The sequence below is a fragment of the Symphodus melops genome (assembly GCF_947650265.1).
Source record: "Symphodus melops genome assembly, chromosome: 13".
Classification (NCBI taxonomy): domain Eukaryota; kingdom Metazoa; phylum Chordata; class Actinopteri; order Labriformes; family Labridae; genus Symphodus; species Symphodus melops.
In genome coordinates, this window is record NC_136703.1 from 2,898,835 (window position 1) to 3,035,640 (window position 136,806).

At 41.7% G+C, this 136,806-nt stretch overlaps 5 protein-coding genes across 7 annotated transcripts; 3 read left to right on the plus strand and 2 right to left on the minus strand.

Moving 5' to 3' along the window:
* Positions 1-21,703: 21,703 nt before the first annotated feature.
* On the minus strand, positions 21,704-50,436 carry calcrl2 (calcitonin receptor-like 2). Its single transcript, XM_079358716.1, has 13 exons — positions 50,317-50,436; positions 35,222-35,279; positions 34,938-35,109; positions 32,947-33,054; positions 32,727-32,839; positions 31,654-31,745; positions 30,850-30,979; positions 30,249-30,402; positions 28,642-28,702; positions 28,228-28,294; positions 25,986-26,204; positions 24,917-24,958; positions 21,704-24,397 (listed from the first exon to the last, which is right to left on the minus strand). The coding sequence occupies exons 2-13, from the start codon at positions 35,273-35,275 to the stop codon at positions 24,146-24,148; spliced, it is 1,464 nt and encodes a 487-aa protein (XP_079214842.1). The 5' UTR covers positions 35,276-35,279; positions 50,317-50,436; the 3' UTR covers positions 21,704-24,145.
* A 1,873-nt stretch (positions 50,437-52,309) lies between these two features.
* On the plus strand, positions 52,310-75,845 carry itchb (itchy E3 ubiquitin protein ligase b). The gene is made up of 24 exons (XM_079360494.1): positions 52,310-52,418; positions 57,183-57,274; positions 57,520-57,661; positions 59,796-59,920; positions 60,660-60,794; positions 61,021-61,072; positions 61,179-61,360; positions 61,689-61,905; positions 62,938-63,033; positions 64,589-64,763; positions 64,954-65,023; positions 65,946-66,030; positions 66,141-66,269; positions 67,833-67,905; positions 68,316-68,387; positions 68,859-68,947; positions 69,205-69,364; positions 69,448-69,581; positions 70,290-70,430; positions 70,517-70,637; positions 70,738-70,842; positions 71,173-71,269; positions 71,504-71,576; positions 72,281-75,845. The coding sequence occupies exons 2-24, from the start codon at positions 57,205-57,207 to the stop codon at positions 72,378-72,380; spliced, it is 2,643 nt and encodes an 880-aa protein (XP_079216620.1). The 5' UTR covers positions 52,310-52,418; positions 57,183-57,204; the 3' UTR covers positions 72,381-75,845.
* Positions 75,846-76,284: 439 nt separating this feature from the next.
* On the minus strand, positions 76,285-86,251 carry znf341 (zinc finger protein 341). Of its 2 annotated transcripts, none has more exons than XM_079360481.1 (16): positions 86,152-86,251; positions 85,618-85,728; positions 84,327-84,517; positions 83,616-83,765; positions 83,171-83,479; positions 82,323-82,506; positions 82,101-82,191; positions 81,671-81,761; positions 81,162-81,363; positions 79,738-79,973; positions 79,446-79,654; positions 78,485-78,581; positions 78,232-78,364; positions 77,937-78,048; positions 77,770-77,840; positions 76,285-77,053 (listed from the first exon to the last, which is right to left on the minus strand). In XM_079360481.1, exons 1-16 carry the CDS (start codon positions 86,180-86,182, stop codon positions 76,557-76,559), a joined length of 2,715 nt encoding a protein of 904 aa, XP_079216607.1. In that variant the 5' UTR covers positions 86,183-86,251; the 3' UTR covers positions 76,285-76,556. The 2 variants fall into 2 exon arrangements, with proteins under 2 accessions (XP_079216607.1, XP_079216606.1); XM_079360480.1 differs by having other exon boundaries at positions 82,101-82,194.
* Positions 86,252-87,309: 1,058 nt separating this feature from the next.
* Positions 87,310-98,115, plus strand: e2f1 (E2F transcription factor 1). Of its 2 annotated transcripts, XM_079360519.1 has the most exons (8): positions 87,310-87,616; positions 88,450-88,722; positions 89,220-89,319; positions 91,245-91,464; positions 91,747-91,899; positions 93,035-93,149; positions 93,237-93,519; positions 93,977-98,115. In XM_079360519.1, exons 2-8 carry the CDS (start codon positions 88,471-88,473, stop codon positions 94,216-94,218), a joined length of 1,365 nt encoding a protein of 454 aa, XP_079216645.1. In that variant the 5' UTR covers positions 87,310-87,616; positions 88,450-88,470; the 3' UTR covers positions 94,219-98,115. The 2 variants fall into 2 exon arrangements, with proteins under 2 accessions (XP_079216645.1, XP_079216644.1); XM_079360518.1 differs by having other exon boundaries at positions 87,313-88,722.
* Positions 98,116-99,280: 1,165 nt separating this feature from the next.
* Positions 99,281-107,639, plus strand: LOC306833458 (protein-glutamine gamma-glutamyltransferase 2-like). Its single transcript, XM_079358712.1, has 16 exons — positions 99,281-99,430; positions 99,690-99,884; positions 100,291-100,527; positions 100,892-101,010; positions 101,082-101,210; positions 101,290-101,467; positions 102,125-102,260; positions 102,522-102,625; positions 103,097-103,336; positions 103,846-103,884; positions 103,979-104,017; positions 104,715-104,771; positions 105,737-105,949; positions 106,074-106,234; positions 106,443-106,582; positions 107,389-107,639. Exons 1-16 carry the CDS (start codon positions 99,394-99,396, stop codon positions 107,543-107,545), a joined length of 2,181 nt encoding a protein of 726 aa, XP_079214838.1. The 5' UTR covers positions 99,281-99,393; the 3' UTR covers positions 107,546-107,639.
* The last annotated feature ends 29,167 nt before the right edge of the window (positions 107,640-136,806 follow it).

Here is a 136,806-nt window from a genome sequence, read left to right on the forward strand (position 1 = left end):
CATTTTACGTGTTTTTTCTCTCTTTTCTGTTGCCCAAAAAGCCCAGAGTTGTATCACCAGTCACGCTCACATACTGCAGCATTCACCGTTGTCACATTTCACTTTTCTCCCCTCATGAACATTTTTCATCGAACAACACACTCATAAAACCTTAAATCCCTTTTCCCCTCTGAGGCTTAGTCCCAGCTCTGACGATTTCTGCAGAATTGTAAAATTATCCCCGATTTAACTTTGGAAAAACCGCTGTTCAGACGAGAGCACAAACAACAGGAGACAGTTTCAGTGGAAACCACACGGATGCCTCTGTGCATATATTTCCTCTGCTCTTCATGTATGACTTTGTTTCCAGGGACCCGCATGAGCCCATTCATCAGCAGACGCATGTGACATATAGAGCATAACATCCTGAAGCACATGTTAAGCTCTGTGGAGGTTAAAGAGAGCATGAAGCATGTGACTGCATGGTTACACACGAGGAGAAGACAGCAAAAGTGATAAGATGGATTATCATTGAGAGTGTATTTATGACACACTGCTGATACCTCTTTCTTCTGAACAGCAGTTAACATTATGGATGAAGGTGAAGCTGTGAAGAATAGTAGCTAAACGTGGATTTGGGTTGATGAGTTGAACTGAACTCAATGTTCACACATCACTCAGGGAAGCTGAACTTCCCTGTGCGCAGGTTGACAGATTAATGCCAACAGTATCCGCTGACTGCTCCGCTCCAAACAGGGAAACAGCATTTTAACGTAGCTTCACATTGACTGTGATCTAAGAACCCTGACATGTAGTTCTTTACGAAACAGCTTTTATATGAAAGGGGAGGAGCCTGTCCACAGCTCCAACAACAACAACAACAGCCGGCGGGACTCGAGCTTCTCACTCATTGCACACAGTCAGGAATCAGACAGATATTTACAGAAGAGATACGTTTAATATTTGTAAAATGTCAGACATTCTTTCTTTAACTGAGGGAATTTTACAGCTTGTGACGGTCTTGTATTTTTGTAAATGGAAAATCATTCAAACTAAAATTACTGTTTGCTGCTGTTTAGTTGTCAACACATTTAGTCAAACAAGTGAAAGACACTCATGAGTATTCTATAAATGGATGCAGCCATACTCGACCTATCTCTGCAAACATTGCAGGATTGTTTGTCTTCATCCAGCGCAGGTCTTTAAGTACACTTACAGAACATGGGGATGTTTGCATGTGCCTGTACATTGCTGAGATCACCCTTCACTTCTACTTTCTCTCACATCTCTGTAAAGTAAAGCCGACTGGGATGTTTTTGTTTTTTTCTCTCCTTCATCACAAACAGGTGCAAACCTGTATGATCTCCTTTGCTTATACAGTAGCCTTCATCATTTCCCCAGAGGGAAAGAGGTGGAGTGGATTAAAGAAGGTAATTAGGAGACTTAAAAAAGGGGTGTTTTTCTTTCCTATATCGCCACATGACAAAAACTACAACTCAAGTAAGAATATACGTTTGACTCAAAGTGTTTACAGTTGGAAAAAAAAGTGTGTGTTTTCTGTTTTGTGTGTGGAGTTTGTTCGAATCTCTTTTTCAAAGAAAACGGAAGAAAAACTTTAACTGGCAACCCTGAGCGTAACGCCTCGGAGCCAGAGTTAAACATAGAAAATTACACACTGGTTTGCCAACGCCTCTTTGCTTAACCCTGCAGCACAAGGATACAAAGACACACACTCAGACATAGAGACACTTCACATAGATGCATGGCCTAATGAAAATAAAAGTCAAATAAATCACCCAAACTAACTGAATGAGGACAGGAATATACATCCTTCAATCAGCATATAGTGCAAAACGCCAGATTTATTCAAGTGAATGCTAAAATCAGTTTTTAATAGTTTAAATATTTTGTGTAACTGAACTCTCATCTATGGTGAGGAGTAAGAGTGGGGATGTGGGGTGCTTGAATATTTTTTGACACCCTGCAAAAGGTGTGGAAACCACTGCTCTAAAGGAATATATAGATGCTGCTTATAGAAGGAATTTCACAATAAATCAGGTAATTTTATTTTGATCTTAAAATCTGAAGAATTTAAAGAGATAGGATTCAGACTTTGATGGAGCAGGTTCTGTACTTGCCAGTGTTGAAGGGAAAGCTTTATAATCTTGATCATTCTCAGTGGAGGCATTTACAAATTGTCACTTTGAAGTAATAAACTGAGAATATAGAGACACATATTAGAGTTAGAAAAACATGGTGAAGTGTATATTGCTAAACATGGGATGATGGGGAACAGGCTGAAAGAAAGGTAAAAAGCTCAGACATAAATCTGCCTCATTAAAAATGAACATCTGTCAGATGAAGTGGAGCATGTATAGCCCTGATTAAAAATGTTACTGTTGTTTTTGCAACATGAGCAGGAGATCTTTATATCTTTTCAGTCCTGTCTCAATATTTACACCGACAATGTATTTCTGCTGCTACAGAACCACTAAACCATTACACAATGCAAGCCGACTCGCTTTTAATTTTTCAAAGGTTGGCTTTTTTTAAAACGCTGTGAGGTGAGAGCGGAGAAGTATTGTTGGAGCTCTCCAGGCAAAGCAATAAGCTCCCTGACATGCCCAGGTTAAATCTTTCATGTAAGTGGGGAAAGGGGAATTGTTTGTTTATATGCGTGTGTGTGTGTGCGTGTGTGTGAGTGTGTGTGAGTGACATGCAGGACACACAAATCTGTGAATAAATGTTTCAAAACTATCTATAAATCATCATGTTTAGGTTAAAAGCAAAAGCAGCCTAAAGAACTTTACGCTTCTGTGCATGAATGTTTGATGCAGACTAATTTAGAATACATTTAAAATGTGTGGGCGGGCAATCCGACTCCAGAGAGAGAAAAGAAACAGGGCTGCTGAAGGCCCTCCAGACAGCGCTGTGAGCTTCCCGAACCTGCCTTGGGTAAATGTTTGACTAAGAGTGTCCCTGCTTGCTGCATTTGTTGCACGCTAGTGTGCAGAGGAGGGCTGAGAGGGGAAGGAGACTCTGATGTCACCAAGAAATCAGACACCGGGAGCAGCACGCACAGAATTAACCTAAACTGAACTTTTCTCAAACTTCCTGTCTGATTTTTTTTTTCCTCCTCCAGCTGCTCACACTGTGCGTACTCTGTATTTACTGAGCTCATGAGTACTTATATGGTTCCTTATTTACTTAATCACTCCTGTAGGCTATGTACTTACCACCCACCTCACTGCACACTTACTCTTTCACACACTTATTTACACACTTACACGCTTAATGTATTGCTCACTTACTGCATGCACTTAGCTACAGTGACTACACATGCTTACATTAAGTACTTTGTCACTTTAGTTTCCCACTTCATTGATTTTGTTTTCTTAGCATACCAAGCATGCAGGCATTTTGTGCATTTACTCACAACGACTCTGAACAATTGGAGTTTTTTCTTGAGCATATTTTTGGCTGATTTGGCCCAGTGAGTCTGAAAATATAGAAATACATTTACATACCTCCATCTGCTCTTACTTGCACAAACGACTCCAAGACAAAGATGTTTAACTTCAATAGGATACAATAGTTGTTCAACACATTTTTAACAACAAATGCGTTTCTATGGTATTTTAAAACCAGCAGAATTGTTCAAATCAATTCAGGATATGCCGTCATTTTACAATCCTGTAAGAGGCTAAATCCTCAATATTGAAACGAGCCTGACCGATCAATCAGCCAGCTGCTATGAGCGCATCATGTGACTATCTGTGTCCTCTAATTGTATCTCCAATATGCCGATGTAACTCGGTTTATCACTGAATACTGTGATATGATTTGACTCGAGGATCATTAAAGGTTTCAGAAGGTGTATATCTCACCTTTTTTCCTGTCTCTCTTATGAATAATTTCCAAACCATATATTTCACTTACAAGATCCTCCCTTCCTCTTTGAGTTCATTAAGTTGTCGTCTTCATCCTCAGCTATTATTTATTTGGCTGTGAACGGTGTGCTCTGCTCCTTTGCTGCTGTAACACTGTAAAATTCTCCAGTGTGGGATAAATAAGAGTTTATCTGATTTTATAACCCTCAAGGAGGAAATAACATTTTCTTTTGGTTTTTCAATGTAAGATGAGAAATATCAGTTCATCTACACAAACCAGGATTTTTGGTCATTTGTGAGACATTTTTTTATGCCCTTTTCACATTTCCTGCACGTGATGAGAAAAGTATATTAAAAAAAAGCAAATGTACTTGCTTTCATAACAATCAACAGCGCCAGCGGTGATAGAGATTATAAGATGTGAAAAAGGACTTAATCCCTCCTCACACAGGACCAGCTTCAACCTGCATCTCTATTCACGCCTAATTAAAAGGCAGCGGCCACCTGTGGTCTGAAGACTGAGCCGGTCTTCTATTTATACAGGATTAGACTGGATCACACATGGTGGAAAATAATCTAACTACAAGTTATTTACTGCAATCTTTCTCAAAGTTGTGGCAAATAATTTATAAAGCAACATTCATACATGGAGCCATTCAAATGTCTCTAAACAAGACGCCCAGAAAATAAAGAGAAAGACAAGCTGCAGCAAAAAATAAAACATTAAGAATATGATTTTCAGTTTTGTCTTGCTTTTATGTAGTTGACTGACAGATATTAGATTTCTTTCATTCCAGTTTAGAATGCTTTTTTAAACCAGCTTTTATTTTGAAAGAAATTAAGGAACTTATAGTTGTTTTGAAAGTTAGGACATTAACTACACGGAAAAAGAAGCTCCCTACAGACCGAAATAAAAACGGCTGAAGGGAGCGATAAAAAGTGAAATGTTTGCTGACACGAGGAGGGAACGACTTCTGACTCACAGGCTGACTCAAATTTAAATTTGGACCTTTATCACATCACGATTTAGCATAAGATTAAATGGTTGAAGTATATGATTTCAACTACTACACTTAAGAAATAAAACACTCCAGTAGCTATTTCTTCATCTGCAGTGTATTATAAAGATACAGACGTGAGGGGGCCAGTGGGAACATCACATTTGTTCCACAGAGAGGAAACCTTAGAGAACACTTCCTCATGTTTTATCAGCCACAGAGGCCTCCAAGAAGGAGCTTTTGCAGTGTTTGACTTGGAACTTGAAGTGAGGCATCGAAGCTACAAAGGAAATTAGCGTTTTGGAGGAAAACCAAAAAGTCTGAACAAAAAAACATTTTTGCAACATTTTAAAATGATTGGAAATATGATGTGATGCAAAGCAGCGAGCCGTAAGAAACAGTGTTAATCTTTCATCATGCAGAACCTAGACATCAAATCTGGAGGATAATTTCAGTACATTTCACGAAAAGTAGGACTTTGTAAAAGCACAGAACAGAAACTCAGGGGTGGAGGTCATTTTGTAAATCACAGAGGGTCTACTCGTAATACTGTAGTCCGGTAAGTACAGGGATTAATTATCTGGTTAGTAATCGAGCATTGCAGAGGTTCCCTTCCTTTAAATGGTTACAGGAGGTCACCCACCATGCAAGAAGAGGTTGCCAGTCTCAGAGAGACCACATTAGACTGGTTTCAGTGGAACGTTAATGTCTCATGTTGGTCTACATGCTGCTCCAGAGGCTTTTCCGCCCGCGCAGGAAACACAGTCACTTCTTGTAATTTGGGGGGTATAAAAATAGAAAAAATCTTTAATCGCGGTTAGATTCTGTCTTTGCTCAGGGCGCTGACTAACCACAGACTGCTACATGGCCCTCTTACAAATCTTGAGCATGAAGTCCACTGTGGTCGCCCAAGTCTTTAAGTGCTAAAATGAGAACATTAACACTGTTCTTCTGTTGGCAAACCACTTAACGCTCCCTAACCTGCGATGGATTACAGCCCAAGACTTTCTAAACTCAACAGACGACGGGAATCCCCCAGAGGAACTATCACGCCAGAACTTCAACAGGAGAAGAAATCATTTAAACTTCGGAAAAAGAGGCTGAAGAAATGTTTTCACCTCGATGATCAGATTGTGTTTATTTGACATTATTCAAGCTACAATGTTCAAGAATGAAGAGTCATACTTTCAGGTGGAGTTCTGCATGATTCATTACATTAGAAACTGAATCATTTGCCTAAAAACTAATGATGTAGTGGTTTGCTTTAAGTGGCTGCATGGATGTAAAATATTTATTATTGTACTTTATTATTGTAAGACTTTAAAGATGTGTCAAGATGGGTACGATGAAGAGAGAGAAGGAGGACCCCAAAAAACATGACCTGATGTTAGATAAAAAAGGTCAAACAAAGTCACCATGAAAAACACAAAGACCATAAGGAAAAACTGGGAGCCACGAGGAAACAGGAAAGATCATCCAACACCGACAAACTACAAGAGAATGAACCAACACAGAGGGTAAATAGACAGGGGGTAATCAGAAACAGGTGAGACTAATGAGACAGGTGAGGACAATCAGGGTGATGAAGACTCAGGAAAACACTAAACAAAGCCAACACTGAGGACCAAACAGGAAACATTAAAGACTGAACTAAGAGAATACACAAGAGAAAGCAGGCATCGCCAGAGAATAAATAAAACAGAACTCAAAACTCTGAAATAAAACAAAAATAAAACCAAACCATTACAAAACATTTGCAATTTATTCTAAATATTAAACGAGATCCAGTGGCCAAATCAATTTGTTTAATTTATACACATGTTCAAACATCTTTTTATGACTCTAAAGGCTGTGAAAGTTTTCTTTAACGCCTGAGCCACAGAAGTTCTTCCTCGCTGCTGTGATTTCTAAATGACAAAGGTGAAAAAGCTAAATATGTGATGTTGACTCATTTATAATCACTAAAGATCTATATTCAGAAAAACATACATGATCATTACTTCGATGATACATGTGACAGTTGTATGTGTTTTGTCCTCCTTCAGACATGCTCCTACTTTGACATCATGAGAATCATGGCCACCTTCCGCTCCGTGTTGTGAGACAGTCTGTTCCATGTTGAATGAATGTGTTGTTACTTTATCTCTGTTTATTGTTGTGTCATCTGCCCTTCTTTCGACAGCGCTGCAGCCTCAGCGAGACGACCACACAGATGCATTATCTAATAATCTCATCACAGCACGCACTCCTTTCACTGCGGTGTCTAAATCATCTCATAGCCGTTGTTGGTTCCTGCCTGACTGCTTGTTGTCACAGTCCTTCCTCAATTTCGACTCTCTTTTCATCCATCTGTCTCGTCTACTTACCTTCTGTGCTCCAATCGATCTTCAATAATAGATTGCTGCTGTTCTTTGACAGACTCTCTTTCAACCTGCATTGACATAACTCATTGTGTGTGCTTTAAGGTTCTCAGAACAGAAAGTAACACCTTTCAGCCCCAACAAATCTCATCAGTCAATAGCAAACGTATTTTCTTCTAAATCAGATTGTTAATGCCCAAAGGTTTATCCACTGTAAAGCTTTTAACAGCTGTTCATACAAAATGAATTTGAGGTTGGACGAACTTCCTTTTCCATTTCAGAGCAACAAACATCGAAGTGCAAAAATCCTGCAGTTCCTCAAGTGTCCACTAGAGGCTGGCTGCAGAAGCACCAGAAGTCACATACACACCCATTCAAAAGAGCCAGTTTTTACAGCCTGGATCAAAGAACGATATTGATCTGATTAGCTCATGTATCGGAGCCCTGACTGTATGAAGGTGATTTTTTTGATAACTCATCAGTTTTGATTTTTTATAGGATTGACAGTAAAGTGATGGGATATATGACCTGGAGTCAGTAAATTGTCTTTTATTTTGAAATTGACCAGATGCTCTTTGTGTGCCCTTGTTTGACCTGCTGCCCTGATTGAGCTACTCTGTTTACTACTCTGCGCAGCGTGTATTTGAGAGCGGACCAGGCTGGAGTGGCGCTGTTGGCACGGATCAGAGACCGACAGAATCAAAGCATTTTTACTCTTGTCTCGGCCTCTGACTGGCCAGACTTTGGATTTTAAATCAAGCCAACCACTGACAGGCTTTTTGTCCACGCCCTTACTGTGATTAGAAGAAACACGCCCCCTTTCTAAAATAACAAATAACTACATTTAACCCAGAATTGGATTTTTATCCTCCGGTTACGCCCACAACCTTCCCCAACCTACCTCGTCTTTACTCTGGCTCGATCCCGAAATGTCTTGGTCTTGTCTTGGTCTTGAAGCACTCTGGTCTTGGGATGTCTCGGTCTCGGTCAGTGCGGTCCTGACTACTACACTACCCCTAATCACTCCCAGCTTTAGGTTTGTTTGTAATTTTATAGAACAGTACACTAACTTCATGAGATGTTATGACGTGTATCTGGAGGGTTTGGTTGACATTGTTGTCATCGCTTAAAGATAAGCACGTGTTACACAGAATAGGAGCCATATGTCATGTTGTCCACACATTCAATCATTACAGGGTGTGTTGTTCTTAAATGGATAGGACACATGCTTTACATAAATGTATAAACATTTGAGCACATGTTCAAAGGTATAACAAACTCTTTTTTTTATTCTTGCTGCTTTAAATTTGCTTTCAAAGTCAGTCTGCCTTCATACATTATGATTTATGCTGTCTGTGACTTATTCTGGGTCCTGAGCTATATTTTAAGAAGACACATTTTTCTAACCGAGACGGCTGCTGAGCACGTGTGCTTCGTCCACCCAGAGAATACATGTAATATATAAACATATAGATACATGCCTGGGGCTTCAACTCACTGTGTTTTTATTGGAACGCTTAAACTGACACATTTTTGTGACCCTCATTTCTTAGGTGGCCCATTTTCCCAGCGTTAAATTAAGAGCTTAACAACCCAGGAAAAGTTTTCCATAAAGAGCTACGAGGGGAAAAACAATGACCCCGAGAACAAGAAACAACATGAATTCAGTGGCGTTTCTTTTGCTTATCAATCATGTCTTTTAGTCCATTAAAGATGGCGTTCTGCAGGGAGTGCATTACAGAAAAACGTTGTTATTAATGGCAGATTCCACGGACTATTTAACACCAATTTGTGATTAAGTGTTGTTAACACACAGCTATTGTTGTTGTTCTTTTAAATTCCCTTTAACATTTTCGAGCGTCATTATGCATCCTCACACTCCAGGAGCCACTTACCAATGGGAGGCTCTCTCTCCAAAAAGAGAACTGTTCAAACACCACACAACACAAACACGGCTCACTCATTCCTGTGGAACAGAAAGAGCTCTAAATCTGTCTGAAGCCGTGTTTTTACTCCCAGACTCCCTCCAGGTGGGACACCTCTGATAAAACCCACAGACTGCGTACTGTACCCAGGAGAACTCCCACAGACAAGCTTACACTGTTACCAGAGCGTGTGTGTGTGTGTGAGGTAATAGACTCACACACTGTCAGACAAATAAAACTGAGACATAAATAAACACACATGAACTCATTTTAGTGTTACACATTTTTCAAAATGATCTAGAGAATAAAATGATTTAACTCTTGATAAATGGAGGACAATGGATTTCTTTTTTTTTTTTTTTTTTAGAAATGCAGAAAATAAACGGGCCGAAAAATAAATTAATTCCTGAAAAGTATTAAATTAAAAAAAACAAAAAAAAACAATACCTATCCATTAAAAAATATTTAACCTAAATTTGTATTGCATATTGGTGTTGCAGAACGCAGAGATGCACGGTGTGTGAGCAGACAGTCGGGGAGCCACTTACTGTACATGCCCCCATTACGCCTCTGTCACTTCCTCTGATGGTGGATCAGGGTGGAACGTCTTCAGCCCACCATTCCACCTCCATGCGTTACACTTTGCATGCAACAGCTAGGGGCATAAGTATTTGGCCTTGAAATGACAGTGTGTAAGTGCCAAATATCATTCTTAGTATCTGTGGTAGATCAGACCTCCCTGTGCCAGAGGAACCTGCAGCTGTTGCTTTATTCTGCATCAGAGCTCTGTGAAGTCCGAGGCAAATTTTACATGGCTTTGGTGCAGCAGCAGATTGTTGTGAAGGGTTCCTGGTTAGATTAGCGACAGATATCAACCGATGACTCAGAATGCCTCCATGACCTTTCTGTTTCCGAGGGAAGGAAGCCAATCAGTGTTGCCCTCTCTCTCGTCCTTGTTGCGTCATCAGTGTGTGCTACATCCTGCTGATTCCGGTCTGGAGAATAAAATAAATGAATGTAACTTTTTTTTTTTTTTTAAACAGAAGCTGCAGATCCCTGGACACAACGTTGACAAAGTGCATGGATTAATGTTTTGGAGCACCACAGGCTGTGTTTGAAATCAACGCTTCTGCTACAGTGATTTCCACAGGGACTTGGAAACTTTTGAGGCATGTGGTGATTTTCCAAAATGTGGACAGGGATTTGACTTAAGCCCTGTTAGAAGCCATGATGATGGCAGTAAATGGCAGAGCTGACAAATAGGCTGAAGGTGAATCATTTAGACAAGTCCTTCAAACCTCTGTAAGTTTCATAAACCATACTGATGTTTTCCTCGTGTGACCCTCGGCTAACAGTAGCTACATGCTAATGCAACCACGTAGTTAGTTTTGGGCTCTTCTGTTTGAATTTCTTTTGTGTGCCATCACTGTGTTTGTTTTGGAAGAAGAAGTGACAATATTGGAACAGCATAAACATTGGTACACCTCTATCCTGATTAAAGGTCACAGTGATAGCCTCAATAACGAGGGCCGGCTGAACCGAGCAGATTCCCTGACAGGAAGTCAGACAAGGGAATGCATAGAGCATTGGGTTAATTTCAAAATAAAACAGACTCCCGTCATATTGTCAACCTCATTACCTCATCAGGCACTGAACGAAGAGCAAATCTATCTCGGAAAGACAAAGTAATCTGTTTTTTGCACATCACCACGGAGTCATGCATACCCTGTGCAGAGGGCTGTAACAGAAAGTATAACAGAAATAAAGTCCTGGGGATAAGAGCGTGTAATGACGGCAGCAGAAGTGAATAGGCAATCACTTTTCTGATTTGTTTTTCTTTCTTTTTTTTGCATGTTTATTAAATCCAAACTGTTTGGTTTTTTTTAACTAGTGAAAAGCTCACACAGAAGGTTTAAATTATCAACATGCCTTCCATTCTGGTTTTTTTCTGCCCAGATGTCATTGACACTTTCTGATGTTGTCAATAACAGAACACATTGTTCCTAAGTTCAGCTGCTTTTTCAAAAAAACTAAAAAAATGTTAAGCAACAACACAGCAAGCAAAATAACAACACTGGAATTCTCCAGCAAATTTCAGCTAAAAGATTGTCAGAGCCAACTCGACTATTAAGGTCTCCAGTGCTGTCAGACGGCTGTTTTTGTCTGCTCTTCAATAACTCAGTCTTCTCTGCTGAGACCCACAGAGGGTGACTTTCACCATGGCAAGGCAGGCGTGAACGCCGAGTGACTAGATCACATGTGACAGCGCTGTGGCGAAGGAACGTTGCATGTTAACCAGCGAGGAGAGAGAGGAAGGCAGGGAAAAAGAGCGAGGAACGGAGGACATGTCACTTCACAGGGGAATCAGGGGTGTTGCCATTGGCTCAAACACCGTTTCTTAGGACACATTGCAGAATTTTTTTAATCACAATCGTAGCAAAAATTATAAGGAGGAAAAAAAAACTGGCCTTAGATATAGGATGGCATGAAGAATCTCTCTGCTTAGAAAAAAAAAACAATCAGGAGAGGTGTCTAAAGAGAGATTAAACAGGGATTATGAGAGCGGGGCTGAGGAGGGGGCAAGAGTCCAAAGGTGCATATCTGAAGCTGTGTGTGTTACACAAACACGTCCCTGCCTTGGAGCCAGGTTGAAGTCAGGTTGCATGATCCAGTCAGAGCATGCAAGGTCACAGCCAGGCCAGTTTGTACAGCCAAGAGGACACACCAATAATAAGCATGATACAGTTAATGAATGCACAACAGCAAGGGAGCAAACTATTCTGCAGACTTGTACACCCATTGCAGAAACATTGTGGCATCTGCAGAATGGAAAGGAGGCCTTTAAAATGTGGGAAGTGATCTGGAACAACGGAGGCAGTTGACCTTTTGAAAACTGTGCTACTTTTATCGGCCCATGTTTCAAGCATAGACTGTAAAAGTGAATGGATGAAGCCTGAGTAGCGTCTGTCACTGCAGGGGGCTCTGCAGGCTAATTGGCAGCAACAGGCATGCTTGAAATGTTGTCTCAGCTTAACTTTCAGTCCACATAACGACAAGCTGAGAGCTGGAGCTGAGGCAGCTTTTCAGCCTCCTGACTTTTACACTGCGCCCCTCCTGTCAATCATGTCAGCTTGGCGCCGAACCATGGATAACACGAATCGTTTATGAAATCAAAACAAAACAAAAAATTAACCCCTGTACACTGTTCGCCCATCATGATAATAACTAATCAGACCAATATAGTTTTTTGTAGCAGCTGTAAAAACAGGCTTCTTGAATGGGGTGTGCATGGGACTTCTTGGACTCTTGGATCCAGCCTCAAGTGGACACTCGATGAACTGCAGGATTTGTGCTCTCAGCTTCACTGGAGGTTGCCACTTGGTTTCAGGTGATCTGTATTCCTTTTTTTGTACTTTCAAAAAACGATGAAAAAAAAAAAAAAAAGTCAATCCGATGACCTTGACCAGAATAATCTTTTACCAAGTCCCCATTTTAGCTCAGTACGCTAGCAGCATAAACTTGCTATTAAGCCTTTTATCAGAAAAAGACAGCTGAGGACATTGAGAATTTAATCATCTCTGTATTTGGTTATAAATCAAAGTGTTGGACACCGAAGCCTCAGCCTGTACCACATTTCATGTAGAGTCATCCAATATTTGTCAAGATATTTCAGTTGATGGGTGGACAGATCCAATAACCAATCAGGATTTTTACTCCTTCGGCCATGTTGGTTGTGTGTCTTAAAGATAAAATATGAGTCAGTGTAACTTATCTTCGTGTTCTCTAGAGACGTTCCCTGGATGATATTTAAGCTTTAATGTAACGGCCAAATCCTATACGGGGAACCCGGGTTTCGTTACGATGCCACTTTAAAGCTGCATGTCATGTCATCGTTTGTTGGATCATTTTTCAGTTTGGTCCAGCTGAACTTTCTCCCACTTTACATGAGAACAGCAGCTTTACCTTGAATGGAAGTTCACAGGTTGTAACTGGCTGAAGCACCTTGCTGTGATGTGTCTGGTTTGAGTTCGATATAATGAGGCTGACAGGAGGTGGTGGAGGTGGTTTCTTCGTGAACCGCTGAGAAAGTTTGTTATTGAATAAAAGATTTATATTGGAAATGAAACCAGACACAGAAACTTGAGCTTTGGCTAGTTTTTTATCCCCACAGTCTTTTCTTAACTTGTACTTTTCCCAAGTTTGCTTTCGTTAAAAGATACTGGATCTTCTATTTTTCTTATAACAAACGAGCCAGCCACGTGCTCAGTAAAGTATGCGCTCCGCTCATTCCCGCAGGAACAGATTTTCACTGATGGGAATTGCACGAATACACAAATGCACGCATTATGTGCACACAATTACACACGTTCAACACTTTCAAGTTACTGTCAATACGTCTCTGCAATGACATCAGTGTTCCTCCATTGATCTGCAAAGGCACAAACACTGCACACAAAACAAAGTTCAAATCTGCACACTTTTCACAAACAAAACTCTTAATGTTTCAACAAATGTTACAGCGCTTGTCCTTTTCTAACAAACACCACTCATCAGTTGCACAACCAGTTATTATGTCCAGATCTGTATTTTTTTTCTGCTTTCCTTTTAAAACAGTATGACGTCTTCTTCACTAAAAAACAGCCAGTTACACGGCCCATTCAACCTGTCACTACTCATGAATATTTCAAGTGTATGACATTTGGCTTCTGCACACAATTCAATTATGCAACAATCATTTATAGCCCAACGTAACAACTATGATATATTGATCACTAAAATATCTAAATGATGGACTAACTCAATCTGATGCCTAAAGAGAAAGATTTGTGTTAAAGGCATGATGTCCGACCCGTCCAAAATATCCTGACAGACTCTGGGACATATTCGCCCTTACTGCTAAATGTCTTCCAGATATACGCCAACCATGAATTATTTTCACACGTCAATATAAGTTCAAAACCAAGTGTTTAAAATGTAGTTATATTAAGATAGTGAACTTTAAACACTATCTGACAGGGGATGCTACAGCCCTTTCAAGCTTCTTGACAAACGTTCTTTGAACGAGGCTGTAAACATGTTAATGTCTGCTTAAAGAAAAGACTTTTTTTTTTAATGGGTTTGTATGTGACTTCTGCATTGGATTCATTTCTCAACACTGGAGGTTTCAGCTTGCTCAATTCCCTAACTATATCATAAGAATGAAAATAAAACATCTTCCCATCGCAGCATCACATTACTGTGTTTGTGTTTCTAAAAGTACTTTAAGTTGTGTCTATAAGAAGAGGCAGTTATAAGACAAACGCGCTACTTTTACCGATCAATATGAACAGCAAGTCCTCCTGTCACGTTTGCGAGGCAGATTCATTTAAACAAAAGGCAAAACAAAAACTTACTCAAAATAATGAAACTAAAAACGCCCAGAAAGGCACAAGAACAAAAATCCAAAACCAAATAAATCCAGGGAGCAGAGTGAACAAATGTCAGGCTCAGACTAGGCATGATACAGACAGACTACAAACAATCTACCAACAACAATGAACCAACAAGAGACTGAGGAAACACAGAGACTAAATAGGCAGGGTTAATTGGACACAGGTGAGACTAACGAGACAGATGATGGGTAATCAGACAGGAGGGAAACACAAGGAACAAAGAGCACAAGACCAGAACACTGAAGACAAGTACAAAGTAAAACCTGACACTGAAAACACTAAAACTAAAACTAAATAAAACAAGACTAAGAAACATGAAACACCAAACTAAGAACCTGAAAACACAAGTGACAGGAAACAAGCCCACAGACAACACAGAAGGACACAAGGACACAGGGAAACACACCAGGAATCACACACACACACACACACACACACACACACACACACACACACACACACACACACACACACAGAACACGAGGGAAAGAACGAAAACCAAAACAAGATGAAACACAGAAACCAAACCAAACCATGACACCTCCCCATAGCTTTCTGTTTTCAAAATAAAAATATCATCAAAATCAAAGTGAACTGCAAAAGTAAAGTGATAGGTTTTTATGAGAAAAAAATAAACTAGGGGTATGTGCTATAACATTTTACACACAGAGACGACAAATCAGAATTCAAACATTGAACATAGTCCTCGGCTGAACTTGTATTAGCCTGGAAAGCGCCTCAAATAACCCTCATCACTGAGTCCAGGTGTGCTTTCAGGTGTCTTTGAAGCTTTTCCTTCTGACTGCTTTACAACCCTGCAGCCTTTTTATCTACCTGATAAGAGACTCGCTACTACTTTGGCATTATCAGTGAAGCGTGTCCAAATATCAGCCCTCTGAGCGGTCATGCATTTTATCCGCCTCCATCTGCCGTGAGCCAACTTCTGAAAATGTACCCCGTGTAGCTGCAGGTGTACAGGTAAGACGACACGAAGGCAATAGTGGACTTTTATGTGCTTATTCTGTGTTGAAAGTGATCGAGCCAAATAAGGAAACATCACCAATCACACAACGGCTAGTTCAACTTCATCATTCATCCTGTAAATCAAGTTTGATGTCTTTCTCTTCGTGGTCGGCAGAGAATGAAGCAGCAACTTAAAAAGGAAACCATTCAAAGCCATATCGCCTGATGAAAACTGCAGGCCTGATGAGTTTATCGCTTTAATGAGAGAAATCCTCTAAAGAGTAAAGTATGCGAACACAAAAAGGTACCCAAGGCACTCTGTTGAGTTACAAAAGTTGAAAAGCCTCTTTTGATTTATGGCTGCAGGTCAAGTAAAGAATGTGTCGGCTCTGAGATTTTATCGTCTTCTTCCACGCTCCACAAAGAGCAGCGCTCCGAACCATTGATATTTTATCTCATGATAAGTGATGCTTCTTTAGAATAAGACCTTACTCTTGACTCTGAATCAAATCTTTTTTTTCTTACATTTGTCATGGCCACACTCTACTGACTGCCTATTGCTTCAAGTCCCGCAGGTTTTCTCTAAAACTCTGGTTCTGGCTCTCCTCTTGAGATAGTGGAGTCGTACACACAGGCGCTCTACGTGAAAGGCCGGAGCAGACTTCACCTGCTGAGGAGACTCAGGTCCTTTGGAGTGCAGGGAGCACTGCTAAGGTCATGCATTTTATCCGGGCTGCCTCCTGGACCCTGGAGACAGGAGGATGATGAAAACGCAATCACAGCTGATCACACCCCCTGCATGGTCCTGTAACAGCACTGGGCAGCTCCTTCAGTGACAGGCTACGCCGCCCGCTGTGTCTGAAGGAGAGATACCGCAGGTCCTTCCTTCCTGCTCCCAGCAGGATCACAAAACACACCCACAAACCGAACAATTCACTCCTACCTCTTGTGCAATATTAATGTTATAATATGTCACCTGATCTTGTATTTTGAATTTGATTTGTATTGCAATAATAATTTATGGGACAAATTGTGCAATAACATGTCCATCCACATATGCACTGTATGCATATTTTTATTCATACAGATTTGCATCAGTTTCTGGCTCTTTTAACAATTTTTTTTAAGCATACTTTTTTACACATCTAATTAATTTTTTAAGGATTTTTTTCTGCTATCCTGCTTTGTTGCTGTAACACTGTACATTTCTCAGTTTGTGAGATGAATAACGGATTATCTTATCTTTTGTTATCTTAAACTTGGAAGAACTGCATTCCCCTTTTTTGCTCCAAAAATGTGTTAAAAATGTGTAAAACACTCAAGATTGACAGTCTTGCTTCCCTTTGACAACATAAGACAATGACCTTAATGCATTTATCACCGTGTGGGAATGTTTTACTGAGAATCATTCGGTCTTTGTTGTTTTATTTGTTCACTCTGTTTTTTGTTTTTGTTTTTATCTTGACAGCAATGTAAAAGATGAAACATTAGTGATTGATAAGGCTTAAAAAAGGTTTGAAATGAAATAAAATGACTCACGGCAAACTCAGATCAACAAGTGGAGAAAAAAAAACTTTAAACTTCTTCAGCTATTTAACTGGAGAACTATAAATGTTTTCCAAGAAGGATGTCATTGAATGATTCACATCATCCATTTAACAAGCTTTTAAAACTGTCCTGTCTTATCATGTGCACATAGTGACTAAATCACTTTTCTTTGTTAAATCTCCCCGTCCGTCATAATTACCTGGAGCTCGAGCTGTCAGGCTGCTGCTTTTATCTTAATGGTCCAGTCTGTGATTGTAAGAATAAAAAAGAAAGTACGGCAGTTCTCTGCTTTAAATGAACTTGATGAATGAATTTGTAGCTTTAAGTGTTACACATTTAAACTCCTGATGTTTAAGGCTATGTTTATAGTTTATTAAAACCAAGGAAAAAGTCATACAAATTGCCGTCACATCGGGAATTTATGTAAAAAAATAAAAAATTGTGTCACAAAAATGTTTTAACTCACCTGCAAATTACATCTTTTCCAGCTTCTGCATGTTCCTCGTGTTTTTCCACAAGATTCGCTCTGGTGGCGTTTCTTTAAATGTAATACTGCCGAAATGTGTCATCTCATATTACTGTTTATTTTTCTTGCCTTTTTTGGCACATTTCTCAAAACATTTTCACCCCAGCACTGAAGAGGTTTTCCCAAGGACAGCAACATGTTATATTTAACTCGCATGAGGCTGTAACTCACGGAAAACCTTCAATCTATGTGACACAATGAAGTTATTTTGTCAATGAATAAGTGGGTATCAACAGAATCTTCCATTTCTAAGCAGTAGTTTTAAACCATGGTGGTCAAAATGTCACGGGTTTATGGGCAGAAAACAGGGAGGAGGACCCAGTCGCAGAAAAATGATTTATTTTAAACTAAAAGACGCAAAAACACAGGAGCAGGAAACACACAACGTCAGACGAGAAACCAAAAGACAACGAACGGACACAGAGGGTAACAAAGACAGAGACTAAATAGACATTAGGTAATCAGACACAGGTGAGACTAATGACACAGGTGAGGACGATCAGGGTGATCAAGACAGGAGGGAAACACAGAGAGGCAGGAAACCAGACAATCCTGAGAACTACAAGGTAAAACATGGAACACTGAAGGATGTAAGAAAACACAGAAGCACGAGGAGATGACATTACGAAATCAAACTGGAAACACTAAAGACTAAACAATGAACACCAGGAATCATTCACACAAGTAAAACAGGAAACAATGTTACAGACAACAGAGAAGGACACAAATATACAAAGAACCACTGAAGACTAGAATTATAAAATAAATCAGAAAACACTTACACACAGGGAACAATGAGATCTAAAAACAAGACAGGAAATCAAAACTCAATCATGCCACAAAATGTTCAGCTGGTATTTATTGTACCTGAGCTAAAAAGCCTCTGCATGTTTCTAATAAGCTCCACCAGCAGAAAGCTGCTCAAACTAGGATCAATGTTGGAGATGCTTTTTGAAAAATGGAGAGAGGTTAGAACGCAGAGCTGGCTAAACACTGAAGCTTCAGCGTATGCGACTAACGGCTTGCATGAGCTTGGACTCTGGCGAGGAGGTGGCGGAGGGAGACAGCGCTCTCCAATGTTTGGAATTTTGTCTGCAATAGACATTTTGACCCCCCAACCCTCACTTTCCCCTCCATAAATGTAATCCTGTTTTCAAAAAATAATCAAAAGCAAACACAATCTAATCTTTTTATTATCTATTTAAATCGAATTAAATAGATAATAAAATGATCTGTATCACAAATTTGACGCAGGGAAATTCAACTGACGCAGCAAAGGACATTTAAATACAAGAATAAAAAACCACAAATAGCAACAATGTGAAAATATGAGTCCATCGTAGCCTTCTTCTGAATCTTTACGTCTCTTTTGGTCCCTAAGAGTGAGCCTGTGCGGGGTACTGTAAAGCACAAAATCCACATGAGCCGACCAGACTTGGGACTTGTTGTTGACCAACAATTAGGCAAAAGTTGAGATTATCTCTAAAATAGGATTTAGTAGTCGGACTGGGATTACATGTGGGCGGGTCTATGTGTCCTTGTGTGTGTTTACCAGGGATTATTTGCACATTCATATATAGCATGTGTACGGGCGATTTGCCCTTGTACTCCATATTTTTTACCTTTGACATTTCTAAAGAAAATAAAGCAACTGGAAATTGACAATTAAAGCGAGTTTACATTTTGACTCCATTATATGAACCGTTTCGTAATTCGGCCTGAACCACATTATTCTGTCACAACAAGGACTGATTGTATTTTTCATCACAGGTAAATAAAAATATAATCAATTGTTCTTGCTTTCAGGCCAGATTGGTTGTTTAGAAACAGGGTGCAAAATTATAAATTACAAAGCAGGGTGACTGCAAACAATTAGTCATGCAAAATTAATGTCTTTCCATGTGGTTGACCTACTTTCAGCGTATAGGTTGAACCAGCAATGACACTCTATATAATCAGCCTTAGGTAGTACACTATTGATCTCAGCCATATTCCTGCATCCAAAGTCCAACCCCTCATTGATTTGACGCCAACGCTTCTTAACTGGTCAAATGTGTGTCTTTGTATGTGTGTGCGTGCTTAATCATCTCTGTGTCTGTGTGTCTGCTGATCTTTAATGGGGCCAAGTGGGAGTATTCTGCTCACGTGTTAGGGATTGTGACGGCATGGTTGGCTGTGTGTGCATTAAGCTGTTAGTATAGACTAAGCTGAGGGACATGGGGTTAACGTATCCTCGCAGCACCTCTCTGTTTAGTATACGGCTGGATGGAGTCGTATGGGACATACATACAGACAGAGAGACAGAGAGAGAGAGAGAGAGTCTCTCCAATGTAATGCCCAATTTGTAAATTTTTATTAGTCTAATGTTGCGCCATGTTTTGACAAAGAAAGGCTAGTCATAATTTGATGCCTCAGTGCATTTAGTGTTGAAATAGTTTGCTGATCAATCCTAATTCGGTATCCAACTAAATATTCTTCCTGGTAAAAATTTGTTCCCATCTTTGCTGTACATGAGTTTTGTTGGAAAATGAAGACAGGGTCATGACTTTGACCACAAGTTCCCAAAGTGTGAATGGAAAAAAAAAAAAAACAAAAAAAAACCCAATAATAATCTAAACTCATCTTTAATAAGTATAACAACGTTGAAATGAAGTATTCTGCTTCTAGCCTTCCTTGCGATGAATGACTATATAAAATAAGAAAATAAGTGTAACTTTTTAAGCTGTTGTATCCTTTTATGTGTTATGTGTAAATATAGGTCTAATTGTAAAAAACAAAATGGTGTGCATACTTTCTCTTGTGTTATACAATCGAGATATACTGTTCTATGCACATCAATAAAAACACATTCAACAGGAAAAATAGATCTAATAGTGTGTGTGTACTACTTTAAGCTTTAATAACCTCCAGGGACAGTGGGGGAGGAAGGCCTACCAGCAGAAGTGAAGTGATGCCCAATGAAGTGTGTATTTTTTTTTCTAAAGTTCAGCAGAGTATGATACATCCTGTTATTAACAGTGATGTAAGGTTACTCTTGTAGTCTGTAATAAGTCAGTGTGTAGGCCTAATTGGCTTGCCAGTTAAAGACAGAGTATGGAGGGTAATCTCTTCACTATAGGAAATAAAAATGCAGCTTACTACTTAATATTGTCTATCAATCAATGGTGAGAATCAGAGCGGATTTAGGGCCTTTACTCCAAATACAATGCACCACGTCACTCAACATGCAGTCTATTGTACACTTAAAAGTTATTTTGCTGTAAATAGATAATCTGCTGCCCCCATCTGGCCAATTTACTTACTACAACTCAGAAACAATCACTCAGTCTCCACCCAGGCATTAAGTCACCACTTTAGGGGGCGAAAATTGTCAAAATGTACGTTTAAAAAAAAAAAAAAAAAGGATGGATATTGATGTGGTTATGTTCTTACGTGTTGGTATCTTTAATTTATTTGACTAAGCGCTAATAAGAGGAGGTGGCTTCACCCTGCTAGGTCGTGTCATCGGGGCTAACGCTATAGCTAATGTTCACACGTAAGCTGAACGAAACATCAAATAGATAACTTTAATGTCAAATGTTTAGGATCTGATGTCGTGTTTTACACAAAATAATCACCTGGTTTATTTCACCTCGCGTCGTCTTGGCGGTACCATCTGGTCCCATGGTGTAATGGTTAGCACTCTGGACTTTGAATCCAGCGATCCGAGTTCAAATCTCGGTGGGACCTCATCCTTTTCTCCCTATGAACAGAAAGAAAAAAAAAACCCTCCTATGATTTAGAAATGCAATTCTTGTCCTTACTCCCCAATAACCACAGCACTGAAACTGCCTCGTGAGGATTTCTCTCCTTCTTTATATTACATTGTGGCTGAAGGGAGAAATTAATAAATTAATTCTTATCTAAAGGATAACTTACCCCAGATTGACCTATCCCCTGTAGACCCTGCCAGCCCCCCATACACTGATCAAAGTGCAAAGAGCATATCTATTATTTGATCACCCTGTAAACACTGTACAATACTGTAACGTTATGTAACTATAACGTTTTCCTAAGAAATACAACTCAAACTGAATACCAAATGCGAATGTTCAAACAACTTTATTTCCACACATAAACGGCAGTGTTGACATTTATTTACAGTGAATTTCGGCTTGACTTTTATTTTGACCTTTTATTGGAATGTTTCTCAAATTTATTCACAAATATCCATGGAAGCGGTTTTAGTGTGCATGTTGGGATACTTGTAAAACACTTTTTTCACACATTTATTTTTATCCCCCTCCTATTAGTCTTTTTTTATTCTCCTTTCGAGGGCGGGCCTTGCTGTATACACATCGCAACATCTGTATTTCCAGAACAAACGTGAAAACAATCGTCATATATATGCAACAATATCACATTTCAATAAACAGACAGCAATAACAGGGGATTCCTTTGGCGTTGCCTGCAGGTGTGCATGCAGCATGGTACATTTGCATTGGGAAAACATAATAATGGATGAAGTAGTGGTACATTTCAGTGCATCTCAAAAAAGCTTACAAAAACAGTCAAACAGCACATTTCACAGCCAAAACAATGAAAATGCATCATACTGTATAAAAAAAAGCAGTCTTTGCTTTTTTCAGTGAATTAAAATTTTCAGTCTGCAAAAAAAATCCTTTACCTCCACGAGAGATCAAAATGTAAAAACCAAATGTGTAGCTCTGTTTCGTCTTTGTTTTCAGTGTTTAAGGCTCTTTAAGTGATTCTCTTACAGACGTGAATATTGTAGAAAATAAGACACATTTTCTCCTCTCCTTCAAAATTTGAGGAACTTTTCTCTAAAAGCTCATGTGTGCAAACACTCAAGAAAAACACTATTTTACCTGTTTTTTTTCTCAGTCTGTTCTGTGTGCATTTTTTTTTTTCACTTTGGCGAAATCTCCCGGCCTTTTGATTTTAATGGACAGAATGACGAGATTGCAGCACTCCACGGCTCCATTATCTCTGCACCAGTAATTCTCTTGTACTCAAAGCTCTCCTCACAGTAGGAATGAGGAGAGTTGTAACGCACAATGTTCAGCACATAATTCAATTCCAGGAAGCATGAATACGAATCACATAAAAGCATGTGTTTGACATTTTAAAAACGTTGTTGCCATGTTGCTGCCGTTTTTCCTGCTTACATGTAAATAAAGAAAGTTAAAAGCCCCCCCTTTACTTTTTTTGTTTTTGTTTTTACATTTGTGTAATGAGGTCTTTCAAACAGATTTCAGTAAACTTAAGATTGGTGCAAACACAGCCTACACAGTGACCACAGACTTTAACACACTTATTTACAGGGTTAGTATTGGGATTAGTGTAAAAACATAATATTTGTCTTTTATTATTATTTTACCAACCAAAAAACAAACAACAGAAGACGTTCAAAAGGAAAAAAAAAAGGTTTAAAGGTCACACATTATGCAAAATACAGTTCACAGTGTTTTTCTTACACTAATATGTGTCACTAGTCTGTCTAAAATCTCTTCAATGATGAGAAAAGTTTGTCCTCTTTGTCTTCTGCCTGCACACAGAAAATGTGTGCTCAAAAAGGCCGTTTGGAGATTTTCCAGTCATGACATCACAAAGGGCAGTGAGCCCTCCCCCAGGTAGGTGACCATCAGAGTCTGCCTTCTCACCGTAAACAATACGACATGGAGCGAGAAAGCCTGAGCCGCTCGAGCCCTTCCAGGGAGGGGGCGTGGTCAAACATAGCTAATTTACATATTTAAAGCTACAGACACAGAAACAGCCTGTTCTGAGCAGGGCTGAAATAGAGGGGTTTATAGACATGATCAAATACAGGATCAGAGTGGATTTACAACAACACACTTCACACGTTTTGAGGAGCTCTGAGACTTATTTAGACTGGTTAAAAAGGATGAATAATATGTGACCTTTAAAGCTTTTAAATTGGCGGACATTCTTAAACTGATAGAAACGTTAAAAGGTCTCGTTTTAATTAACAGTATCAACAGGCCATGGTTAACCTATTTCTCATGTTTTAACTGACGAGCTTACAACCCTGTTTTAACATAAAATCTACACCTCAAATGACTCATAATAGATCTCAAATCCCATACATATCATTGAAAATTTTAAATTGGAACACTATGCTTTTCATCTTATTTAAAATGGCAGGTCAGGAACTTTGCTCCTGTCTCAATTCGAACAGCAAATACAATCTTCAAGCCAAACAACAAGAAAGACAGAATGAAAGAAAGAAGGTTTACTCCACCCTCGTTACAAAATGCATGTACAGAAACACATGACTGCTTTCACTTCATTGTGTGTGTGCGAACATCACATGCCTTTTAAGTGCTTTTCAAATAATCTGTACATCCTGTACAACACCGCCATGTGTACTTCACCTTTACTTAGAAAAATCACAGACAGCCTCTTCATTTTTCCGTCCTTCGTCTTTCTGCATCAACATGTAAGTGAACGAGTGTTTGTGTTGTGTTTTTTGAACAACAGTCATCACCTCTGTGCGCTCTCACTCAGATGTCGGTGGTCTCCAGCTTGTTGAGCATGTCCACGTCCCCGTTGCTCTTCTGCTGCTCCTTGGGAACAGCGTGGCTGTTTTCGTGTCGCGTAGAGAATGAGGCTGCAGCTGGCTCCAGGTTGATGGTGGCCCGGCTGGTTTCTGTGATGGAGGAGTTGTGGTGGTAGCTATAGTGGTTGTTGGTGATGGGCGTGTCTCTCCAGGCTGACTTCAACTGAGCCCACTTCCTCCTCACAGCTGTCTGCGCCTGAATGTAAACATTCATGATTTATTTATATGACCTATTTGAGGCTTCATCAACTAAAGTGCAGTTTTTATGGATAGCTATGTAAAATAAAACCCAAGCTTTTAGGGGTGATAATGGCCTAGCGGTTCAAGTCTGACATGCAGTTCCTGTCCTGAAAGTCATTTCTTATAAGTAAGTATTAAAATATTCTCATTAAAATGTTACTTTGCAGAAAATGACAACTGGTTAAGACAATACACAGATGCAAAATTAATAAGACCGCAAAACTTTAATTAAAAAGTTCACATTTATTTTTTTGTGTTACGTTTTTAATGTGTGTCTCCAAATGACTCTCACACGTTATTCCACTCCTGACAAATCCCTCCCTCAGTCAGAAAAATTAGCTGAACTTCCGTTGAAATTCCACAAACACGAGATACCGCCATGTAGTGATGTCGGTTTAAAAAACACATTTGCAGTCGTTTCTTAACTTTCGTATTTTATTCACACTAGATAGGACATTTATGAGTTTCAACTCACCTCAGCGTTGCAGAAACAGAATATAATAGCCACCAGGAGTCCCTGCAAAGTACCAGGACACAGATTAAATATTGATACGGAAACAGATGTTGGTGAAATGATGCACTAAATAATTAATGTAGATGATCAGGAAATGTACGCACAAATGACACATGCTTTCTTTCTTTTACTCTGCTTGTTGTTGCATGTGACACTGACTTTAACAAGCAGCACAATACAAGACTAAGCTGATTGTCTATTAATAAAAAGCCAGTGTTCAAAGAGGGTTTGTTTATCCAAATTCATACTAAAGAACCACAAAAAATACCAGATCCAATAGGCCTGTCCATATTGATGTGGTCTGATCCACATTGGTTTCTATGGTAACAGGTTACACCCAGGAAATACAACAGCAAAATGGATGACAGAGAAGAGTGATTATTTCTGATGCAAACCATCTTGTGGAGCAGTCTGTCCGCGGGCTCGTTTTACTACTTTTGTTTTTATTCTTGCGGTTTTCTTTCACTGACCAAAGTTACCTTCCGGCCTGCCGGATCTACGTCATTGTTATTTTTTGATGGCGTCATGTTGAGAGTGAAACAGAACACACATTGAAGCGACTTTGAGATTGAGTCGGATCTGTAGGAATGAGACTTGAATCAGATTTGAATAAATCTGATCCATGTGGCTTTTTGTGTTCAGGCTGGCAAAAAAATCAGTCCAGGGTTTGACCCCGCCTCTCGTCCAATGAGAGCTGGGATCGGCTCCAGCCCCCCCGTGACCCCAAACAGGAATAAGCGATATAGAGGATGGATGGAAAATAAAATGAAATAGTAGTACAAGCTATAACTTCCAAGCTGTATAATTACCCTAATTCTTCTGATTTCAAATCCCTCCCCATCAAAAGTGTGTTTCTTCAATTCTCTAAATAGAGGAACCACGGGGGTCCACACACCAGCAATGAGGAGTCTTGACCTCACAAGCTCATTGTCCTTCTTCCATTCACCTCTCAAACCTTCTGTTCATCCATTCACCCCCACACTCTTAATTAAATTACAAACTCTGCTGCGCGGCGTATTGTTGACCGTACCTGAAAGTGGCAGAAGATGTTTACAAAGAAATCGTAGATGGCCTGGCTGATGCGTCCCTCGGGCCTCCAGGGCAAGAGAATGTACTGGACTCCCAGCAGAGGGATGAGGATGAGGGTGGCTCTCACAGCCTTCATGTAGGTGGTGGTCTCGGCGCAGTGAGTCTCCCTCAGCTTTGTGATCAGGACCCGCACGATGTTCAGGAGGAAGAAAAAGTTCACCTGGGAGAGATGGTTCATTGCACAGTGAGACTTAAACACAGCTTTGCTCATCATCTTAAGAGTTGCGATGACTGGCCTCATGGTGGCACTATAACAACACATTCAAATTACTCAAAGTTAATGGAAGGTAGTCTCTTCTTGCCTTCTGTAATTCAACATGCAATTTAAACAATACAAGGCCATTTGTTTTTAATATCCTGTGTAAAGAAACATCAAATAAATTTGGGCCCAAAAATAGAACAGATTCTTTCCCTGCTAGAAACACAACCTCACTTCAGTCAGACAACTCTTGTTTGTATCTTTTACAATATTTATGGCAGCAGAATAATTTGTGTTTGGCGTCTCCTCGGACCTCATCACTCCTCACAGTTTTGATTTACCTTCAGGAATCTGAGGAGTGATGGGAGGATATCTTAAACCCTCCAGTGGGAGCCTACAGGTGGATGCTGGGTGTGGTGGTGTTGCTGAGGACGAGTGCAGTGCTGCTGCAGGTCAGAGCTGGCAGTGAAAGAGCCGAGGGAGCGAGCGGAAACCTCGTAGCTAATTAACTGATTGGAAGGAGGTGTTGTCGGGTGATTGTGGATCATGACGCACGTCAAGTATGAAATCAGTGCAGCGCGAGTTGACTGCCTGAACTAGCTCGCAAGCGTCGCCTCATGTGTTGAAATGACTTGAAACTTTCAAGGCGCGGAGCGATTTGCATGTTAACGGAGGAAAGAAATCTGCGCGTTGCCAAAGACATCTGCTGTTTCAAAATTACTAAATGACGAAAAAAGCGAAAAAGTTAAGAATGAAACATTCAAGTGCTCTCAAGTCTCTGTGGAGGTATTCACGTTATTTATTTTCAAAGTTTTTCACATTACGCGTTTATGATATCACACAAAGAAATGAGTCACTGTTACATCATGCTGATTCCAAAGAGGTAATTCATGCTCTTATTTCATGTTGTTCAGACGACTGCACCTCTTCTTTTTCCTCCCTGAAACAAACATCTAAAGGCTAAAAAATGCAGCAGCAAGAATGTAAAGTGGCTCTAACTGTTGAGATGATATCACCCCTGTTAAAGCACACCTGCACTGGTTAGCTTCAGGTTTCATATTGAATACTTTTCAGACACAGAGAGGTCTTGCTCTGGCTTTGATCTTAGCTTTTAAATGAGCCAAATCACAGCACAAGATCCTCAATCCAAGCTTTTATTTATTCCACAGCCAAGGCTCAAGTCTTTTCTGCTTTTGTGGAGCAGCCTGCAGCAGGAAATGAGGACGACAAAATCAGTGTCATCTGTTTTTCTTCCACCTTATCTTCCTCATTATATCCTCCCATCGTCTAAAAGTGCAGCTTTTTTTGCATTCTTTAGATTCCTTTCCAACATCCCACATGCATCTTATTGTATTTATTAAAATTACAACATCAGTGATACCAGTACTACAAAGCATGTTCTGCAAATGGCAAGTCTCCTCCTGAGGGGTATTGGGACCAAAAACAAACGGTACCATCAGCCTCTCCCCTCATACTAGCTTCATATATGGCCTCACTGATAGCGGACCTGTGATAGGTTCCTCTGGTTCACTAGTGGGGATGACCTGCTGCTATGGAGCCCTCCTCTTTTTCCCATATCCTTCTTCCTGCATCTTCCTCTATCTAATATTTCAAACATGACGCAGTCTCAGCAGACGGTAGTTCATCATGAGTCTGGATTTGTCCAAGATTTCGTTCTCTAAAAAGGATTTTTTCTCTTGCTGCTGTAACTTTGCTAAATGTTTCATCGTGCTCGTGATGGATTAACATTGGGTCTTTGTAACGTAGCAAAGAGTCACGTGTTCGACCTGCTCTTTATGTAAAGTGTCTTGAGATAACGTTGGTTATGAACTGACGCTATGCAAATGAAGATTGAACCTGTTGCAGCTCTGCACCCCAAAGCATAAACACAAACCTTTTCACTCTTGGCCCGTCTGTCTTCACATTTAAACACATCAGCACCACATGCATCATTTTTGGAGCACACTGGTACATAAATACTCACAAGCAGTGCAACCTGAATGGGCCCATGAATGATGTAGACCAGGTGTGAGTGAGAGCTGAACCAGCAACTGAAAGAAAACACCAAAGTGAGACAGTTGTTGCCATGTTTCAGATGCACAGTGGCATTCTGAAGTCTGGCAGCGTGATTAAAGTCTGAATTATTCATGGTTTGATTATTGACTCGGCAAAAAAAAAAAAAAAAAAAGAGCTCACACTAATACCACTTGAGGATTCAAATCAATACGTTTCTTTTCCTCTCAGTGTCAAAGTGCTCAGACACAGTTTGAGAAAGTCACAGAAAGGACAGAGAAGAAAAAAACATCCAGGCTGCACAATTTAAGATTTGTAGTCTTCATGTGAAATTGAGCTTTAAACATTATGACAACAAAAGGAGAGTAAACATAAAACATCATACTTGTCATTATAGTAGAGTGCACGTGCCACAGCATATGTTACAGCAGGAACGATGGGTAAACCTTCGGGGAAAAGAGACAGACACAAATATCAACGAGACATCCTGAATCTCCACAGAAACAAAAAGAAACAGCATCTTGATTATTCCCACATCGTACAGAGTTTTCAATAAACACAGTTTAGGACTCTAAAGGAGCAAGATATGGATCTAATAAGCTCCAGCAGCAGAAACCTGCTCAAACCAGGATCAATGTTGGAGATTCTTTTGAAACATGGAGAGAGGTTAGAACACAGAAAGCTTTACAGACCGATGATGCAGAGCTGGCTAAACACTGAAGCTACAGCGTCCACCACATGGTGACCCGCCACATCATTTATAATTTGTGCGAGTTGGGCATCTGGAAGTGGTCTGAGGTGGTCTGGTCTGTGAGCTATGACTCGTCACTCGTCACTGTGGGCCTGAATCCTCTGAAAGACGCTCTGAGGTGGATTATTAAACATAATGCATTTTAATAAGAAGGACCAGCCTGAGAACGAGTGTCGGTCAGGGCAGTAAGTTGCATAATTTGACACTTCAAAAACATGGCAACGAAACTACTGCATTTTTGAGTGGCCCATTTTACTTTGTAAAACTAGCAGACAGCTCAGGGAACATTGATAAAAAAAACGTTTTTAATCTTCTCTGTTGGGGCCGTGAGCTGAGCTTACATTCTTATGATGAAATGACATACAAACAGCTCAAGGTTATGTTATTAAAAACGACACTCTCAGGATACATGTCAGGCAGGCCAAACCGTTAGATATACAGAAAAAAAAGCTGTGAGCTGCAGAGAGTGATGAAAGGATCCATTAGCTGCATGCATGAATGAGTGCTGGAAATGAAAAGCCCACTTATCAATGTACAGGGACATCCAGGCGTCAAGGTCACATCTGTGTATTCAATAAAGGTTGATAATTGAAGTTCTCAATTCAAGAGCAACATAAGTGGTCTAATATATTCAGGCGGTGCACTTTTCAATAAATGTTTGCACATCCATATTAGGAAGACACCTTCACCTTCGAAACGGGATGTGTTGATGATGAGGCACTTTCTCTGAGAGCCAAAATCATCTTCTCATAGTCTGTAAGTCATTCCGCTGAAGCCAGAGTTTAACGTTTTGCGACTATCAGCTGTGTGGGGTCTACGACTGCGATGTCAATTCTTTCTCCATAACATCCCAGAGTAGCGACCCTTCATCTGTCAAATCTTTAGTGATCGAGTTGAGCTTTACAGTGTCTTCACTCAGGCTCACTTCAGCAGTATGACCACGATAAAGTTTACGGGCATGATGTTCTGATTTCCATCCATTCCACTCCAGTGCCCTCAAATAAAATGTATTATTATTCTTCTTATAATTATTATTATTAAATAACATCAACAGGATGCAGATTTGCAAAAAGTAAAAATACTTTTTTGTCTTTCTTTTTTTCCAAATTTCTTTCTGATCTGTTTGATTACTTTGGACTTATTTCATTCACTGCCTTCCTTTTTTATTGTACAGTACCTTATGAGACGGTTTGAGGACTTCTTGGAAGCCTCTTTAAGGTCGTCTTTTCTCTTGAACTCACCCCATCCCAGGACGTAGTACCAGAAGAGCTGCTGCTCCCCGACAAACACGGCCACTATGATGAGTGTGTGGAGGTAGATGCCCTCACACAGCATCCAGAAGTAGTTTGAAGTGGACATGTACTGAGTCAGCACAGCCAGGACTTTACAGCTCACCTGACAGACACATCAATTCAAACATCTCAGATTCAAAATCCATCCAAATATGATGAAATCTTTTCACAATTTGAGATTTGCAAGAAGACACGGGTTATCATCAGAATCAGAAGGACATTCTTGCGCTTCAGCCCCTTCACAGATTGAGGTCGGTGCGCTCAGATAAGAGGTCAAAAATAATTCAAGGGACTCCTTCACACAGGCAGAGTCCAAAGAAAGTACTGGAGCACACAAATCACTTACAGCTATATTTACTGTATGTGAAAAGGACGAAAGTTTCAACATGAATTAGCTGTAAGCGATTTGTGTGCTTCGGTACTTTCTTTGGATTCTGCCTGTGTGAAGGAGTCCTTAAAGGCCTTAGAGCTACTTAAACCATGAGGACTCGAGGCAATCAAAGCTAAATTAATTTGTGCATTCAGATGTCAGATAAATTGAGCTGCTCACCGGGTTGCTGGCCTGTATGGCCTGGTTGTTGGCCACGTTGAGCGAGAGCCAGATTATGGTGACGATGGAGTTCAAGATGAAAGAGAGAAACGTGTTTTTGTGGAGGGAGATCCTCTGACAGCTGAGACTCCTGGAAGACAGAGAAAGAGAACACGGGGAAGGTAACATTTTAATCAAAGTCTTAGTGAAGATAATGGTCACTTAAAGGCAGGATTGGTCATTAAAAAAAAAACATTTTCTAGTTTTGAAGGTAGCCTTCCCTCAGTGCTCCATCTCCACCCTCCCCCTCCCCTCTGTGCTCCCTGTAAAGCCACGCCCCTCTCTTACATGCATGAGCGCCGTCGCTTGCATTGAGTAGAAACTCCGTCATCTCACGTCTCATTGACCGGTAAGCAAACTCAGTATAAACTCTGTCATCGGTGACGAGCTTTGAGTGTGAGCTAGAGCACGCAAGAGGTAGAGAACAAGCAGGGAGACAGGGAGGCGTGTGATTGGTTCATCAGATTGGTACCTCTTTGCAGACATTGGTTGAAGTTTTAACAGGCTTACAAACTGATACAGAGGACGAATTTTCTTTGTTTCTTTTTCAAAGCCCACGAGTTATTAGTTTGTGTCAGGAACGAAAAGCAATTTTAACTAAAATCTCCCGGGGGACCATCTCTGATCATACCAGATGTGATTTCGACACCACAATAATTTCTCCATTAGTGTGTCTACACACAGACAGCTCACTTGCAGGTTAAATATGTGAAGATTGACGGCGTGTTCAGTTATAATCAGACTTTTAAAAACACAAAGACTCACTTGAAGTAGGAGAAGATGATGAGACAGATGATGAGAGAGACGATAGAGAGGCAGTGACCCACCATGGCCAGGTAGTACAGGCTGTAGGCAAACTGCAGACAACAAGACAAAGAGGAGATTACACATAAATACATTCAGCACCTATTAGGATTCGCGCCACTGAAAGTTAAAGGTTGTAACCCGCACAGTGAAGCTGTGCATTGCTAAGATTTACAGCCGTGTTCATAGTAGCCTCTTTACAGCATGGCAGGAAGCAAAGGAAACATCTGTGGAGAATAAGAAGTCTGGGGAAATTCAGAGTGTTTCCTGAATGGTCGAGAATAACGACGCAGATGAAGAAAATCAATCCTACGTTGTTAAAATGTAACAGCAATTAAATAAGATGAAAGGAAAACATGTTTTTAATTAGGCTTCCCAGAGAAAGTCGGTTTTAACCTTGATGATTGTCACTGCACTTCACAAAACATCCATCTTTTCCTTTTTCAATTCTAGTGTGGGTAAACAAGGGTCGTAAAACGACATACATTAGGAATATGAGGCCGGTGAGGCTGCACATGAAAGCATCCATGAAAGTCTCTTTATTATCACGAAGCGTCAGTCCTCTCGTAGACGACTTCAGACTCTTGTTTTATATAAATGGACTGTCATTTTATGGCACCTTTTTAGTCTCCCGACGAATAAAAGAGCGAAGCACTACAGATCATGTAAGCACTTATTCGCCAATGGTAGAGTCCATATAGCGATCACACACACATGCACACACGCACACACTCCCATGCACACACTCCCATTCGCACAAAGCACACACTCATTGCAAGGCAGAATGAGAACTTTCAGATTCAACATCTCAGCAGAGGACACTGAAACATAAGACAGGAGGACCAGGATTTGAACTATTTTGTTTATGATGAGTGGATGGCTTGATTCTCTATCTCCTAAACTACAGACAAATCTTAAATGACCCAATGAAACTTAAAATGTTTACTATTTTAAAATGGAGCCAAACTAAATGTGCCACATTCCTGAACATCTGAAATCCTTTTTTCCCACCCTGCAGCATCACTGGTGTTTACCTTGAGTTTGTCTTTAGTGTGAGCGGAGCACTGGGTGTAGTTAGTCCAGACTTTGTTGCTCTCTGGGTGGTGAAACCACTGGCCATCCGGATTACACACTTTGGTTACCTTCTCTGTTGAAGACAAATGAGTGACACAAAGACGTAGCAGGATTTAGGTGACTTCAGGTGCCGTATAAAGACTGACATGTAGTGCATGTGTTTGTGTATCACAGCCTCACCTGCAGGGTCAAAGTCCTGAAAGTAATCTGGACACATCTGCATGACCACGCCTGGAGCTGAATCCCCCCAGCACAGCCAGCCGTCCCACGTGCGGTTACAGTACGTACCTATAGAGGGCAGCACGCGCATAAACTTTTAAAGCCACACATCAGACGCGACAGATATGTTCATGAGTGTGTATTTAATCTTAAAACACATGCATAGGCTTTTTTCAGTTAGACTGTATGGACATCAAATAAAGCTTGCTACCAGAGCTGTGCTTATTAATCAGCTGCAATCAGACAGATGGAGGGTTTGATAACGAGATAAGAGAGAGGAGTGTGTACCTTGTATATAATCTCATCCTTTGGTGACTCTTGAGACCTTCTGCACATTTTACTGTTTGCTTATTTTATAGTGCATTCATCCTTACTGCTAGCTGCTAGTTCCACAAATAATGTGTTTTAAACAATCGTATTCTTTGGTTGAATGACTTTATGAAGGTTCAGCAGTCGACGCTGTACTGTCCCTTTTCCTGCCAAATCAGCCGTTCTTCTTCTTCTTCTTTTTTCATTAAATCAAAACAGAAATACAACAAATAAACTATTTGTATGTCTTTTAGGATACATGTTTGATACTCTAAGCGGAAAATCAGATTCTTAGTCGATGTGTTTTTACATTTCTCATTTAAATGGACAGTTTTATTCGTCTTTTTCTGTTTTTATTAAAACAATTCTAATGCTGTGTCATTTTATGGAGTTTAAACCCAAAAAAGAAGAAAAACTGAGTAACAGCTGATGTCATTTCTAATGAAATATGAAGGACAATGTACAAAAGCTGAGGTCAGTGTTCAAATCTGACCTGTGACCGCTCTCTCTCTCTCTGATTTCTTCCTCTTTCCTCTTAAAGGCACAAAAAGCCCAAAAAGCAACATCTGTTTAATGAGTCCATGCTGTCATTGGCTCACACGTCAACAGGCTACCATTCACATAGTGAACTTTTGACATTGTTAATGGTCTTTGTGGCAGGTTGAATCATATAAATTATCTATTCAACATAAGTGGTGTGTCACATTTAAATAAACTATGCCTCTAACCGCAAGCGCAAAGCTCGTCAACAATGGACGGAAACCTGGCGGTACCAGGTTGCACCGTGGCATGTTGGGAAACAAAGAACAAAATAACATTTCAAAGCAATGAACACTGAGCGGGTTGAAAAGTCTGAGGGAAAGACACAAAGGGCAAGTTTCCTTTCTTTCAAACTCACTTCCTCCCTCGCTCTCTCTTATCGCTGCAAACACTAAACACAGTTATTAGATAAAACCAACACATACAAATAAATCTGCATTGACACAAACCAGTACCAGTGAAAAGGTCTGAGTTATAAATCTGACAATTAAGACAAACAGAGCAGAAAAATAACAAAGAATCAGTTTTTAGGAAATTTATCAGTGTGCAAGAAAAAATCACTAATTGTCACAATTGTCTGACTATTCAGAGCGCTTTTAACACGGCAGGGCGCTAAAAGGAAGAGTCAGAGAAATGTTTGTCTGACAGATCCTCTGGTGATCATCAATGTCCTCATTATTATTTCGCAGGTTTTGGACAACGCAACCTTTGACATGTCGTCGTGTGCAGTTTATCACTGATGCGTACATTATTTGTGTTTAGCTCTCAGGGTTGTCTCGTGCCTCGGGGACAAAATGTAATAATGGAATTAAACATGGTGGCTGCTGAACACAGAGCCCATTAAATAAAAGGCGAGGCTATCAGAATGAGCACAATGAAAATTAAATTAGTAAGGAAATGATATCCTGTGATTGAATTCTCCCCCCCCGTATATGTAGTGAGTGAACTTGCAGAGGGAGTTATTTACTTCAATCAGCTTCAGCTGCTTGGACGCATTATGTGATTACAATTTATCTCCATCTGCCAGAAACAGAACGTGTTAATAACATGAGGGAGTGTTAGCTCCTGAAATGAGAAACTATAGGAGCAGTTTTTTCATTTACCGTCATCTGTGCGAGGGGGATCATGGATTATCTTCAGGTAACACTCAAACTGAGAGGCAAGGATCTGTTGTTTTGACATCGTCAGCATGTTGGATTCGTTGCTGATATTCTGCTGCTGCTGCTGCTTCTCCGACGCCGTTTCGACAACCACCACATCCTCTGACCGACACACCTGCGGAGAAATGTTGTGGTCTGTGTGTTAGAGACGCTGATGAGAGAAAATGTCTCTTCCAGCCGTTCAATTGAATGAAAGAGGTCGGGCGATGCATTACTACTGAACTCACCTCTGAACACAGCGCCAGTACAACTATCCATGTCAGGGTTAGAGTCTTCCACATGTTTCTAAAAGGAATACAGGAACACACACAGTGTTACATGTACCAACCTATTGGTAGAATGAACTGGTAATAATGGTTAACACTAATAGACCACCTCATCTTTGACTTTGAAGCACTTTGTTCGGTCACATGTCACATAAACCGTTTTTCATGAAATAATTCTGATCGGTTAAAAAATAAAATTTGGGAAACGATAGCTCATGAAGGAGATGATATGTGCGTCTTGAGGTTTAACCAGTTGATCCACTGCCTTAAATAATCATGACACATCTGGAGTAACTTAATCTCCATTAACTGGATACAATCACAACTTTTACGACTCAGGTCGAGTTTGAGCTCCTTGAGATGTTTTAGCGTGGTCTTAAAAGTGCCTTTATGTGCGTTTATTTACAGAGTGAGTACTTTCTCATGTATCAGAACAGGAAGTTCATACTCCACCAGTCATTGCCCTCCACTGTCCGCTCAGGGTCACACACACACACACAGATGTGTGTTTGTTATTATCTAGGCCCCCATAGGCTAAAGGGGGCGGCAAATTCCCTTCAGTGTTTCCTCCAGAGCCCAATGAAAAGAAACCAAAGGTGAAAAAAAAAAAGTAGAATAAGGAGGCATGAAATGTGAAAATCACACACTTCAGAGGCATCATGTGCAACAGTTTATGTGTCCGCAAACAGCAGTTTATTTTGATTTCTGGTGTTTAAGGCGACATCTACTGGATCAAAAAGTCGATATTATCTCTATTATTTTATGTTACATGATTTAAAAAAATATGTTTTATATTCAAATTGAAAACCGTGTTTGGTTTTCAAAATAAAAGTGGCAAATTTAAAGAAAAATTACGCACAAGGGAAAAGACATAGACTGAAAAATGTGAACACTTCAGTGATTTGCAATTTCCAAACTCCACAAAGAGTTATCTATGGAGATAACAGTGGAGGAAATGTAAGTTGTATACTGGAAGCCTAAGGCATTATTACAGCCCAGATATTTGTCTGAAATGGTCACGTCTTAAAATGATGCCAAGAAGCTCTTTGAGCTCTTTGAGTCCGGGATAACAGAAACATTTAGATTCCTCTGGAAAGACGAATGGAGAGTTAAAGAAGTGTGAGGGTGCCGGGAAGCCGCACTTTGAATACAGAGCCAGGGATAAAGAGCACATGCGTGTGACTGAAGAGATAACCCAGATTTAACGGACACAGAACATTTCAATAAGTAATGTTTCAGAACGCTCTTCATGCTGTGACTTTCTGCCTCAAACCTACAGGGAGAGATGTACAGAGGTTGTAAAGGAAGGAAGCGTATGTGGCTCACCCTGTGACACAAAGCTTTATATATAAACATTTGCATTATAGTGTAAAATCCCTCAGGGTTAAAGAATGTAATATTCATGCAAAGACAGGCTTTTACTGCATGGATCTACGGCCTGATGCCACAAACATGAAGAATGCTTCACATAATACAGAGCAGAGATAATGTTTCCTTCTCTACGAATCAATCTGAAGCTAACAATGCTAACTCGTCACCATGTTCCTCTAACTCTAACATACGTGTCTGTCTACAAACCCCTCAATGTTGAGAAAAGCACATCCTCTCCGTCTTCTGCCTGTGCTCCACTTTTCAGGAAATATGTGCTCAAACAGCCCGTTTGGAGATTTTCCCTTCATGACATCACAAAGGGGAGTAACCCCTCCCCCTGGTGGGTGGTTTATGTTCCACCTCTTATGTTCTTCACACAACTGTCATTTGTTTATTAATCCTGAACGACACATTGTACACATGCACAAACAGGACCTATGGACATGCATTGATGCACCAGAGCTGTTGGGGGATTGGCCCCTTGCTCAATGGCACCTCGGCTGCAGGAAGTGACCTGGCTGGCACTTCTCCAGCGACCAGGCCAACTTCCATGTACTCCTCACAGGGACTTAAACTGGTGAACCGCTTCCCAACCAAAGTCCCGACTGACTGAGCTTCTGCCGCCCCACATGACTTCCATTCATGAATACAGTCAAAGCTTGGTCTTGCAGATGCTCGTTGATAATACTTCTCTTCAGAAATATTTCCCAGGATTAGTTGTTTAAATGTGTTAATCCTTAACTACAACAATGTGATAGTACTTTGTCTTTGTGTGTTTCCAGGTCTTTCTAACCTTTAACCGTTTGTCTCCCGTGCTCCCGTCATGTTCACACTCTTTCATGATTACGTGTGCGTACACAAAGTTAGACCTTCTTAACACACTCCACCAAGTAACGCCGTCTCCCAGTCACTGCCGTCTGTCACATGAAATTGAATCCACAACAAGCCAGAGCAGCGCATAAATCTAGTTCATTCTGTTCTCGGCCTGGTGCAATAAAAACCTTTCACCTGATCTTTAAATAGTTTGCTCTCTCAGAAACACAACACAGCAATAACGAGCTGCGGGAGCCTTCTGTTATTAAAACAACCACAGACAAACGATGAACACGTTTTCAAGTCATTCAGTCATGAACGTAAGGTCTGAGAGAGCGTGGATAATCTCACACTGCAGTCTGACATCTTTTCCTCCTCTAGTTTCACTGATAACAAACACAAACATGCACATTATAATATCATCATATCATAGCATGAGTTCTACTGGGATTCCCAGCTCAGGTTTAACGATCACAAACGTGCAAAAAAACCAGAAGAAGAGCGTGCATCTTCTTCCTCTCTCCTTCTTGGTAGGATGCGTGGAACTTAAACACACATTATCAGTCGTCTCCTCCACCAACTCTTTGTCTCTCTTGTATTGCAGTCATTGCTTTCATGTGAAAGTCTGTCAGTTTGTCTCTGTCACTTCTGTTTTCTGTCTCCTTCACCGTCGGCTTATCTCCTTTAACGCTGTCTCGCTCCTCTGGCTTTCATACTTGGTCCTGACGGTCAGCTCGACTGTGGGGAGCGAGGAGACGATATGTCAATGAGCGCCACAAACAAACTCTGTCTGAAGAGACACTTCCTGCTTTGTCCTTGACTTTTTACCAACCAGTCAGTTTGCAGGTGATATCCGTCAGTGATTCCACATGTTGGTGAAAAAACAGAATACTTCAAATCCAAACACCATATGAGTCCATTCATCAGTAAAATCAGTCTGCATGATACAGGAAACACATGCAGTGGGATAAGTAGGGCTGAACCACATTGTAAAAACTGACATTGAAATATCTGTTACCCAAACATACAACTCAAACTAAAGATAGCTGGTTGCCGTTTGTACGGCGTGCTCCTTGTCCTGGGTGCAGCTCGATCAGGAACAGACGGCTTTGAAGATCAGAGTGACGCAGTGCACAGCGGGATGATTCAGATTCACTTTAAAGTTGAATGCATATAAAACATTGGAGCAGACGCATTGTGACTTCCTCAGGTTCACTCTGCACAAGCCACTATGCACAACGCCTTGTCAGCTCTGCTGTCCAAACAATCCTGGTGTGCACTCGATCACTCACTGATCTTAACATACAGCTTCACATCTTGCAGCGACGAAACGTTCCTGGACAGATTCAGGAAAACCCAGGAATGTCTTTAACCTCTGGTTTCAGAGAGACCTTACACTAAACGGCGTTGGGAGAACAAGAAGGAGACTTTTTTTTGCATCCACGAGCGAGTTGTGGGAATTTAGCTTCTCGCAGCAAATCTGAATTTTCCATCGTGAGTCCAACTTTTCAAACATGGACAAATTCGGTTGCACAGAGGATCCTCCAGTCCAGGCTGACATTGTGTCTCTTGAAGATTTGATAACACAGCACACAATGATGAGGAAGTAAAGCACGAGGAGTTGTTAGTGTCTGTTGATAATTCTCAGTTCACTCCTTTAAAGGAGCCCTGACTTCTGTCTCCTCTGTGTTTAGATGGTCTGAAAGAACTCATTATCCAACTGGAATGTATTATCTGTCCCATAACAACTGCAAGAACAACTCTGCAGGAGCAAAGCATGTGTCAAAAAATTAGACTGTGGGTGGCTCTTAGTAGCAAATATGACCATGAATATCAGCGTAATTCTGTGTGATACAACCTGCTGTCAAAGCCGCCTCTTCTGACGTGTGAGCGAAGGAGCTGCAGCGGTGTCTCTTGGCAACTGAAGCTCTCAGAGGAAGGCATGTTCCTGATGAATGAATACCTTTTGTATGCCGAACGCGAACACGCCTAATGACACACGAGCAACAATCACAATGAAGAAACAGTCCATTATGCACAAATCACTAAGATGCTGCCAAGATTCAATGATTGGCAGCAGTGGTGTATAGTTCCAGGGAGAAATAGATGAATATTATAAGGCCGAATGAACAGGTTCGTCTAAAAACTCAGCATGTCAGAGCATCTTTGGCTGTTTGTTTTTTTTAACAAAAAGGGGCATACAAATCAGAAACAAATTGAGTGAGAAAAAAATCTTGGCCAAGTAAAAGAAACATCTCTCGAGTGAAAAGTTTTCACAGAGATGGAGAGCAATAAAGCCTCGCCCACCTCAGGGGGGAGAGAGAAATATAATAGCTCTCAGCTGGCTGTGCATTTCATCAATAAAGAGGCCTCCTTCCTTTTTATCTGCAAACAAACAGAGAGTTTGAGTGTGGTAGGATAGTGTGCAGACACTATTCTTGCTGGGAGGTGTCACATTAATAAAGGATATATATTTGTTACCATAAAATCTTTAATGTGGAATAATACAAAGTGCAATGCTCATTAAGTCAAACTGACTGTGACTCCTGACAACAGAAAGGAAAGCATCCGCTCGTTGGAGCAGAGTTAATAAGTTATTGAAAGCTATGGCAACTATTTCGCCCATGTTTTCATTTACACATTACCCCTAATTACCGGAGAGAGGCGGTAATTCCTAAAACGCCAACTGCCTCAAAGTGACATCCAACTTTTCCCAGAATCCTTTTGGACAACCTTGAAAGTAAAGGTAATTAACTTTCCATAAAGAAGTGGGATGTGTAAGTGTTTGTGGGAAAGGTAGCAGGGGGCTAATTTCCCATTATTGGACATGGCAGCTGAAGAGTTTGTCTCCCTGCTGGGAGACAAACCTGCGGCTGACGTGTCGAGGACTGTAGCCTCTGTTTATGGAGCTCGTGCTCTACGGACTTTTTTACAAAAAACTTTTGTTATAGTTTGTATTTTTTTTACTTACATTTCCCAAAATATTTGCCACGGTTAGCCTATCAAAGCCAGAGAAATGCTAACAGCTGTAACAGGACGTGTCATGCTACCATAACAGTCCCAGCATGTTTATCGTTGCCGTGGTAACACCGAATGTTACATCAAAGGAAGCGTGAGCTGCTAATGAAAGCTGCCATACTGTTGCTGTTTGTGCTGCTGTGATAAAAATGTCTTGTAAATCATACGTTTGCGACATTCGCTCGTCAGTAAACAGATTATCTTCCTCAGGTCGGTTTCGCTCGTTCATCTTAACTGAGGTCAACGAGGAGTTTGTTTTCCTCTTGGTGGGTGGGTGGGTGGGGGGAGCAGCAGAGAGACTCCCTCCCATCATTCAACATCACCTTTTGTTGTTGTTTTGATTGAGGGCTCACTGGTGCTGGATTGAATATGCTTTGCCTCTAAGTGGCGAGGCGTCTTTCTGGGAAATAAAAACGACAGTGCATCCTCGGGCCTCACTGCTCGAGTCAAACTGCTCTCATGGGATAACGGGTCATCAGAGAGAATGATGGGAAACCTAAACACAGTTGTCGTGTTTCAGCAGATTTAAGTTTATTGGCCCCAGTGTGCAGATAAATGGACTGCAGATGCTGCTGTGACATTAAACGAGATTTAATTCTGACATGTGAGGACAGATTTACCTGAGCGACAGAACCAGTTTTAAAAGTGGACAGCATGGACTTGACTATTAAAACTCAATATCTTCCCGTTATAGAATATGCACCATTTTTAAACTTTCCTGCAGGATGGAGTCATCGATATTGCCGATAGGGACATGAAAACTTGTACTGACAAACCCTCCATGTATCCCCTTTCTTCGGCTCGTCCCAGGTCGGGTCACGGTGGCAGCAGGCGCAGTGAGTCAGCCCAGACTTCCCTCTCCGCACCATCGTTTTCCAGCTCCTCCTGGGGGATTCCGAGGCGTTCCCAGGCTAGACGGGATATATGATGCCTCCAGCGTATTCTTGGTCTGCCCGGGGATCTCCTCCCAGTCGGGCGTGCCCGGAAAACCTCTAAAGTGAGGCGTCCAGGAGGCATCCTTAAGAGATGCCCAGGCCGCTGCAACTGGCTCCTTTTGGTGCGGAGGAGCAGCGGCTCTACTCCGACTGACAAACCAAGTTCATTTATTTGACTTTGAAAAGGTTGCATCTACTTTGAGAAAATCCTGACACACTTCAAACATTTGCTCCAGAGAGAACAAAACAAAAGACTTAAATCTTCAGCTGCAACTGTCAAAAACAGAGGACGAAACATTACTCAGTTTTTAAAGATAAAACTAAAATAAAACACTAAGGACTCAAATGAGACATCCCAGATTGTTGTCCTGCAGATGTGAGTGTTTGACAGAGATAAGAAAAAAACAGAAAAAAGAAGAAGAAGCAGCGGGAGCAGAAACGCAGTCAGTTATTCCAGGGCTGAAAAAATAGAGAAATAATGTCCTTCAGCTTCATTTAAATGCTGTGCTGAGTCTCTTTCAAACTACCCATGGCGATGCAGTGATGGATTGGTAGCATTAGAAATGTAGGCAATTATTGAGATATGCTAGAGGCCACTGCTGTGAAGAAAGACAGACTTCAAGCCCCTGCAGATCCCACATCTCAAAGAAGGCTGAATATAAATGACCAGAGAGCAGATGACACGTTCTGTGACAATGAATGTGTTGATTCTCTAATGATGGACGGACGTTGAGTCTAATGTGAGATCATCAGATAGTTGGTTCTGTCTGACAAACCGCTTGAATAGAGAATGTCACAAGATTTTGCTCTGCATTTATTCACTCTGCATTCCTATTTTATCTCATTGACACGATCAAGTGGGTGTTATTCCGTCACAGGATCGTTAAAGGACCAATCTGTGAGATATCAGCTGAACTAAATGAACAAATGACCTGATGATATCATCAGACATTAAGGAAACATGCTATATTCAAGGCTTCTCTGACAATACAGCAACAAGTTTGTCCTCCTTCTGAGTTTAGATTGTGATGCTGGATGGTCACCCGTGTGCCAGGCAAACAGCAAAGCAACCAGGTGTTGCAGCGATGGAAGCGGGCAGTGGAACTGCTTCAGATAGAAGTGATTGTACCCGAGCTAAAAAGCCTCTGCATGTTTCTAATAAGCTCCAGCAGCAGAAAGCTGCTCAAACTAGGATCAATGTTGGAGATGCTTTTGAAACATGGAGAGAGGTTAGAACGCAGAAAGCTTTACAGACCCATGCAGAGCTGGCTAAACACTGAAGCTACAGTGTCCACCACATGCAGAGCTGGCTAAACACTGAAGCTACAGTGTCCACCACATGCAGAGCTGGCTAAACACTGAAGCTACAGTGTCCACCACATGCAGAGCTGGCTAAACACTGAAGCTACAGTGTCCACCACATGCAGAGCTGGCTAAACACTGAAGCTACAGTGTCCACCACATGGTGACCTGCTTGCTTGAATTCGGGCTGCGTTACCCCCTTTTGGCTGCACTACCCCTCTTAAACACTAGGTGTCAGAGTTACATATTGCTCCTTTAAAGTTTCCTTTTTAAAGATCATTCTCCTTACGTCCATGCAAAGTATTTGTCGCACACAAATGACTAAAAACATCGTTTGAGTTGAGGATGGCTGTTGAATTGGTGTTTTCTCTTCTGACATATTTTCACATTTTCCTCCATTACCAACTTCATCACAGCAACCTAACGTTTGTAATCTTTCAGTTGGCATCACTGGATCATAAATTCTGATGCAACAAAGTGTCAGTGGAAATGTTCTCCTTCAGCAGGTCAAGCTGGAGGTAGTTTGTCTACTTTAGATGAAGTGGGGACCAGCTCTCGGGTCAGGTCAAATGGTCAGAGGATGAATCTGTAAGATCACGCGATGATTAATGGGGTTGGAAAACAAAGTAACCATCAACTATGTCTAGAATATGTGAAGTAGAAACTTTAAAGGGAGACTTCACCCATTTACATGAAGGTGTGTATCATTAGAAACATGGTAGTAGTGTTGTAGTGAAGTTTTCTTCATGTGATGCAATATGACGCTTTTTGCATCACATGAAGAAAACTTCAAGCAAAGAAAAACATATTCTTCTCGTCTCAGGGCAAAATGAGGGTTAAATTATTCAACACCATTCAACACTACTACCATGTTTCTAATGATACACAGCTTCATGTAAATGGGTGAAGTATCCCTTTAAGTAGCACAACATTGAAATACTTTGGTTGAGTTTAAATACTTCAAAATTGTACTGAACAACTGTGCTGGAGGAAACAGTTGCTTCACCCTCCTTCTTGTGAATGTTTCGGAGATTTCCTTTAAAAAAAAAGAAAAACAGTAAAAGAAAATGGCTTTGGCTCGTTCAGTGTCTCAGCTAGAGTTACTTTTGGTTTCAGCACTCACACTGGCTTCATCTGCAGTGAACTGAAGTCCCCACGTATTATTTACAGTGGTGCACTATCTCAGAGGTCAAACTGTCAGAGCTTCTCGTAGCTGTCCACAGATGAGACGGATTTCTGCGTCGTGTTTATTTCGTGTCCGTGTGCATCTGCGGCTCACACTTCATTTGAAGTGATTTGTGCTCTAGAGGGATTTCAGGGAAGCACAAAGAAGCAACGCAAACCTCAGGAGTGTTTGTATGTCCGCATGTGAGAGAGGACAGAGGAAGGATGAAGGCTGAGGAGGCTGCTATTATCTTCCTCTGTCATCCTGTGACCACTTCCTCCGTCCTCTCCTCTGTCCACTTCTGAACAGGTCAACAGGTTAAAAATAAGCCATTGTTACATATAAACAAAAGGACATGGAAGGGACTTTCATAGTTAAAGGGGACACAAATAACATCCTCACAGCCTGGTAATACGAACACACAAAGAAGAACAGGATTACTTCAGAGGTCTTATAAGTGATGTTGAGCTGCAATTAATAAGGGTTTTTAATCAATGATCTTTTTAAAAAAAAAAAAGTTTTTAATCAAGCAGCTTTGATTTGTCCGCCAAGAGTTTTCTCTTAAATCTGTGTGAAGATGTTTCCAAAGACGACCTCTCAGAGGAAACTAAAAAAAACTAAACGCTTCATGAAAAAAAGCTCTTTTTCAGATTATTGCAAAAGTGTCGCGACACGTAAGCTCAGCCGTCATCACGTCTTTGGACATTCATATTGATGTATTTAAGGGAGCCCCCCCCCCCCCACTACGTCTCCACAACATTCAGATGGAAGGCTTCAATAACATTTTCACTTTGTGCAAATAAGCGTTAAAAGAAGCTGTGTGACAATGAAGTAATAAAGATTTGAAGACAGCCTTACTTTTCAGCACATGGAGTCCATAAAGTCCACACATGTCCATGCTGGGTTCATACATCACAAACAGAGCCTCAGCTGTCTGTATGTTGTAACCGTACTGAGGCTTTAACGAAACATCCAGAGCAACTTCTGTGAGTGTCTTGACATGGAGTTGAGTGTTCCAGATTGTGTATTTAAGTTTCCCGTTGTTGTGTTTGTGCATGTAAACATCATATCTCAATTTCAGAAACTGGCATAGGCCCTTATCCAAACAGTAAGAATCCTAATTATTATTATCTGGAAAATGGGATACTGTGGTGTATACGCCTTACACTGCGGTTTCAGGCAGCTGCCAACTATCTGGCCAGGCGCAGCCTCAGCTTAGTGACATATCAGCAGAACAAACACGGGCGAGAGGATCTTACTTCTTGAGCTGCGAAGAAACTGAGTTTTGTCTTTCGGTGGCAGTGACAGGTTTTCACCAGAGGTGAGGACAGGTGTGATATTTGCTGCTGTCGTTCTCTTCTCCCATTGCTGGAATTGAAATGGATAGGACATATCTGCGAAGCGACGTTGGTATTTAATCGTGCTAAGCCTGCAATAAGCCACAGAGGTCTCCTTTTTCTTCAATTTCAAAATTGCAGTGGTTTGTGTTATAACCAGGTTTTCAACGCCATATCCCGAATATGATCATAACAGGGATCCTCCAGTACATGTCAATGCACTCAGTGTTCTTCCATGATCTGGTTTCTGGTCACATCATTAACTCAGGTTTAATAATAAGTCTTCAATCTTAAACCACTTAGCTGGATGTCCCCCGCTGGCAACAATTTCCATAAAATAAGCCGCCAGCTGCTTCTGAGAAACCAGGACACGAGCAACCCCGCTACTGCCACACATGAGCCAAACCCCCCCCCCCCCCCCCCCCCGGACATTTTCTAGATCACTTCAGCACATTCAGGCCCGGATATTTTCTGGGAATGCCTTTCACACAAGCACCTCAAAGCAGGAGATTGTCATTATCAGCTGAGCTGTTACAGAACTGTGTTTGGTTTTTGCATGCAGCAGGAGGAGGAGGAGGAGGAGGAGGAGGAGGAGGAGTCCATCATGGAGCCTGTTTCTGTGTTCATATCACTTCAATTTAAAGATGTTCGTTTCGGCGAGGCAAACACAGAATGGTGCACCCACCTTTAGAGGTTATCGACTTTGAAATGAAAACTTTGCTGAGCAAGCATGTAGCACTGGAAGAGCCAAACACCAGTCAACACGGAGGATCCTGTTATGCAATAACAACCAGAAGGTTCAGTTACAGGTCAGACTGAGTACTTGATCCTGCAGGCACCGAATAAGGAGGGGTGCACTCTGCTTTCAAAGAACAAAACGTTTGGATGAAGACTCCCAGTGACACACTGAAGAGACGTACAATGATGTGTCTGGACTGGAGCGACAGTTGATCTCGACCGTATTCTGCACATCCACATCTGGATCACTCTGGACCACATCTTCTGTCTCCTGTGTAAAACCCCAGCCTGTCTTTAAACTGGGCCCTCTTAGGACTGTCTGATTCTGAAAACCACTGAGGAGATCCAGCAGCACCGGCGTTTATAGTAGCAGAGTCCCCCATGTACGAGTGATTAAGGACTTGGTTATTTTCCCATAGCTGGAACCAAAAATAGCTCCTCCGGCTTGGAGCTTTGCCATGTGGAGTCTTTTGACTTTTTGCTTGTATTTTCTTTTCTCTGGGGCAATAAAAGGACAACAGGCAGTGCAGGAGGGAAAATAAAGGCCCTGCTTCCTAGAAATGATGGTCAACTCATAATATAAACACCCCCACATCTCCCCACAAACTCCTCTGAAACAGAGAGAGCATGCTCTGCCAGCGGACGGCTCATAGTAGATGCCCGTCGGCTACAAAGACAGAAAATAAGATCGGCGCAACATTAACCATGTCAGCTCTAGTGTTCTCCACCACCAACAGTATTAATCAGAGTCGGAGTCGGCACAACCTGACACGGCTGGAAGATGTGGTCAGCCTGACACTGTGTTCATCACGAAAGCATCTTCTGTGATTCTTTCCAATTTCATTCTACTGAGAAGAAGCACACTTCATGCTCACATAAAAACAGCTCTTAGCTTGAGACATTGTAGTCGTACATCTGATTTACATACCAAACCAGTATGCAACCATTACCTCCCATTAACGTACTTCTTCTGTGTCGCCAGTGGTTAATCTGTTAAGTGCTTTTAATCATCAATCAAACCAGGTAAAGGACCTTACTGTGTGATTTAAGAGCAGGTAAGAAGACCACGCTCATTGCTATATGACAAAGACCCAGATGAATCAGCAGAAGTTACTCTGTCTCCTCCAGATTCTGCATTTACAAGCAAAATGTACAGATTTACATTTCTGCTCTGGAACGACGTGGTGAGGTTTATTTCACCTGACACAAGAACAGCGGATGCCATCAAAATCTACAACCTGCTCTTTCAAAAAGGCACTTGTACGTAAATACAACTTTTTTTTATTTTGCGTGACCCGAATGCACGGTAATGATATGCCAATCATTTGAAGAGAGCTATGGTTTTTAATCCAGCGTCCTGTCACTTACTGTAACATTGTGCAACATGATTTCCCAAACATTACAAGTACAGCTTCAGCCCCGCGCAGCCCTGCAGCTACAAGTGTGCAACCCTAACACGTGTGTTATCTCCAACTGAGCCCAAAATAACCTCGTTTTACACAGAGGGGGGGGGGTGTATGTTAGCTTGTTTGTGTTATGACAGGGGGGATAAGAGAAGAGTGGGGGGGGGGGGGGGGGGGGGCTAGGGACCAAAGTAGCAGCCAGAGCGCCTATTAATACACAGATAGCTGCTGCGTGGCAAGAGCAGGCTGTTCTAGTCAAAGACTGCACGGCCGGTAGTGGGATGCGGGTGAAAGTTTCCCACGGGCACACAGAGTTTAGGATAAGTCCTAAAGTCAGGAGCCGGTCTAAGATCGATGTCTTGGGTGTGAGGATTACAACTTGGCAACGGCAGGCACGGGGGTAAAGGGTGTTCCTGAAGACATTCTGCTGAAATGGAGCCAGTCACAGATAGAGACACACAAAGCTGACATGGAAATAGCCTCTGCTGCTGAAATCAAAGCTGCCTTACAAATATTGCAGAGGCAGCTACGAGGCTTAGGATGGTATGAGAAAAACATTAGCAAGTGTGGATCCATTACAGAACTAAGGAATAACAATACATAAACAAATAAACAGCACATTGGTCTCCTCTTTTAAAGGTATTGGGCGGCATCATATCCTTTTATGAAGACAGCAGATACTCCAGGTCTGGAGGGTTTGCAGTTGGCAGCTGCATGTAAAAGTGAATGAAAATCACCAAGCACAAATGCAAATACATAACAAAGCACTTTCCAGCACATGCAGCCTGCGGGAAACAGGTTCATGATGAACTGTATGTCCATGCAACTTTTCTGCATTGTTTTACTCTGTCGTCTGTGCTCAGCAAGTCTATGAAATGATCATTTCAGTCTTTGGATTCCTGTTTCTGTGTTAGATTTGCTATGTTAGATAAAGCTGAGAGAGAGGGAGCAGGCAGGCGTGTTTAAGATAAGATAAGATAAGATAAGATAATCCTTTATTCATCTCACAAGCGGAGAAATTTACAGTGTTACAGCAGCAAAGCAGGATAGCAGAAGGAAATCACACAGTGCAAAAAAATTATTAATAATAATAATAATAATAATAAAATAGATACAAATGTGTACAAAACAAAATATGCATCAAAAAAAGGAATCGAGAGCTAGTACGAAAAAGAAATGTGTATCAATTAAAGACCTATTAAAAAACTTGCCTCAGAAATGCTCATGACGAAGGGTTGTCACGATACCTGATTTTTAAACTTTGATACAAATCTAGCAGAAATGCTAAATGCAACTGGTTCCTGTTTTAATACTACTGCAAGAAAAATGCAAGTCCAAGACACTGAATATTTGACTTTTTCTTGTTTTTAAAGATCTCGTATTAACCTGTCATGTTGTCAATCTGGGGAACCTATTCAGCAGTTTTGCACAAAAAAACTCCTCATTTATTGTATACTGGCTTTAGTAAAAAAAAAAAAAATAATAATAATAAAATAAAAAAATAATATAATGATAATAATAATAATAATAATAATAAATTAGTCTCAGCCTGAAAGGGTCTAGGCCAGCTCTCTGGAGAACTTCCTGGGTTGGCAGAACGCTGCAGAGCTACCAGGTAAGAGCTGCCGTGCTGATCATGTGAGTGATTCAAACGGCTTACGTATCGGGGAACTATCTGCTGATTTGCAGGACAGGCCTCTTATTATTCCAACATATGTTTACCTCATGATCTGAAGCTTGTGTTGTTCTGTATTGGTACGTGCATTTTTGTTTATGATTTTTTTCTTCCTATTTTTGTATTTATTGATTTGACTGGAGGCAGTTGAATAATTGGCAGCACTTTGAGTCCAAGAGAAGATTTCCCTATAAAGGCAATAAAGTGTATTGTATCATATTGTTACTTTCAACCAGCATCGTCACGTGTGGATTTAAGAAGCTGGCATCAGCATAATCGGACTGAACATTGCAACAAAAGTAGCATGCAAATTCCTGCACAATGTCTCAATTGCACAAACACACTGGTACCGGTACATTACTGTCATGGCGCTCTCACTGGTTCACCAGCAGCAGCTTTGGGTTAAAGTCTGACAGATGATCAGACACAGTCATTGAACAGCTTTGGTACTTTATGATAGTCTAGGTTGTTCAAGTAACAACATTTGCATTGTTTTAAAACACATGGTATCGAGAAATACTGATCATTCTGACAATCTTATTATGATTTAAATTGCTTTACTGCACCTCAGCCGAAACACATTCTAACATACTGCTGCTTCATAGAGCTGTCATGTAGAAAAGTTCACGAGCTGGACGAGATATTCAACCAACAGTGACACCCATCAGCGCCCATTAAATAACTAATTCAACACCTTTACTGTGAAGTCAGTCACTTTTAACACTGTACTGACTTATGTCTAGTCGAGCAAGGACTCATCAGCCACCTGTGGATAATCACAGTGTCACACACAGGCGCTCTACTCTTTTCTATTCCTATTTATGTTACTCAGAATTGCAACAGTAGAAGCAGGCACGCAGCCAGCTGAGGGTGTGACCTTCCCCTCAACCTGCATGCATCCTCAATGATACACTGAGAACCCGTAAAACACAATACCAACTTTAAAAGCATTGTTTGAAGTTCTTTACATGGATTGTGACGCTATAAACAGTCATTTAATTTGTCCACGCACAATTGGCAATGACATACATTCCATGGTATGTCTCCTAAGACTTTTAAATAAGGTAAACACTCAAGTGAAGAATTAAAGAGAAATAATTTAATCTTGTTGGACTGTCCGAGTTCTTTCAATCAAACCGCATCGACCACACACACGCACGTGCGCGGGCACGCACGCGCGCATACACACGCCAGTAAAGCCTCAAAAAAGCAATATTTGACATCTGGGACACTTTCAAGTATCTTCCAAGCTGACTTTGGATTTTTTTTTTTTTTTAAACGAGAGATGCGCAGCTTTACCTTTTCTTTGAGTGAGATGTCAAACTGTCTTTTCCTTCATCCCCGTGTTTTCATGATCCGAGCAGAGAAGGGTCTCATGCTGCTCTTCTGTCAAACACTGACCAACCAAGCAGCCGCCACAGCTACAATCAGACTGAACGCAGCGTCGATCAGGCTTCCTGTTCTTACTGTCAAAATAAGACGCCAACAGGGAACAGAGTCGCTGCAGTGAAGACGAAATATTGCGTAGACGTTTTAAAGGTAAAAAAAGAAGGATGGAGGAAGCTTTTTTTAATTTAGAAATTCAAGGGTAATTTCTTGTTCATGTCAAAAGCACAGAGCAGAGAGAGATGCAATTTGATCTGTGCCTCTAAAAACGAAGTAACAAGCTAAAGGTGAACGTAATATATCAGTCTACTACTACTGCTACAAAAATAGAGTTTATTCTGTAAAAAATGGTTTGTTGTTGTGGTTGTAGTAATTAATAGAAATTAGTTCTTGAAATGCAAAATAAATGAATAAATAAATACAGGTGTATTGAAAGTTTATGGGATTGCTTTATACCCGCCCTTAGATTATAATCAATTATTTTAAGTGAGATATTCAACAGCTTTTATTCTGATAAACTGCGCCAAATCTGGTCCACCTGTTTGTCTAACTTTACAAAATCACAAATCTCAATCTTTGCTTCTTTTAAAACCTAAAATTTACTGCAAGAAAGGAAAAAAATCCTACTGGTAGATGAGACAGCTGTCTTTCTTTATTGATCTCCAAATGGGAACAATGATTTAAAGCATGTTAAAGACACGAGCTTCGTGTGGTTTTCTACATGAATTATATTCAAGAGGATGTGTAATTAAAGGATAAGAAATATAAATTTTGAATTGCTTATAACAGATGATTGAAGTGAACGCAATAATAATAATCACAACTAACATTTATTTACTTTATAGAGTTCTGGGGCAAGTACAAGCCAGTACAACACTGCCACCTGCCGTTTGTACTTGGTAGCAGTTTTGGAATTCCAAATTAAAGTATAGTCCTGTAGTGCAGGGTATACAAGGGGTATACAGAGGCTAACCACTTGATTTTCAGTCGCCATGAGGTATACCCTTTTAAAGTGCCTCTGATTCACACCAATGATTGGTTAACAAATATAGTTGTATGGTGCAATGTTTAGGATGGTGAAGGGATGACCCTTTCTACTCTGGCTCTAAATGGCTAATGAATTATGGAAGAGTTGTCTTACATTCAATTCAAAAAGAAATTATTTGTCCCTGGGGGCAATTTAAGGTACAGTTACATGTAAGTGTTCATAACAGAGGTCATTTATCCTCTGCTGAACGGGACACTTAAGAAGAAAAAGGAAAGAGAGAGTAATGTTATGTTATGTTCTGTTGGCTAATTATTTATGCTGCATGTACGCTAAAAACACTTCAACAATGCATCTGGTTCATCAAGCGTATCTGTGATGTCCATGTCAAATAAAGTCTATCTATCGATCTCTCTATTTATGAAGTCATTCATCCCAAATGCAATAACAAGAATTGAATTTATGGATTTATTGGAGTTTGGACATACATGACATGTAATAGTTTATTTACTAGCAATAACCATTGGCCCAATAAGCTTCAGCTCTAGATGCACAACAAATAAAAAATAAAAGAAATGCAAAGTTAAGTGTCAAATCGTCTTTAGTTAAATTACACTTGCAGGGGAAAAAAACAGTATTCATAGTAAAACCATTGTGTGTTTATTTAAAGGTGAATCTACGTTTATTTGTGTTGATTCTGGAGAGGTCAGACTCTTAAAACGATGTAATAAATGTGAATTTACTATTTTCATACAGTTCAGATTTATACGCTTCCAACACGGGCCCTAAACGCACCAGCATGTTGACTGCTTACTTATTGGTCCATCCTGACCCGACTCTCAGCCTATCACAGCGCAGCAGGGGGAAGGCAGAAGTTTGCGGCTCCCCCCACCTTGTTTCGGTCACGTGACGTGAGTGACGTATGCTGCCTACGAAGATGGTGGAAGTTTCTTCTTCCTCAAAGTGAAGACCCGAGTGAAACCCAAAACATCCTGCTCACAGAGGGCTGCTGGATTCGCTTCGGATTCGGGTACGTGAAAGACGCCGATTTTGTTTTATCTGCACGTGGTGCTGTCGGTTGTGTTTGTTGTTTGTTTTTTTTTATTTACAGCTTTTTTTGGACTTTGGGATTTACCAGCCAGCCATGATGATGACTCGAGCTAAGATGCTAATAGGGAGTTAGCCTGGTTGGGATGGCAGCGAGCTGTCAGGAGAAGTGTTGAGCAGCTGATGTTCAACATGTACTGAGCAGCACCTGAGACACCCCCCCTCCCCTCCCTCCCCCCTGTTACTGTAAATATAACAAACACAATGTAAGCTGTGATATCTACGAGCTAACCAACACACACTGCTCCTAACTGCGCAGCTAACTCAGCTAGCTCGCCCTCCACTTACATTAAATTATGTAACACTGAAATGATCAACATGTGAAGGTGAAGCAGAGTAAAGGGCTGCAGGTTACTAAATGTGGACCACTGTCAATAATCTACAGGGGAATTAAAATTTTAAAGAAGCGAGGAAAGTGGACAGATGGATCTGTTTATAAAAGCCTTTTAAAGTCTCGCGTTACTTTGCATTAATGATGTTATTTGCCGTCATAAATTCAGGAAACACACAAATTATGAATACAGAACTGATTTATGTCGACCTAAAATCCAAAGAGAACAAATAAAATACAGGGTATTTTCATATTTAAACATTTTTCTCTGAGTTGACCTTTTTTCAATCCCTGCAAATTTACAATTTAGTGTTTCACATTTTATTCATAGTTGTTGTCGATAGTGACATTGTTTTCGTTTTATCTGGAGAAGTTGCTATATTTATTTAAACAATTTTTTTACGTCTATTATTAGATGTCCTATCATTTAAAGATGTCACGTCTCTCTCTTTTTTCTTCTTAAAAGCAGAATTAATCCAACCACTTATCTTCTTTAAAGGTTTTAACTTGTATGTAATTTTTAAATAATATCTCAGTAAAATGATCCAATTCATAAAAACAATCGGATGTTCCTGAGCTACAGCTCCATGTTCTCTCATGAAGAGTCTATTAAACTTAAAGTGTAAGAAGTGAAGAAACCAGAAGTTTGATGTCGCACTTAAAGTTAAACAATCTACAAAACACAAGACTTTAAGAAAATAATTACAGCCACCACGAAAGTATGGTGAATAATTTGAGTAAAAATGTTACTAAGGAGGATTGTGTCTTCACGGTAGACTTGAATTAACCAGATGAAAGAGACATTGTGCTAATTTGAGCACAAGGCGTGATGTCTATTGTTGTGAAGTTCAACCCGTCCCTCTTTTTAGTGTCCTGGAAGCAGCAGTCTCCTTTTCATAATTATAAGTAATGTTGGAGAAACGGATCAGCAAAGATTAATGTATTTATTCAGTAATGGATGTCATGTTGACAGACATCGGTCCATTCTTTGTAAAAACATCAGTGACATGCAGTCTGTAAGATATCTTCCAGCGACGTAATCGACATCGGCTACGTTCTTCTGTTTTGATATCGTCCCTGATTTTCTCAATCCGAGTGTCTATTACACGATTATTTTGTTTTCTGACGCGTGCAATGTGCATCAGTTAGATGACGTTTTTGAAAACCATGTTGCAGAATCAGTGAAGAGAAAATGAAGTTTTCATCAGATAGTTAATCGTGCAGAGTGCATGTGCATGTTTCCTGCAGGTTCAGAAGAAGACCTTTAACATGAAAAACTATCACGCCATCTCTCCTCTCGAGGTCTCTCAGCCTTCATGCCATAACACAAAATGATTGATTCAATGAGTCCTAACAACCAGGAGACGCTCATATTTAGCATCCGCTAAAAAAATGTTGCATCCATAAAACACCCGACGACTAGGACTACTGAGGCAGTGATCGATGAGATCCAATGTGATGCTGTTTCCTTAAAGAGAGACACGCTTCCATCTTGTTAACATGCTCACTTAATAAGTCATCTAGTAGATATTTTTTGGTGGTTTATATCTTTAGCATCTGCTGGCTGAGGCCTGTCAAAGTTACAGAGAGTTTGCTGATCTGTAAGCCGAGTAATTTGAGTCTGAATTTGATTTTTAAAAAGCCTCACTTCCTCATCAAACACAATGTTCAGGCCTGTCTGAACGCTGTTTTTCAGCTGGGTTAAATAAAAAAGAGTAAGCTCTATATTCAGCGAGCACCTTCCTCTTTTAGACATAGTCCGCCTGCTCGTAGGGCTGCTATGTCAGCAGCGGCAATTAATTATTGACCGAGACTAAAGCAGAAGCCGAAGGGGAAAGTTTACCCAGCAGCTCGTCACTTTCTCCTGCTCCGCCATGCGCATCGCGGACGAGACAGACCCAGGAACATGCATTATTCAGTGACGCATGGAGGTAGCAGACCAGATTCTAGGAAGGCTAGCGGGACCTGATTCCTCAGCCAGCAAGACGGCGCCTTGCGTTTTATTAACTCCCTTCTGTTGACAAGCCTGTTTTGTTTTTTTTTTACTGTCAAGCAGATTTTTATTTTTTTTTAATATGAAGGATTATTTTCCTGCCTTAATTAAGAGAAGATTCCCGAGTGGATAGAGTCAGAAAGCACAGAGAGAGAGAGAGAGAGGAATGACGGGAGAAGAAGCCACAGGTCAGAGTCAAACCCTGTTCGCCAGCGCTGTCTGAAAATCTGTAGTTAAAATAAACCTGATTGGTTAGAAAGCATCAGAAACTTGGCTTGTGCTTTCTCATGAGGGACGCGGTGCTGGGACCTGATAATCTCACAGAGAAGTCTGAAAGAGTAAACGCTTAAAGCACCAATGATTCGGCATCAGAGAATACAAACACACATGTCAACATAAAGGCGGCTGTGGCTCAGCTGGTAGAGTCGCTCGTCTCTCTCTTAAGTGCAGCTCAATTGGGATCCTTGATGGGGCTTGCTTTGTGGCATCCTGGGAAATGTAGGAAGATAACAAAGAATGGAGCGGGAACATTTCGAGTCTCTGCAGAGATCGGCTTTAAAAAATGTGTTTAAAAAATAAGTGTTTGATTTAGGTTGATAAATGTGCTCGTTTGGCTGTAATGGTTCAAATGTCTCCTTTAGAACAGGTTGGATTAACAATACAGAGTAAATATGTTTTCAGAAAAGCAAAGGTACAACGTCTGTTAATGAAGCTGTGTAAACAGTTCAGTGGCTCTGTTTGCAGACGGGTGTGTTCACTTCACACACACACAAGCAGAAACGTAAGGCGGCTGGAGAGTCGGTCGTATCTCAACACGAAGGTTGCAGGTTTGAGTCCCAGCTCCTGCATCCACATGTCAGACGTGTCCTTGGGCAAGACACTTAAAACCAAGTTTCTCCCGCTGCTTCGTCAGCGGCGTATAAACGGGGTTAGTTACCTCTGGCGGTCAGTGTGATTGTGTAGGTGTGAATAAGAGTCAGTATTCAGGTCAGTGTGTTCGGCGTGACCCGGGGTCAACAGAGACCTGGGCACAGGGACTGCAGCCGCCTTCCTTCCTTTTGAGAAGCTTTTATCGTTTCACTCCCCACAAAGATAAACTGGGATCCTCAGAGTGTGGAGACAACAGAGAGCAGATAAGAGGCAGCTCGTTAAAAGTGACTGAAGGAGAAGATTAAAAAAGACGTGTTCGCTCACTTCCTCTTCCTTTGCCCAGAGGATTATGAAGGACAACGAGTTCAAAGTGCAACGTAAAGTGTCTCTTATAAAAAGCACCTGAAGTGACGCTTTACTTTCCTCCGTCAGTCTGTCACATGACAATCAGACAAGTCACAGAGAGGCCATGTTGTTTAATGTCATACTGTTGATTCAGTCTATCTTCTTCCTCTTGCTGCTCCTGTCAACAGTTCATTATGCTGACGTATTGTTCAGGAAAGCTTCCAAGGACCGAACACGGTATATTTAATATTTTCAGCCTCTCCGTCTATCAAGAGTTGATGCTTCAGAATAATTTACAGCAAAACAATTCGCACTAAGTGCTTCTGCCCCGTCCTCAAGAAAAAAAAAAGAAGAAAAAAAAGGAAAAGATTTAGACGTCCTAAAAAATCTGAAATGCAGTGAGTTATGTTTCTGACCATGCAGAACTTTAGGGTCTAAGTTCTGATTGGTTCATTTGAAGTTTTTCTGTGGAAACGACAACAACTGTCTGTGGCTGCAGCCAAAACATGTTGACAAGTAGGAAGTACTCTGGAGATGATTTTCATGCACCTCGGATGTTTTACATGCTGACACTTTACGCTGCACGCGTCGTATCCTTTATGTTATGCTGCTGATAGTTAGCCTGAAGCCTGACTCGTTCGTGGCGTCCGTCCACCTGTGTCATCTGAACGTCGTCATGGAGACGATTTGTGGACACTTCTTTCATTTCACTTTGCATGTCTTCAAAGTGAGACTCAGATTTGTAAATGACATCAGCACTGATAGATCAGCCCCATCTCTGATTATTGTGATAATTCTGTTACGTAGTTGATGTCTGCAGCTATTAGAGAGAGACGGATGTTTTTGGCTCTCGAAGCCTGAAACTGATGAACTCTGGTGTATCTGAGATGAATCATGCATCAGTGTAAAGCTGACAGTAAACTGGGATCAGTCCATGATGAGAGGATAGCTTGATGAAGGGGAAGTTTGTGTCATTCCAGCAGGTTCAGTACAGGTTGTTTTTTTTTTCTTTGTAATATTTCTGCAGGTCTGTCAGAGCGTGTGCTAAATATATCTGATCTTAATGACCTAATGTGTTCGCTGCTAATGGGAGGCGGCGTTAGCAGGCAGTTTGTCACCCGGCTAATGATGGCTTGTCTTCGCTGCAGGCTTTTAACCCAGCCCTATGTCATGGCCAGTGGAGTCACCAAGCCAGGCACCTCCAATGGCCACCCGATGAAGGCGCAGCTACAAATCAACGGTGAGTCTTCGTCGGCATCGTCAAGATGAAAACAGGTAGTTCACACGGTGTTCAGCTCACATTCAGAGTGAGGTCACGTACAAACTCCGGCTTTTCATTTTTATAATGAAAAGTCCAAATGAGTGTGAAAAAGCTCTGCTGGATTCATTTCTCTTTGTCTCCTTGTTCCCTTCACTTATTGGTTTCCTCCTCGCCTTACTCCCTGCTCCCTCTGACGTGACTCACTCCGTATCTTCTCGTTTCAGTGTTATCAGCAAAACTAAAAGAGAACAAGAAGAACTGGTTTGGTCCCAGTCCTTACGTGGAAGTGACGGTCGACGGCCAGTCCAAGAAAACCGAGAAGTGCAACAACACCCACAGCCCCAAATGGAAGCAGCCACTCACCGTGTGAGTCAAAGTCTCGCCGAACATCAGCGCAGCCCACATGACACTCTGTCACATTTATCATCCCTCACTTCCTCATTACAGACAGATGAAGTCTGCAGCCTGCATCCCACAGAAAAGTGAATTTCTAACGTGATGAAAAAACCTTTTCCTGAGCCTTGATCGACGTCTTCCCTCTCTTATTAGTCACTCTGTTTTGTTAAATGTCACCAGTCTGGTATTCCAGGAAGCTCTAAACCTCACCCACTGTTATTCTACAGAAGCTGTCGCCTTCATATTTGACTGTTTTGACTGGAAACATCAGGACTGTTGAAGTCTCTTTGAATGGCAGCATGTTGAGTTGAACGTGATCTCTTGTGCTCGGGCTGCAGAGCAGACGAGACAGCCTGCAGTTATTCACACCCCTCACACTCGGTGCGTTTAGATGTGGGCACCACAGAGAGAGTATTGGTGGCCAACTCTCTAGTTTGGTCTTTTTAAGAGAGTCTTTCTTGAAGTTATTAACAAATTATTTCATCACTTAAAGCATCAACATCCGCTTTTATTTGTCAAAACGTAAAGCATCGCCAGGCTGGAATCGGGATGGGCTTTTATTTGAAGTTTTACGGTACGCAGATCTGCCGAGGTTCTGGATGTTTGAAGCGTGAACGCTGTGAGGTTTCTTGTGCTGGAGCGTGCTTTGTTGAACTTTTGGCTTCTCTTTAAGGGAGTGCTGACTTCAGTGTTCAGAGCTTCATTTCATAATTTGCTCAGTGAAAAAAGGGGAGTTTCTACAGAGCAGAGAAACTTCCTCATAATGGTGCAGAACGGCTGCTGTAAGATTTGATCTGGATGTTTGTCAGGCCTGCGGCGCTTTTCTCTCTGACTGACTCATCCTCGCTGCGCTTCCAGGAAAGTTTTTCTTTTTTCTTTTCTGTGTTGCCGTGCGGCTCTAAGTTCAGGGTGTTTGAGCACAGTTTGAATGAGCTTAAAGAACAGATGTGCTTCTCTGGCACAGTGCAGTGATCTGCCACAGGCTGCGTCCGCTTCATTTACAGGCATCCTGTTTCGACGTGCCGTACACCGAGTGCACTCGCACAGTCCTCGCATTTTCACACATCAAATGTCCTCTTAATTTTAGCCCGTCCACGATCCTCCGCCGTGCACAGCGGCCATCTTAATATAGACTTCTCCTACAGTTTCTCTTGGACCCATGGGTGCAGAGGTATTACATAACAAGTGTTTACTATGGGATGTAATCAGAGCCCAGCCCGTGTGTCCACAAATGTTTTTGTCCTGAGGCTTGTGAGGGTGCTAGCTGTCTAAACAAGTGTCATAGTGATGGTCATGGACACTTGTCCTCACGTACCTTTTAAACTCTTCGAGAGTTGCTTTCAGGGAAAATAACGACGCTTTCCCTTTAATCAAGCTGCGCTGCTCATTTCAAACTCTGAGACACCAACGAGGAGAGCAGAGGACAGACACATCGGGCCCCTCAACGCCAGCCAATCAGAGCTGCTCTTTTTTGCAGCAGCAGCATCAAATTTGGCGAAGGTGTTGTTTGAAACGCTCCCGCTGCTGTAGAAGAGCGTCGTACTTTTGTCTGTGATATTCTGCCTCCGACAGTGATGTTCACATGGTGGAGCTAACAGAGTTTCACACGGCTCCTCTAACCTCGCTGTGTGTTCTACAAATACCTTTCTACAGTTACAGCTGATGTTTTCAGCTGAACAGGATCGTCGTAAAATGTAATGCATGTGTCAGGTGGTGCCGTGGCATCGAGCTGTCATTGGTCAGATTCTTGTGGCTGCTCGTTGTGGAAATAAATCCCTTTTGTGTTTTTGTGGTTCGATAGAGGAAATGTGGCGTCGGTGAGCTCGTGGTTAGTTGTGTTGTCCTCGAAATGTCCAATCCGTCTCCATTTCCAGCCTGTCCCGGCGTCTATCAAAAAAAATAATCTATTTTTTTAATTTATTATTTTTAATCAGTGAAGCTGATACAAACTGGGAATACGTAAATGTTTCATTCCTGATAATTAGAGGAGTAAAATACATTTTCATTGGACAGAGGAGCGTCCCTCTGTCTGTCTCCTAAGAACGTCAGCACGTTGCGCCATCAGCTGATTTTTTTTTTTCTTTTTCTTTTTTTCTCTGAACAGGATCGTGACCCCGTTCAGCAAACTCGTCTTCCGGGTGTGGAGTCATCAGACCCTGAAGTCAGACGTGATGCTCGGCGTGGCCACACTGAACATCAGCGAGACGCTCAAGTCCAACGACATGAAAAGTAAGTCGGAGAGAAACACACACACACACACACACACACACACACCGCTACAACACAAACAGGATGTCAAGTGTCTCTGTGACATCTTTAATGAGCTGAAGTCTTCAGACCGAGAAGGTTTGTGGTGCCCACAGTGTGTATATGTATTATAATATATTTTAAATAAATGGCTTCGTAGATGTTCTGAGAGTCCAGAACAGACTGTAGAAGTCATTGCAGCAGATACGTTGGCACGTTTTCATTGTAAAACCTTGACGGTGAAATGTCACATTTAAGGCAGATGTCCAATCTGTGTCGGTTGTAAATGTAGTCAATTGAAGTAATAAATTCCTGCAGCAGTTGAGGAGATCCTTTGTCCGCACCGCCATCAGGCTTCAAAACAGATCGGGGAGCATGCACAGATCACAAGTGGTTTCTGAGTCACTCTAGTGAAGAGGCTGATTGTCACTCATCCCATCTTTACTTGGATATTTGTGTGGCTCTGATTCTCTTGAAGACTCCTTTCACTCCTGTGTCTCCTCATTCCCAACAGCTGGTGACGAATCACGTGTGAAGAGAGGTGACTTCATGTCAGAGCAGGAATTTAAACGCAGAAGTTAAATCCTTTTAGATTTTGAACATGTTTTGTGTTTGTTGCTCGCGGTGATTTAGTCAGAATAAGTGCAGCAGCAGCAGATTAGTTCCTGTCATTAATCCAGATGATTTCATTGACCGCTCTTTCTCTGTGTCCTCCCTGCAGTCTCTGAGGTGGTGCAGAACTTACAGCTGTGTGCAGACAGAGATCAGTCAGACGTGGTGGGAGACCTGTCTGTCTGCTTGGACGGCATGACCGTCGACCCCGAGATGTTCGCCACCGCCGAAGCCAACAATCACAGTAAGTCACACAGCGGCGCATGAGCAGAACTATTTCAAGATTTAGGGTTTAATGATCCAGTAAAAAAAAAAAAACATGGACTCTGCTGCACGTGGGGTTTCCAGGAAGACAGGACATGAGGATATTTGTTGGTATCATTTATTTGTTAAACCAGCAAAGTGTGTTTTCACATCATCAGGGTGAACATAAAAAACTCTCCTTAATAATGAAGTGTTTCTGACCTCAGGTACGTCGAATGGAGACACCCTGAATGAACGTAACGGCGATCATGCGATAAGGTAAAAAAAAAGAAAAAAGAAAAAGGGATTCCGGTCTCCACTTGAGTTTCTATCACAGTCCTTGTTCCTCATTCTCTTGAACAATTTCCGTCCTTCCTCCCTGCAGGCGGAGTCGGGACAGCTCTCCGGCCGTGGACGTTGTAGAGCACAGGTCTTCTCCTGCAGGCCGGAGGTCAGCAAGCAACACGGGGTCTCCCTCTGTGTCATCAGGGGGCTCCAGGCCTCTCAGACCTCCACGACCCTCAAGACCTCCTCCTCCAACCCCTCGAAGACCCAACTCTTCTCCAGGTGAGACACTTACTGAAGGACACTCAGGGACGGGAGAGAATCAAAGGTCAGGTGCTCGTCTCGCTGCGCCGACTCTGGACAGTCTAACCGATGTCAAACATTTACACCGAGGATAAAATGAAAGTCAGGCACACCGTGGAGTAATGAGCTGAAAAAGGAGCTACAAGGTTTTTAACATGGTTGAAGAAATGAAGTGAAGGCCAGTGGATATTAACCAAAGATGAAGAAAATGACCAGCATTTAGAAACCTAACTAACTCGTGTTTATTTTTAGTGACTCTTTTGGTCGAAGGAGGATTTGACTCTGAGCTCTCGTCTTCCTTCCTCAGCGTTATCCAGCAACGGCTCTGCTGCTGACACCAGTGACGGTCAGTCAGTTCCTGATACACCCGTGCGAACAGCGGCCTCATCAGCTCCGGACTCGAGTCCATCGTCAGGATCAGACAGGAACTCTGGTGCCACGGCAACCAGACAGCCAACTAGCAGCATCACCCCGGCTGTCACTCCCAGAGTCCCCGCTGTCAACGCCGCGCCGCTGCCCCCTGGGTGAGCTCTCATTTACTCATCCTTCCAGGGGAACGTGTTTTTTTTTGTTTTTTTTTGCCGGATATGACACCAATGCTTGTCATTGGAGTCTTATCTAATCGGCCAATGTCCTTCTGAGGAGTGATGGCGTCATAGAGTCAAAGCTGAAAGGCGTAATGTGTTTGCAAAGCCCCAAGCGGCAACCTCTGGTGTCGACAAAGGAAGCCAAGGTCGTCCAGCGTCCACATGTGGCCGGCTCCAAGCGCCCCAGAAGAAGCCTGTTCAGTAATAAACAGGAAAGCCTGGTTCAAAAAGTGATACTGGTCTGATTAGTTATTCCCCTCATGGACGCACACTGAGTGTACATTTAGAACAAATCTGTTTTGCTGCATAGTTATTTGCTGCAAGATAATCCTTTAGTTATCTCACAAACTGAGAAGTGTGCAGTGTTCATTTCAGACGAAAAATCACACAGTGCAAAATTAAATTAGATTTAAAAAATCCAAAATCGTTGAAAAGAGTCAGTAACAGGGCACAGTGAGGTGTCGGTTTATCAGGAGGAATAAAACCCTCCTCAGAGACAGGATGTCCAGCATGACGTCAGTTACAGCGGGGTGACGTCACTGAGGCCTCGTCCGTTTGATCTTTGAGCAGAAGGTTCCCTCCGGTGTGTCTGAGAGCGTTTCTTCGCAGCTGCAGACGAGAATAATGTTGCTTTTCCAGTTGGTTTGGTTTCAATTTCACTTTGAGTGTTTACTAAAAACCCTTATGATAATATTAACAAAGCAGGGGACAACAGGGTTAGAGCTCGTCATAAAGAACACGGAGCGCCACTCAGGTGTGTCCTTACACGAGTAAACCCAACACTGACTCTACCTTTGTGACTCCGGTGTCATTACTGCTGTTTCAGTGCCGTCACCGTGACAACACTGAGGGTGACTCATGATGTAATGGCTGCTCTGACATCCACAGTTAACCTTAATGGCTGGGCCGGAGCTGCGCACCATTATGTAATGTGTGTGTGTGTTTTATGCTGCTGTTGTGTGATCTCAGGTGGGAGCAGAGGGTGGATCAGAACGGACGCTTGTATTTTGTGGATCACGTGGAGAAGAGAACGACGTGGGAGCGCCCTGAACCGCTGCCCCCTGGGTAAAAAAAAAACACACTCCTTCAGTCTTCTCTCTGTTTAATCTCACACACGTGTTTCTACCCCCTCTTTTTTTTTTTTTTTTTTTTTATATTGGAGTAATAAAAACAGCATCTCCGCCCTAAAGATGAAACGACTCTGTGTCGTGGCTCGTTTGAAGATCCTTATTATGAATGATTGTAACAGCAGCTTCAGTTTCACTCACCACACCTGTGCAGAATCATCATCATCATCATCATCATCATCGTCGTCGTCGCCTCTGAAACATGACTGGACTTTGATGGCAGGCTTTGTGTACTCTGAAGTGTTTTATTACCTGCAGAGACATAAAGTCATTTCAGCCACTCGTGTTTGTTGTGTTAGGTCATTATCTCTGAACGCCACGCCGTCTGTCAAGCTTTCTCTTTTCATTTTTTGCCTGTGGATGGAAATCAGCTCGGAGCACTATTCAGCTCGTTTCTATGACCTGCTACATTAACATTTTAACGTTACTGTTAAGCTGTGAACTTTTTTTCTTTGTCCTGCTTGAACGGTCTCGTGTGGATGACGTCTGACGTCCGTTTGTTGTCCCCCCTCCATCACGTGCTTAATCCTGTCATTGTTCATCAACAACACAATCCTTTTATTGTCCCCCAGGTGGGAGTGAGCCGCCACAGCTTCATCATCAACACAAACATTTAAACCTGTAACAGGAAGAAATCAAAGCAACAGTCAATGTCAAAGGAGACAAAGCTCTTTTTAAAGACTTTTATCTTTCAGATATAAGGGACGATCTTAAATCAAAGATACCCATATTTACTTCATTTTCAAAGTATTTGTGTTGTTTCATCTCCGTGAAGACTCACAGAAACTAAAAGGTTTAATGATCCTGTGACTGTCGTCGAACAAACTCAGAAAGTTCTGTGGAGAAAACGTGGATTTCTAAGGATCATGCTCGGCTGTTATTCACAGGCTGGCTGGATTACAAAAAGAATTAAATAAATCTGTGAAGCGTATACTGTAAGTTTGCTGTCAAATCTACAGCACCATGCATTTTGCATCATGCACATGTTTTTCTGTTAACGTCCCCTGACAGCCTGAGCTCTGCTCTTTAATAACCCTTTACTTCTTCTATCTTTTTTCATTTTGCTCCGAAACACAATTTTTTGAATGTGTTTTAGAACTTGGCAATAAACCCGATTCTGATTCTGGGATGAGGGTGCCTGATTCTTTTTTTTTTTTTTGTGAGGCGAAAAATGTGAAAGTTTTCTGCCTTAATTCCAGTCATGTTTCAGAGGCGACGACGACGATGATGATGATGATGATGATGATGATTCTGCACAGGTGTGGTGAGTGAAACTGAAGCTGCTGTTACAATCATTCATAATAAGGATCTTCAAACGAGCCACGACACAGAGTCGTTTCATTGTCTCTTCTGACCATTCTTTGAGATGGTCTAAAATACAGCGACTACCTACGGTTTATTATCGATGAATGTGATCGATAATTGAGGTGCCTGACATTTAAGCCCCGATCAATCAATCCATGTTGACTTTCCCTGATGTCGTTCCTCCTCAGCTGGGAGCGTCGCGTCGACCAGATGGGCCGGGTCTACTTTGTCGATCACATCACAAGGACCACCACGTGGCAGCGCCCCACGGTGGAGTCGGTGCGCAACTACGAGCAGTGGCAGCATCAACGCAACCAGCTGCAGGGCGCCATGCAGCAGTTCAACCAGAGGTTCATATTCGGGGTGAGACTTCCTTTCTGTCTGCTCCTGTTCCACGCTCTGACTCCTTCAGCCTGCTGCTTTTTGTTTGTGTTCAGACTAAATCACAAACATCAGAGAGGTTTAACCTCTTTTGACCCCTCAAACATTTACTGCCCACTTACCTTCAAACGCTACAGCTGCCTCCATGTCAGTCTGATTCTCTCCTGTGCAGGTGCAGGACCAGGCTGCCGCCACTCAGAATAAGGAGTTTGATCCTCTCGGGCCGATGCCACACGGATGGGGTAAGATCTTTAATGCAGAACCCTCAGAGACTTTGATTTTACTCAAATGTCTCAAAGTAATCCACCGACCTTTTGTTCTTTTAAAAGCGAGCAAAAGAGTTTGTTTGGGAAAAGTAGCTCAACTACAGATTGCCAAGTTAAGTTATGACCTTACATATATGAGTAAAAGTTAACAGAATCAGAACAGAATCAGAGATGTGGAATTTCATGTCTGATGTAAAAACAGAAAACTCAGACTGCAGGATGATCGGGCCGATTTTGAGGTTCGATTCTTCCTTTCCCAAAACTCCCGGGGTCGAAGCGATTCTCTTACCAGATTATCTGGTGGTGTGCGTCGTTTAAAGATCCGATCTTAATGTCGCCCGATCTGCACAGAGATCTTTGTGGACGCCCAGATTTGTTTCAAACATGTTTGATATTTCGGATTTAAAATCTTGATGATTGCGTCATGAGAGGTTCTGGAGGAAGTGACTTCAATAGCTGCGAGAGGCGGTAATAAGTGGACAGTAATGGTGACCGGCTGCAGGATGTAACCCTGCATGAGAGTTTGTGTTTAACAGACATTTCTTCCCTCCAACTTCCCTTTTAAAAAAACAAAAAACAAAAACCTTTAATCCTCTCTACACATTTAACTGGCAGCTCCTTGTTTACACGTGAGGAGGTGCGTTCCTCCCATGAGCACCATAATCTTAATCCTGCAGTCTGTGATGAACCGTGGTTTTCCTACCTGGTAGTGTCTGCATGCTGAGAATATCTGTTGAGATTCTCCTGATGTGTGTGAAGCTACTTTAAATGATCCTGCAGTCGCAGCACGTTTGACACACGTCGACGCTGATTTAAAATCTTTGAATCGGTGAAACACGTTTAAAGGTAGAAATTTATTTGATTGAGCTGCTTATAATGTGATTGTGTTTTTCTTTAGAGAAGAGAACCGATGCAAATGGCAGAGTTTATTTTGTACATCACCCTACGCGGGCCACACAGTGGGAGGACCCACGAACACAAGGGTAAGTGTGTGTGTGTGTGTGTGTGTGTGTGTGATATTTCCTCCATATGAGCTGAACATATTCTCGTATATAATCCCCATTCATGTCGATGTGATGACATTTTCTTTCAGGTTGCTCAATGACAAGCCGCTGCCTGAGGGCTGGGAGATGAGGTTCACTGTAGATGGGATTCCTTACTTCGTAGACCACAACAGAAGAACGACCACCTACATCGACCCTCGCACCGGAAAATCCTCACTGTACGTCCTCTCAACGTTTCGTCCTCTGCTTTATCGAAAGGGTTAGGATGTGAAGCTGCCTTGCCTTGAATTGACAATGACCTTGTTTGATGAGGAGCAAAGAGAAGTAACTGGACAAAGGTAGAAAAACAAAAGAAGCTTGAGCGACTGTCCTCCTCAAAGGAAATACTTTAGGCTGCAGTGAAGAAGAAGAAAAGCAATAAACCGTTAGGAATCACTAAGCACCATTAAACATGTTTCCCATGATGCCACTTTAGTAGATTTATTTTAGTCATCGACATCTCCTCCCGTACTTCACTTAAAAGCGCAGGGTGTGAACTTTACAGGACACAAGGACCCAAATGAATTGAACACATTTTGTTACAAAGAAAGCTCTCTCTGGCTCGCCATCGATCGAGAAGAACTCAGGTTCATGTGGACAGACGAAGCCGACTCTGTAAGTGAGGCGATGTGTATCAGCAGCTCCCTTTGGTAACTATTCCATCTCGGAGGGACGTTGCCTGGAGCTGCTGTCAATAAACTTTTTGTTTGAGTTTTTTCCTGCACGCCAGAGAAGATTCAGTGACGTGTGTTTAAAGTCAGGGAAGCCCACGTGGTGCTAAAGCCAACATACTCTTTAAAATAAACCTGAGTTAAGAAAGTCTATTTAAATTTAAATCACCTTAAGTGTCACTGTGAGTTTGATAGTAAATGCGATATGAAAGCCCTTCACTCTTCTTCAACAGGTCGGTTAGTTCCAGCAGATTGTATCCAAACCTGTTGTGTCTCTATTTTAAGATCTGATGACGCGTCGTCCTGCTTTCATTCTGTCGCTCTCTCTGCTGTAACACGTCAGATGACTCCAGGGCGACTTCTGTAGTTCGGTTTCAGACGAACCGGTTTGATGACTTTCGAGAAGAATGAGTCCGTATGACGAGAAGAGAAGAACAATAGGCAAAAACATTCCTGACATAATTGAACCTTTCATAATAGACGTTTGTTTGAACACTTCATAACAAATATAAGGAAGACACTTTTTTAAAACAACACACATCATCTCAGGTTTAAAATAAAAAACGTATATCTCAGTGAGCATTAAGAAGTTAGAGCTTTCACACTTGTAGAACACTTCACTCAGACTTCACCCGCCGCCCTCCTCGTATTTCTTTACGCAGCAGGAGCGAGTGAGCTGATGGGAGAACGCAGCAGAATATCATTAACCTTTAACAACGTTTAAATCCTGTGCATGCTGCTGCTCGGTGCATAGTGTACGCCACCGCTACGACCTCTGTGCACGTTATTAATCTGCTGCTTTACGTCGTCTGTCCGTTATTTTGTTGTTCTCCGTTCTCTCTCTCGATATTTTCAGGATTGCAGATATTTAACTTCGCTGCCTCTCAATAAGAGAGAAAAAACCCAGAGACATTAAAATACAGACGGATGTATAAAAGCTGACCCAGACGGATTCAATTAAGACGAGTCGAAACGGAAAAATGGCCGCAGTGTCTACAAACAAGTTTAGTGAAATAGTGTTGATGCTTTCAGATGTTTTAAAAGTCAGTCTCTACTTCTTCTCTCTCACAGTGAAAACGGACCTCACATCACCTACGTTCGAGACTTTAAAGCCAAAGTACAGTACTTCAGATTCTGGTGCCAGGTGAGACTATGACAAGAGGGTTTGGGTTTTTTTTTGCTTCATTACAGTTCTTCTTAAATGTTTTTTTAATTTGTCTAAAATGTTTTGAGTTGTTGTTAAATCTAGTGATGCATGTTACCATGGCGACTGCACTTGCTCCCTTTGTACAGACTTGAAGCTGCTTCCATCCGGGCGCAGATACATATCCTGTACATTAGTCTTTGTGCCAATAAAGCTGATTCTGATTTTGATTAACCGGGTGGCACATTTACAAACTCATTTGTCCCTTGACCCCTTGGTCTCCTCAACAGTGTTGGTGTTGAACTGTGAACATACCACTGAATGACTCTGTGTTAGATTTACATTTTGAGTCCTCACCTTGTTGTCAGGTGTCTGATATATTTACTTTTTCTTTTTTTTTTCTCCCACAGCAACTGTCCATGCCTCAACACATCAAGATCACTGTGACAAGAAAAACCTTGTTCGAGGATTCCTTCCAGCAGGTAGCCTGAGCTGCTCCAACACGCACACCTTTGTGTTGTATTTAGAGGAGGTGCCTTTAAAATCAATCAAGAGCCTCAGTATAATCATGAGAGGTTTGCCTTATGTTAAACTTAAAAAGTAATAAATAAAGATGAATATAATTTGCACAGGTGTAAGACGCAGTCTGTTTTAGGGGGGTCTGTCAGAGAAACGTGATGATTTCTGCAAAGAGCCTTTTCTGTGCAGCTGTGTAAATATTCTGAGACGTGTGTTTGTAAGACATGACTTCATTCAGTTCTAGTTTTCCCTTCACGCTCTGTGACATTTAGTTTGTGATGGCAGATGATGTTTTTTTTTGCTTTGAACAGACGAGTTTGATGTTTTGCACGATCAAGTGACGTGATTGGCTGCAGGGTGTGATGTGTTCATGTCTGCGGCCGTGTTTAGACGAGTGTCAAACAAACGATTGACATCAGGAACCTCTGTTTCAGATAATGAGCTTCAACGCTCAGGATCTGCGAAGAAGACTCTGGATCATCTTCCCGGGAGAAGAAGGCCTCGACTACGGAGGCGTGGCCAGGTGAGTTTAAAAAAAAAAAGAAGACGACGAATATGTGTTCCCATGTTTCATAGATGTTTGTGCGGGTTCACTGAATGATGTCACAGATCATTTCTTTAAGATTTCTCGGGTTTTGAGTTTTTTGCCTTTTATTCTTCAAGCTCCTTCATGACAGGAAAGTTTTAAAGTTTTTGGTCCACGGCTCCTGACGTTTAAACATGTATGCTCGATTTAACGACGAGTCATCCCTCTGCTACGTCTGTGTCCGTTTCTTCCAGAGAGTGGTTCTTCCTGTTGTCACACGAGGTCTTGAACCCCATGTACTGCCTGTTTGAGTACGCCGGTAAAGATAACTACTGCCTGCAGATTAACCCCGCCTCCTACATCAACCCCGACCACCTCAAGTATTTCAAGTTCATTGGACGCTTCATTGCCATGGTTAGTTATTTCTATTCAGAGAATCATTTCCTGAGAGAAAATGAAACAAAACCTAAAAACAAAAACCTTTTTGTCCCTTTTAGGCTCTCTTCCATGGAAAGTTCATCGACACTGGTTTCTCGCTGCCGTTTTACAAGCGCATGCTGAACAAGCCGTTGGCGCTCAAAGACCTGGAGTCAGTGGACCCCGAGTTCTACAACTCGCTCATTTGGATCAAGTGAGTACACCGAGCCGCGTGGACGGCAAAGTGAGAGACGTGCTTGTTTTTTTATTATGAGTTCAAAAATGCAGACCTGGAGCAGCTTCAGTGGACCGTTTGAGTTTTCTCAGACAAAACAAATCGACTTCAGAAAGATTCAGAAAGTGCTGCCAAAGAAAATGCTCCGGTCCAGAAATGAGATATTTTCGGGCCTTATTGGGCGCAAGAGAGAGGAACATTTGGGAGGAGAGAGTGGGGGATGACATGCAGCAAAAGGCTTGGGCCGGATTTAAACCCACAACCTGAGCTTCCTGTGAAGGTTTTACTGCTTGTCCAAATCAGGCTCTTCTTCTTCTCTCGGCTAAATATTGATTATTGGATTCTGAACAAAGAGCTACACCTTTTAGTCAGGTTGTGTGTCTCGGGTCAAACGAGTGCATGTCAGAGAAGAAACAGTCGTAGCAGAGTCGGGGTAGTTAGCAGAGTATCGATCTGAGCGGTCGCTCTCCTGGGAGTCAGAGCAAGTCGCGTTCAATCAGGGAAGCTGTTAATCCTGAACCGACCTCCCACGGAGACAGAGAGCAGATTTATCTCTCTGACAGGTAAAAGCTGTGACCTTCTGACCTCTCGTGTGCAGCTGAGCAAACTGTTTACTACCTGAAGATCAGTTCACAGACTTTGCTTGATATCATGGTTGTCAACATGCACGTGTCTTTCTGTCTTCAGGGATAACAACATCGAGGAGTGCGGGCTGGAGATGTTCTTCTCTGTCGATAAAGAGATCCTGGGAGAAATCTCCACCCACGAGTTGAAACCAGGAGGAGGAGACCTCCAGGTCACCGAGGAGAACAAAGAGGAGTACATCAGGTCGGTTTGGATTTAAATCAGAGAACACCTGGGTTTGTGTGTTTTGAAGATTTGGAGGGTAACAGCTGTGTTGTCTCCCCCTGCAGGATGGTAGCAGAGTGGCGGCTGTCGCGAGGAGTGGAGGAGCAGACGCAGGCTTTCTTTGAAGGCTTCAACGAGGTCCTCCCTCAGCAGTACCTGCAATACTTTGATGCCAAAGAGCTGGAGGTGAGGAGGATTTGGAAGAAGGGTTTTCCAAACGTCGTGCAGATGATCTGATTAGACTGTTTAAGAGAGAATGAGAGGTAACGCCTGTGTGTTTGTGCAGGTGATGCTGTGTGGTATGCAGGAGATCGACCTTGCAGACTGGCAGAGGAACACAATCTACAGACACTACGCTCGAAGCAGCAAACAGATCGTCTGGTTCTGGCAGGTTAGCTTAACTTCAACGAACAGTTAAAGATTGATTTCTGTGACAGACCTCCTGCAAGCAACCGGAGTTTATTAGCTTCCTTCTGAGGTGAAGAGCACATAATGTTTAAAGTGAAGGAGCTCAGGGAAGCTTCTTTAGTTCAACAGGTGGTGAGATATGAAGAACGGATAGAAACTCAAAGTAATCACTACATTTAGTGAAGCATTAAACGAGGTTTAAAAAGCACACTGTTATATCATAGACCGTTTGTCTAAATCATACCTAATCACATGTCTCATCTGTCTTGTGACGTTAAGTTGCTTCATCATGATGTGCTGTTGTGTCTTTTAGTTTATAAAGGAGATGGACAACGAGAAGAGGATGAGGTTGCTGCAGTTCGTCTCGGGGACTTGTCGCCTGCCTGTCGGGGGCTTTGCTGACCTCATGGGTAAAATATCAAGAAGTGTTTCTCTTTTTAAAATAAGCATTTTGAGTCAAACATTAAAAATGTGTGTAAGCTTTCTGCTGGATGATCTTATCTTTAATGAAGTGCTTGATCTTCCATTCACCTTTTCTCTTGTTTATGAAGTATTTACGGTTGAGGATGTACAGAGGCTTTAGGCCTCTGAAATGTTTAACAAAATAAATCCTTGACTTCGTTGTTGTCTTTCTGTCCCTGCAGGAAGCAACGGTCCCCAGAAGTTCTGTATTGAGAAGGTGGGAAAAGAGAACTGGCTCCCCAGAAGTCACACATGGTGAGTTTCTGCAAACCGACTTGTAACTTTCAGCTGAGGGTTTAAGAGCCGAGTCTTTTGGTGTTTTCATATATACACAAACGTCAGAGGAAAAATCCTGAAATGTGCCGATTTTAAAGTCTCTGTTTTCACCCCGACTTCACCCGGGCCGACAGAGAAATATCTGAATGAAGTCGGGATGTCCAGATTTATAAACAAAGAGTAAGGTCCTTTACCTGCTTTTTGTGTCTTGAGATAACACTTGTTATGAATTGACAATATTCAAATAAAAATGGATTGATGATCATTTGGAAAAGTTCAGGATGATTCAGTGTGAGTGAGTGGGTGGGCGTGATGACATTTCTTTGACGTAACTGGTTCGGTCATTGTGCTAAAATGAAGCTGTTTGGGCGATACTATGAGTTTGTCTAATAACACGTAGCATAGATATAGCATCATGCGCACGTCCTCCTTATCCCGTTCTACCTCCTGAAACTGCTCGATTCGAACAGCTGTGTGGTGAGTATGTGAACAGGGAAGCCGGGGCAGCCTCTTTTGAAACTCCTCTTAAAATGTGTGAAAACGGTTCATGTCTCTAAATGGGTGTGCCTGACTTACAACAGTGTTGTGATGTTTTGAGGACATCTTAATGAATCCACCAGCAGACTACTATGAATCTGATGTCAAGCTGATTTTAAGGCGTTTTTTGTATTTCCATTCCCCAGCTTCAACAGGCTGGATCTGCCACCCTACAAGAGCTACGAGCAGCTGAAGGAGAAGCTGATGTTTGCCATCGAGGAGACGGAAGGCTTCGGGCAGGAGTGAGAGGAGATGCAGGAATCTGAAGGAATAAAATACCACAAGTGTTTAATTCAGGGAGCCTCTGCAGAGAGAGGCGGGTGGTGTTTGATGTGTTTGTGCCCATGCTTGCATGCATGCACACACCTGTAGGGTTTCCTCCACAGGTGTTTGTATCGGACTGTGGCTTGCATGCTATTGCAAAGCAGAGCTGGGATTTTTTTTTTTCCTCCGTCTACTGTGCGCGCTGTGCTTGCAGCAGCTCTGAGAGTTTCGTATTCTTCAAACCAAAACACTGAAGCTGCTCCTGGGTCTCAGAATGTGCAGCACATAATGCATGGGATCCTGAAAACTCACCCTCTGACATCTGTTTAAGGGAATGCAGTAGATTATTTTTTTTTCCTCCGTACCTGTGATCATATTAATGACAGGCAGCAGGGTAGGCTTTGTGTTGGACTGTCACAGCAGTGTCTTGTCAAGGCGTCTTTGACTAACTGATTTCTTTGGATTAAGTGCGTCTGTGCTAAAGCGTCTGAAGTGAAGAGAGGCAGGATTGAAAGGATCTGATTTCTTAGAGAGAGAAAAAACTAACAAAAAAAACAGGGATAAGTTTCACCAAAAAAAATCAGATGTTGCTTTAAGATTGTTTGTTGCGTTGGAATTAGTTGCATCTAACTTTTCTATCCACTTCATTGTCCTATCCTCAAACTTGTCACTGTTTGGTAAAATGATGAGGGTGCATTGTGTCTTTAATGACACAGTAACAAAGAAACTGAGAACTTCAGAATTGATGAGAGTGGTGCATTCAAACTGAACACTTTAATAACAGACAATCTCGGTGCTTCTTAAAGATGACAGGCCTCACACAAGTACTGAGAGAAACAGCATCTGGCTCGGCTGTATTTGATCTGTGATTCACTTAAAGGTGGAGTCAGGAGCTTTTTTTTTTTTTTCATTGCACAACATTCAAACTGGTCCCCTCCTCCTGGGCTCGTCGTCCCCTGAAGAACACGCTCCCTGCTGCACGTAGTGGTTACCTTTACTCTTCGAGCTACCGCATGCTAGCACAAGCTAGCTGACCAACACACCAAGCCATCACAAGGTTCATCCTAGTTTAAGAACATATGTACATATGTTTTAAAGGTTTTGTTTTGGGGCTTTTTATGCCTTTATTTCGACAGGACAGTGGATAGAACCAGAAATCATGAAAAAAGAGAGCGGGGAAAAGCTTGTGGGAGAGGAGCAACAGGTCAGCCTCGAACCCCAGCCGTCACCATCCATCAGGCCAACAACACCTCGAAACGAGTTGTATCCACTCCTACAGTCACCAGTAAGCTGTCATTGGCTGGGGGAAGCAAAACATCCAGGCAGAGCACAGAGTCTCTGCAGACACCACGTACATGTACGGAAGCCCAGAGGTGAAGCCTGAGCGATGCTTTTCTGTGAGTCTATATTTTAATTTTTTGGAAAAAAGCTCCCGACTTCATCTGTACTGATGGTCAAAAAGTGTTGAGTCATTATTAAGAGTGGTGGGACATTGAAGAGGACCCTAGTTTTATAGGGCTGGAGTTTGTTTGTTGTGCTGCAGAATGGGGTTGAAGTGTTCTGGGACAAACGTATAATTTATACGTTTAAGCCTCAAGACATTTTTCTTGAAATCTTCTGTTTGCCTGAGGTGGAAATCCACGAGGAGAAGAGAGAGGTGTTCAATGCATCATATTCAGTACCTTACTTTATATTTTCAAAAAAAAACTACCAAATGTAAGTGAAACCAAATCCCTTGTCTTCAGTTTAGGTCACATTTTAAACGACACTTTGAATGCAAACTTTGCAAAAAGAGAAGTTGCTCCTTGTACACATGTAGCATTAAAAAAAACAAAAACTTTAGTCTTTCCCCAGATTAAACTGAGCAATATTAAGGATTTAAGGTTAGGCGTGTTACTGTGGTGTTGATTATGGAACAGTATACATAACAAAAAAAATCTTTTTGTTTTTTTGTTTATCCGGCTTTACGCAGCAGCTGATCCTGTTACGAATATAAAAGGTGGATGTTGCCAACGTCTGACGTTTTAGAGCCTTAAATTCAGCGTTTTGTTCTTTACCGTCTTTTTTCTTTGAGCTGAAAGTAAACTGCGAGGAGCGAGGGATGTTTTGTTTTTAGCTAACACTGCTTCCAACTTTGTTACTTCTAACCAATGACGAGAAAAATCCATCCTCTCCGCCTTTTGCCTGCTCCACTTTTTCCCTTAATGACATCACAAAGGGCTGTAGCCCCACCCCCAGGTGGGTGGAACTCCCAATACAGGATCAGAGTGGAGACAAAGTGAAGACTCTTCACACGTGTTTTGAGGAGCTCTGAGACTTATTTAAACTGGTTTTAAAGGAGAAGAATATCTGACTTTTAAAAAATCTCCTCTGTTATTATCAAATGCTCAAAATGGCATTTTTTAGGTAACTCAGTCGCCATCTGTCATACACGGTTTATTCAGACCTGAAAGCATCCGAGACATGTTGACTAAGATCATTAACCTGGCCAAGAAGGAAGGAGACCTGCGTAAAGTCTGACTTCTTCTGCCCCCAGCTGAATCGCCCCCTGCTGGCCAACTGAAGGAATGCAAGTTTAAGGCACTTTAGCGTTGGCATTATTTGAAATGCAAGTCTACATCCACTTCTTATATACGGTCTATGCTCCTAATCAACAGAAATATTAAGAAATGTAGTTTATTTATGTAAAATGAAGAACATGTTGCTCATTTTGGAGATTCTATTTTTTGAACGGGTAATCAAACACTGAAAAAGAACAGGTGTGGTTACTGAGGAACAGCAAACTCAGGTGCTGATTGTTTGGCAAGGAGAAGCCATTTCCTTCCACCTTCTCTGGGTGCTTTGTCTCCACGAGCCCACCGAGGAGGTCTGTCGTGTTTGTCGTTAGCCTTCAGGTAGCCTTATGTTCACCCTCAGGCGTCGTCGGGTATCCACACCTCGAGGAGTTTGAGATGTTCTTTTGAAGAAACTACACCAGTGTTGCAAGTCTCAAAAACTTAAGCTGATGAATTGTGGCTCAACCTGTGATTGAAGATGGGACAACTACTGAGACAAATTCAGTGAGAGTGATCAAAATGAATGTATCATGATGAAAACTGAATCGGTAAAGTTGCCTCTTTACCTTTTTTTTTTTTTTAACCCTGTGCTGTTTTAATCTTGTTCTGGGGTCGATCACATATAAAAGTCCTGGGATGTAGTAAATAAGAACATGTGTAAATATAATGAAGTTGCTCCAGAATTCACCGTGTAAAACTAAACCACTGTCACTTTCCTGTACATGCAAACAAGTTGTAAATGGTGTCAATAACAAAGTTTCTTTTGTAAAAGAGAGGTTTTAATAAGAGGTTTATGCTATATCACTATATTTTCTTTTCCCTGGTTTAACTTCTAAACATGAAAGATGTGTAATATAGAAATTGTCACCTTAATAAATTAAATCAAAAATTGTATGCGTGTCTGTCATTAAAGAACCGGTGTCGGGCGTTTCTTATCCTTTGATTTATGACCGTTTCCAACTTTCTGAAAAACAAGTTCAATTGACGCGCTTTTACTTTAAGTAGCGTTTTTTTCTCTCTCTCTCATAAAGGGGAATCCACATTTTCTTTTGTTTGGCCATAAAAAAAACAAATCAGTTTGTTCAACAGATGACTCTTGCACGATCGTCTTTTCCTCTGAATTGTTTCAGTGATGTATATAATCTTGTTTTGGTCTCTTCCTGCCTTGGTCTCGATCCCTAGTTGTCTCGGTCTTGTCTGGTCTCAGGTATGTTTCGGTTAGTGTGGTCTTGGCTACAACACCAGGGTAAAGCTAATAGAATAAGTTGCATGGATACAAAACATCAAGTGAAATTAATTCATAAATGTAAAAAGAAACGCTGCTGCAAATGTAAGCTTACATAATAATTTAGTGTTTGTGACATAAATCATAGAAAATGTTTCCACTGTTTGACATCATGACACTGTACAACAGCAGCCTTACAGCCCTCTTCTCCTCATTCACAGTACATAAAGTTAAAACAGTGCAATCTTTTCATTAATGTTTTAATTTAAAACAAGTACCTCGAAAATTCCCAGACGCTGACCGTTTTTAATAAATAATGTTTAACTGGGTGTGTTTGGTCCGCGTCCAGGAAACGTTCCTACAAGATGACGCTTGAAACTACAAACATGGCTGCTGCAAACAGTTTTGGTCATTGCTTTGAATCTGCTCCATCGCGTCGTCCTCTTCCCCTCTTTCCGTGTGTCCTTCAGTGATTGACATCGCAGCCTGGCAGCCCTCGTCGTTCCTCCCCTCCTCGTCCCCGTCCCCCCTGTGTGTGTCCTCCTCGCCATGTCCCTCCGCCCTCTCTGTCCTTTTTGCTTTTCTCATAAACCTGCTTCTTCTGCAGTCTTCCTCTTCATCCTTCTCCCCACTTGTTGGCACTCCTTCAGCCTCCTCCTCCTCCTCCTCCCCCTCCTCTGTCCCTCCTTCAGCTCCCATCCTGTTCCCTGCTGCGGGACATTTGTGGTCTCTGTAGTAGCTCTGTCTGGTGAATCCCTTGTTGCAGGTGGAGCATCTGAAGCGGTAGTTATCTGTGTGGGACTGCTGATGCTCGAGCATGTGAGCCCTGCGGCTGAACGCCTTCTGACAGAACAGACACTTGTAGGGTTTGATACCTGGAGAAGAGAGAACAAGTTTCCTTTTTTGATTTTCAAGTTTTAATAATCATAATGTCACACAAGTGAATTGATCCAAACTTACATTTTAAGATCCCATATTATTCAAAACACACTTCACCATGTTCCTCTAACACGTGTCTCTAGTCCGTCTACAAACTCCCCAGTGATGAGAAAATCCATCCTTTCCGTCTTCTGCCTGCTCCACTTGTCAGAAAATGTGCTCAAACAGGCTGTTTGGAGATTTTCCCTTCATGACATCACAAAGGGCAGTAGCCCCTCCCCCAGGTGGGGGAAGTGAGGTGTTTGTTCTGCCCTCTGAGTCTGCCTTCTCACCGTAAACAACAGGACATGGAGCGAGAAAGACTGAGACACCCAAGCCCTTCCAGAGAGGGGGCGTGGTCAGACACAGCTCATTTACATATTTAAAGCTACAGACACAGAAACAGCCTGTTCTGAGCAGGGCTGAAATAGAGGGGTTTATAGACATGATCAAATACAGGATCAGAGTGGATTTACAACAACACATTTGACACGCATGTTTTCAGGAGCTCTGAGACTTATTTAAACTGGATGAAGAGGATGAGAGTAAGAACACAAAAAAAGAAACACTATTTCATCCAGGCTCATTTGACAAGAAAGAAAATCTCAGACAATCACAAATACAGTATATCAACATACGTTGTTTTTAATCATGAATCGTATTATTCTCCTACCAGAATGTGACAGGATGTGGGCTTTGAGTTTGTCTGGTCTGTTGAATTCCTTGGTGCAGCCTACATGTGACCTGAGACACAACAGAAGGTTCAAATCAAAGAATGACACACTGAGCAGAACAAGTGGAGAAACGTCTGAAAGGCTTATACGACGACAGAAGTCTCACCTAAAGGGACACTTGTATTTCTTGAAGGGTTCATGGATCAGCATGTGTCGTTTCACTTTGTCCTTCCTGTTGAACGTCGCCTCACAGAGGGAACATTTGTACGGCTTTTCACCTACGAAAATGTCAGGACAAGATACAGTACATAAATATAGCAATGACCTACATTGAGTCAAGCATCAAAAGAGAATCACCAGCTCAAGTATCGACACCAGCCTGTGGAGAGGCGTTGCACGATGGTGCAGTTTGGATAAAAGACTCCGAGGGAAAGGATGGCACCTCGAGAAGCCGGCCTCACCTGAGTGAATCCTCGTGTGCAGTTTGAGGTAGTGCTCTGTCTTGAAGGCCTTCTTGCAGATCTGACACTTGAACCTCCCGCCAATGCCGTGCGTGGGGAGGTGGCGTCTGAAGTATCGCTCACACGGGAAGACCTGATGGCCATGAAGAGAACAGGTCAGACACGACATCGAAAGTCTCAAACACTGATGTTAAAAACTCAAAGCTTGAGAATGATAACAACTGTGACATGTTTCGATGAGTCTGCAGGATACCTTCTGACAGTGTGGGCAGGGATAGTTGTGCGAGGCAGTCAGTAGATGTTGCTCCAGTGCTTCCTGGGTAGAATATCTGCTCTGACACTTCACACACCTGAGGAGATACATTAAGGGGGAAACATGTTGTACTGCTCAACGACAGCAGTGTTAGCAGACTGAGCTGAGGGGAAACAGCAGATGTGTTAGAGTCGGTGTTTCTCTCTCTCTGAAACTCGTTTCAATAATTTGGCTTTGACAGAAGAGAAGTCGGGAAAAAATATTAAGTTGCTGTATGTTTGTACATTTAAGCAGCAAATTAGTGGCCAACCCTTCTGTAATGAGCACAGTTTATTTTCTGTGAATTGGCACTGGTACGAATGTCTCTTAAAGGAGCCACATGTTTCCCTGACACCTAGTGTTTGAAATGGGTACTGCAGTCCAAATTTAAAACATAGTAGAGAGCTGTCTCCCCCCCTCCTCTCTAGAGTGGATGCTCACACAGGTCAGCATGTGGTGGACACTGTGGCTTCAGTGTTTAGCCAGTTTATGGGTCTGTAAAGCTTTCTGCGGTCTAACCTCTCTCCATGTTTCAAAAGCATCTCCAACATTGATCCTAGTTTGAGCAGCTTTCTGCTGCTGGAGCTTATTAGAAACATGCAGAGGCTTTTTAGCTCGGGTACAATCACTTCTATCTGAAGCAGTTCCACTGCCCGCTTCCATCGCTGCAACACCTGTTGACCTGATAACTGCTCTCATATCTGGCAAACCCAGGGGCGTCCAAAACGGCCTTCAAAGCCCCGCCTACCTTCTCTGGTCCAATCAAATCCAGAGCATTCAGGAGCAGAATCTAAAGTTAGAAGGAGGACATGCTGGCTGCTGCAGGTTTATTTTATTTGCTTACAGTCCAGAGGATTCAGGCGTTCTCCCCTCTTTTCTACAACCATGCAGTCAGAACATGAGAACAAGTGTTTGAGCTGACCTGTAGATGGCGGTTTCTTTTCGCGTGTTCTGTTGTGGGCAGAAGCAATGAGAGTACTGGTGCACGCCCAGCTCAAAGAGCGAGGGGAACACCTTACTGCACAGGTGGCAGCGATAGGTCAGCTGCTCCTGGTGCGTCCTGATATGCTCCAGGAACTGATCCAGCTTGTGGAAGGTCTGAGAGCAGGACTTCAGCACACACTTATAAACCTGCAGGGAAGAGGAAGAGGCCAAATGAAACAATCACAAACCTACGTTATGATGTTTTATTACATCTGCTCCTCTGCACTCACCTGCTCCCCTTTGTGCTGCGTCAGGTGGGACTTCAGCTGGAAGTAGGTTTTGAACTTGCTGGCACAGAACTGGCACTGATAAGAGCTGTCAACCACGACTACTACCTGTTTAGCCTGAGCCTGGCACTGTTGGTTCTGATTGGACTGAGGAGGCTCGCTCTGAATGGTTTCCCCCTGGCTGCCGTCCAGACCGGCACAATCCTCTGTGGCGCTCTCCTCCAGCTCCCCTGGAGCTTCTGTAATCACACATACTGGTAACTTTCACACCTGGAGCCATAAATCAGACCCTGGGTCTGCAGCTGATTTTGTTTGTATAAATGCAATAAGCTTTTATTCAGAATGTGCTGATCTGATAGCTTTTTTTATTTTCTTCATTTATGTCTTTGCACACCCACACAGGGGTCAGTGGGGCCGAGGTTCGACCTCTGCACAGGAACATGTGGGTGTGGAGACAGCTCCACTTCCCTATTGGTTGAGCAGTAACTGTTTGAAAGGGAGAACTTGATGACCTGTTATCTTATATGGTGGTGCTTTGAATTTATTACATCATAAATTCTTCACCTGTCCTCGTCTGATCATGCAGAGTCGTTCAAAACACCTGTGTGGGTGTGCAGAGTTTTAATTTTGTGTTCAACAGGTTTGATGCGTTTTTATGTGATCGTGTTTTTCTACAATGTCTGTCAATGCATTTTAAAATTTATTCATCACAAGTTTTTAAAGAATTTTTAAAGTTGAAACACTGAAAATGTGCCACATTAAAATGCAAAGACAGACACCAGCAGGCCGTTGCAACAAAGCCCAAATAGTTGATTTGGGATTTGGGGTGGCACATCCGATTCCAAAAGGGGATCCAAGCCCCGGATCTCCCCATGCAGCTCATCGCCAACTCCACTACAGACGTTTTCATAGAGGCGATATGTGAGCAAGTGACGCTGATCATTTGTTCCTTCACTATGAATTGAAACTTGAGTCTGCAGTGCTGGTCTGAAGATTTCACTGACAGCCATCCGAACTGTTGAGGAGCGTTCATGATCCATCAAGTCGTTTCCGTAACCGTCCACTCGGTCACTTTGCTGCTCCTTACGAGAGTTCAGACCTCTCTCTCTCTCTCTCCCTGCTGAGTCTGCATTTCTATTCATCGTCTTAATTAATGATTTCATTGATAATTAAGGCGAACGACGCTCTGTGTAAATCTGCATATAAAGCTGGAAAGTTGCACAACTAATTTGTCATAAAACAATGAACGCATTTAGCTCTCTGTAATAATCATGTCATGCATTAATGTTGTCAGCCTTTGTTTTAACGTTATTTTACATTAGTGTGTTTTTCTGTCCATATCGTTTAATCACTGTGCAGCACCTTTGTTGTTTTTTAAAAATATGCAGAATAAGGAACATGGATTGGATAACATTGGATCCTATTACCTGTCTGAGCGGCTTCTTCGTCTGCTTGTGTTTGAATGCTCTGCTGTTGAGACCCCTCCATCTCCTCAGATTCACTCTGCTGCTGCTGCTGCTGATGATGATGATGATCTCTGCCTCCCTCCTCCTCATTGGATGACACAGGTACCACTTTTACTGTGATTGGTAATCTTGACACAGTGTTGGCGACGCCCATCGGCCAAACCTTTAAAAAAACATAAAAGACCGCTGTGAGTGTGTGACTGGATTTTTCTGGATCTTTTTAACTGCTTTATTCACTTCTGTCTTTAATCCCAGGTCTAATCCTGCTGAGTTCAGCGAGGTGTGTCTGATGATGGGCAGTGATCAAGTGAGGTGAGATTTAGCAAACAGTGTTTGGTGACTCACACTTTGTTTGGTAATAGCTGCAGATATCTTCTTGTTAGGATGTATGGGAGTCGTACAAGACATCAACTAAACTACTACTACTACTACTAGTGCAGTGTAAAACAAACAGAGTTGGACATGCAGACCTTGTGTGTCTGCATGTGTTTCTTCACGTTGGACTTCTGGGCAAAGGCTCGGCCACAGACGATGCACTGAAACGGTTTCTCTCCTGTGTGACTGTGAGAGGGGAAAAAAAGTACGATTTTTGAGTTTTCATGGCGTGTTAGGGTTAACCCTGACCCATTCGTCCGTCTAAAGACACAGGTGTCAAACTCCAGTCCTGGAGGGCTGGCTTCCTCAGACTTTTAGATGTCTCCCTGCTCTAACACACCTGCTTTAAACCAGTGTGCTGTCATCAAGCTCTGCAGAAGCCTGATAACGAGTCACTCATTGGATTCAGCTGCGTCCGAGCAGGGAGACGTCTAACAGTCTGAGGACGCCGACCCTCCAGGACTGGAGATTGACACCCCTGGTCTAAAGGGAGGTGCAGTCTGATGTGCTGGCCAGGGAAGTCACCTTCTAATGTGCTGCTGGAGATCAAAGTTTTTGGAGAAGATTTTGTCGCAGAAGTTACACTTGAGCTTTGGTCCTTTTCCTTTCAGCTGCTCTGCTGAGGAGAGAAAATGATCTCTGATCATTATATTCATATCCATTACCTTTGTGTCTTTTTGTCTTAAAGTTATTGGATCAAATGACGATTTAAAACTCTTGAAATCTCAAGTCTGTTTCCTCACATACCTGAGGCTCCATCGAGGCTCTTTTTGCTGCTCCTCGGCCGTTTGGGAATGATGACCTTCTCAAAGTCGCCGAGCTCCGTCAGGTTGGTGGTGATGCTGCAGATCTTTGTTTTGGTGCCTTGTTTCCCAGGACTGTATACAGGAGGGGTGGTGAACGACTGGCTCTCCACACACTGACTGGGAACCTGAAGATAGAAACACAGACACAGTACTTTTTACTTTTTGACCTTTGCAATATTCTTCAGTTTTTATGGCCACATGCAAAACATTTCTGTCATACTTCCCATATTTAGAATAACTGGGATTCACGATACAATCCAGAGAGTGATGAAAAAAAAAAAAGATGCATTGAAGTGAATAATGGAAATGTTTGTTGCACACAAAGAACCAAGTGTGCATGGGATTTTTAATTATTATTTTACTTCGGTCTGAAACACATCGACTCAGCGAGGCTGCCCCAAAAGTTCCTGTGTGACACTTCTTCGATTTGAGCCACAAATGTTCCAACTAACATATCATGGTGCCTTTGTACAGGAACATATAACAGTATGATTCAACAAGATGATAAAATAAAATATTAAAATAATATATGAGACTGCCTTGTGTCCATGAAGGTGCCTGATAATAATACGAGAATATACTTAAACAAACATACTTGTCAAGAGAACTGTTTTCATATTGCATTACAGAAAGAAGCACAACCTGTTCAGGGAAAGACAGTCATCAAACGATCCCAAAAAAAAAACATAGATCACAAGGTGTGTCTGCACTGTCACACTCCTGATAATGGGAAAAATCAGCAAATTGTTCCCACCAAAAAAAGGAGGAATGAAAAACATCTGAACTCACTTGTACAGGATGAAAAGGCTGCAGACCGAGGGTGTGGATCTCTGCACCGCCGCCCCCCGCCATGTGGGGCAGCGTGCTGTACACCTGCACCACAGAGTTACTGTGGCTGGACGGCACCTGTGAAGAGAGCGACTGCTGCGACGGCTGTCCACTGGGCAGCGGGTGGGCTTGTGTTTGACTGGAGGGCAGGGGGTGGGATGCATGCTGCTGCTGTTGGTGCTGCTGCTGGTGCTGCTGGTGATGATGATGGTGGTGGTGATGATGGTGCTGCAGGTAAGATACACCAGCTGTGTGCATACTCAGGTTACTCTGCAAATATAAAAAAGAAGGAAGCATAAATAGAAAAGCCTGAACGTGGCCTCCTGGTGTGCTGTTTCATGGAGGTTAAGGACATACACAGGAGACACATGTCCAAACATCGGCTGTCTGTGTGGTTCTGTCTTACCTGTATGGGCGTCTGCATGCTGGCCATGGGCTGGTCGATGGAGGTAAAAGCTGAGATTGCAGACATGAGAACATCGTCGCTGACAAGCACGTTGCCCTGGACCAGAGTGTGAGTCAGTGGAGAGGGAGGGACGGTGATGTAGGTCGATACCTGATGGAGACGAGGGACGACAAAAACAGAGAAAAGCTCTTTGTATTGAACGAAACACGAGTGAGAAAACTGTGACTGTGCATGAAGGTATGATTCTTTTTACTCGGCCACCTGATTATTATCTCTCTTCTTTATTTCACTGTCTTTAAACAGACAGGCTGTTTACTGTGACTGAATATCTTTATTTACAGACACACACCAGGACTATTGGAACTTCTGGAGGAGAGGACTAGGGGATGACATGCAGCAAGGGGCTGAGGTGGGATTCAAACCCACAGCCCCTGCCACGATGACTGCAGCCTCTGTACATGAGGAGCCCAACATAACCGCTAGGCTCCAGGAGTAGATGTTTCTTAAACGTCTTTGTTTAGTGTTTTAAATTGAATGCTTCCTTTTCTGTGTTCTGTAATGATCAGTTACTCTGTGTACAGATACAAAAACTTAACATGACCCAACTATCCAATCTAACATTAGTTTGAAAAAAAGAAGAAGAAAGAAACGGTATAAATCAAAACACTTCCTGATAAATACAAAAAACAAAACAACAACAGTCCTCCTCACCTGTCTGTTTGCGGGAGTCTGTGGTCCAGAGCTGATGGAGGGCACGGGGGTGTAGGCATTCGTGGAGGCCAAGGACACTGTGGACAGGGAGGGGGCGCTGGACTGGCACTGCTCCCTCTTGTGTGTCATGAAGGCGGGGAGAGAGTTGAACTGTTTCTTACACTTCCCGCACAGGAACACGTCCTCGTCGTCTGCAGGACACACACACGCACACACACGCACACACGCACACACACACACACACACACACACACACACACACACACACACACACACACACACACACACACACACACACACACACACACACACACACACACACACACACACACACACACACACACACACACACACACACACACACACACACACACACACACGGGGAAAGTTCAACACTTTCTCAGTGCTGTGAACTGTCACATATTTGAGATATTAATATTTATGTTAGCTGCTTTTATAGAGCTGTTTTCTGCTGGGAGACATCCATTGTGTTTACTCACCTGCTGCTGTGAGTAAACAGGAACACATTTAAATCGGGATTTACATCTATATTAAAGTTCCATCTTATCGAGAGCAGTAAAACAAAGACCACAGCAAGGTGCTTTCACTGACCCTTTTATTATTTGTTTTTATTTATCCGTTTAATTAAAACAAGTCTGAATGTGCATTTGATTTGTACCTCACTGGTTTGTCTACCGCATACTTTGATGTTTTAACATATAACCGTATACCGGTAACTTTTCTGAGCTGCTCACAGCACATTCCCACATCCTCCCATCTGTCGACACCAACCGCCTCCAAACCCCCTGGACCGCTTTTTTTTTTTTTTTTTAGGTCTTAAAACTCTTCTGCTGGCCCACGACTATGTAATACTCTCTGTGACCACCTGTAGTCCCCACAGACGGGAAAAAATAGATTTCTCTTCAAACCACAGCTCTAAAATGTTGTTTTATGCCTTTTTTTTTTTTAAAAACCTCTCCCTGATTTCTTGCCTTCAAAATTGTAGTACTTTGAGATCTGTTCCAAATATGAAGTGCATTTTAAATGTATTATTATGATCATTTTGTATGTCTGTGGTCAGTCTTGTTTTAGTCTTGTACATCGTTAACCTATTGCGGTCTGCTTTTATTTCCCGTCTCTCAGTCCTCCGGGAAGCCCTTTAGAGTGTCAAAACTAAAGCTGAGTTGAGTGTGACCACTAAAGTCCAGGAAACAGGCTCAATTTAAACATTTTGGACACAAGCATGACACAACATCAGAGGGCTGTCATTTACTGTATTTACTGTACTCACCCATAGACTGGATGGTGGACGTCCCAGAGACATTCTGGTTGTTTGGGTCAGGAACTCCACCCTGACCATCCAGCAGAGACTGAACCGCCAGGACTGTCTGGTTGTCCATGCCTGAAGAAGAAGAAGATACAAACAAGCAATGCTTTTAGCTTGCTGTGAATCCTCTACGTTAAACACAACGTTATCATCAGTCCTTAAAATAATGAAGCAAACATAGTGTTATTTTTTAATGTCAAAACGCTGCAAAAAATGAACATTAAGATGAATATTGTTTGCCTCGCTGCGATCACATGAAAGGGATATAGAGTGATATAAACTCAGAGTAATAATCAATCAGTGGGTTTGTTTACAGTCACAGCCCCTCTTCACTCTCTGTGCTGTTTTGATTGTTAAGAGAGAGATATGACACATAACACAGATGTTAACCTCGCTCTCTTTACATTGTCCTCTACTGCCGACCCTGTTTTACCAAAATCACTTGTGCCTTTCATTATAGTAGTACTAAAGGGAGGTCATTTAACATCTTATTCCTACCTTCAAGCACTTCAAATATTGCCTGCGCCATCTTGTAGCTCTTCTGCTGCGCGCTCGGCGCTCGATTAGCAGAGTCTGCCTGTTGAGGTGCACTCCATCACAGGACCACAGACATAACACGTTTAATCATATTGTTCTGGGGCACCAAGAAGTGGCCTGACTTGCCTTTTGACAAGCAGCGCCTCTGTAAGTTATTATAATAGATTGAAGGAAGTGAATGTAATAGCTGTGAAGCTTTTTTCTTTGTTTTGGACGATGTGACCAAGTTGATATATCGATTTATTTGCAACGCCTTTTTTTTGTAATGTACATTGGGGACTGTAATTCTTAGCTTGAATAATATAATGAGGTGTATAGTATAATAATAATTTGTATTTGACAAACTGGAATTAGAGTGGCCATGAAAAACATTTACAAGAAGAAGCTCAAAATTATCATTTTATTATTATCATAAAATGATCTATAATAAAACTGCAAATGTTTTGCAGTACATAGGCAAGGCAAGTTTATTTATATGGCGTTGTTCAGACACAAGGCATTTCACAGTGCTTTACAGACATAAAAACAGAAATACATTAAAACAAAGCTTAAGGAAAGACTATACATCATTAACAGACAGAGAAGAGTGTAAAAATACTCTATAAACAACTATTATAGCTATTAAGAATGTGAGAGAAAGGAGAATGTGTTGCAGTAATGCAGAAAGTATATTTCTAATGGAAAGCCTGAGTGAATAATATAGTTTAAAGGCCTGATCTAAAGGAGCTGAGTGTGTCAGTAGTCCTCAGGTGTTCAGGGAGTTTGTTCCACAGGTGAGGAGCGTAATAACTAAAAGCTACTTCTGACACTGAGTAATCCTCTTCCTGAGGACCTAAGCGGTCTGGATGTTTTGTATTCTACAAGTAGATCTCACATGTATTCAGGGCTAAGACCAGTCAATGCTTTATAGACCATTTGTAAGATTTTGAAGTTCTCTGACACACAAGCAGCCAGTGCAGTGATGAAGCACAGGTTTATTGTAGAACTCTATATACATGTAAACATTTCCAGAACAGATGAATGAAAGTCTCAGCATGGGATTTTTTTTTTATGTGACAAAGACGATTTTTTTTGGGGGGGGAGGGTTGTTCTTGAACGCATCGTCTGAGCGATGACTCTGTGCTCTATGAAGTGATGGACGGCCGTTTCCGCCACTCAGATCACCTTTAATCCCGCCCTACGGGAGAGAACGTCTCACCGACCAATCAGAACCCTCAGATTGACGCACGTGTCCGTTTCGCGGCAAAAAAGATTTAGCGCGAAAACCGTCCAGAGCCTTGTTTAGATGTAGATCAGCTGGGGACAATAACAACAAGAAGAGCCGAGTAAAACGGGGTCCGGAAGAGGCTTTCGCACACGGACCGCACCCGATGTGATCCACCGAAGGACCTACGGCTCCTTTTTTGTTGTTTTGGGGGAAAAACAGGTGCCGATTTCTTTCCTCACGTTTCCCAGTTTTTGTCGGACTGCTTCCTGCGTGCCCCAACAAAAACGAGGGGGCAGAAGAAATACGGCTAATAACTTAGCTAGCATGCTAACTTGCCCTATATTTCCATATTGAAGGAAACATCTGTACACTCGAGTTAATATTACTCTCGAATTATTATTTATACTCTACAAATATGCTTTTTTTAGATGTGCGTTTCTCGTTGTAGGTATTTTTTTATTTCGATAACTCACTTATGGGAAAGCTGTTATAAAGTTTCAACTAAGCTCTATCTCTTACGCATATGTAAACCTGATCTATGCGTTTTAAAGCTCATGTAGGGGGAAGTGTTAGTGACTGCGGTGGGTTTGTTTTGTTCACCTGATAGTCTTTGTTAGCTAGCTGGTTAGCTGTGCTGGGGACAGGCCTCTCGTCTGCTCTGAACTGACAGGAGGACAGATGAAAACAAAAGATTAGCCTGCTAGCTCGCGAATCACCAAAAGACGATTATTTGCGACACTTTCTTTTGCTTTTTCTTGTCATCTATCAGCGGCTGAGTTGGCATGCATTTAGCAATATAGTTTTATTATTTGCCTAATTTCCTGTTTGGCAGAACATCCTGTGCTGTCGTGTCATTTATCAGCCTGCAGCTTACTTTAAGGGATATTGCAAGCTGCATGGTTACTGATAATGTTTGTAATCATGTCTTTGTTGTAGCTTGTATTAACAATAGAGGGAAAACTTCCTGAAGAAATGATCAAGCGGCCTGAAATTAAAGCTGCCTTAAATTCACTTGTGCACTGAGGCGTTGACAGTTGAGGTCACTCTTTAAGGGTTCACAGTGACACACTGCCATGTCAGAGACTCTGATAACAGGGCAGACATCTGAGGATCTGTTGGCCGACTTTGAGACCCTGCTGAACTCTGGGAGTATTGACCTGAGCGAAGACCACCAGATAGTGATCATCACCAGCCCCGGCAATGATGGACTCCACCCGGCCGCCGCCCCCACCAGCACGGGGGAAATCCTGCTGTTTGCCACCCCGCAGGGCCCCGCTGACGTGGGGATCCAGGACAAGAGACGACCGGCTCTGGGGAGACCTCCGGTGAGGGGGGGGGGACGGGGAAGTGAAAGAGAGATAAGAGAAGTGGTCAGCTGGCTGTTACTTAATCACAGTATGATGACATCTCGATACAAAGTCCAGCTACCTGTCGCTTCAAGACGTCTCACTTTCATTTCCACCTCCACACACTTAATCACACATTAATCGTCATATCTTCTTTATTATAATTCTCTACTGTTGGGTTGTCATGATACCAAGATTTTAAACTTCAATATAATACAAGTAGAAAGCAAACAACATTGATTCTGTGTTGGTACCACAGCAACAGAAAGAAAGTTCCGTATCGGGTCATTTATTTTTTTATTGACTGAAAATGCAGATTGATATGTTGGCAATGTATCAGTACACTTGAGCCATCTCTCTCTCTCTCTCTCTCTCTCTCTCTCTCTCTCCTCTGTTTTATTCTCCTTTACTTTCAGATACTATTAAACCTTTACCTAACAGGGATTGCATTGTTTTAACTGATGGTATTTCTGCAGGTAAAAAGGAAGCTGGACTTGGATAGTGACCATCAGTATCTCAGCACAACTCGACCGTCCGTAGGCCAAGCACCGCCCTCCACACCCGCCCCGCCCAGAGGTACACCGCCGCACTCTGCTGAGCCTTCATTGTTTAAAATTCACAGCGGGGAGAAGCAACGCGTCAGCTGCACACGTGGCCTTCATCCATCCATACATCCATACACGCACACTGTGACCTTTGACCCCGCCCTCTTTGTCCTAAAAACAGCTGTCCTTTTGAGAGCGCAGACAACAACCCGGTGTCTTCAGCGGGCTGACTGGTCATTAAAGTACCGCTCTGTTCAGAAGACAAAGGACACAATCAATCATACAGGACGACTGCATGTGTCATGATGTAATAACTGATGTTTATCATTTAAAGAATTATCCATAATGGATCCTTTAAGTCAGCGTCGGGACGAACGGCTCACTAAGAAACGCATTTCTTAAACGCCACTTCTATTGGCGGTCTCTGGTAACAGATTAGATTCAACAACACGCGACAGTCACCTACATTTAAAAGCACGAACGGTTACTCTGCACTTTATTTGAAACAGCAGTCGAGAAGCGGGGAGGGAGATGGCAGCGTCAGCTTTCTGTCTCAGAAATACAGACTGCTGGAGTTTAACGAGGAGAAGTTCAGAGTTCTGGTCTGTGTGCAGGAAGAAGGATGCATGGAGCTCAACACGCTGCCTCTGATCGAGCTGTCAGAGAGCGCCGCGCCGCAGCCTGAGGAGGAGACGCTTACACCTTCAGTAGTTAGTTTGAAAGCAGCTGCAGATTCCTGTCAGCTTCTTGAAAGTGGAATGAATAAAAAAAAGCATGATGGTGTGTAAGAGCAAACATTCGTTCTGTTTCATGGGACGTGAACTTGAACCTTCGTTCGCTCTCGTGACGTTTTTGGATGGCGGTTGTTTTTGGACGGATCAGACGAGATGTGTTCATTGTGGATTTAGGAGGCTGATTGTGTCAGGAGAGAGATGATGATGATGATTCTTCTTCATTTATTATGAAACAGGAAAATGTCCTCACATAAGGGAGGAGCCCACAGGTTTGTTTAAACTGGAACAAACTATTAATGGATGTAGAAAACACAGGATTCTATGTAAATGTGTAAATATCTTTGTTTTAAATGTGTGTGTGTGTGTGTAGAGCGTTAACACGCCACATAAAGATGCTAACCAGCTCCCTCCATGATACAGTCGGTTTAATGATGAGGACGGGTGGAGAGCATCTCGCCGTGCGATGAGTTTGTCCTGTTCTTGTCTTGAGGGTTAATTAAAGTTCTTAATTGATAGTTAAAGTTTGAATGATTCAAACATGGCTGCGTCGTGGTTAGCGTCGTTTCCTCCTGTCAGACAGGAGACTCCCCTCGTACAGTTTAAGTTAGGTTAGATGGTGACTGTAATGTGGCTGGTTGTCCGTCTACATGTCGGCTCCATGATTGCACCCCATCTCTCATCCAATGACAGCCGGGCTCTGTATCCATGATCCGTCATCCGTCAGGAAGAGAACGAGCGCTCTTCTTCCTCACGGTGTCGCAGTCGGGCCGGAGTTTGATTTAGTAAAGAAAAGTCGTTTTTTTCGTTTCTCATCTTCACAGATCTGGAGTGAGTGATGTTGTTACAACATCGTTTAAATGACTTCAGAGGAAAGACTCTCCCTGCACAGGAGGAACTCAGAGTGATGTACGAGATGTTGATCAGGTCAACATGAGTCAGTGCAGCGCTGGAGAACGCCAGCCGACCTCAAAGATTAGCTGACAGAGAGAAAGCAGCTGAAGTTTGGATGTGTGTTTCTCTCCTCTCTGCTATTAAACAAACAACACACAGATCCAAACGAGCTGACCTTCATGTTGCTGCTGTGGTTAACGTTATGTCATCCCAGACTTCCTCTAACATGACTTGTGTTTCAGGAAGGGCGGCGGGCCAGTTTGCTATCAGAGATCGATGTTGAAAGACATTTCTCAAATCAGTTTTATTCTCTTTCCCCGTGTCTCTGCAGTTCCTCGGATCACGGCCGAGAAGTCGCGTTACGACACGTCCTTAAACCTGACCACCAAGCGCTTCCTCAACCTGCTGTCTCAGTCGGCTGACGGCGTGGTGGATCTGAACTGGGCCTCGCAGGTCCTCGACGTGCAGAAGAGGCGCATCTACGACATCACCAACGTCCTGGAGGGAATCCAGCTCATCTCCAAGAAGTCCAAGAACAACATCCAGTGGCTGTGAGTGCAAGACGGAGCGGAAAAGATTTTCTATGAAGAACACTTAAAAAAATAAATAAATAAATACAAAATCTGACTTTGGTAAAACACACAAACATTTCAGGGCAAATCAAGTGAAGCAAAAGATGAATTCCAGCCCAGAAGCAGGATGGGCCTTCTGGTGTTTAAGATCAGTTTGGGGGGCTTTAGTGCCTGTATTGTAGAGAAGGATGAGTGAGTGGGGGGTGACACAGGTAAAGTGACTTCTCAATTTCACGTTTCTACATTTTTCTCCCCCTGCAGGGGTAATCGGGTCGATGCGGCGTTGGTTGCCCGCCATAAGGAGCTGCAGAGGGAGGTGTGCGACCTCACCGATGCCGAGGAGCAGCTGGACGAGCTCATTACTAAATGCAACCTGCAGCTGCGGCTGCTCACTGAGGAGCCACAGAACAAGAAATATCCTTTTGACAGCCTGCAGGTCGATTGGCTGAAATCGCCACGAACCGACAGCAGCTGAGATCCGTGTGGCTAAACATCGATTCTAAAACCCGCAAGAGTTTGTATGTTCCCGCGATGGGATGACTGGAAAGGGAAGTCTGTGAGCGTCAACGGGCCTGACTGCAGACTGTGTTGAATTTAAATTCACTGCAGATTCTCAGCGTAGCACACGTTGGACAGGACGTCTTCCAAGTGAAGGCTTCTGTACGAAACACAGAGACAGCAACAGATGCGGGGTCAAAGGTCAGACCAAGTCAGGCAGCTCAGATACGGTTGCCATGGAGAAAATCAAAGCGTGTACATAATGTAGCTGAGACGAGTGTATCAGCCTTTGTCATAATTAGACTTTGTTTATACTTGAGTTTATGTTCTTGTCCTCTTTTCATTGCTCTTCTTTTTTTTTTAAACATTACTAATTAATTCTTCCAGCTGGCATGGGAAGTTTTTGTTTTTTTTATTCTTGACACAGATGAAGTCTCAGACACTTTATTCCACAGACTCCAGCAGTCTAACAGAGTTAATGGTGAGTCTGCAGGATATGGTTTGGTCATGTGTCTGCTGCTGTTTCAGCGAGCGTGGTTGTGGTTACTCTTCAGCTGAGAGAGACATCGCTCTGATTGGCTGTTTGGCGAAGCAAATCAGTGCAAGAGAAGAGAAACGGGTTCTTCTCCTTTTCAGACAGCTTTTCTTTTCTTTTTGTATTTTTTTTTTAAACTTCCGCTGTTGTCGGTATTTTTTAAAATGTTCCTAATAATCATTCGATCAATCATTCAACAGTCGCTGAGAAAAGCACAAACACACAACTTATCCCTTTTTTTCCCCATATGCGGAGACGTTGATTGTTGTGTTTTCACATTGAGCGTGGCGGTCTGTCTCCAGAGCGACACGACCTGTTTGTATAGACTACAGTTATTATAATACAATGCAGAAACGTGTGCTGCTGCTTGTAACCTTGGTGATGCCTTCAAGTGCCTTTCCTTGGTTCGGACTCGAGCAGGGTTGAGACAGCAGTTGGACTTCTTTGGAGTGACCCGTGCTTTTGTTCGATGCAACATGCAGAAACCTTTTATTCCTTAATCTTCTTGCTCTCCACGTTGGGCTACGTGCGCTGCCAGGACTTGAGGCAGTCTTTTGATTCCCCTGACCAGCTGGTCATGGTGATCAGAGCTCCACCAGAAACCCAGATGCAAGTCTCAGAACCCTGCAAGGTATGGGCCATGACCGGGACTTGACTCCACCTATCATGTTTTATTCCAGGTTGTTAAATGGCATGCATGCATGTATTTGTGTCCCAGGGTTACCAGGTGTCCCTGAAGAGCACGCGGGGTCCCATCGACGTCTTCCTCTGTCCAGAAGACAGCTCCGGCGTCTGCAGCCCGGTGACAGACGGTAGTCCCTCCAAACCCAATGCTGACCCTCCACTGGTCCCGCCTCCTGCACAGCCCGCAGACCAATCACAAGCCAGAGCATCCGCAAACGCCCTGGATGTGGGTTTGTCATCACCAGCGTCCACGTCGTCCACGGTGACGGCCTCCTCCCAGCAGGACCCGTCGTCTCTGGCGTTAGGAGGGGACGCAGGTGAGCGCTCCGCCTTGTATGGAACACAATACACAGGGAGCGTTTGGTGTTTGTCAGATCATCTAAATTGTTGTTGATGGTTTAATAGTAACCTCTCTTCAAACACCTGAACACACCAAAGGAGGAAACTCGCCCGGTGTTTCATAGAGTCCTATAGGAAAATTAGACATGACATTCATCGCTGCATGATTCATCCTCTTGAGATACAAAAACAGTTATTTTACCCATGTTGTTTTTATTTTTTACTTTGACACATTAGGATATTTGGATTTCCGCTTCCAAATAAAAGTGATAGGAGGGTTTTCATGTATAAAAAAAGAAATAATCACAGCCTTGTTGGTCGCCACTGAATGATGCAGTTTTCCCTTTAAAGTAAAAATAGAAACCAGGACTGGTTACTGTATGTTGTTCAAACCATCGCTGTGACTTCACCTTGTCATCTTCACCTCTGTGACAGATTCCCTCCTCGGCGGCGACCCGTTCTCCGGCCTCGCCGACATGCCTGATTTTGACTTTTCGCCCCTCTCCTCCTCGGACTTCCTGAACGGCGAGGGCTTTCCCCTCCCGTTAGACGGCTTCATCAACCTGTCCCCCCCTCACAGTCACGATTACCACTTTGGACTGGAGGACAACGAAGGCATCAGTGAACTGTTCGACTGTGACTTTGGGGACCTTTCACAAGTACTGGGCGACAGTTAAAGGGTTAACGCCGAGGTTTCAGACGGGTTTGAGGACTTTCTTCTTTCTGTCGGGGCTTCTGAAGGAGTGCAGGAAAATGTCAAAATCTCAGCCTTCATATTGTAACCGTGGGTTGTGGGAGAATGTGTAGCTAACAACCACCCAAATCTCAAACTGGCCCCAAATTGTACAGCACACTATCAGCACTTCTTTTGGCCATCGCAACATTTTAGACAAGAATTGAGCTCTAGTATAGCTATTTAAATTATTTATATGAATGCTATTTTGATATTTTGTACCAAGTGAGGTTTTTTGTTAGAATTGATGATGTTATATCCGAGCGTGTTCGTGTGTGTGTGTGTGTGTGTGTGGATTATGAATTCATAGGGCTGTTTTTTCCTTAACACTGATTGGCTCAAATCGAACTACTTCCTGTCTCTGCGGCCATATTGTTTTCTGTTAGGTTGTGTTTTTCGGCATAGGCGGAGAGTCCCCCCTCCCCTCCCATCCCCATAGAAGCTGCCTCCATGAAACCAGCATCGCAGGAAGTGCAGGGTCAGTGATGGGCTTGTCCAGAAATATATATATATATATTTCAAACTGCACCAAGGCAAAAGCTTCATAGTAATCAGATTTGTCAAACACACTGGAATCTTTACAGACTGGTTTCTCTAACGTCGCTGCGTCTTGGCAGTGAACTTTGAGGTTTCAGGACTCGATCTGCTCTTTGTGTAAGAAGTGGACACAGCCGCCTCGTTCATCACCCGTCTGAGCGTGAACTACCCTTAAAAAAAGATGGAAGTTGACGCCTTGAGAGTCGCCGTTTTCTTTTCTTTTTTGTCTTGAGTTGTGAAGATGGAGGCGTTAGCAAACGTGTAGTAACCTGCTCATGCTAGCAGAGATTAGCTTGTTAGCAAAGATCGTCCAATCAAAATGTACAGACAGAATCGTTGCTGTACAAAAAGTGTAATTGAGTTCAAGATAACCCCCGACAACGTCTCATTCTCAGTCTCGTGGTTTCAACTTGTCAATCACAAGTTAATCCCAAAGCATGCAGTGATTACTTTTAATCTTCAACCACAAAATTCATCGTCCTTAATAATTTGGTTTAATGTGGAATCTGGCTTTGCACAAATGTAAACGAACGCTACGAGCGGAGACGTCGTTGACCCGCTTTACGTACGTTGTGACAGGCCGATAATGATAGCGAGCATTAGGCTTATCGAAAACAATCAATAAGAATTTATATTTAGTGTTTTTAGAAATTAGAATTTAAGGATTTAAATGTGTAAATAATGCTTCACTGAAATTATTTTAAAATGTACTTAAAAAATAACTAAGTACCTCCCTGTAGTTTTCCAAACATTGACCTCAAATTAAAAAAACACTTACATTAAATGCTTACTTTAACACTTAAATACAGTATTTCACTGTAAATTGAACTTGTATTTACTCATTGAACGCCACGCGGCCACAAACACTAAAAATGTACAAAAGTTATCTGAAGCAAAAATCCAGTTAGATGTGCGCTCCTTTTCTCAGACTTTAAAACGTGTAAATCTCTGGCTCCGCCCCCTGCTGGTTACAGGAAAGAATGCAGCTTTAAAGACCTCCGCTTTGAAACATGTGGTTAATGTCCACTTCTTAACGGTCTATTCAAACAGGTGCATTTCATAATTTCCCTCCGAACCTGCTGAGCGACACATGAGCTGTCTCGACACGGACAAGAAGCCGTGATGCTTTTTAAGGAAGCTTCGTCTCCAATAGTTCTTCAAATAAAAGTGGAGAAAAAAAAAAAAACTAAGTTAGCTACCTGACAGAAAAAGTTAGCTTGACCTTTCAATGACCTTGAGTGTAGTTATTTCTTAAGCCATCTTAGGGAGGACACGGAGCAGAGGCAGCGTGTCCACAGAATGTAGATTTGAAGGCTCAGCGTGTGTTTGTTATTGTGTTGGAAACATGTTGATAATAGGCTGCTGCAGCTGTCTATTAGTGATCTAGGCCTTAGACTCAGGTGTTCAGAGTAAAGTCTTACATGCATGTGTGTTGGTGCGGCGTGTGAGAGATGCAGCGTGTGAGTTGTATGTAGGTTGATTTTTAGGTTCAGACGTGTTTTTTTATTTTTTTGTTTTTTGTTTTTTAAATCGTCCCACAACTTTCCTCAGCCAAGGGTTCAAAGCTGAAAGTTTCACCAGATGCCTGTAAATCATCGTCCCCTGAGGAGCCCCTCCCTCACAGCTACAGATTCCTCAGATTCAAAGAATCGGCTGCGTCTATCGTTCGTCCAATCAGCGCAGAGCACGTTAACCTTTCGGCTCTTGTTCTGATTTTCCAAACGGGTGACATCCTGTTCTGTGAGTTCAGAAAGTTAATGTTCATGCCTTAAATCAATGACCTCGACTGTGTGCAGAGGACGGGTAGCGGGATTATCTTATCGCGGACGATCAATCCCTTCCTGCTTTTCGCCAGTCTCTTTCTTCACGCGCTTCGACTCCATTCATTGATTTCCATTTGAAGTAACAGACGTTTTCACGTATCATGTGTGAGAGGAGTGTTTGTTGTTTAATGTTCAATTCACTTTTGTCTGTCAAATCTTTTGTTTTCTTGTTCTAAATTAAGTAAGCTAACTTTTTTTTTTTTTTTTTTTTTTTTTTTTGCATTCCTGAAGTTTTTTTATGGTTGTACGGGTGCATGTGTGTGACGAATGTTTGTTTTTGTCTTTTTGTTGAATTTTATATTTATTTAAAAAGAGGGGGGTTTAATGGGGAATGGTACAGTTGGTTTTTTTTCTTTCTGGCAGGAAGCGATTATCACTCTGTCCTCTCGACCGATAAATGTGGAGATGTGTCGATCGTTAGCTTCTCGTTACTAATTGCACCTTTACGTTTTCTTCTTCCTTCTGAGCATGTGCAACTTTTGGATTGACTAATGGTGCAACAAAAAAAACCCATCAGAAACACGATGTATTAGTGATGGCAGACATCTCGATGTTGCAGGCAACATTGCTCATCTAAGGCTGCACATGTGTTGTCATGGTTACCCCTGGGTGCCTCAAACTGTCCTGCGTGTGTAAAATTACTACTCTCAAATTATTCTTTCAGTTCTTTGGATGCCTCGAATCCAACCTGACATCTCGTCTGTATCTGTAAAGTTTTCAACTGACAGCAACTAAAATACTCAGCTTCTTCAGTTACCATGGTAACCCTTTATAATGTGTCTTATGATGCTGTCTGTCCCGGCCTCCTTGTGGAGTTTTTCTTTATTTGCAGGGTGTGAGCAGTTGGTGTGAAATGTGTGCGTTGTTTTGATTCTCTGCAGGACAAATGCAGTGCCTTGTTAGAGTGAAATGTTGGATGATTTCATAAATATTCAAATCAGGAAGTCGTTAGATGTCAGGTCACGGTGAACGAATGCAATGTTTTCAGGGTGTGTGTGTGTGGGTTTTGTTTAAATAAATAAACAAAGTAACTTTTGCACCCGGGTAATCGAATCATCTTCAGTCAAAATGCACTAAAACAGAATCGATAAGGTTTTAATAATATTCCTCTGAAATGAGCGGCTACATCACACCTCTGAAAGGTGTCCAAATTGATGCTAAAGTTTCTCATGATGTGTTAAATAAATTAAAAGAAGATGTTTACAAGCGTGATCTCCTGGCACGACTTCCTGGTTTCACAGGTCGAAGGTGAAGTGAGTCCGGCCCTGACTGAGTCGCTTTTCAAAGTGCTTTTAAAAAAACGCGTAACAATCATTCACTCTTACTGTTATTTTACAAAATGTTATTTTTGTTGTTACATACTGGCAAAAAAAAGAAGCAGGTTTTGTACTTATGAACTTTTAATTGGCCCAATGTGGCTTTTTGTATCTGATTTCTTCAACAAAAATAAAAAGGGATTGTTTTGATTTGATCCTCAGAAACGCAGCGTCTCTCTCTCTCTGAAGTGCAGCAGCAGGAGTGTGGACAGAAATACAATCATTTATCAGACAGTGAAGGAGAAGTAAGCGCAGGTTGGTTTTTGATTTTCCTTAGATCAGCGCGTAATCACGTGCACGTCTCTTAAGGTGGGCTTACAGTCACTCACAGTTTCAAGAATACGAGCTGGAAGATCAGCATGAAAAGTGTCATTTCAGGTTTTTGTTTCAGTGGAACAAAAGAGGAAGATTTCTTCCAAAGAGGAAGATTTCTCTTCCTTGAGAGGAAGATTTCTCTCGAGCTCCACTTTGAAAGGAAGACAAGAACTTGATGAAGCATCTTCAGGTTTCTTTCCAAAATGGGCGATTTCTGCTCTACTGAAGTGTTGAAGGTCAAACATTCAGTCTTTAATGCAGTGTCTTTCTTCGTCAGTCATCAAAATGATCTAACAACTGAGAATAATGAAACGATTAAAGAGCTGGGAGTTCCTGCAGTTTTTATCAAAACTTGTGAAGCAGTGACTCACCTGTGCCACTAGAGGGCACTCTTCAGCCTACATTGTATGGAGTTAGATTTCTTTATTACATGTGAGAAAATAAATGTTTGAGATAAAAAAGTTATCACACTGATAGCAAAAGTTTTTATACCATTAGCAAAAAATATTTGAGACTATAAACGTTTTTAGAGAAAGTATTTTTATTTCTGAGAAAAATCTCTCAAAATACTTTTTTTCTTTACTCTCAAATCTATATTTTTTGCTATCACTGTAAAAATATTTTATTTAAAAAAAAAAGTCTTTCTCTTGAAACATTCTCGCTCTCAAAACTGACATTTTTGCCATCGATTCAGTTTTTTGCTCGTGTCAGGATTTTGCTCTCGCTGTGAAAATTGTTTCATGTTCCTATTGGCCAGTCTGGGTGAGAATAGTGTTGCTTGGGAGACTGACTCATCACACCGGCAGCACAAAGACTCCAATGATTGACACTTGAGCCCCCCTGAAAACCTCAAAAGCTAAAAGTAGATGTCTGTGTGATGTCCCTATAGGATTTATTTTTCTTTAAATGTGTCTGAAAAACTCCCTAAAGGGAAGGGCAGTGTTCAGCTGCCAGCCACAAAAATAAAGATTCATTCATTCTCTCATTCCTTTGGTTTAATGCTGTTCATAGATTCTGCGAACAGTATGACCAGAAGATAAAGACAGAGGGAGTGTGAGATGCTTATCAGCGTGAAGGTGGAGCCTGCTTGTCATTCCTTCAGTCGCCTGTAACTCTTGGTGTCAGATCATGGACGGCATGCAGCAGAAAAGGCACGACCTTCATGGTGAGTGAAAGGAGAGAGAAAAAAATTTTTTTTTTAGTCCAGAAACATTTGTTGTTTTTGTTTTCAATGACACAAGGAAAAGTTTTTTTTACCTTTATCTGCAAAACTTATCCTCTTATCCTTTCTCCTTTTTTAAAGTTAATTCCAGCTCCGGCTGCTCTTCTCCAGTTTATGATGGATTATTCGAAATGCAACCGTTTTTTATGCAGTTTTTTTTGTTTGTTTTGGTCAGCATTGATTTCCTAATCTGTGTTTCCAGCTACTGTTGAGGGCCAGTGCCATCTGAAGCTGGTCAACTATGAGGCTCACGAGAACCACATTTCCCATGAGACTCAGGGGCTCAGCAGAAAGCACCTGGTTGTGCGACGAGGGAAACCGTTCAGAATCACTCTGATGTTTGGTGGGCGGCCGTGGAATCCTCTCACCGAGAGCCTGGTGCTGGAGGTTTGGCTAGGTAGCACAGTGATGAAGCATTCACACATTTACTTCCTCTGGATGAAACGGTCGTGTGTTTCATTTAATTTCCTGCAACTGCAACTTTTAATTTGTTAGAAGGAAGTCTTCAGGGTTGTCTAAGCCCAGAAACAGGAATGTTAGGGAGTCAGAGATGAAGCTTTTAGACTTCAGTTTTGTTTAGTTTTTTTTTGTGCATAAAAATCATGTTAATAGTAGAATGGTGAAGCAGAGACAGACCAGTACGGAGCAAAGATACAGGCACGAATATGACGTTTAAAAATCAGAAAACACAAAGAAATGACCTGAAACAAAGAAAAACACGACCACAAGGGGAAAATAGTTTTCACTGAATTTGAGTTTTTCAAGGGGCCGCAACTTATCTGCTGTTTCATTTTTTATTCTAGGCGATATGTCAGAGAGCATCAGAGTCCAGACGTCTGACGAGTGGTCCGACCCCCTCAAATGGTCAGCCAAAATCTACCGAAGCGACATGCATCCGAAGTCGGTCACGGTCCACATCTGCTCCCCGGTCCTGTCCTCAGTGGCTCTTTATGAACTCCTTCTCCACATAGAAACCAGACGGACCAGGAGGAGCTACGTGGTGGGGACATTTGTCCTGCTCTGCAACCCTTGGCTGAAAGGTCGGTCCAAGTAAAGTCAGTAGAAGTTCTCCTTCATCGTCTTGTCAAAGAAATTATGTTTGAAGACTCATTTAGGGGTGGGAGATGAAAAGCTGGATGTTACACGCCCGAATTCTGGATTCAAAATTCATATAAACAAAGTGAATCTAAAGAAAAACAGATTTTTGTTTTTGCTAAATGTGGCCTTCTCAACTTTTACTCTTTTTGATCCAGTTGAATCAAGAAGCGGTGAAATTGGGATGAATTAGGACCCAGAAGCACGATGAAATGTTACACCATAGCAGCATTTGTATTTTCCCACCTGACGATGATGTCAGAGGAAAATGGCCGCCATGTTAATACACCTACATGTATTGCTTTTCAGACGACCCGGTGTACATGCCCCTGGATGTCCAAATACAAGAGTACATTAAAAGTGACTATGGGATAATGTACATGGGAACGCCTCTCAACATCAGTAGGCAACCCTGGTCGTTCGGTCAGGTATGCCACACGTTTCTGTGAGTGTGTGTGTAACAACACCTTTGAGGTTCATTGGGGTTCTGTTTGTGCAGTATGAGCCTGGAGTCCTGGAGGCGTGTCTGCAGCTCCTGCTGGCCAGCCCACAGCACCTGATGGACAAAAACGAAGACTACGCTCTTCGAGCAGACCCTGTGTACCTCAGCAGGACGCTCTGTGCTATGGTGAGAGACAGATCATATATTTACTGGATGTGCAAAATGTGAGCAGATCTGTTCAAACAGTACATGTGTTTCCTCCAAGGTGAACTGTAACGACGACCTGGGGATTTTGATGGGAAAGTGGCAGGGCAGCTATGAAGATGGTGTGAAGCCGACAGAGTGGAGCAGCAGCGCTGACATCCTTCACCGCTGGTTCACATCCAGCTGCAGCCCTGTGCGCTACGGACAGTGCTGGGTCTTTGCTTCTGTCCTCTGCACAGGTACTTTAAATACCTGAGACTCACGAGGGTATTCATGCCACGAGCATGGATGACATTTGAGTTTGGCTTGGCTCCATCTGTTCATCTGTTTCAGAAAGTTATCAGAAGTTTCAGGACTAATCTGTGACGTCTGTATCAGTAGATCGGTAATCACCACTATCAATCCATGTAGAAGTCGCTGACATATATTATTCTGTTTAACTTCTATAGAAGGTGATTGGTGTACTTTGCATGGATTCAAACTGCAGAGTTTTACATACACTTAGTTTAAATTCCCTACACTTTTGAAACAGGTTTGTTACTTCAGCTTTCATGCATTGGAAGGGATAAAGGGAATAAAGACAATAAGACAGAAAACGTTTCTTTGACGTTAACATGTTTTTAACCAGTGCAGTTTAAACTCGTAAATCACAATTATCTGCATGGCTAGATAACTTACAGGCAAGTAAAAAAAATATTTTGTGTACCTTAAGGGACGATAAAATATCCTGATCGTCATGAAACTACCGGTACATTTAATTTAGCTCCAAATATAGGCCGAACGTGCTGGATCTCACTTGATCATTTCAGAATCGTCTTCTTTCACATTTTCACACCTGTGTTTCTCTCTCTCTCTCTCTCTCTCTCTCTCTCTCTCTCTCTCTCTCTCTCTCTTAGTGATGAGAGTGCTGGGGATTCCCTCCAGGGTGGTGACAGTTTTTAACGCCGCCCATGACGGTGATGGCAGCTTGGCAGTTGAAGAATATTACACGAGCACAGGGGAAAAGCTCAACCTATCAAAGGACAGCATTTGGTGGGTGACATAATTCTCCAACCACAAAGACAACGGTGAACTTGACCAGATCAGTCAGTCTAAATCAAATTAAAGCTTTATTTTATATCAGTGGTATGTTCAAGTCTTACCCTCTCTTGGAAGTGTTTTTGAAGTCATTGGGATATTTATCTCTTATGCATTTCAGTATTTTCAGTAAATGCTTACTTACCTATCGTATGTTAGTTTAGAACATACTGTATGTATGTATGCTGCTGTTCATGTATGTTCATCCTCCTGCAGGAATTTCCATGTCTGGGTGGAGTGCTGGATGAGGAGACCAGACCTCGGTTCTGGGTTCGACGGCTGGCAGGTGGTGGACCCGACACCCCAGGAGAAGAGTGGAGGTTAGTACCTGCACCATCTACCAAACCAACCGGGTCGATGTGTCACAAACTGCACTACCTTGACTGGCCACTTGAGGCTGGCCCTGCAAGAGAGCTAATCCCCATTATATCCATATTTCCATTGATTTTTGAATGTTTGAATAACATATTTTTGCAGCTAATTCCAACTTCTGAGCTAAATCTCTCAGTTTAGTTAGCAGTGTTCTTGTTGCCTTTCAGGGAATTGTTCACACACATTTTGGACGACTTATTAAAGATCACCTCTTGTGCAAAATACACTTTACCATGTTTTTTAAACATTATGTGTCCATAGCCCCCAGTTTTAGGAAAAGTCCATCCCCTCCATCTTTTGCCTGCTACACTTTTTAGAAAATGTGTGCTTAAACTTTTTCCATATTTGGTCAATGATTTTAAGGCACAAAGTTCAGTATCAAACACTCAGTTTAACTCTAGTCGTATCCCTCTCTGCAGGGACATACTGCTGTGGCCCTTGCCCCGTTGTTGCCATCCAGCAACGTTGCCTAGGCGCCCGCTACGACTCCGCCTTTGTCTGTGCGTCAGTTGATGCTGACGTCATACGGCTGATTGTGCGTGATGGACTGGTGGTGGGGAAGACGGTGGACACTGAGGCCGTGGGACAGCTGATCTACACCAAGAGCATCGGCTCAGACCGACCAGAGAATCTGACACCTGCGTATAAGGGCAAGCGGAGTAAGACAAAACTATATCCTCTCATTTACAGTCTTATTATTCAGGTCAGGTTTATTTATTTATTTAGATTCCCAGACTTTCAAAAGCTACGGGCAAAAAAACTTCATTTTTTTAAACAGGCAGAAGCTTTTAAAGTCGGTTACAATCATTTCTGTCTGAACTCGTTCCACTGCCTGCTTCCATCACTGCAACACCTGTTGCTTTGACGTTTGCCTGACAAACCGAGGGGCGTCCAAAACAGCCATGTGAGGGTGAACTTCAAACCACCTACCTTCTCTGGTCCAAATAAATCCAGACCATTCAGGACCAGAGAAATGTAACTCTCCATGTGGTTGATCCTGTAACATTCAAGCGTTTGTTTATTTCTTTCAGTATAAGAAGTGTGATACAATGAACTCACATACTGAGGCCTGTGTTTGTGTCTTAACAGCTTATTTAACTTTCTATACCCAGCAGACAGCCACAGACACTCTGTGATGTTTTCTTTTCCACTGTCTTCCTTCCTTTAGGAGGTCAACCAGGTGCTGGCAGAGGCACATTAAGAACAGGTCCGTTGTGTTACAGACTGTATAACCCTGCACAATGTTTCTTCTCCACGAGTGTTCAAAAGATGTTTACCCTTTTTTTTCTGTTGTTTTACAGAGCATCAATCTGCCACAGTGATGATGAAGGATTGCAGTGGTCAGTGGGTTGTTAGTGCCTCTTTACTCATGCACACACAACACCTTTAAAAAAGAATCGATTTACATCTAATAGGCTTCGTCTTTTCTAATAAATGGCTTCAATTCATTCCTCTGATGTTTAGTTGACAGAAAGGTGAACGACGAATGGAGAGAGAATCAGTGTAAGGATGGAAAGAAATAAAAGCAGAAGCTCATGTAGGAGGAGACTCTTGTTCTTCAACCGCTCCACAAATGAAGGCTGGTGCTCTTTGAGACGGACTTTAGACATTTATAGTATAATTCAGTGGACTGTGAGGAAGACACAGTAAGTCCTTTGCAGCTAAATGAATCAATCAATAAGTGATTCAGTCTCCTGTACTTTCTTTGGATCCTGCCTGAGAGAAGCAGTCCACTGAATTATATTTTAAACAGAAGCTTTTGTGTTGACATTTTCATGCAAATTGTCACTAGAGGGGTTTTTGTGTGTTTGTTTTGCTTCCAGTGGCCTGCTGAAGTTATGAACATATTTGCTTGGGGCAAATGTTCTCTGAAGTGACTTTTTTTGTAAAAATAAATAAATAAAATTCTGACGTCTAGTACACCTGCTGTAACTTCTGATTCAGAGAGGAGGTTTGGTATTGGGCAGATGAAGTTAAATTCTGACTTGTTTTCATCAGAAATGTTTTTCTCCATTTAACACAGACTTTCTCTTACAGCGGTGTTTGGTTCGTCCTGCAGCCCTGTGCGGTCCAGCCCACTGCTCGATGCAGCAGGTGAGTTTCTGTCCCCCCCTCACACGGCCTCATTCTCACAGCGGGTGTATGTCCACATTCACAGACACTGTCATTAGCTGAGGCTCCACTTGCAGAGGCCTGTAATCATGTAGGATCTTTGAAGAGCTGGAGGTCCAGGTAGCGTGAGAAAACACTGTTGAACTTCAAAGTTACACCCGTTTACATTGTGCATGAGAATAAAGTTGACGTTATGTTTGTCCAAATGTTAACTTTGCATCAACAACCAGCAAGCATGATGAGATACTGTTATCTATATGAGTTTGTACACCTCATAAGTAGACCTTGCTTACTGTGTGTGCATGTGTGTGCGTGTGTGCATGTGTGTGCGTGTGTGTGCGTGTGTGTGTGTGTGTGTGTGTGTGTGTGTGTGTGTGTGTGTGTGTGTGTGTGTGTGTGTGTGTGTGTGTGTGTGTGTGTGTGTGTGTGTGTGTGTGTGTGTGTGTGTGTGTGTGTGTGTGTGTGTGTGCGTGTGTGCGTGTGTGCGTGTGTGTGTGTGTGTGTGTGTGTATAGGGGGTGGGGAGAAATAGCATAGTGCATAGTGTCTGAAATCAGGGAGAGAGAAAGAGTGGTAAACGACATGTGAGAAAGGAGGATTGGATTCGAACCTGAGCAGCTCACATTAATGAGCGTAGCCTCTGTGCATGGAGCGTGCAGACTAACCACTAAGGTACCTGCGCCTCGGCATTGGAAGATACAGCATAATTCTGGTGTTTCTTAAAGATTTTGTGTCTCAATAAAAGTATTTTATCTGGATTCTTTGGGTGGACTTAGTAGCTTATGATTAGTGTAACAAGATATGTTTGACTATAGATTAGATATTAGATTAATGCACTTGTTAAGATTACCTCTAGTTGTGTATTACTAGCAGGGTAAGAACTGCAGATTGAGTTTCTCCAGAATCCATTTCGGACAGCACATTCACCCCTCCTCCTTTCTTTTCCAGGAGGATCGTCACAAAGTTTGGAGGTGTCCCTCGACATAGACGGGGTGCCATCAGTGGGCGACAGCATCATCATGTGTGTGACGCTCACAAACCTGTCAAGCAGCCCCCGAGTCGTGATGCAATACCTCAACGCTCAGCTTAAAGAATTTAACAGCAGCCCTCTGGAGAGCTTCTGGAAAACACACACAAAGATGCACATCAAGGCCGGAGAAGGTGAGGAGTCCTGCATCACACAACCTGAAAAACAAACACCAGCAATCATTCACATCTTTCTCTTAGATTGTTTTATTGTATTCATTTTTTGTCCTATTTTTTGAATCCTGCACGTCCTCTGCAGTTTTGAAGCTGAACCACGCCATCCCCACCTCTGAGTACGAGGCGCACCTGGCAGGCGACGACATTGTGAACGTGGCCGTGGTGATAAAAGACATAAAAACCAGCGAGAGAGTCCTGGCCGCACAAGAGTTCAGAATAAGCTCGCCTCAGATAGCTATAGAGGTACGGAAACATCTAGAGCTCATCTTTAAGTATAAAGTATTGCTTTTATTTCTTCTCTTTCTACTTCTTTTGTGCACATTGATCTCTTACAGCCATACAAGACAAGATGAAGGTGCTATTTCATGAAGAGCAAAGCCTGAAAACACTGCCCTGTGTATCTTTGCACTTTCTTAGAGGCTAATGATTTGTTTTTTTTTTGCTTCCACAGATCGACGGAGGGGACACTATCAGGCTGAAGGACGAGCACACAGCGCAGGTTTCCTTCATCAACACGTTTCCCAAAACTCTGAATGGAGCCGTGCTGACGGTCGAGGGATCGGGTTTGTTAGAGGGCAAACACCAGGCCAGGTAAATGTGTTTACATTCAGCCTCAAAGCGATGCGATAAATCCTCATTGTCAAAGACATACTTGAAGTTGTTGCAGTCACTGTCCCTTAGGACAAAAAACAAAACAAAGGGTAAGACATTCCTGTTGTGTCACACTTGCTCGCGCTGACACAAAAAGTTGTTCAGAGGAATGTGCCAGGAATGCTGCCAGGTTTGTTTATGCAGATGTAGACTCAGTGTGTGTGTGTGTGTGTGTGTGTGTGTTCTCTGTAGTCAGACGAAACACCAAAGGAGTGTGTTTCAGGTCTATATCTGTCATTTTTGCACCGAACACTGACAGAGTTTGTTCGTCTAGGTTTACAGCTGCAGACTTCAGCAGGATGTGACGTTACTGATGATAATCATCTGATCGTTGTCACTCGACTCACCAGCTGAAACCTGCTTGAGAAGGGTCTGGGGTTCGATCCCCAGCTCCTGCAGCCACGTGTTGATGTGTCCTTGGGCAAGACACTTAAACCCAAGTTGCTCCCACTGCTTTGTTAATGAGCATTATTTAATACTGATGGTCACTTACACAGCAGCCTCCATTATATTATAAGTGTGAGCTGCAGTGTAAAGAACAGACTCAGGTCCACTGACCATGAACCACACAGATCACACTGATGTTTGTGTAACGTACAACAGCTACAATCAGCTTTGTTGGAATCGCCTATTTTCAATATTAAAACCGAGTCCATTGCCAACAGTCGGTCTCCAGACAGTGTCAGAGCTTCTCCGTGTGCCGTCATCGGGGCATTATTTTGAAACGATTTGTTCTTCTTTTTCAGACTGTTTTTCTTAAAGCCTGGTGAGAAGATCAAGAAGCAGGTGTCCATCGTGGCCTCTTCACCGGGCACAAAAGTCCTGATGGCCACTTTCTCACACAGCAGCAGCCCCAGTGTTGTTTCCAGAAGCTTCCACAGAGTGTCCGTCATGACTGACTAACACTGAAGAGTCGATCCTCCCAAAAAGCATCAACAGCAAGAAACAGTGTTTTGATTCCTTTTGTATGTGGAAGATTTAGAAAATAAATCTTAACTTTTTATTTTTATAACGTTATTTTAATAAACAGTGTCGACGTCTGCATCATTCTGAAGAATGGATGAAATGTCACTGTATTCAAGTTTTCTTTTTATTGATTAGCAGAATCGATGAGAAATGACATTAATGTAATACACGAAGCCTCATAAAATAAGAACATATAGAATCAATATGGCAGCTATGATGTGACAATAATTGTTGAATATAAGAAATAAAATACTGTCTAGTTTAATTCTTTCAACGCTCCTGATCAATAACAGAGGGATAAAGGAGTCCCAAGCACAGCATGATGTGTATGAAAATCATCTACTACATCTATTATACACGTCATGACCCAGCTCGTTGGAAGGAAAGAGAAGTAAGATAAAAAACTGATGTTTTTGGTAAATTACAGTAATGCATTAACAAAGAGAATAAAAATGTAAGAAAAACAAAAAGTGAGGCAAAATGTAAGTGAAAGGGTCAACGAGCGCTGCTCACAGGGAACCATTATGAAAATATTGCCCAATTTTATATGATCCAATCAGAATCACAGAATACTTAATGTTATATTGTGTTTTAAAATGCTGCACATCACAATCACAATCAGAAATGCTTTTATCACTCATTGAATATTTAACAGAGCTGGAGTGATCGTCCCCACACTCAGAGAACCATGGTTACATGTTGTTGTAACCATGGTTACCAACTTTAAAAATATATTGTCGGGTTGAGGTGCACAGGGTTGGAAGGAGCAGAGCAAGGTTGGTAAACATTTTAATGTGTAATTGTTGTAATGTCCCTTTTGGGTTCAGGTTAGACTGATCTGAATTCCCAAAATAAATACCACCACTAGGTGGCAGCATTGCAGTGTTCATGTCAGACGACTTTCTCTCTGAATAAGACTGAAACGTTTTGTGACCTGAGATGGCTCCGAGCAGCCGAGGTCCTGAGATCATAATCTGTTTGTTAACAGATTATTAACCTGTGGGATTCATCAAAGAGCACAGTGACTTATATATACCATAACTTCTCAGTCAAACATGTTTTAACATTAGTTTATATTTATGGAATAAAGACATGAAGAAGAGTTCCCCTAAAACATCTTAATCAAACAAAGAAACATGATCAGCTCTTTGCTGACGTCATTGATTCAGGGACGAGTCAGATTTGTAAGGACAGAGAATATTAGTGATGATAGTAGTCTGTGTCTCACTCCCACACTTTAAAGAGTCATGGTTTGTGGTGTGCAGGTTTGTGCTCTCGGGGTCGGAGTGATGGGAGGACTTTAATGTGAAATATCGGTTGAAACCATCCTCATGTCTGAGGTCTCCTTTGTTTTTAAAATTGGTTCACGAGCAAAGGTCCATGCAACAGCCATAATGTGTTTTAGGTATTCAATGATATATCATATTAATGTTGAGACATACGAATGTATGTTATGGATTATGATGGAGGAGGATGTGATCAGTTGGCTGGTCTAGAAGGACGGATTTACTGCAGGGCCGAGGGAGACTCAGGATGGGGGGGTTCAGTCTCAAGTGTAATTCTGCCCGAGCTGATCGTCGGCCCAGAATGTGCCTCGAATCAGACCAAGAAGATGAAGGGATGAGGAAGAAGGGTGAGTGGATGAGAGGAAAGGAAGGGAGGGCGGGTCGAAGGACTGAGTGGAGTGGGACGGCTCAGTGTCAGGTCATTGAAGGTGTGGTTTGGATGTAGTCCTGCTCCTTAATAATTAAAGATGTGTCTCTCTGGAGTGGAGCCAGCCGTAGCTGAGGATTAAAATAATCAAATATTGGGCTGAAATGCGTCAAATAATCATTGACTGTTGAATTAAAGATTGGTATTTTTAGTTCTAATCTAACATTTTGTGATCTGCCTCTTCATGGGAGTTCAATTTTCTTTAACGTTCAGCTGAAGTTTAGTGAAGGAAACCTTCCTTTTTTATAGGAACATGATTTCTAATATGAGGGAGCTTCAACTTTAATAAAACATTTTCCACTTTTTATTTCTGGTTCTCCTCTGCGATGCACAAACCATCCACAGTGGCCAAAAGGGTAGATTGCAAGGGAAGCTAGTGATACATAAAAGAAAGTACGAGCTATTCTTTGCACAAAACAGCAATCAAACAGCCTGTAAAACTACAGAGGAGCTGAGATGGAGCCACTTCAATGTAACAGTCTCATAAATGGGATGACAGAGAAGATCTGAGGTCTGTATTTGGACATTTAAATCCAGGAGGTTGAGAGTTTCTTTACTAAGATTCGCTGCGTCTGATGCAAAAGATAAGGATTGTTTTCACCCAAGGTATGCTGGGCTGACATGTGTGTACCGAACAGCTTGTGATCTCACCTCGGTGTCAGGGAGATTGAGGCGGAGGCGTTGGCAGACGGAGACGATAATCAGACTCCACGCTCGCTGATTTTCAGACAAATTAAACGTCAGGGGAAAGCAGAGAGCGGGACCGCTGGGCTGCTTTGAAAAGCTGAGGCTATCATAAATTATTAATGGCTCCCCGTCACGGCCTCCCTCTCCTCATCCCTCGCTCTTTTCAACCATCCTGTTCTCCATCCATCTCTCGCTCCTGGCTCCTCGGTGGTATTCAAACTTCTGCTTTACTTTGTTTTTCCTCTCCTCTTTCCTTTCTCTCCTTCTTGCCTAATCAGTGCCAACCACTTTCCCTCCTTCCTCCCCCCTTTGTCTCCCAGGTCTGTTTCCCTCTCTCTCTCTCCTGGCTGCCTCCTTTTTGACTTCACTGATTTCCATCCCTCCCATCCAGCTGCTCTTCATTACCTCTTCCCTCCTTTATCTTGATCACTTTTTCCTCTTTTGCATATCCGTCCTTCTCTTTGTGATTCCATCCCCCATCTCTTCACCCTACCTCTTTATCTTCAGCCTCTTTTTGCCTCCTTTTCTTCAAAGTGTTTTCTTCTTCCCCTCCTTCTTTCTCTCTTGCCCCTTCATTCTCCTTCATACTTTCAAAGACAAGCAAACCATTTTGTTGGTTATGCTGGTTAACTGGATGCTTGATATTTTGCTGTCATCAAATATCCTGCAGCTCAAGGATTTGAAGCAATGTTTGAACACTTTACATATGATGCCCTTCATGGATGGAGAGTCAGAGTTTAAAGGTTTGTTGGTGTGTGAATTTGATACAGGAGACACTTATTTGCATTTCTTTGCAGACCTGTTTCCTCACCTTTTCATAGAAGATATTTTTGTTGCTTTCAGACTTTCTGACCTTGCAAGAATTATTAATAATTATAATTATTATTAACACGTGGTTTACATTGCAACACGATTGGTTGTTAAGGCCCTGTCACGGCTAGCTCAAAACCAGTGACAAATAAATGAAGGAAACTCAAAAATACTTTCACTTATTGACACACTTCAAGAACAGCCTCTCTCCATCTACTCCTTCCTGTCTCTGTCTCTCTCCCCAAATGAGCGGGTGGGGCCTGAACATCAGGCTCATGTGTTCTCCATGCAGGATGACACAGCCACACCTACTGAAAAAACATCAAACCAACAAAAAAAGAAAGCAGCAGGGTCTTTACAGCACCAAAGCACAGCTTGGTCAAGGAGGAGAAAGATGCTTGTTTGGGTTTGAATAGGTATTAGTAAGCATGTGTCAGATGTCTAATGTACGTTTGGTAAGTTAAATGAAGTCAACTTCTTACAAATCTTGTGGATGAGAATGTTGTGTTTGTTTGACTCATGCATTGCCTCTTTGGTGCTCCAAGTAAACACACACCTATCCATTATAATATTATGACCAGAGACAAGTGAAGTTAAACAAATAAGACAATAACATTGATTATCTCTTTACAGTGGCACCTGTCACTGGGTGGGATATATGGAGCATCAAGTGAACATTTTGTCCTCAAAGTTGAGGTGTCGGAAGCAAGAAGAATGGACAAAGGTAAGGATGTCAGTAAATTAGACGAGGGCCAAATTGTGATGGATCGAGGACAGGGTCAGAGTATCTCCAAAACTGCAGATCGTTTTGGTCTGTTCCAGGTCTGCAGTGGACAGCACCTGCCAAAAGTTGCTCAAGTATGAAAAATCTGTGAAACAGTTTCAAGGTCATGGGCAGCCAAGGCTCGCTGATGTGCCTGGGAAGAAAGGGTCAGGCTGTGTGATCAAATACAGCAGAAGAGCTACTTTAGTTTTTGCTGATTCTGATAGAAAGGTGTCAGAACGCACGGCGTGTGACAGTTTGTTGCATATGGGGATACGTAGCTGCATACTGGGCATGGTGCTCAGGCGACTGCAGAAAGCGCCGATAATGTGCACGAGACGGTGGAAGAGGCCGACCTGGATGCAGCTCAAAAGTTCAAGGTGTTGACTTGATCTCCGAATTCCCCAAGTCTGACCCACGGAGGCCCCACATCAACCTTACAGGACTTAAAGGAGCTGGTGTTAAGCACACTTTCAGAGGTCCAGTGGAGTCCATGATGAGAGAGGGGCCAACAATATGAGTCAGGTCGAACAACATCATATTCTTGCTAATCAATATGCATTTCTTATTTTGTGTAAACTGACTTCCAGTCCACATTACTGACAAAAAAAAGACCGCTTTGGGTGATTAGCCAGCTTCTGCACTTGAACATGTCTGCAAATACCTCAGTGCTTAGTGCGCCTCCTGTTGTCTTGCCTGAGAAGCGGAAGTTTGTAAACTTCCTGCTGCAAGTCAACAAGAGAGCAAGCAGCGAGGGAGCAGATTGATAGATGTGTGTTTGATGGATACCACTGAACAGATGGAACAGCTGCAAAGCCTTGAAGTGGCCGTCCATCCTCAAACTCGTGTGAGCAATCTGAGGCAGGATTTGCAATGACAAGATTTAGAGCTAGAGATTCAACATAAGATTGTAAAAGATAAAAAAAAAAAAAGAGAGATTCATTCCAGATTTTAAGAGGCAAAATGGACTCTTCCTATTGTTATTCCAAAACATAGACCCTCTCATTTCAGCAGAGAAACCGTACGGATCCTCGTCAAAATGGTCAATTGACAATTTCTCACAGTGGACTTTGTCTTCTGCTTTCATGACACAAACACACTCGCATGCACGTCGACCAGCAACCCCAGCAAGCTGCAAGAAAGGCGCCTCTGATAATTATGATAATGAATCCAGCTTCTGTCTGCCGTCTATTGTCACCTGGTAATGAGTTTGTCCTGAAGGTCACTGCTGTAATAGCTCATTAGCAAAGTGGGCTAATGCTGCTGTGTGATGTAGCCCACAATAGCCGGAGGTGCACTGGTCAGCCGGGCTATTTGTTTTTTTGTTTTTTTTTCCTAGTGGTTGAATTGCTGCTTGACTTTCCTGCCTTTCACTATTGATCTGTGTAGGTTTCATTACCGCTGAGGGACAATGGAGGCTGCATGTCTTTGTGTGTGAGCATGAATCAGTGCTTTTCATTCACTACACAGTTCTCTGTATTGTTACAAAAATGCTATACCAGCTCCAAAACCAGGAAGTGCAAAGCAATAAAGACACTTTAGAGAAATAGAGGTACTCACATCCCTAAACCAGTTATTTAAACATAAAAAAACAACAACTTTATGAATGACATGAGAGGGAGTGATGTTTTAAGATAATCACAGCAGCTGATGTTCAGTTTCATATTTTTGTCAAGTGTTCGTACTCTCTCTGTTTAGGTTTTTGTTTGTTAACGCATGAGTATTTATCCAACATCTGTCATAAAACATTTTTAGTTAATATAATTCAACAATCACAAAGTTTGTTTTAGAAAAAGAAGCGTTGTTATAAAATAACAGCATTCCCTAAACGACAAAACAATGTGTAAGAAAACACCACAAAAAAACCCCCCAGCATCCTTTGTGTTATCGTGTTTCTTCATGAGTGCAGCAAGAATGTGTGTGAGTGTGTTCGATGACCAACACTTACCGGCCCTCCCTCATTAGCTCAGTGCAGATGGATGTCACTGCATTTTCCCGTAGACAAACCCTTCCTATTGCTGCCTTTGGGGCATCCTAATATAAATGAATTGGCCCCAGCAGGTTCCTGCACAGGCACTTGGCAGCTCTGCGATAACACATTTTCTCTCTAATGCAGGCCTTATTTTTCAGCCTGGGACCATATGACGAATTCATCCTCACTCTGGGACCGAGGCTCGTGAAAACATATCGATTATTTAACCACAGAACCATAGGTCATTCATGAATATCCGAATATTTTATACACAGAGAACAGGAAAGGGGGAGGTGTACAAAAATCTTGTGAATAGTAATCCATTTATCAGCATAATACTGTCTGGTGTAATAGTTATTACTGTGCCCTGAAATCAATCCCAGACTTGCTGTTACTGGATGCCTGCAGGATATATAAAATGTTCACTCAGTGACTAAATGTTGAGAGTCAAACATTCAGGTGCACTTTGCTTCATTGACAATGTTATTATTTCTCTTTTAGGACGGATCACTTTGTCGACTCAGTCGGGTCCCTTTCACATATTTACGGCAATGCACTCCAAATGTTTTGGGTGGGATGCAAGCCTCCTCGAGCTGCAGCAGATGATGATATTTCAGAAGATTGAGTACAATGAGAGAATGAATGGGCGGGAGGGGACGATGACATCCACATCATGCGACCAGTGAGAAACAGATTTGATCGTTGGGCACGACAAAACTGCTTTAAAGTCTTTCCTGCACAACAGGATGTCAAATAAAATGCAACATCGATGATTTTTTTTTTGTTAAAAAATGTTAAATGTTAGGTAGATTGTGGTTGGTTTGGTTCTTATAGAGTAAACACCCTTATAAGCTGATCACCTGAGCAGGGAAAGCGGGAAAGGAAGAGAGGGTTGGTGAAACGAAGGACGAGTAACGTATGATCGAGTGTGCAGCAGCCTTTCTGCTGGATTTAATTCTCAGCTTTAATACGACACAAGTTGGTTTCTTGAGGGTGGAAAATCATAATTATTTATAATGTGTGTTTTCAGAAATTCCAACGTATAACTGAGGTAGCACAGAAAATATTCTGCTGCCAACTCAGGTGCTCGCCATCAAACAAAAAAAAAAATAGCTGTGGAATAAAAGTAGTTGGAAGAATTGTAAAACATTCAGCCATTTTGCAATCAGAATATAAGTCATAGTTTAACGATTCAGTCAGCCATTTTGGCTTTCGGAGACATGACTAACAGTCAATTAGAGCGACGTTTGATTAAAACGATTGAGCCCGGACAAAAATGGGCCGGTGTGTGAATAATCATCATCAGAGAGCTGGAGTGAAGCTGCGTGAGTCATAACCATCAAAGATTAATATAAAACCAAGCTTTAAACACGGTCCTGACGATGATCTATGGACTGTTTTTCTGAACGATTGGAAAAGGAAAAAGTTCAGAGACAGTTATTTGCCAGTTGAACAATAATGATTCCTCCGGGGGCGATGAAGATCAAAGTGATGAATAAAAAGATTCTGGCTGTAATTCTTCACACTCTTCTTCTTCTTCTCTTTTAAAAGGATAGGGAGACCTTGAGTGCAGGGAAATTGTAAGATTTTAAAATCAATACTCCATGAGATACAGAGTAATTTAAATTTCCTTTCAGCTCATTTTTGGTCATCTAAAAATCCAGAATAGATCATCACCGAGTCTGGCTGTTCGACTTTTCAAAGCAGATCGATTACTAAAGCTGCCTCAGAGGAAGGAGTTCTGAAACTCAATATCTTAAATGTATTACCAAAACTTTTTTTTCCCCACTTTCATACTTTTCAAACGGTTACTTATTGCCCACAGCACGGAAATTGCATCCGCTGCTTCTCAGTGCAGAGAATGTGTCATTTCAGGAGGAAGGTTTACAGAATGATTTAAGCCCACAGCTCTCCAAAAGCCTCCACCAGAGGAACCAGACAAACTTCCTGTTCATATTCAGATTGTTAGTTTAGACACAGCATGTCCTCAATGACCTAAACAAATGTGTTTTCAGACTTATTCAATTCTCACACATATAGTTATTAAAAACACGTGTGCACAAACGGATCCTGTGGACATGCATTATGGAGACGTGTCAGAGTGAGGCTGCTTCACTCTGCTGCACATGGAGGGCACTGGAGCTGTTGGCGGTTCGGTGCCTTGCTCAAGGGCACTTCAGGGGTATTCGGGTGGTGCCCTGAACCCTCTCCATCTTCAAGACCACCTTCCATATTTTAATCCGCTCAATGCCAGCTGTAGGAGTCCCTACAGGCTAATCCAGTGATTCCCAGATTAGGAGTCGGGCCAGGTGTTCCAAAATAGTTTAAAAATGGTATAAGAGGACATATTTTATGCATTATTGTATAAAATATAAAAAAGTACTTAAGGAGACTCAACGTGTTCAGCTTCTAGCGCAGCTTTTGTGTTTAATGAAGATTTTTTTGTGTTTCTGTTAGATGCACTTCATACACCCACTATTGTTGTACGCTGAAAAGTGATAACTGCTGTTTCACAAACGTTATAACTTTTCAACGACAATAGTGGGTGTATTACTCACGGCATTAAGTAAGGTGTTTAATCTGCTTTTTGTAATGTCAACAGACAAAGAGAAAGGTCCTTTACCTGCTTTTTGTGAATTATAATGAGATAACACTTGTTATAAATTGACGCAGTACAAATAAAGATTGATTATTTATCCAACTGAAAAGCAAAAAATTCAAGAAAATAAATAATTTTACTTACTGCAAAAAATGAAAGTAATGTTTAAAGTAATGTCTTTTTGCATTTCATGAATTTTTGTACTAATGCAAACAGGCAGTTAAAATTTAAAGTCTCATTAAACTACAAGGCAAAAAAAAAAATGTCCTCACACAAACCGTCTGTTTTATCTGTTCTGTTGATTTGAGCATGAATCTCTTTCATCTGTGAGTTTGTTTTACACGCTCCCTGAGGATGCTGGTTGCAAATCTTACACTGTAAACATCAGTACACCACCATTAAACGATTCCTCATTTCTTTATCGACATGCACAGTTCAGGTTTGATTGACATCTTCCACAAACTGGTTCTGATTTTTAATCATGCGAGACATCTCAATCTGCTACCTTTACTCTTTAAATGACCGCTGTGGTTCAGTTGGTAGAGTCAGTCGGCTGTCAAACAGAAGGTCGGGGGTTCGCTCCAGCTCCTGCAGCAACATGTCCGATGAGTCCAAGACACTCAACCCCAAGTTGCTTCTGCTGCTCAGTCAGAGGTGTATGAATGGATTAGTTCTGATGGCCACTTCACACAGCGAACTCTGCCATCAGTGTGTGAATGTGTAAGTGTGACCTGTTGTGTTGAAGAGCTTATCATAGGGTACAGAATTATAAAAGTTAATGGTAAATGGAGCTGAGCTTGTACAGCACTTTTCTTGTCTTCTCACTGCTCATGTGTAGTCCACATGAGCATAATCAAATCTGTGAAACTACAGCTACGAACAAAAGACTTTTCACTGGGTTATAATTCAAAGACAAACAAGGATCTTCTCAGGGAGCTCTCCAAGCTTTTCCAATAATTCAGAAGAACATGTGCTGAACAACACTAAGTGGATAATTCCTCCATGAAGGAAAATGAGTGTTTCCAAGCTTTGGATCAACTCCAACCTCATCAGTGGGGCAAATTTATTTTCGGAGTCAGAAATGCATTGGCTTTAATTTCACGCTGCACGCATTTCAATACCAGCAAGAGGGCGGAAAAAGGAGAGGCAGAGAGAGAACGTATGAAGTTTAATTTTCTGCCAAAAGTCACCGCACCAAAGAGAATTAAAGTCGATCTAATATTAAACAATGAGGAAGAGGGGGAAAATAAGAAAACAACAAGAGAAATGGTTTGTGTCGAGGTTATGTAAATTGATTGGAGGTAATTTGAAATTGGTTTTCCATAAAATGTCATTTATTCAGTGTCTGATGTTTGTCTTTGTGCGACGTGTGCGAGTTCTTGTTTCTCTCATTTTCATCCTCACATAGATGCCGTGTAGTGTCAACAATAAGGAGTGGGACACAATTGCAGATCCCCCCCCAAAAAAGACCAAAATGGCAAAAAACAAAAGCTTTCTTTCACCAATGTTGAAGACTAAGACGTCCATCAAAACTTTGAGAGAATTCAAACCACTGTGAACACAGGGGACATCAGGAATCTTCACAGGAAGGTAACGTAAAAAATGCACAAAAAAAACACAGGGTAGGTCTGTAACCACGACCACATGTATGAACAGACAACAAGAGGGAAGGCACTGTGACACAGGTGAGACTAATGACACAGGTGAACACAATTAGGGAAACCAAAACGGGAGGGAAACAAGACGAAGGGAGAAATTAAGAGAAGAAACTCCGGGGAAGAGAGAATAAAACAGGAACGCACAGAGAACTCGAGAACGGAGCAAAAAATAATTTTAATGTTTGATTAGTGCGCACACCTCGGCTGTTTACAAATGGATGGAGATGATTTCCTCAGATGCCCTGCAGTGTGTTTGAAATCAATATTCAAGACTTGAACTCCAGCGCAGCTGCATAACATCTAAAGCTGGCTTGAGTGGTGATGAAACTTCATTAAAACCAAATGTGTTGACGTTCAATTCTTATTTCATTATTCATTCTTTTTCCGAGTATTTGCTCACTTACCGTTTTTTCTTTGGGGATGATGCAATGAGACGAAAGGCAGTATCATAGATACTTGATAAGCTTTTAAACTTTGCAGCGTCTTCTCACTCTGCAGATCATCAGAACAGAGCTAAACCAAAGAGAGCGTATAGACAGCACACACAATCGGGCTCCCATCCTGACACACGAAGGAGGAACATCTACATGTACATCTATCTTCCCCACTGCCTCATTTTGAGGCTTAATATGTGCTACAAAGTGCGTGATGACACAAAGGACAGTGATGGATGACTTTATAAACCAAGTGCAGCACCAAGAAACATGTTCTACATGCACAAGTGAGAAAGCAATTACAGCAGAGATAATTCACACATATACACAAATGTCACCTCTCTCCTCTCTCCCTTGTCTGGTTCTGTTTCTATCTACCTGTCGCTTCTTCAAATACGAGAGCCAGTGGAGCCGAAAAGTATGTACGTATCGAACGCGATAAGTCGGCAGGCTTGAAATTTGATGCATGTTTTTACGACAAGGAAATTCAGACATTGGAGAATCAGGTAATCATTGCAGCAACCGCCAGTGATACCTGCGTTTGGATTAGAAACACTGCTTTTATGTTTACTGTTTTACATATTCTGTAAAATCACTAAAGTATCATTTATGTTAAGCTGACTGAAAGCCTGTCAGCAAAGAAAGTAGTTCCTTACACAGCAGTAACAATTATTCCCCTCAAAATGTCTGAGAGAGATTTAAAGTCAAAGCAGTGAGTCTGTGTCTACGTTTATAAAAAGCCATTTGATTGCTCACTGTTTTTAAACAGCTTTATTGAGTTGCTATGTTGCCTCTCTGTAAACTCTCTGTATTTGTCCCTGACCATGTCTGAAACTCTGTTCACATGACAGTGGTCTGTAAGAAAAGCAATTTTACAGCTGGAAAACTGTGCTAGCAGAGGATGGTTTCGATCCATCGACCTCTGGGTTATGGGCCCAGCACGCTTCCGCTGCGCCACTCTGCTGGAAGCCACACCAGATGGGACTTGGACCCAGAATCCCTGGCTTAGGAGGCTAGTGCCTTATCCATTAGGCCACTGGGGCTTCACAGGGCCTTCCTTTGTCAGTTCTCTCCACAAACAGGTAGTTCCACAACAAAGCAATGACATGGGAGTCATAATAGGTGCTTACAAATGACAGCACAATGCCCTCTCAGGCCAATGTTGAAGTAACAGAAATCAGCTGCACACACACAAACACTAACCACATACAAGCATACATACAGTATGTAAATATGTATATTACATATTATATCTCTATATCTATATATCTATCTCTATATCTATATATCTATCTATATATATATATATAATATTATATAAACATACTCCTCCATAAATAAAAAAGGAACACAGCCTATGTGCAATCCTACAGAGACGTTGAGATGCACCAGCTCACGTTCTACAGGAGACTGGGTTGCTATAGTAACGTCAGTGGAGAGATACATACAGTATCTTGTTTGGTCACTGCCCTTTTGAAACGATGGTTCCTGGAGGCACAGCCTGAGGAGATGACAGTGCAGTGTAAAGATATGGACTACAAGGTGTTCTCCATCCTACATGTGCAGCAGATATTACTGAGATCACTCTAAAGGGGCTTTCTCATTGGAGAGGTTTGTTAGGATGTGGATTTTCCTCATCTATTTTATGAAATTCTGTAACAAAAAATTGTTTTCCTTCTCGCTAATAAAAGTAAATCTAATTGACAATCTGCACATATCTGCCAAATTCAAATCTAAGCCAGTGCAGTTCTCTAATTTCTGGTCAAGAACTTCTCTTTACACTTATTATAAGCCACCTGATAAGTCCTTGAGATGTGATATTTTAAGACACAGGTGTCAAACTCCAGTCCTGGAGGGCCGGCTTCCTCAGACTTTTAGATGTCTCCCTGCTCTAACACACCTGCTTTAAACCAGTGTGTTGTCATCAAGCTCTGCAGAAGCCTGATAACGAGTCACTCATTGGATTCAGCTGCGTCCGAGCAGGGAGACATCTAACAGTCTGAGGAAGCCGGCCCTCCAGGACTGGAGTTTGACACCCCTGCTTTAAGACATTTAAGTAAAGTGTACTTGTCCTTTTGTCAAATTTGTAAAAGCATCTCATGCCTTATTTTTTGCTTGTAATGTCTCATAATGAGCCGTTTATCAGGACTTAGTTAGCAGAATTAAATATTTATGGCTATAAATTAGATCGAATTGAATAAAATTCTTTTTCAGGGATCATTCTGGATACTAATTGGTTGTTTAATCAATGAGATATAGGCCACACTGTGTGAAAGACACTGGGATCTTGGTATCAGGCAAAAGGCAACACTAGACTTTACTGAGACGCTGTTTTTTTTTTAACTTTAAAAACCTTTTCTTAAAAAAAAGGAAAAATTCCCATCAACCAATGCAGCAATTATTATCTTCATAAAACTAACCTTTCATTGACTCTGGACATTGTGAGGGTTTGCTGCTAAGCAACTAAAACCCTGTGCAGGTTTAAAGGAGAGGCCATTTTCAGCAGCTTTTATAAAAAGCATGCAGTGAAGGTTAAGATGATTTGAGACTTCCTTTTTTCAATTGACGTTGAGATTTGTTTCATCCTCTTGCTTCTGCTTGTCTGAGGTCGGATCGCTGCGACAGCAAGTTCAGTAAGTCAACCCAGACTTCCCTCTCCTCAGCAACATTTTCCAGCTCCAACAACTGGATTCCAATGGATTACCAGGCCAGACAGGATCTATAATCCCTCCAGCAAACTCTGGATCCACTCCAAGGCCTCCTCCCAGTTGGGGCGTAGCTGGACAAACCTCCAAAAGGAGGCATCTTAGTCAAATACCCAAACCACCTCAACCATCACCTTTCAATGAAAAGGAGTAACAGATCTACTCTGAGCTCTCCCCGACTGTCTGAGCTCACTATGGCAGAGCTCAGCCACCATCCAGAGAAAATTCATTTTGGCTGCTTGTTTCCATGATAATATTATTTCTGTCAAAGGTCATAAGGCGAAAATAGTTGCAGTCGTTTTTAGTGTTTTGACACATTTTGGCGGAAATGTTGCATAAATGTACTGCACAGTGTACGCCGGGACTTAAACCTTTATTTACCAGATTATTTTTTCTTTGGTGCTCGTGGTGCACCATGAAGAAATATGGCCTTTAAACTACATACATTATTATCTGGGCAAAAAAAGTATGATTAGCGGGACTGAAATCCTTATAAATGCAAAGTCTTTAAAGCTCTGAAAACTTAAGTTGTGCATTGAGACAAGAACTCGATATGAAGAAGGAGTTGCACACACCGTGCAGCTATACGAAGCCTGAGTGGGTGATGATGCAGTGTGGTCGATAGGATTCACACCGGGCCTTCAATATCGCAGCATCACACAGTCTCTTCAGCTCAAAGCTCCATCTTAACAGAGGTAATCATTTATCCTCTGTGGATCCACCGAAACGACTGTCTGCCACACACGGAGACACGCGCACACACACACACACACACATATTAGTCAATTCGCGGTCCCTCTGCTGACACCATCACAGATAGAGTGATGAAATGATTTTCTCCTCCAGTGCTTTTCAATTCACATTAGGGGGAATATTGTGCTCCCCTTTTAAAACGGCCGCAGGTAAATCAAACTATATTGGGTCCACTGAGAGCCAGCGCTCGTCTCTCTATCTGTGAGATCTACAGAGGGCACTATGCGAGTGCATAGCTTGCTTTTTTTTCAAGCGGAGAGCAATTTTAAGATAGAACTGCAATGGGACTTTTATGTGAAGCCTAAATTATTATTATTTTTCAGAAGCTTCTCCTCTCTTTTCTATAAATTTGTTTTGCATCATAAAAGAAATAATGCAGAAATATTGAATGTGATAGTCAACGAACGAAAGACATCACGGACTGCTAAGGAAAAGCAGAGATGACAAAAGAAATGAGGTCTGCAGAAAGTCTGTTTCTTTGTCTTTCTGTGAAGTTTGCTCAGATATTGAACTTGTGTTAGCAACACACACACACACACACACACACACACACACACACGCATGCCACGCCAACAAACCCAAAGAAAACAAAGCTTTCTGTTAAAAGTGGCTGCAGAAAGGCTGATGAACAAACTGTTCTCTGAGCTAGAACAAAACACTACAAAGCAAATCAACCCTCGATGCCAGAGTAATGACATCGGGGAATTAAATCACTTTAGAGAGCTGCAGTCAGGTATTACCATCTCACACTTTGCAAAACACAGCGACAAACTCTGCAATTCAAATTCACTGCACAGAGTCTAAACATACTTGTTTTTTCTCTTCGTGTTCCACCTGGCAGAGGTTTGATGTCCCGACAGCTGTTTTCAGTTCTCACGCTAGCTTGTTTTGTTGGCCCACTATTTCAAAATGCACATTGCAATTGGCACTCAATTGTGTCTGCCTGCATCCTACATAGCAAGCAGCCTTAAGTTGCCTCCTAAAATAATAAGTAAATGTGACACACACATTTGATGAAACCAGATTTCAATTGGAAATTAGCTTCTGCAGATTGATCACACATTCACATACAAACACTTGAAGACACGTCTCATTGATTAAGCTGGTCGAAGTCGTCTAATTCTCGCCTCCATCAAAACACCAACTTTTTTCTGACACACGTTTTCTTGTAGGTATTGAATAAAAAAAAAACTGGTGTCTTTTCCATCAAGGTTATCAGAGCTGTATAAACTGAGAACATACCCATGCATTGGTCTTTTTAACTTTTTTTTTAACTGTTCCCCTTACGATCCCTCTGAAATTGATACTATCACACATCCAATAAAAAGCTCTATTAATAATTTTTACATGAAAATGAAAAAAGGTTGAAATTACCTCTTCGCATCAAGTGCATTTGAGATGGTAGAATAGTGGTTTAAGTATAATTTTTAGACTTTTTTTGTGCCTGGAGAACACTCCCTGGGTTGCTGTCATTGGGGCTGTTGCCTCAATATAATAGTATGATAAACTGACATTGTTTTAAGGGGTCAATAGTTGTGCTGTGTTCTGTTGTTTTCACGTTGAAAACTGAGTGAATGGTAATTGAAGCAGGCCTGAGTGAAGCTCTGTATCTGTGTTTGTTTTAATACAGGCACCCAGGCGCCCCTCATCACAGGGCTTGTTCAGGACAAATCAAGCACTGCGGTTGCCTGTCTAAAAGCCTGCGGCTGTGTGAAGAGATCAACGTGCTTTGGATTCTTAATTTTCCTCAAAATTATGCAAACACGCCGAGTCTGTGTGAACGCGCAGACAAGAAAGAGCTCAGAGACTTCAGATGAAATGTCAGAAATCACATTTCTGCTTCTCATATTAACAAAGCCTGGCTTATATAAGCAAAACAAAGCCATTTTGAGAATAAGCTCATTATGCAGTGAAATGAGTTTTCTCTGTAAAAAGGTAAAGATAGAATATAGCTTAAGCAGCGCGAAAAGCGCATAATGATCAATGCTGCTGCATTATGAGCAGCTGTTCGTATGGGTGGTTAAAGTTCATGTTTCGAGAAATTCAGCTGCATGTAGCGACTCTTTTGGAGAATTTCAAAACAAACTAATTCATAGCTATCCATCTGTTTTACATTTACGGGGCAGAGAGCTGCCAGACATTAAGCAGGGAGCCGGAGAATAAAGAAAAACAGTGCACAGAAAAGACAGGCAAGTTAAGAGAAAAAGAGATTGCCACCTTCACTTCTCTGCTCAGGGATAAAGAGATCGCTCCCCTCCATTTCACCAGGCTGTCCCTGATGAGCTGCTTTAGTCGTCTGCTTAGAGGTGGGCCAGCCACAATTACTGGCAATCCACTTAACCGGTGACAGCTTCCCTAAACGTGATAAATTACACAGGCGCTGCCGAAACAACATTGTAAACTTTTGTTTGATGAATTCGGTCTCTGTTTTGTTCCAAAACTTTGCACAGTAATGAGCACAGTCCCCCAACTCCCGAGGTTTTAATTGGTGTGTTTAGACGTGATTGGTTTTGCACAGGGCGCTGTAGGAAAGTGTTGTTTAAAGCGATCTATCTATCTGTCTGTCTATCTGTGCTTTGTATTCTAAAAAGGAGAGCTGATTTCAAGAAAAATGCAATGTCGTTTAAAATGTAATCACTTTATGCAAACGAAGCCAAATTTAAATATCCCTGCTTTATTCTTTATTCTCTATAAGGGCAACTTTTGGCTATAAGCAATTATTGCAGCGTGAAAGTATGCCAAGGTTGTTAATGGAGGGCAATGGATGGATAAAAACCTCAGGGCTTACACAGCTAATGATGCATACAACACATATTGCTCTTTATTTATGACCGAAGCCTTTTTTTTTTAAATAATAAAAAAAGCATCAGTTTTGACAATAAATCATAAACAGATTTGCTTATTGTTGTGAAACCAAAAGTCTCAAGTTTCAAGCAAACCTTACGATGGAAATATGATGTTACTTTGCTGATTTAGAAAAACTTGTGATCGATGAAGTTGTGTCTAATTACCATAAGAGGGAAAGCTTTCTGTGGCCATCCATGGACCTAAAAACACACCTTCACTTCTCTTTTTTCGTTGTTGACTGTTTCAAAGTCTTATGTCTCCCTTCTGTAAATGTTATGAATTCTTTGTTGAACTTAAAACCAGTCATTTCAGCCTGTATAAATACTGCTAAAACCTGTGATGAACTCTTTTTCATACAGCTAGAAAAGCTGTTTTCCATCAGGCCCAGGATGTGAACATTAGCCAGGAAGTGCCACTGATCCAATTTGCACACGCTGATATTCTTGAATGACATCTGGGGAGGGCCCATTTACTTTACCTGTCAGGGGCCCAGCCATTTCTGTGAGCAGGCCTGTGCCTGATGGCTTCCCAGGTTGAGAAACTGCACGCCTGCAGTCTGGATATCGCTGTGACAAGTAGCACAGTTTGAAATGTATGCGTCTCTTTACGATCCATTTCTTTTTGCTGCCAAGTCATTATCCTCCCTGTCCTGTATTTTTGTATGTTGCTATCAAGTTTACATCGATATGTGAAACACAATAAAACCCTAAGCTTACCCAGTGGAATAAAATGGTCAGGCATGAACTTTCACTGTTTTTGGAAGAGGTCGGTCCTACTGTTGCAATGATATCAAAGCTCATACCTGCTCATGAATAATATTCAGAACAATATTCCACACACGTTCATATTCGTCTAAAGCCAGTCAGCAGACGATCAACAGGAGGACCATCACTCCCCCAACTTCCTCACTCGGCTTTGAAAGCTAAGCCCAGTCTTGACTCCGGGCTCCACGGTAGAAAGGCAACAGGCCAGCTAACAAGAAACACAAGCAAACAGCAGAGGAAAGGCTTTGTGCCTCCTGGATTCAAGCAGGCATTTATTAAGAGCAATAGATTTCAAACCTAAAAATGTTTAATATAGAGAGGTAAAAAATAAGGATACTAAAGGCAGCGTCATATAATAAAGACACCCACTATGATGTCTCTCCCTGCTCTGCTTCAGGACAATGGAGAGCTTTTCATTTGTGTTTTCATTCATCCCTCCATCTGGCACTGACACGCGCAATCTCAAACACTGCTGATCAGATTTTGATGTCACCGGGGAAGTGATGCACATCACCACATCAGCTCTCTGGTATTGTTCAAAACTGTGTCACAAAAATGTGTCCTCAAACTATTTGAGAAATGTGCTTACATGCTTCCTCTCCAAAAGAAAGATAAGAAGATTGATGTTAAATCTCACGGCTGAGTGTTAGTTACGGAGCTTAGCTGGGACATGTCTGGGTTTAGCTAAAGAAAGTCTGAAGTCAAAAACGACGTCGACTGTCAGCTGCTATGAAAAAATGACTCTAAGTTACATTAAAGTTACTGTTGAAAGAAGAACTTTGGGTTGCCGTGCAAACTCAGTGCACCTTCGAAGTTTGCAGTACTGTTACGGCCTTAATGCTTAATTAATGGCAGGCTAATTGTGCATTAAAGTGGGACTTTACTGAGTGGGGCAGAATCATCCACTCACTATGAAGCACAAAGCTCTGTGTTAAAAAAACAAAGTGAGTAAATTCAAACCTCGAATTAATGACAAGATTTATAAATTAATCAATTATTAATGACATCATAGGAAATGTATTACTCTGTGTTAATAATTTATTTACTGATTAATACATGGCTTAGCTCTTTATGAGTCAAACATGAGCTTGTGATTATCTGGGCTCTAACAAAGCATTAACACAAGCTTATCAGAATTGTTAAGTGTTACTCAGGTCTAATTGGTTGGTTTAATACTGTTTCGAAGGAGAACTTTATTTTAACTTTTTATTTTAAGCTCTTTGGCTTTATCCAAACAAAACAGTAAATAAACATAAAAATTGGTAAAACAAAAAGTACAACATAAATGTACATGACGTTGAACTTGAACATGACGTTGAAGATATTTTCAAGTCACTTTGAGGAGTAAAAGTTTATATACATTTAAACAGTTCTTACTGATCGACCTGAAAGATGATTTTTTTTTCCCTTTATTGAAAATTATGATTTATTTTTTTTTGCTGTTTTTTTTTTACACGTGTTTCTGCCCTTGTTCCGCTGGTATGTTGAGCTTCTAACCCACATGTTAAATGTTTTTTTTTCCACTCACACAGACACGCAAATACACAAGTGCTTTGATTCTCCATCGTTATTCTTCCTCTTTCGTGAACACTCCTCTGTGTCTTTTGTGCATATCTGTTCTCCAACACACACAGAATCACTGACATTTCACTCGTCTTTCCTTTCTTCTCTATCTCTCTCTCTCTCTCTCTCTCTCTCTCTCTCTCTCTCTCTCTCTCTCTCTCTCTCCCTCCACCCACACCGAGCCTCTCTCTATCCTCCTCTCCCTCATCTCATTCTGATGCATGGCTGTATATTTGGCCTTTGTAGAGACAGCTTTTCTCCTGGTGGGTTCTCCTGGAATCAATTTACCCTGCCAGTGCCAAGTCACTGATCAACAATTTACAGGCCATCAACTGCTGGGGCTGCTGGGAGGCTGTTTAACCGGTATATTAGGTGTCTGACATTACAGAGCTTTTACAGCAGGTATAGCCGCCATTTAAAACATGCATAGTGCAACACATCAGGAAAATCCTTGATTTTGAGTTGCACTATGTTTACAGTTGCATATAATCCACAGATATTTTACTGAACGTGTAGTTCTTCAGCAGGTTGTTGACATTTGGCCATTTGGGGGCTGGGTTGATTAAATTGATGAAGATTTAGTTTGTGACACAAAACGTTTCTCAAAACGTTAAGCATGGCTCTTAAAATGCAAATATTTTAAGTTGAGCTGCATTTTCGAGTGGAAAAAAAAAGAGAGGCAGAAAAGAAACAGGAAAACATGCAAAACATGCAACACCTACGCAGCAACACAAAGAATGATAAAAGGTGACACATAATTCAATTTAACACATATGAGAGTAATTGCAGGCTTGGATTTCAGGCCGGGATATTTTCATTTGCACGAGTCAGACTAACTCATGACATGTAAACCCTCTTTAATAACCCTCACACATCATTGCTCTCTTTTGTTGAGCTGTGCAAAATTACAGTACACAATTATAAAAACAGCGGTGTCGCGCTGTATCCATGGAGATTAATTAGACTCTCTGAGGCGCTCTCTCTGTAGGCAGGACTTTAGAGAAAGAACGAGGCAGTGAGAGGGGAGCAATAAAAAAAAAACAAGCGTTAGAGACAGTCAGGCAGTTCAGACGACAGACAGGCAGATAGTGGTTGCCATGCGACGGCCATAGAGTGGTGAGGGCCGTGGTAATGCTACCTGGCGTTCTGTTCAGTGATTTAATCAGCTCGCCCAGCTAGCCATAAATCATCATCAGGCGCAGTTAGAAAAGCTCAAAGGAGAATCAGAGACAAACACCAGAACTCACATCAATGCTGCATTCAGCGTTTGAGTTGAACTCTGTTTTTTATTTCTCCAAATAAAACAATTACATGGTCCAGAGTGTGATGAGTGGAAGTGCTAATCGTGTGCTTATGTGAAAAAAAAAAAAAGTTTTATGATCTATATGAAGACATAAAATCATTCTTGTAGTGGAAATGGTAATTTTAAAGAATAGAGTATAATATTTTTGTCTGTGTTTGTTTTTAATTGTGCACTTTCATACTTTCATACTTTTTCATACTTTTTTTCCAGTTGTTTTGCATTCTGCTTCGGCATTTATCCCTTATAGTATTCTAATGGTATTGACTTGTATTGTATATATTGTATATAATTATTTATATTATTGTATTAAGTTAATTAATATTTAGAATCAGAAGCACAGATGATTCAAGTTAATCAGCTAAAGCTCACATACAGTAAATCTGAGAATAATGACATAAATGAAGCAGCTTTTCACAGAGGAGAAAAACAACTTTATATATATATAAAGAGAAATCCAACCAGACAGATTTTTTTTTACACTGCATAACACTGCATGATGATCTATGATTGACAAACTATTTCTCACCTCCTAACCCTGGATTTCAAATAAGAAATTCTTTTTTAACTAAAAAGAAAATCTTGAGTTATTCCCAAGTTTTAGTTTCACATTTGAAGTAAACTGAAAACACAACGCTTTATATTTACAGAGGAGCTGTATGTGTGAACGTAAACAAAGTTTCTCCTGCCAGACCACTCATACTTTTTTGCGCAGCAAGTCCAAGTGAGCTGATTTGAGAACAGATGTTAGTCTCTGGAGAATTGACCTTGAGTCAATGGGAGAGGGGGGAGTGACATGTGTATATACTCTGAATGTTCGTCAGTATGTTGTCCTCCGCTCAGTTGTTGACAATGTGATTCTGCCCAACCACACAGCACTGATAGGCAAATATTCTTTTTATAGCCTTGTATACTTACTGACTTTTTTGCTCCGTTCACATATTACCACGTAAGATCCCCTTCCTGTCTGACAGGGATAGTTTCCTGCTGTGAGGTTTGATGTGAACATCCAGGAGAGAATATCCAGAGAATGTAAAAACGGTAATATTGAACTCCCTTGATGTGCTTAAAATTCCTTCTTTCTATACTTCCACAGTCCATGCCATTAGTGTCTTGTGGACCAGCTGGCTTTTAGTGACAAAGATTACAGGCTTTTTCCATTGTATGAAATACCCAATAACCCGATGAAAGGAACAACCTGGGCAAATTGGATTTCAGCTGTAATCTCTAATTAAAAACTCAACCTAACGGCCATTTTGGCTGGTTTCTCACAGAGAAAGAAGATGAGATACATTTCTTTTAAACATCTCTGGGCACAGCTGGTCTGAGCCTGACACAAGCATCTGCTTTTACATCCAAAAACCTCCATGTGTTAGAAAACAAGATTTCAAAGTGGCTCACTGTCTCTGCCAGAGCTTCTGTATTTAATGCTGTAATACTACGCATCATAATGTCTTCTAACAGAAAGCATTAGATTGAAATGATGACAATCAGAGGAGAGGGAAGTAATGGAAATTAACATATGCGTTAAATCAGTGAATGCAAGTTTCTTCATTCATCAGGGGCTGTTATACAGAATATATCTGCTTGAAATGCATAACTGAGATTGTTATCCTGATATAATATGGGAGTTCATTACACATTTTATCATATATGGTGCACATGGCATATTTTTGTCTTTTAGTCAAGCATGCAAAGTTGTTTAAGGGGTTATAAAAAATAACAATAATTAAAAAAAATTGGGGGGAAGAAACGGCTAAATTCCCATCTGGCAGCACTGGTTCAAGGAGAGATAATCACAGCTTTGCATGGTTGTGTCTGGACTGGTTCGTAGTTTTTGTTGAGATTATGAAGATGAAATTGTATAATTAATTACATGTTTTATGTCTTTACTGGGAAAAAAATAGAGAGGGGGGGGAATGGCAACCTCAATTTAGATCTGAACCTGGACTGCCCACCTTCAATTCCTACGATGGCCTCTGTTCTTGTGCTCCACTCACAAACCACTCAGCTGCCAGCGCCCCATTGTAAACTAATTTTGTTATGTATATAGAAAAAAAGCTGTATGTCTGATTTATGTACGTTTTTTTTTGTCTGGTTTTGTTTTTGTTTCAAGATGCTTTTAAATGACACATTTTATTGTTGTGTCTCTAATACTTTTACCTCCTGACACCCAAGAAGGGTTGGACCAAAGGAACGGTAATTTACAGACTGTTCATAGACAAGTGATGACTGCCTTGTTTCCACTCTTACATTTAGTTCTCTTATTTAGTACAAGTTTAGTTCTCCGAAGAAATTGTGGTGGAAACTCTTTAGCATTCAGGGGCAATGTAGAACCTTTCATAAATGTCGCCGAGTGCTTTGCTCATGGGGGGATTAATTTGGGATCTCTGTGAATAATATAGCAAAGACTGCAGTCTAGGCCTGCTGTAACTTTAACGTATCTTGACATTACATTTGTTATGAATCTGTATAGTATATTCTTAAAATAATGATCTCTCAAAGTGTATATGCATTCTGTCTAGCCTGGAACATTTATGCCTGTTCTTTCACCGGCAGTGCCTGAAATCATCTCAGTCCTGCAGAGAGATTAAAAGCCTCAAATGACGGGCAAAAAGCATGAAAGTCACCCCTGCTTGTGACTCACCCACCAAGACCTCATATTGGGTACTTTACCTTTAGGTGGCCCCGCCAATCCTCCTGGGGAAGTCTGCTGCTGAGTGCAAAAAAGAAATAATGCTTTTTTTCTGCAACATAAATCTTGCCTTGTCCCTTTAAAAAATGCAGAGTCAGGCATGATAAAATTTGTTGTTAAGAAAATGTCATGGTCCATTAAATAACCAGATGCCTTTTTTTTTGTAAATTGGAATAAATGCACCATCATCTCTTCAAATCACTTAAAAGATGTTTGGAGTTTCATTGGTTAATTTTGACAGATTTAGCATCAAGTTGCTGAAACCATCAGCTCGGTCTATAAAGTATGCTCGCCTTTAAGAGAAACTCCCCTTAAAGTACAGGACAGATGGCCTCTGTGTCAGGTAAGCTGTGCACACAAACACACCTGCAGGTAGACTTGAACCGCAGGTCTTATCAGGTTGCCCCAGCTGTGTCGCCAGACGCCAGCCTCTTCCTTCCGTCTGTCTGCCTGAGTTAAACTGAGGGTGTTTAAAATTAGATTTAACATCGATCATTTCCCCGGCCTGAATGTGGCCCAATGTCAGAGGCTGGCAGGGGCTATTCCTCACCCGCCGTCAGCCAGCCTCACCTCGATGCAACATCAGTCTCACCTGGGGGAGATTGAAGGAGGAAGGGATAAGAAGTAAAACTGGTAGGATGCAAAGAAAAGAAAGAGGGAAGAAGAGAAGTAGAGAAAGTGTGAAGACCGGGGAAAGAAGAAGAGCGAAGGAGACAGAAAACATGATCATAGTTTGATGCTTGTCTCTGAAACTGTTTTTGCCAAAAAAAGCATTTGAATAGAAAAATTGGTGAGCAGCGTTCTAAGGAAATGGGGCCATGAAAGTAGGGACAGGAGATAGAGAAGGAACATGAGAACTACAAAAAGGGTTATAGAGATAAGAAGGAGATTGGGTTAAGTGCAGGAGTGAGAGGAGGGTAGGAGTGACGGAGAGAGATGGCAGATAGTTAAAGGAAGACAAAGTGAGGAAAAATAAGGACGCTATGACAAACAAGTATTTCTGTCGCATCCAAGTGAACTATTAAACGCACTATATTTCATTATATGAATAAAAAAGGGTTTAGATTGTAGGTTCGGACAGAGTTTAAAACACTTAACTGAATTTATGCTCATCCCCTCCCCTGAATTGATTCCTATCCAAGAGATTGGACAGCAGTGATTGCAACTGCAGGTTCCTACGATGGTGTCATTTAAATGACTTATTTGCATGGTAATTGTATTTTCATGCTACGTTTCCCTTTATGCAGTGTCACAGCCGAGCTAGAGGAGGAAGGTGATCTGCATATTAACAAGTTACATGGTGGGTAATAGCGGTGTAATGCTGGATAATAGAATGTGTGTATAATAAAACTGTTCGTGGATAATTGTGCCTGGGTGTGGTGGTGTGAGAGAGGACTGAAGAAGCATCTGGCGAGAATTTGTGCAGACAGATAAGTGACCAGAATGAAAAGTCGAGGTTTGTATTGGGACATTTCAGTCACATCTCTGCTGTATCAACCTGTCTGACCCTTGCTAGTCATGCAGTACATCGTTTCAGGAAAAACATAATAAAGTCTTCCAAGCATGACACTCTGTCCTGCCATCCATCCAGTAGACCACAGTTATGGCCTTGCAGCTATAATGCCCACTCATCGGACTGTCACTACTACCATCAGCACCCTTGTTATGTTTGTGAGGCATGGCCTTACCAAATGCGAGGAACATTGATTTTTATGTCCCTGTTGCTCTCAGGAAGGTTTGTAGCATCTTTCGTCTTTTTAACCGGCCTCATCCTCATGTCTCAACCAGGACGATATCTTTGAGTGAATACTGTAATTACACAGTTTCAATCTCTGAGATAAACATTTGATCTGCAGTGAGATAAACTCGCTCCCCCTTCACAGAATAAATATCCAACTCTGTTTCTCTTCAGTTAATTCCTCAAGTGACTTTCTCATTACTGTCTTAATGGTTGTCCAATTAGAGTTTCCATCATTTTGAATTGAGAATGAATTAGCCCAACAATGAAGTCTATGAACTGCAGTCAACTCTTTGCACAAAGAGGGCCATTCAGGAGGAGAAAATGGGTTTTACTTCAGGGATATCATTGGGCTCTTACAACGACGACGACAATGATGATGATGTCTCAGAGGTTGGACTGTTTCATCCTCACATAGACTGAATGTTGAGATATTAATTTATATGTGCTACTAGCCAGGGATTTATATTTTCAAGTCGTTCAAGTCAGTTTCAGGGATATGTTCAAGGTTTCAAGGTTTAGCAAACATTGCAGATTTCTGTTTATGTATGAAGTGTAATAAAGAATTTTTTAAGCTTCTGTTTTTACGTGTTAGGTGGCCCGACAGAAAATGTGTCGTTTTCCATTCACTGTTTTCATGTGTTCTCAGCCTGTCTCTACTTTAATGGCACAACGCTAAGAAATTATTTCACTGGAGTTGCTTGATTTGATTGTAACAACTACGACTTCTGATGATGCCAGCAGGTGAAAACAATATAAGTCAGTTGAATTCAATTTGTCTATGTCTGCTTCTTGTTGTTGACTCTGTCACTCGAAATGTTGGGTTGAGCATATATAGCTTTATCGAACTATTTAAAAAAACATATTATAGTTATTCATGTACAGCACTACTCTCCTGTTTAATCATCGGTAAGGAGTATGAGCTGTGTCTTAGCATATCTCTCCTTTACGTCCATCCGACACCAATCTAAGTTGATTTTCTTTCTTTCTTTTTTTTTACACCATGGCTGTCTTCTTCCCTCTCGACCCCTTTGCGATATCCATCAATCCTTAACTGTTGAGGGACACACTCATTTCACAGGTCAATTAATTTTAATCAGAGTGTGTCAATTTAATCTAAGTTCAAACCGCTAGACGGACACTTTGTGAAAATCTCATTAACCTTCCCAATTCCAATCTGCTCACTTCATCAGCAGGGCAAAGCAATGAGTCATTTTTAAGAGAAAAAAAGCCCCCACACATTTTCTGTTAGTAAACAAACTCCTTAGTTTGGATAATGTCACGGGAAAAGAGGCGTCCGGGGAGGAAACCATGCAGCATCCTTTCACGTCGAAAATGTCACTTAGATTGATTGAAGTCTCCTCACGTAGACGTTTTAATAGCAATAACAGCAGCAAGAAAGTCAATGTGATCTCAAGATAAGGTTAAGGTTAAATGATTGCCATGAGGATAAGGGGCGCCTGCAGAAAGAAGACCAGAATACAGAGAGTGTAATAAAGAGGAAACGTAAGGGAACAGTAAGAGTGCATCAGAACAACAAAGAGGGATGGCTGTGCACTAAGTACACACTGCTGATTAAAATGTTCTTATTGAGACATATTTTTAATCATAAATGACACCAATCTGAAGTCTGTTTTCACAGCCTGGAAGTTTTAATTAATTTCTATCTCTCAGACATGTCATGCCCATTCAAACTGGTGGATTATTTGCACCTACAGATTTTTGACATTCAATTTCAGTGTGATTGTAATTTCACTTCGAAAACTTTGTCTAATTTCTGGTCAAAAAACATCTCATTTTCAAAACAAACATCTTATTAGAAGATATACAATGTATTTAATGAAGTCTTGAACTGCTTGTAAGAACAGCAAAAAATGCCAGTGGAACAGAAATATATTACTTTGCTTCTGATTTAGAGAAAGACACTTATTTTTACACACTGTTGAGTGTAAAGTCAGATTTTGCAACATAGTTAGGCCTTATATGTTGCTTCTGATATCTATGAAAAGGCTGATTATTTGAACTAGTCATAAATATGTGTTGAGATTTTTTTTCACCAGAAATTCTATGATAAGATTGGATTTTTTGTAATAATTTTGTGTATTTATCAAAAGTATTTAAAATCATAGGTATTGTTCAACTAACACAACATATCACAGGCTTATCTCAAAAAGGTTCCCCCCCTCTCATTGTAGTTGGTTTCTTCCAAAAATTGGTACGTGAACACAGACACAGGCAACAGGTAGCAGCTAGGTAGTCAAGTGTGAACAGTTTTGAGTTGTGAATTCTTCAACCTCCTGGCTCACTTGCAAACGTTAGTTGTTCTGCCTTATTCTAACATAGCATCCTGTTTGATATTGATACAGAGAGCTCAGACGTTGCTTGAATCTCGTGGCATCAACACATCCTGCATTACAGGTAAGCTAATTTAGCTAATATAGGTAATAGAACACTGAAATCGATGATCTTTTTAGCCGGGATGAAGAGGAAAACATCAGCCTTAAGAAAGCTCAAGAGGTTGATCATGCCTGAGGTAGCCTCGGATTATATTTGGTGAGATAACATTAAAGGCTGTAATTTTGGAAAACTAGCATGATTTTGAAAGTTGCATTCCCTCAGTCCCACTGTGGTCCCTCAAGATCATCTTATCAACATTAAAAAAAAAAAACAAAGACAGACATTATTGTGAAAATACAAATCATGTTACCGCAGATTTAATTTTGCAAACCACAGTAACAATTTGCTTTTTAACATGATAATGGCTGCAATTTTTAAAAAAAAGAATATTTAAAATAGTATGTTGGAGAATATAAATGAGCTGTTAATTATAACATGATTAAACTCCAAAATGTCCTGATAACAACTTATCTTCATATTTTACTATTCAAAATTAACAAGTGATCACCCTTACTCTAGAAAAGAACTCCTCTATAAGGCATCAATAATTACAGCTATGTAGATGTGAATGTGTGCATAATTAGCCCTTTATTGTTTTTATTGCTCAAAATTAAACTCTGAAACATCTGAAAAATACTGTTGATATATGTAGAATTTTTATGCACAAAATTGACATATTTTCATTCGATGTTGCACACACTTCATTTAGCCTGACTCTTGTTGTGACTATGGCTAAGTACTTTTCAATCTAGCAGTTTCGATGTGCCAAGCTCACCCGAGCACAATGGTCGAGTATTCGTTACTTGGAGGTGGATGTCAAGGAGAGCTGATAAGATGTGAGCTCATTTGCAAAAGAGTCCAAAACACTCTTCAGAAACTACAAAGCGATGCAGCCCAGCCACCATGCTCAACACTGGCCTTTCATGTCTGTCCTGATCAGCTTTACTCTGCTTTTCACTTTATTTATTAAAGTGTGGGTCAGGCTTTAATCTGCTGTAAACTCAAATCCTGATACAAATTAATTTAGATTACGCAAACATATTCCTTGAGAGAGATCATCAGTTTTATTGCACAAATATATCCAAAGTTATGGCAGCAACTCAAGCCAATGCAAAGCTTGTAATTTTTACTAGAAAGAATATAAAAACACTGACACCCACAGCTTCAATACGCTCACAGACACACACACACACACACACACACACACACACACACACACACACACACACACACACACACAATCTCCCTCCTACTCTCTTTATCTCTGTGTCTTTCACATAAAGACACTCTCTAGCCTCTTTAGTATTCTGATGTGGTTCTTGATGCTCTGTCAACATTTGACTTCACAGGCGGTGGGGATCAGATTCATACAGAGCGAGGCCAGCCTCCTGTGGCTCACTAATGCAGAGAAATGTAGGTAGAGATTACTTGGAAGGACAGACAGACTGTCAGTGTGACATGCTGACAGACACTAACTTCCCCAGAGTTAAGTATAATTAAATACAATTTCTAAAATGTAAATTGTCCACTACAAAAGGAGAGTGTGCAGTTTTGAGCTGATCTCCTATAGCCTTGAACTACAATAGCATGTAACTGCCACAATGATGTGATATTGTCACAGAAGAGGAAAAAAAGCTTGCTCAGTACAGCAGATGCCTGTATCATAGCCCAATAGGTACTGTAACAGTCTGTATGCCAGAAGAAAGTAACATTTTTATTTTTTCAACTTTAACATTCCTCTCACATCTAGTTTGCTTCTGGATATGATTCAGCTGGAGTACATTTACGCCTGACATTAAA

What these genes read in the sequence shown, in the direction of transcription:
- e2f1 (XM_079360519.1), top strand. Translation starts at nt 88,471, where the DNA reads ATGTCAGAGACTCTGATAACAGGGCAGACATCTGAGGATCTGTTGGCC. An exon ending in CGGCTCTGGGGAGACCTCCG is followed by an intron (nt 88,723 to 89,219) that starts GTGAGGGGGGGG and finishes GTATTTCTGCAG; the next exon opens with GTAAAAAGGAAGCTGGACTT. An exon ending in GAGGAGCCACAGAACAAGAA is followed by an intron (nt 91,900 to 93,034) that starts ATATCCTTTTGA and finishes CTTGCTCTCCAC; the next exon opens with GTTGGGCTACGTGCGCTGCC.
- znf341 (XM_079360480.1), bottom strand. Translation starts at nt 86,182, where the DNA reads ATGGCGCAGGCAATATTTGAAGTGCTTGAAG. An exon ending in GCATGCAGACGCCCATACAG is followed by an intron (nt 83,480 to 83,615) that starts GTAAGACAGAAC and finishes TTATATTTGCAG; the next exon opens with AGTAACCTGAGTATGCACAC. An exon ending in CGCAGCACAAAGGGGAGCAG is followed by an intron (nt 79,655 to 79,737) that starts GTGAGTGCAGAG and finishes TCTTCCCTGCAG; the next exon opens with GTTTATAAGTGTGTGCTGAA.
- calcrl2 (XM_079358716.1), bottom strand. Translation starts at nt 35,275, where the DNA reads ATGTGGAAGACTCTAACCCTGACATGGATAGTTGTACTGGCGCTGTGT. An exon ending in TCCCCCTCGCACAGATGACG is followed by an intron (nt 33,055 to 34,937) that starts GTAAATGAAAAA and finishes TGCCCTCTATAG; the next exon opens with GTACGTACTGTAACCGCACG. An exon ending in CCATACAGGCCAGCAACCCG is followed by an intron (nt 30,403 to 30,849) that starts GTGAGCAGCTCA and finishes TGTGTCTGTCAG; the next exon opens with GTGAGCTGTAAAGTCCTGGC.
- LOC306833458 (XM_079358712.1), top strand. Translation starts at nt 99,394, where the DNA reads ATGGACGGCATGCAGCAGAAAAGGCACGACCTTCATG. An exon ending in GCAGGACGCTCTGTGCTATG is followed by an intron (nt 101,211 to 101,289) that starts GTGAGAGACAGA and finishes GTTTCCTCCAAG; the next exon opens with GTGAACTGTAACGACGACCT. An exon ending in TGCGTATAAGGGCAAGCGGA is followed by an intron (nt 103,337 to 103,845) that starts GTAAGACAAAAC and finishes TCCTTCCTTTAG; the next exon opens with GAGGTCAACCAGGTGCTGGC.
- itchb (XM_079360494.1), top strand. Translation starts at nt 57,205, where the DNA reads ATGGCCAGTGGAGTCACCAAGCCAGGCACCTCCAATGGCCACCCGATG. An exon ending in CGCCGAAGCCAACAATCACA is followed by an intron (nt 60,795 to 61,020) that starts GTAAGTCACACA and finishes TTCTGACCTCAG; the next exon opens with GTACGTCGAATGGAGACACC. An exon ending in CCTGAACCGCTGCCCCCTGG is followed by an intron (nt 63,034 to 64,588) that starts GTAAAAAAAAAA and finishes GTTCCTCCTCAG; the next exon opens with CTGGGAGCGTCGCGTCGACC.